The sequence below is a fragment of the Homo sapiens genome, chromosome 9, assembly GCF_000001405.40.
Source record: "Homo sapiens chromosome 9, GRCh38.p14 Primary Assembly".
In the NCBI taxonomy this organism is placed as follows: Eukaryota; Metazoa; Chordata; class Mammalia; order Primates; family Hominidae; genus Homo; species Homo sapiens.
Window position 1 is genome coordinate 119,403,008 of NC_000009.12, and position 144,179 is coordinate 119,547,186.

Consider the following 144,179-nt stretch of genomic DNA (forward strand, 5'->3'; position numbering starts at 1 on the left):
TCCTATGGCTAGGATGGGCCACAGGGAGGTAAAGTGCACTGCCCCTGCCTCCCCACATCACCTTCTGTACTAGCATGTGTGTGCATTTGTGTGTGTGTGTGCCTGTTGGGTTCAGCCTGTTTTATGTGCGATAAAACAGAAAGCCTCTGCTGCCCAGTTGATGTGTGTGATAAGAAGAGGTGCAGGTACAGGTGAGTATGCCAGACATCTATGCGGGTGCACATACACATAAAAACACACATGGGAGGGTGTTGGATGCAAATGGGCATGGGTGGTAACTACTAAGGAGACTTATTTGATGAGGAAGAGGTGAATTACATATTAGGTGGTAGGAGATGTGTGCATATATGGCATACCTTTATGTGTGAATCACAGTTCTAGGGTGGGAGGTCCTGTATGTGAAAAAAGTGGTCATTGGAAGGGAGGGGTGCATAAGCATGGATTTATGCACAAGACTATGACCAGATTCTTATCAAACATCACCCATAAATCAGTTAAGGTGCTAGTGGCCCATTGCAGGACATGAGGCTATGAACAAGATAGCCAAGATCTCTGCCCATATAAAGCTTTCAGTCTATGACAGCGTTTTTCAACAGTAGCACTATTGAATTTTGGACCAAATAATTGTTTGTTGAGGGGACTGTTCTGTGTATCATAGGGTATTTAGCAATATCCTTGGTCTCTACCTAGGAAAAGCATCTCTCAGTTGTGACTACAAAAATGTCTCCAGATATTGCCAAATGTCCCTTGGGAGCAAAATTACACCATATGTTGACAATCACTGGTCTACGGGGAAAGATAGATATTAAACAAAAACAATCACAAAATATAGTATATAAGCAACTTTGTGTGGTGAGAGAGGTGTGCAGGGAGCTATCAGAGTGTATAACTAGGATAAACTGGTCAGACCATCAGGGGTGAGGGGTTAGGAAAGGCCCCTGGGAGGATGGGATAAATAAATGGGGCATCAAAGATGAGTATGACTCAGCTGGGTGAAGTGAACGAGAACAAATGTTTCAGAAAGAGGGAGCAGTAAGTGAAGAAAGGCCCTGACGGAGGAAGGAAGGAGCATGTCATTCAAAACAAAACCAGACAAAACACTAGGGGAGCCCTGCGTGGATGGGGTGAATAGGAGCAGGGAAGGGGGAGAGATGAGACAAGCTCTTAGGGTGGGACCTGAGCTCCCTGCCACCAGAATAAGCCAGCAGAAAGTGGGTCAGGGGATGTGGGCATTGGATGGTGGAATGCCGCAAGTCATGGCGGTTCTAAGGAGACTCTGGGTCTCTGAAAGAATGTTGCGACTGTAGGAACAGAAATGCCAATGAAGCCTACAGGCCCTGCTTACACCTGAGGCCCCTACTTAATGAGGGGAACTTAAGGCAGAATGGAGTCAGCCCCAGCTGGTCTATGAGATCTTTTTGAGAGAGCAGGTGGTTTCAGTTTTACAGTAGAGAGCATTTCCACTTACCTTTGAGATACACCTGGGGCTCCAGCCATTTCTCAGGCTCACCCATAGAACTGTACAACCCCCCACCATCTACACACATGCACTCAGTTACCCAACTTCACCTGCTTACAATTAACCAATAAATAAGAGACAGCATAAATACATCAAGGCCTTTCGCAATTGATATTCCCAAGGCTGCTTCTTTGACTTACAGGTGATGCAGTGGAAGCTCTGAGACGTGACAAACCCTGTCCATAGCCACACAGTCAGGCCATGGGCATGGTGGGGATTTTAACCAAGGACTGGCTGAACTCAAGGTCACACGAGGTCACATGCCTCTCCCTCCCTGGGAAGAAGTGTGCATGTGCCATCTGCCATCAAGTCCGTCCCCTCTTTGTAAACTTGCAGCCGTTTCACAGAGCTTTACCAGGATCCCCACCCCAATCCAGGCTCCATGACATCACCAGACTGGCCAGCAGCTTCCCTGCTTAAAATCGGCCCTCCTTCCATAGTGTTCAGGAAAATAAGTTTCCCTTAAGGCTCTCTTCTGCCATCTTTGCAGCCTCATTACTGCAGCCCCATCTTGGCTGCTCTCAGAGCAACCATGCTCTCTTGCAACTTCCAGTCTTTGTATATGCTGTTTTCATCTCTAGGAATGCCCTGGCCCCCTTTCCTTTCCTTCCTTTTCTTTGAAAACCCCTTCTTCTCTTCAAAAATTTAGCTCATCTATCACATCCTGCAGCGCTTTCCTTGACCAACCCTGAGACATGCACACATACACACTATCCTTCCTCCCCAGGCCAAGTGAGTAGACTCTCACTGCCTGCCCAGTACCTGGTGCTTCCTCCACCCAAGCCCCTTGCATCCCAGATTCGAACTGTCCATTTATAAGGCTGTTTCTCTCATAACTCTAGGAGGTCTCCCAGGGCAGCCTTTTTCCTCTGTATCCATAGCCCACAGTAGATGTTCAAGAGATACTTTTGTGTTCTGCTGCTACACATCCCTCTGAAAAGTGCCTTGACTGTCTTTATAAGCATGAACCTCCAAAGTAAATCATGCCAGGTCAGTCCCTTGCTGAAATCATTAGGCCCCACTCAACAGAAAGCATGGCATGGCAGGTGAGGGTTGGGGCAGCAAGAGAAGGTATGAAGTGTGTGTTGCACTGGGGGCTGGTGTTCATCGACAAGTGATCAACAAAGCTTATCAGGAGTCTGTTGACATTTGCCTCCTTTGATTTGTCCTCACACACTAGTACGGAAAGGGGTATAAGCCCATCCATCAGTTATGATTTCCAGGGAGAGGGAGCCACTGGGGCTTATGCAAGCCTGGGGACCTTCTTCTGGAATCCACAATGGGGGCCCGGGGACTGTTGACTATCCCAGCTCAGAGACGGCAGAAAATATGGTGATGAGGACATGTCAGCCTTCTGAGGAGCACTCAAGCACTCTTCTATTAACCTGTTTAGTTAGTCTGTTTCTCTGTTTGCTTCCAATGAACCAAATTCTTTCTGTCCTTCGGGTTTCAATTCCCAAAAGAGAAATCTGATGGATTCAGGTCACCCTACCAGGACAAGCTATTTCATGCTTCACTACCAGCCAATGAACTGATTCTTCTTATATCAAGTGACTTTGCATAGTCCAATTAGCAAGTACATCTACCTACAAACAGAAGGGCACTGTTCGTGGGGCAGTTTGGTTTAGAAGGAGAGATTGGGCATAGCAGATACAATAACCAGTGTGTTCCATGGCAGCCTGGTTAACCACATCAGATAAGGCAAGTTCAGTGAGTTGGAGCCTGGAATAGTCCCAACCGTTGGAGTAGACACTGACGACCAGAATTCCCATTTGGAAGGACCTTTCTTCTAAAAGATAAAGTCACTAGAGGCTGTGGTAATATGCAATGGGATCAACATAGGGGCTTTGGGTTTATATTGTGAGGAATTTAGTGTTAAATGATCATGCGGCATTTGGTATGTTTGTTATAAAACTTAGTATGGCCTGATACTATCTGAGTATCTTGAAAGTCTAGATCATGTCTTATCCATTTTTGCTTACCAAGGGCCTGGAACAGAATCAATGGTAAAAATGAGTTTATTAAACTGAACTAAATTCCTTAATATCTATTTAGGTCTACCCTCCACATTTTATTTTGGGGGCGGGCAGGGACAGAGTTTCCTCCTGTCCCCCACACTGGAGTACAGTGACACGCTCTTGGCTCACTGCAACCTCCACCTCCCAAGTTCAAGTGATTCCCATTCCTCAGCCTCCTGAGTAGGTGGGATTACAGGCATGCACCACCATGCCTGGCTAATTTTTGTATATTTAGTAGAGATGGAGTTTCACCATGTTGGCTAGGCTGGTCTCGAATTCCTGACCTCAAGTGATGGGCCCACCTTGGCCTCCTAAAGTGCTGGGATTACAGAAATGAGCCACTGCGCCCAGCCTTGGTCTATCCTTTCTTTCACCAGCTGGCAAGCTCCTTGAAAGGAGGGCTATGTCCTATTTATCTTGTTATCCCCCAATTAACCTAGCACAGGGCATGACAAGTAGTGGGTGCTCAATAAATGCCTGTTGAGTATGTTTTTATAAAGCATTCCACGTCACATGTCTCTCAGTTATTTCTTTTATTTTCTTTGAAGTTCAGTTTGTCGTCTTTTTTTTTTTAACTTTTAAATTCAGGGGTACAAGTGCAGGCTTGTTTAATAGGTAAACTTGCGTCATGGGGGTTTGTTGTACAGATTATTTCATCACCCAGGTATTAAGCCTAGTACTCATTACTTTTCCTCATCCTCTCCTTCCACCCACCCTACACCCTCTGAAAGGCCCAGTGTGTTCTCGGTTATTTTTAATACCCCCAGAACGCCTATATATTCATGAGAATATCAATTCTGGAGTCAACTGCCCAGACACAAATCCAGGTCTATTACTTACTAGCCACGTGACCTTGAACAGGTTATTCACTGTACCTGAGTCTCATTTTTAAAGTGGTAATAATAATACCTAACTTATAGGGTTGTGGTGTGTATTGAGGGGGTTAATACATAGTAAAGTGTTTACCCCAGTGCCTGACAGATAATAAATGCACACTAAATTTGTATTATCCATATTTTGTCTCATGTACAAACACACTCTACCAATAGTTCCAAATATACATGCACAAATCCAATAGTTATTTTTAACTCCTGATTTGTTTATCTGGAGTGGTTTCAAAACTTTCCTTTGTTTCAAAACTCTCAGTCAATTGATAGCTTCCTCAGAAGAACCAACAAGTCCCAAGATATTGCTCATGAGCTGACACAGACCTTCTTGCTCATAAGTAAAGGTCTTCTTAGTTTTCTTATTTCTTTTACAGCTTCTCCTGAATATTGATTGTCTATGGCAGCCAGTGGACAATCTTCCAGGGACTCCTGCCACACTCTGCAAGTGTATATGTCATTTGGGCACTAAATCTAGCTACATGATTGCCCCTGCATCTGGCATGCCATTAGTCCATCCTGACCCTAATGATATCCCAAATATTGGACACCCTGGGAATAGTGATAGTGAGGAGAAGAAAAAGAATGACAACAGAGAAGAAAAATAACCTATGCTGAATTTTAACCTGAGTTCCAGGTCCTCTGCTAATGGCTTCATAGAGATTAATAAGACATAGAGCCTCCGGTGTGGAGCTCACAATGGGATCACGATATGGTAAGGATTTTGGAAAAAAGCCATGACACAGAAGACAGGATGTTTTGTTCTACAGATAGGATCAGCTAAGACTTCCCAGGACAGCTGGCACTTGATCTAGGCCTTCAAGGGTGATCCATGCATGTGATTAATCATTCATTTTGTCATTTATTAATTCACCCATAGATCAAGTATGAATTTTGTGTTGGGCTTTTGGCTAAGCACTGGGCATATAGAGATAACCAAACTTGATCTATGCACCCATTCACACAGCCTGATGGTGGGGAGAGGAACACACAAATGACTATTACATACAGTACGACATAATGATGGCAGAAATTAGTCATATTCTAGGTGAAATTGGATCATTCATGGAAAACATACCTAAGTTTGCATGTGATGATTAAGGGAGTTGTCATAGTAAAACATGAGTTAAATTAATAATAAAATAAGTCATTCACCAAGTACATTTTTGTGCCAGGCATTGTGCTCCATACTTTACATGTATTAACTGACTGAGTCCCCATAATAACCAGAAAAGGTAGAGGACATTCTCTCCTTCATAAAGAGAAGCCAACTGGAAACTCACAGAGGAGTTAAGTAATTTGTCAAGGATTGTAGGCAGGATGTGGAAAGTCAGTATGCAGTGTATCGAGAAGCCAGGATCAGGTCTACTTGATACCAAAATTTTCCCTCTTAGCTGTTATCGATACTGCCTGCATTTCGCTGAAACCCAGGGAAGATCCAAAGTAAAGGGAATTCTAGGGAGAAGGAATTTCACATACAAATGCAGAGACAGGTGGAGGAGCCCATAGATTTGGAAACCCACTAATGAATGTTGCTGGTCGAGAAGGGGTTGGGTGAGAGTGAAAGCTGAAGGACATGATGCTGGAGATGGGGTAAGCAATGTAATAGGGAGCATTTTTCCTACACTTAAGAGTTTAGGTTTTATACTGTATACAGGGTGGCATGGAAAGATTTTGAGCAAGAGCAAGATAAAACCAGATCTGACCATGGAAATATGGACTGGGGCAGAGGCTAGGACCTTTGAATGCCAAGCATAGAAGTGTTTGCAGTTATGTGTAAAAGTATTGGCAAGAGTTAAAAGAAACCCTCTTTTGCCTTTCTCTCTCTGCCTGTCAATCTAACCCATTGAAATGGAAGGTTTTTGAGTTTATTTGATTTCGGGAAATGATATATTCTTTATGTTTTGTTTTTTTTTTCTCTCTCTCTATCTTCATTTTGCCCCTGGACTGCATATCATTGCGTGTAGTGGCCTGCAGGTTCTCGGTTTTCACTGAGAAATGTACTTTTGGGGTTGTTGGGCCTGTAAAACATGAAATTAACCAGTGTCATATCTTTCACGCCCTCCTCCCTGCTCACCCAGGAGCCCAAATTTAATTTCACACTGAACAATCTGAGCAGCTGCCATACTCCACAGACAACCAGCACATGGTTTTGATGGCCACAAGGTGGACACCTCTGTCACCAGGCTCTATGTCAACTCTGGTGCCTCTGTCTTGATGGCAACATATAGCTGATTATCGATTTGGTTTAAAGCTGCTATAAACTCCCCCAAGACCAACATGATCCATCCCTGAGTATGTGAGTGTTTGCATAGCCATTTACAGCTTGCAAAGCAGCATCCATGCCAGCCCTCAGGGCAGGGAATGTTATACACATCTTGAAGACTGGGAAACGAAGGCTTTGAGAGATAGCCAAGGCCACGTAGTGAGGTCAACACACTCTCCACCAGGCCAGTGGTCTTTCAGGCACATGGCAACTCCCTGTGACATCTTCAAATAGGAGGTTTGTAAAGCTAGCAAGGAAAAAACCTAATAAAAAGCCTGTCCCTTGGTAATTTCCTAAAAATTGAAATTGTCACTATTTTCTCCTTCAACTTCCCCCTTTTTTTGGTCCCCATGATCTTTTCCAATTTTCTAAAAACCATGTAATCATTATTCCAATGGCCTTTGTAATATCTTTCTCTTTCACCGTCTCTAGGTCTGGCTTAACAACATTTCTGAGACCCTGACTCTACCAACTTGTACTCTTCATCTATAATTCCTTTATCCAGAACATCCGTCTGTTCAAGTCTTTTCCATCTCAGCCTCTGCTCAAATTTCCCATCTACAAAAACGTATTTTCTTGTCCTCATCATAATTAACCTCTCCCTATGCCACGGTCCTGTAATCTTCTTGTAATACATCTACTAAAGGTTTCCATGTATTTCACTCTGTAACCATGCAGCCCAAGGCCCGGGACTTTCCTAGGTCATATTGGATCTCTATGCAAAGCAATATTGTGCATACAGCAGTTACTGGTGTATGCTTTACTTGACACACCAGATAAAAACATATTACTGTGCTTCATCTTTCAGTGTCGGCTGAGTGAGAGGATCTAAATTGATTTAAGAGATTACCTTGGTATGGACATTTAATCTCATGAATAAACCTGGTAAATGCATCTGATAGGCGCTAATTAGTAATATTCCTCTCAGGCTTTGTTTACATTTTATGTTGCCCACAGCACAGTAAGTTGACAAACTTTGGGTGAAGGGAGGTTCCAGAGGAAGAAAAGAAGACAAACTTTCCAGTGGTGAAGAATAATGATACAAATGGCATTTTTTAGTTTATCTAGTTTAAAATGTAATTCCTTCTACATTGTTCTCCCCCAAATAAATTTGTTTTCAATTGCTGTTTGAACTTCTTCTGAGGCAAAGAGGTCAGTATATAATAAAGCATGCCCTCTCATGATGGAATCTCATTGTGAGACAAACTTCCTTAATCAACCCTAAATTTCCTTTTTTTTTTTTTTTTTTTGAGACGGAGTCTCATTCTGTTGCCTAGGCTGGAGTGCAGTGGCAAGATCTCGGCTCACTGCAACCTCCACTTCCCAGGTTCAAGAGATTCTCCTCTCTCACCCTCCTGAGTAGCTGGGATTACAGGCCCCTGCCACCACACCTGGCTAATTTTTGTATTTTTTGATAGAGACAGGGTTCCACCGTGTTGGCCAGGCTGGTCTCAAACTCCTGACCTCAAGCAATCCACCCACCTCGGCCTCCCAAAGTGCTGGGATTACAGGTGTGAGCCACCATGCCCAGCTTGCATTTCTTCTTCCATACAATGGTCCTGATTCTGCCCTCAGAAATTCCGTAGAACAAGCCTAAGTAGTCCTTCCAGGACACACACTTTAAAATATCTGAAGACAACACACTTTAAAATATCTAAAGACACACACTTCAAAATATCTAAAGACAAGTTTTTCTCATTTTTTACTTTCTTTACTCCACCTATTCTACAGAAGTTTACATTGAGTTTCAGAAAGAAGAAAGAACATCCCCAAGTGCTATGGTCTGAATGTCAGTGTCTCCCCCAAATTCATATGTTGGAACCTAATATCTGGTGTGATAGAGTTAAGAGGTGGGACCTTTGGGAAAAGATTAAGTCATGATGACTCTCCCTTCATGAATGGGCTTAGTGCCCTTATAAAATAGGATTGAGCAAACTCCCTTGTTCTCTTGTCAGGATTCAGTGAAAAGGTGCCGTCTATGAAGAACAGACTCTCACCAGACACTGAATCTATGGATACCCTGATCTTGGACTTCTCAGTCTCTGAACTGTGAGCAATATATTTATGTTGTTTTTAAATTGCCCAATCTAAGGTGTATTGTTATAGCCATAGAAACAGACTAAGACACCAAGATAACAGAAAGTTCGAGCCAGAACCATTATTCTCGTAGCCTTTCCATTATACTATGAAGAGTGTGATGTTTTATGTGCCAAGTGCTCACTTGGCTAGGCTATATTATCAAGTTGCAAAATTAAACATTAATGTAAGTGCTTCTATGAAGGTATTTAGTAGACGTAGTTAACATGTGCAATCAATTGATTTCAAAGGAGAGTATTCTCCATAACCTGAGCCTCATGCGATTAGTTGAGAACCTTAAGAGCAAGACTGTTTTTCAGAGACAGAAGAAATCCCAACAATGAACTGTAGTTTCTATACAAGAATTTCCAGTCTGCTGGTTTTCCAATAGAGAGAGAGAGAGAGATACGTGTGTGCATGTGTGCATGTGTCTGTGTGAGCATGTGTGTCCTACTGACTCTGCTTTAGTCTGCTTTCGCTACTTCTGTACTTGAACCCTGACTGATACAAGGAGCTTTACTGAAACACTTTAGTATGTAGGGGAGGATTCCAGACCCCAAGACAGGGCTGAAAGTGAAGACATTCATGGAAGGGGAGCCTTTGACTCCTCTCACCTGCTGCTATGGAAGAAGCTGCTCCTCTAAGCCCAGGGCTGGCCACAGCCACATTGCTGGGATAGCGGCTGCCTTACATCAGAACAGAGTCCATGCACTCATAAGACTGTGCGCATAGGGGGAGCCATGCCCTTCCCATGCTCTCAGGAGAGAAGCCACTCTGGCTCCCTCACAAGCAGGCTTTTGGCTCTTCCTTCTGGTGCACCAGACTGCATCTAGGAGAAAGAGCAGGCCAGACTGCGTTTCTCCCCTAGGCTAATGAGATATATCAGATGCAGGTGACACTTGGGTCAGGCAAGCACCTGCTCTTCTGTGCCCTGAGGCTTTCTACTAACCTGGGAAGGAATTTGCTGCTGCAGCTTACGCTGGAAAGGTTAGCTGAGAATTTCTTGTAGTGGTTAAGACTTGGAATGCTTTCAAAACTGCCCCAGGACACCAGTAAGTACAGAATTCACCGGGGATGGGGTTGGAGAGAGGAGGGAATCAGGATTCTGGAACCAGCACTCTTGTTGTTGGGAGGCAGTTTAGTGGAGTAATGAGACCATTTTTGTATGTGTGTTGGGCTGCATAAGATATATTTTGGATCTCTTACTCATTACTTTTGTAACTTCTCTGAAACTCAGTTTCCTTATTTGTGAAATAGGGTTTAAAAAATGCAACTTCTTCATAGGATTTCTGTAAGGGTTAGTTAACACATACAAACATGCGTAATACCTATAAACATGTATAACATGTACATTTCCTGGCACATAAGTGCTCAATAAATAAGCATTATTGTTATTGCTATTTTTTTCATTCCTAAAACATTTGACTGAGGTTTCATTTGTTCCCAGCCATGATTAGAAATTATCGCCTTAGCAGATAGGATAGTGATGAAGATCATAAGCATTTTCATCAAGCAAACTAGGGTCTCTCCGTCTGTATTAGGTCACTCGTGCACTGCTGTAAAGAAACACCTGAAGTGTTTCATTTATAAGAAAAGAGGTTTATTAGGCTCATGGTTCTGCAGGCTGTACAGAAAGCATAGCAACATCTGTTTCTGGGGAGGCCTCAGCATCTTCCTTTTGTGGTGGAAGGCAAAGAGGAAGCAAGCATGTCACATGATGAAAGCAGGAGCAAGAGAGAGTGAGGTAGGTGCCATGCACTTTTAAACAACCAGATCTCACAGGAACTCAATCACTATCTTGAGTACAGCATCAAGGGGATGGTGCTTGTGATGGTTAATACTAAGTGTCAACTTGATTGGATTGAAAGGTGCAAAGTATTGATTGATCCTGGGTGTGTCTGTGAGAATGTTGCCAAGAGATTAACATTTGAGTAAGATGGCTGGGAAAGGCAGACCCACCCTTAATCTGGGTGGGCACCATCTAATCAGCTGCCAGCATGGACAGAATAAAAAGCAGGCAGAACGTGAAAAGACTAGACTGGTTTAGCCTCCCAGCCTACATCTTTCTCCTGTGCTGGATGCTTCCTGCCCTCAAACATTGGACTCCAAGTTCTTCAGCTTTGGGTCTCAGACTGGCTTCCTTGCTCCTGAGCTTGCAGATGGCCCATTGCGGGACCTTGTGATCATGTGAATTTAATACTCCTGAATCAACTCCCCTTCATATATACATCTATTCTATTAGTTCTGTCCCTCTAGAGAACCCTGACTAATACAGTGCTAAACCATTCATGAGAAATCCACCCCCATAATCCAATCGCCTCTCACCAGGCCCCACCTCCAACACTGGGGATTATATTTCAACATGAGATGTGGGTGGGGAAAATATCCAAACTATATCACCCTCTTTGTGACTTTGAGCAAGTAATTTGACTGTTGTCTCTGTTAGTTCATAAGAATATAAGATTAATAACACCTAGGATGTCAACATAACATAATAGGCATAAGGATGGGCGCTAGAGTTGAGCTGCCAGAATTTGAATCCCAGCTCTTTTTCTCGATAGCAGTATGGCCTTAGAATCTCTCTTTGCTGCAGTATCCTCATTTATAAACTGGAGATAATGATAGTGCCTATCTCACTGGGCTGTCATAGTGACTAAATGTGTTAATACGCATAAAATGCTTAGAAGAGTACCTAGCTCTTAGTAAGAACCTGGTAAATGTCAGCTATTCCCCCTTGTGCTTTGAGTAAGGATTAGATGAGATAGTACCTTTAAATATCTGGTATCCAGCAGGTGCACACTAAAATAATAGTGACTGCAGTGGTTGTTATTGCTTACAGTATTGATAATAATAACAAGAACATCATCATATTCTGACTTCTGCAGACCTGACACACTTTCTATAAGGTAAAGTTTATCTCCAAATCTTCTGTTTTAATCTCTTTTAACTTTCTAGAAACTGATCTGGCTGAGTTTCAGCTCCATGTGTCTTCTCTGTTAAAATATAAAGTCTTCAGTAACTTCCATCTACAAAATAAAATCCAACTTCTGGGATTTTTGAACCTCAATGGTCTCTTCCTCAATGAGCGTTTCCAGCTTTATTTTCTAGTCTTATGCTACTCCTCATCTCTTCTCTGCTTTCATTGCACAGTCTGGGTGCCCCCCTCTGCACGCAGGGAGTGTGTGTCTTTTGATGGACCTGAGACTATAGTCAACATCAGATCATCCAGTCTGAAATGGTGTCAGCCTGGACAATGGAAGGATCATAATCATAACAGCAGCCAGGCACTGGGTGCCTGCTGTGTACCAGACCCTGTGCTAAGTACTTTACATGTAGTTGATCCTTTCAATTTAATAGTCCCAGTGACTCCATGAGGCCAGGATCATTAGTGTCTTTTTACAGATGAGGCATCCAACATTCAGCCTGGTAAAATGACTTGCCCAAGGTGCTGTGACTAGTTTGGGGCTGAGTTGCTGATGAGCTTGATTGTCTTATATCCCTTGCTCCTTATGCATTTTTTAAAACCTTTTATGTAAATATAATGTATATAGAAAAATGGAAATCTCATAAATGCATAGCTTGATAGATTCTTATGAACTGAATATATCTGTGCACTGAAATCAAGAAAGAGAACATGAACAGCACCCGAAAAAACCTGTGTTATGATCCCTTCTAGTCACTATTTTTCTGATGGTGACCACTATTGCAATGTCCATCAATGGGTTATTTTTTCTGTTTTTGTACTTTTCTGTATTTTTTTCTGTTTTCGTACATTATATTTATGTAATGGAATCATTCTGTATGTGTTCTTTTGTGCCTTAATTCTTTAGCTCAACGTATATGTGTAAGACTCATCCATACTTTTGCTTTCAGTTGTAGGTCGTTTATTCTCATTCTTGTAAAGTGTTTCACATAGGGTGACTACAAATTCAGTGTTGGATGGATATGACCATGTACAAAGCATCAACAGAGAAAATCTCTGAATCTGAATAAACATCACAATACTTAACAAGTGAAAAAATAGGATTGATACTATGAATACAAGCAAGCTACAGTTGTGTTAAAAAGTAGAAAGGGATGGGACAAGCTAACACCCTTCAAGTTCAATACTTGATACATGTAGCATCATTTTTAAATTTTATAATAAAACACTTGATGTGAGATCTATGATCTTAACAAATTTTTAACTGCACGATAGGTTAGTGTTAACATTAGGAGTTACCATGTTGTGAAGCAGATCTCTAGAGCTTGTGCATCTTGCTTAACTGAAACTTTGTGTCTATCAGTTGGTGACTGCCATTTCCCTGGAAACCAGCACGCTGCTCTTTGATTCTATGAGTTTGACTATTTTAAATATATCATATAAATGTATTATATTAAAGACTGTGTCTAATTCAGAGCCCAGCAGCTCCTGCACATGAATATGAATTCTGAAGTATTTCAGAGAACTTCCTTAGAAAGATACAGGCCCCAAATTAGGCATGGAGTAAATTGTTTATGCTCAACAGTCAAAGATCCCCAACGCTGCTTACTACTCTGGTTTCACTGACTTTCTAACCTTCATGATTTGGACATTACCTATTTCCTTCTGAGCTGGACACGAGACCATGGGCTGCCTAAACATGTAGCTCCTTCTACAAACATCCTGTTCAGTGGACTTTAAGTATCCCTTTAATTATTTTGGTGTATTAGTGTAGTTTCCAATGTTCCAGATAGTGCTGCTACAAACATCCTAGTACCCATAAATGTATTTCTGGCCTTACACCAACTAAATCTCTGTATTCCATTTGATCTAAATGTTGGAGCTTATGAGGACCAAGCTGCATGCACATTCTCCTTCTAGCAAGCAGGAAAATGGGCATACGCTTGCATGCAAGTTGTATTCCTTTATTGCATCTGACAAGGAGCAAACTCTGGAAGAAGTTAAACCTGGTGGCTAGTTACTATCACAAGGATCACCTCAGTGTCAATTAGATTAAGCAGAAAGAGCCTGTTTTGGCATTTGCTTACCTCTTAGACAGAGTCCTAAATTATCCCCATTTAACAGGTGAATTTAGGGGATGTTTTTACTGTTCACTCAACTGCAGGCCTATCAGAATGTACTTTTATTCAATAATGAGGACATTTCTTGTTTGCAGAGTAGTTTCTAATTTAGGAGGCAGTTGTTACAAGTGTTTGTAAATGTAATATGCACACCCTTGCATATTTTTATCAGTACTCCCTATGCTGATTTTACAGACCAGGAAACAGGCTCAGAGGTGCAGCTGTTGCCCAAGATTACAAGCCAGGCATTTTATGTAGTTCCAGTGGCCATAAGTGTCCTTTTAAAGACTAAAGCAAGGTATTTTGGCTTGCCTTTTGCCTAAAACAAGCTATGTATCTGGGTGCCTACATAATTCTGTAGACAAGGAGATTATCTGGTGATTCTTACCCTAAAGAAAAAAAAAATGGGGCTCAAGTCATCTCTCTCATGCTACACAGAAATGTGGGTCCTTCATCAGCCACCCAATTATCTCTCAGCAGCTATTTGTATGCCAGGATGGCCCTATGACATCCTTTAAGAACAAGTTAAAGGGAAACTGCAAATATACAAACTATAGTCCATCAAAATTAGGCTGAACTACCTGATCCTACATCCTTAATTCCCCAAGTCCCATTACTTCTGGTACTTAGTTTTAGAAGCCACCTTTCTCAACTTGAGCTTTCTTTCTTTTCTGAATCTTAGTAATTGATCGAGCTTTACCCTTGACTGTGCCCATGTCTCCCAAGGAATGTTCCACTTCTCTGGTAAGCATCCGGGTTTGAGCTTTGCCAGCCTCTACTCTTCTGCCTGTTAACAGACTGGGGAAGACTTTCTTTTTTTTTTTTTTTTTTTTTTTTGAGACGGAGTCTCGCTCTCTCACCCAGTCTGGAGTGTAGTGGCGTGATTTCGGCTCACTGCAAGCTCTGCCTCCGGGGTTCATGCCATTCTCCTGCCTCGAGGTTGGGGAAAAGTTAAGTCTCTTCTCTGTGAGAAAATTTCGGTTCTGCTTACAACTATCCCTTCTGTCTACACCTTTGGTGAAGTGGGTTGCCTTTCTGTTTGATGAGAGCAAAGTTTGATTTTCTAATTTTTCCAATGGGATGACTGTGGTATCCTTTCCATTTGGTATCTAAAATAGAAGATTTGCTCTTTGACCAAAAACTGAATTATTGATATCAAGGATTGGCAAACTTTTAAATAAAAGGCCCAGATAGTAAATGTTTTAGGGTTTTTTGAGCCATTTGATGTCTGTTACAGCAACACAACTCTGCCATTGTAGCATAAAAGCAATCATACACAATATGTAAATGAACGAGTATGTTTGTGTCCCAATGAGATTTACAAAAACAGGCAATAGGCCAGACTTGGCTTGCAAGCCATTGTTTTCAGACCCCTACTCTATAGGACCAATTCTGTTTAGAGAATCCTACTACCAATTTACCACAAGCCAGAATATTCCAAAGATTCGTTAGAACATCTGATATTTGACAGCAGGGTCGAATGGCCATGTTAATTTCTCTTCATCTCTCAATCTCACATGATAGGTAGCAGGCTGGGTCAATAAAGCTTCAGCATGATTTTTCTACATTGATTTTAAAGGGGAAGAAATGTTAAGGGCAATATAGGGTAAGGAGAAATTTAAGATGCTTTGAGCTGCAATGAGAAAGCTTGACTAAGTGGCTTACCCAAAAAGACTTCTATGATTCATATAATTAGACTAGAATCAGTTGACCTCAGGAATGGTAGAGTGGCTCTAAGCTTGTCTTCAAGGACACAGGAATTTATTTGCTCTGCCATCCTCACCATATTAGCTTCTCATTGGCTTCTCATCTGTCACCTCCTAATTGCAGGATTGAGGTAGAACCTCCAAGTGTCACATCCTCACAGGTCTGTGTCCAAAGTATGAAGGGAGGGAATTGAGCAAAGGACCATCCCCCTATGTAGATTTATCTTTTATGAGAAATTAAAATGTTTCCCCAAGAGTTCTCCCAAAAGACTTTGCCTCATATTAGCCAGAATTAGATGACATTCTCACCTCTAACCAGTCACTGGAAAAAAGAATAGGGATGGCTCAATGGTCTAGAACAATTATGATTCATCCTCTATGACTATGTACATTCTCCTGAATGAAACTGGGTGTTGTATTCAAGGAAGCAGGGGAGGAGGAGGAAGGGATGTGGGGATGGCTGATGGGTAGACACCTAAGGTTTCAGACTACAAAGAATGAGGAAAATGCCAAAACCCTCTGTGAGGGTTGTGGCATGCAGGGCCTGCTGGGTGGTATGAGGGTGAGGTATTACCTTGAATTCGAGCTCTGTATAAAACATGATTCTCAGTCACAGTGGTTCTCAAACATTAGTATTCCCAAGAATCACCAGGGGCCCTTGTTGAAATGCAGTGTCCCGGACCCCTTCTCTAAGAATTTGGATTAAATAGTGCTAGAGCAGGCCAGGAATACATTTTTGAACAAGTCCTCCAGGAGACGTTGATCTCCAGGAGATGAAGCAAGTAGTCTGCTGCTCATATTGTGGGAATCAATCACTGAATGATCTTGAAGCTTTGAGAGTGATGCATAGGATAGAAACAACAGTCATTTTAAACTTCCAGTTTTTCTTAAGAGCAAAGATGCAAATATGTAAATACTAGGGGCACAGAGCTGCCCTTTGTGCTGAGACAGAAGTAGGATTGGGCCTCTTTGACCACAAGACTGTTAAGCCAAGATGCCTCCTATCAAGTTTATCTCCTAGTATGCATATATAGAGCTGCAAGGCTTAATATGAAATCAAGAGAATGTATGTAAACATAGTTTCTAAGCTATCTTATATTTCACATAGACTCCAGAGAAGCTTGAGTTTGATCCTTAATATTATGAATTTGGACAATAGCCTAAACCTCTGAGCTTCAGTGTCTACTTAAGTGAAACAGAGAAAAAAATTTTCTATGTCATATCATAGGATGATATCTTAAAAATTATTGAGAAAAAATATTCATGTAAGTAAATTATCATGGTGCTGGGAACCTCTAAATATTCAATAAATGCTAGCACTCATTACCATCTTTGTCTTCATCATATTGGTAGTAGTGGTGATGGTTTTATTAATATTTACACATGTTTGTAGTTATTAAGATTACCTTAGCAATTTTCTCATTTGCAGATGTGAAACGGGTACCAGCTATGTAAAATAACTTGTCAAATTTACTAAATTAGTTGGCTGAATTGAGTCTTGAGCCCAACTTGATTCTTGATTTTGTAATCAAGTTTTCTAATAATCTACATGCTAAATTCATAATAAGCAAATGTGACCCAGTTTCCTGGCACAAGTTAAGAAAGCACCCAACTCTAGGGAAGACTGTTTTATTTCAGCCCCCACATTTTCCTTCTCTCTCTCTTTCTCTTTCTCTCTTTCTTTCTCTCTCTTTCTCTGTCTGTCTCTCTCATCAACTTGTGCCCTGACCATTATGCAGAAGGCTTACTAGGGTAATTAAAAAGGGGAGTCAAGGTGCTTATTTGTGGGACCAGGAGACAAGTCGATGTGGCTCAATCTGCTGGGAATTGACTGCAATCAATTTCTTCAATGGCCTGTCCAAAGCTGTAGTTGTAAAGCATTCAGTGGGCTGATCAATGGTGGCCTTGAGTGCAGCTGGAGGGAGAGACAAAGCAGTGGCAGCAGCCCGGGCAGTCTGCAATCAGCAGGCCAGCCCAAGTCCAAGGTCAGCCTCCAGATCCTTTTCCCATCTCTATACAGCTCCCTGTCAGAAGTGTCAGAACAAGATGGGGCAGCTGAAAACACATGAGAAACATTCCTGGAAGCTCTGGAGAAAAGAAAACTCATTTGCTAAAGATAATAAAAATAATAATAATCTCATATTCATCATCATAACCATAATGGCAGTGGTTGTAATAATGACAGGGCACCTGATTTTATCTTCTGCTCTCTGAACGTGAAAGTACATCTCTATATCCAAATGAAAGTCATTTAAGGGCCATAGTTTTGCAGCAAATGGAATTCATCACATTTAATAAAATGCTAATTGATGCAGAGGAAGGAAGGCTAGTCTTTCTAGTTTTGTACATTTGTTCAGGCAATAAAGAAATAGTCAAGCATTATGATGTTATAGCTCCTAGTATGAATTGCATCTTGCACATAGTAGGTGCTATTTTTTTAAATATGCAAGGCACTGTGTTATGTATTGTTTATAAATGAGAAATAAATAAAATACGCCCCCTGCTCTCAAGAAATTCACATTCTAAAAGTGGCATGAGTTTAAATGTGGAGTTACGGTGATAAAGATATGAACCAATTTATTAATGAGAAAGAGGAAGGATGGATTAATTCTGATGGGGTTAGGAAGCGAAATGGATGGGGGGTACCTTGAGCTCTGATTTGAAAATTTGATATAATTTCTCTTGGTAGAAAAAAAAACATTCAAAGCAGAGAGAAAAGCACAAAGCTAAGAGAGTATACAGCAAGTTTTCTCGGTGGCAAGTAGTCTCTTGTGCTTAGTATACTGGGTGCTTGAAGAAAAAGTTACCAAAAAAATCTGAAAAAGTGGGTAGGAGCTTAGAAGAGAAGGGTTCTTGTTTTACGCAAAAAATTTATGTATCATCTTTGTTCATCCATTGACCAATGGAAACAGCTAAAATTTCTTCATAGAAGAACGTCCAGTTCTTATCTGAAGTTGTATCTTTTTAACAGAAGAGAGAGAAGTCAACAAATTATAAAGAACAGACAATATGACCGAGGCTCTTAAGAGCACTGATTTTGGAATCAGAGAGATCTGGCTTAAATCCTGGTTCTGTCCTTTCGAGCTAAGTGACAATGGCAGGTCAATTAACCTTCTTGAGGCTCAATTTCTTCATCTATAAAATGGGGACAAAATGCCTCTCTATTGGGTAGTTGTGAGAGTTGAATACAATATTTTAGCAGAGTCCTTGGCATCCTATAAGATTTTGATAGATGTTACATGCCATTATTATTAACTTCAAATACCTTCTCCATGTTTCCTTTCTGAACCTTTCTTCCACTTCTTTTGACATCTCTTTGAATACTTTAGTACCTTGAATTAATTTTAGACATAATGATGGACTATTATAAGAGCTATTTTGGTTTGGAGGGACTTTCCCCTCACCTTTCTGAATACACCACCAGCTGAATATCATATATCATATAAAGAAAGGTTAAGGGAGATGAGAAAATGTGGAAGAGCATGCAAACTATCTTCATGTATTCTAAAAGCTGCCATTCTTCAAACGAATGAGACTTAACCCTGTTTGGCTTCAATTGTAAACATTTGGCTAGTAGGAAAAGTCACAGAGAAGTTTGCTTTATTTTAATGAAGATAAGTTTAATGACTGAGGCTGTCTGCCAATCAAATGTGCTAAATTCTATGAGAGTGAGTTCCCCATCACTGGAAAGATTCAAGTTGAGATTGGTGACTGCAAACGGTATTTTTTTAGCTGGAGACTAAGTTAAAGTCTCCAGGGCCCTTTTATTAAAACCGTGGAGTCATCAACTCAATGTAAATAATGTAACCCATCTATAAATGTGTTCGAGTTTATAAATGAGAGGTTTGATGTAGTAGGGCATGCATACAGAAAGCTAGGGGCCAAATCCAGTCTGAAGATGTATGTCTGTTTTCCAGAATAGTGGCAGACCGTGTTATTTCCAGTTCACTCCAGTTCAAACCATTCCCTATTGTCTTACCCTGGTGAATATTATCTATTTGCTTTAACTGCCTGACCTTGTATGATAAGAACTTAAAGTCAAGAGACTCAGTTCTGTTCCCTGGCTCTGCCAGTGTTTTGCTCTGTTACTTTGGGTTAACAATTTCCCTATCTAAGCCTCAGTGCCTTGTCTGTAAAATATGGGAGTTGGACTCAGTAACTAAGGTCTTTGTCTGCTCTACATTCTGAGATTTATTATCATGAGAAGAAAAACTCACTCTAAAGACCTTTTTTTCTTCTGAAAAAAGCAATGACTTTCTCTGAACTCCTAGAGAGCTGTGAATGTGTATGTTGTCATTTCTAAGAAATGTAATTTGTAATCATTAATAAAAACGGATGAATCTGCCATCAGTCTTCTTGGATATTCCTGGTTTCCCAAGTTATTCCAAATAATTAAAATGAGATGAAAATATCCAAATATTGCCAATGTGTTCTCTGCTGAGATAAATGCTTTATGATGTTTGGACTCAAAATAGTGAAAGTCTCTGTTTTTTTTAACTGAACCAATTTAACTAGTGAAGGTTGGTTTGTTGGCTGTTACCACTTTTGTTACTGTTGTTCCCCTAGAGATACTAATAATTAAAAATATGAGGGAAATGACCAGAAAAAAAAAAAAAAAGAGACAAATCTCAAAGACTAATAAAAAAGTTGCGGGGAGGGGAAGGCAGTAACTGCCTGGGAACATGGTGCATGGATTCTGAAGCTTTATGTGTGAGATTCTTTTGCTCTGAAGAGCAACTCAACTGTGTCGATGGAGTCTGTTTACTAATTGTTTGACTCTGGGTGCTCACCCTGCCCTCATTACAATAAAGTCCTTCTTATCTGATGAGATTGAGATCTGTAATTGTAGGTTAATGAAAAGTCAGCTAAAACAGAAGTGGGCTAGAACGCTCAGGACCAGTATACCAACTAAGAGTCTAACTTACAGAGGACATTATTCATATTTCCAAAGGAAATGGAAAGCATCCAGAAATTGATTCATTGAGAAGTCAAAGATGATCATGTTAAAACAATTTAAAAATATAGAAAATCAAATAAATAAAGATACATGCCTAAATCCATTCAGAGACAATTGGTATTTTGGTATAAATCTATACAAGTTGGTATAAATACTTTTGGTACAAATACTTATAGAACTTTCTCTTTGCAGATATTTTTACTTATATAGTTTACTTATGTAATACATAATATATTTTGTAATATATGTAAAGTAATATAACATATATAATACGATTGATATTTGAACAATGTGGGGATTGGGGCACCTGACCACTGTGAAGTGAAAAATCCATGTATAACTTTGACTTCATCAAAACTTAACTACTAATAGCCTACTGTTGACAAGAAGCCTTACCAATAACAAAAACAGTCAATTAACCCATATTTTGTACGTTATATGTATTATATATTGTATTCTTACAATAAAGTAAGCTACAGAAAAGCAATGTTATTAAGAAAAATCATAAGGAAAAGCAAATATGTTTACTACTCACTATGTGGAAGTGGATCATCATAAAGGTCTTCATTCTTGTAGTCTTCACATTAAGTAAGCTACAGAGGAGGAAGAGGTGGAGTTGGTCTTGCTGTCTCAGTGGTGGCAGAGATGGAACAGGTGGAGGAGTTGGAAGGGGAAGCAGGAGAGGCAAGCACATTCAATGTAAACTTAACTGAAAAAAATCCACGTAAAAGTGGACCCACTTTTCAAACTCATGACCCTACAGTTGAAAGGTCAACTGTGTATGTAAACAGCTAATACAATTCAATTGCTTTATAACGTACATTTCATTGTCATAAGCATCCTTTAATAGTACTAAATACAAACACATATTATAATTTTATCAGCAATTTTATTTCCCCATTTCAAACTCCAGTTATTCCCAGTGTCACCTATGGCACACTTCTATTTTTTCAAGATTTCTACAAAGGACCTGCATTAATTTTATACTTTTAAGCACATAATTAGTTACATAATTATGTGCTTAAAATATAAAAACAGAAAAACTAAAAACACAAACGTACTAGTAAAGGAAAAGCATAATTAGAGATTAACAGTAAAATGTATTTGGAAATCAACCATTCCTGGCTTTCAAATTTCAAACTGCCCCTATGAACTGTGTGATACTGGACAAGTTAACTAACCCATCTGACTGAGCTTCAATCATTCCATCAAAAATAAGGGAAACAAAATAAATGTCTGAAGGTTGTTGGAAGGATTACAGAAACTAATGCTTATGCAGTGCTTTGCACAGACTGGGTACATAATAAGTAGTTAACATACGGTAATATCATCATCATCAAGTTCAATGCTTTATCTGATTTTGAAAAAAATATACGTTAAAGCAATTTTTTGCATGGCAAAAAATTTCACTTTGTGTTCTGAAATTCCTGATAACAATACTTAAGAATGTCCCTTCACTCTTAGATATCATGTGTAGGGATGTTCCCTTCCATTTAAAGAATATATTTTTTCACAAATATAAGTAGCTATGACACTTTGAGTCCATGGTTGGTTAAGAACTATTTAGGATGATTTACAACAATAATACAAATTCAAACAAATAGCCGGGGACTCAATTTTGCTAATGTTCCTGCAAGGGAAGAAACGTTGCCCCTATATTTTATTTTTAATGAAATATATTTATATTTATTGAGATATTATTAACAATATTATTCCACAATTCACCCAATTTAAGTACAAAATTTAATGGGTTTTAGTATATGCACAGGGTTGTGCAACCATTACCATGATCAATTTAAGAACATTTTCATCACCCCCAAAGGAAGCCCATACCTATTAGAACTCACTCCTCATTTTCTCCATCATTTTGAGGAACGGTTAGACTATTTTCCAAAGTGACTGTACCATTGTACATTTCCAACAGCAGTGTGTGAGGATTTCAATTTCTCCACATATTTGCCAGCATTTACTATCTTTTTTAACTATAAACATCCTAGAGTGTGTGAAGTGATATCTCATTTTGGTTTTAATTTGCATTTATTTAATGGTTAATTATGTTGAGCATCTTTTCTTGTGCTTATTGGCCATTTGTATATCTTCATTGGAGAAATGTAAATTTGTATCTTTCACCCACTTTTAAATTGGATTGTCTTTTAATAATTGAATTGTAAGCGTTCCTTATGTATTCCAGATACAAATCCCTTATCAAATGTATGATGTGCAAATATTTTCTCCATTCTGCAAATTGTCTCTTCACATTCTTCATGGTGTCCTTGGAAGCGTAAAGGGTTTTAGTTTTGATGAAATACAATTTATTTTGTCACTTGTGCCTTTAATGTTGTGTTTAAGAAATTATTGACTAATCTAAGGTCACAAAGATTTATTCCTATGTTTTTTCTAAGAGTTTTGTGGTTTTAGTTCTTATATTATGGCTATGATCTATTTTGGTTAATTTATGTGTATGGCGAGAGGAAGAGGCCCAGCTTCATTCCTTTCAATGTAGATATTCAGTCATCTTAGCACCATTTGTTGAAAGAACTATTGCTTTCCCCTACTGAATTGTCCTGGCACCTTTGTCAAACATCAACTATCCAAAAATATGATGGTTTATTTCTGGGCTCTCTATCCATTTATCTATATTTGTATCCTTATGCCTGATTACTGTCAGTTTGTGTTCAGTTTTAAAATTTAGAACATTGAGTTCTCTAGATTTTTTTTTTTGTCTTTCAAGATTGTTTTGCTATGCTGAGTCACTTGCATTTCAGTATGTATTTTAAGATCAGCTTGTCAATTTCTGTAAAAAAGTCCAGTGAAATTTTGATAAGGATTGCCTTAAATCTTGATCTATAGATCAGTCTTAACACTACTAAGTCTTTGAACTGAAAACATGTTTTGTCTTTTCATTTGTTTTTAATTTTTTATTTGTTAATGTGTCAACCTGTACTTACTTATGTACATATGGGTTTTGTTTTCCTATCTTATTTTGGTCTTTTTATCCTCCCATTAAAATACGAGATCTATGAAATCAGAAAATGTACCCATCTTGTTCATTGCTTTTTCATCAGCTTTCATCATAGATCCTGTTTCATAAAGCATGTTCAATAAGTATTTGTGAATTCAATTATTTGGTAAGACAAGAGATACCTAAAGTTTGCTCAGATAAAAAGTTATGACATTCTCTTGTAGTTGCTTTCCAGGAATAAAATTTTACTCAGAGAAATTCAAGACAATGGAAGGCAGAAACTCTCATGAACTCAACTTCCAGACCACATAGGAACTAGAATATTATCAGATGTCTGCATCCTCTCTCTTGCTCTTTGGGCTTACATAGCCTCCCATTCCTGCTTCTGCATATCCATATGTGCTAGTCTCTTGTCTAAGAACCAGTTTCTTTAGATTAACCATAGTCCGTCATAGCTACTCCAAAATGTGTTTTGACCCTTGAGATCATTGGCTCTTATAGCTTCAGTGCCCATGGCTGAGTCCCTTTTTCTGGTTAGTGATTTTAAATTCTAGAGAGAGGAAGTTTGATTGCTCCAAATAGTCAGTGGTGCTTCTCTGGGCCAGTTCTGACCAACAGGGCAGGGCTAGACAATACATAGACTCTTTCTCTACTCTTGGTCTATAAGCAACCAAAGTTGGGAGATTGCTAGCAGTTATATGACACATTTTAAATTTGGGGTTTAAAATTTAAGTTTTTTATTTAAATAATCCATGTGAATGAATGAACTCCCATTCACAATTGCTACAAAGAGAATAAAATACCTAGGAATATGGCTAACAAGAGATGTGAAGAACCTCTTCAAGGAAAACTACAACCCACTGCTCAAGGAAATAAAAGAGGACACAAACAAATGGAAAAACATTCCACCCTCATGGATAGAAACAATCAATATTGTGAAATGGTGATACTGCTCAATGTAATTTATAAATTCAATGCTATTCCCATCAAACTACCATTGACACCCTTCACAGAATTAGAAAAAAAAAACACTTTAAAATTCATATGGAACCAAAAAAGAGCCCACATAGCCAAGACAATCCTAAACAAAAAGAACGATGCTGAAGGCATCATGCTACCAGACTTCAAACTATACTACAAGGCTATAATAACCAAAACAGCATGGCACTGGTATCAAACAGACATATAGACCAATGGAACAGAATAGAGACCTCAGAAATAAGACCACACATCTACAACCATTTGATCTTCAACAAACCTGACAAAAACAGGCAATGGGGAGAAGATTCCCTATTTAATAAGTGGTGCTGGGAAAACTGGCTAGCCATATGCAGAAAACTAAAACTGGACCCCTTCCTTACACCTTATACAAAAATTAACTCAAGATGGAGTAAAGACTTAAATGTAAATCTCAAAACCATAAAAACCCTAGAAGAAAACCTAGGTAATACCATTTAGGATATAGGCATGGGCAAAGATTTTATGACGAAATCACCAAAAGCAATTGCAACAAAAGCTAAAATTGACAAATGGGATCTAATTAAACTAAAGAGCTTCTGCACAGCAAAAGAAACTATCGCAGAGCGAATAGGCAACCTACAAAATGGGAGGAAATTTTTGCAATCTACCCTTTGGACAAAGGTGTTATATCCAGAATTTACAAGGAACGAATTTACAAGAAAAAAAACAAACAACCTCATCAAAAAGTGGGCAAAGGATATGAACAGACACTTCTCAAAAGAAAACATTTACACAGCCAACAAACATATTTTAAAAAGCTCAACATCACTGATTATTAGAGAAATGTAAATCAAAACCACAATGAGATACCAGCTCATGTCAGTCAGAATGGTGATTATTAAAAAGTCAAGAAACAACAGATTCTGGAGAGGCTGTGGAGAAATAGGAACACTTTTACATTGTTGGTGAGAATGTAAATTAGTTCAACCATTGTGGAAGACAATGTGGTGATTCCTCAAGGATCTAGAACCAGAAATACCATTTGACCTAGTGATTTCATTACTGGGTATACACCCCAAGGAATATAAATCATTCTATTATAAAGATACATGCACACATATGTTTATTGCAGCATTATTCACAATAGCAAAGACATGGAACCAATCCAAATGCCATCAATGATAGACTGGATAAGAAAATATGGTACACATACACCATGGAATTCTATGCAGCCAGAAAAAGGGATGAGATCATGTCCTTTGCAGGGACATGGATGAAGCTGGAAGCCATCATCCTCAGCAAACAATCAGAAAAACAGAAAACCAAACACTGCATGTTCTTACTCATAAGTGGGGGTTGAAGAATGAGAACACATGGACACAGGGAGGGCAACAACACATTCCAGAAACTGTTGGGGGGTGGTGAGGAGAGAGGGAGCATCAGGGCAAACAGCTAATGCAAGTGGGGCTTAAAACCTAGGTGACGGGTTGATAGATGCAGCAAACCACCATGACCCATGTATACCTAGGTAACAAACCAGCACATTCTGCACATGTATCCCCAGACTTAAAGTAAAAAAATCAAAAATAAATTAATAGTAAAATAAATACATAAATAATCCATGTGAATGGTCAAGTTCACATGGATAGTAAGTGAGATTCGATTACCAGGTCTTCTTGCTCCCAATATACATAGTTATTCTGGGGAGAAATGGCATTCAGAATATCCTGTCCTGGGCCTTCAAGGTAGCACCCCTTTTATAAAGGGGTTTAATGTACTGGGAATGTGTTTCTGTTTCATGGACTTCTGTTTCACGTACTGGGAATCTGGCTACCATCCAGTTATGGGACATTCAGCTTAGAGAAGGTCTCTTGCCTCCTGCTGCTAAGGAAATTGCATTATTGGATTTTTAAATAAACCATTGGCCAGAATATCTAAGAGCCTTTCCTGCAGACCTTGACAGGTTTATTTTTTTTAAATTAAAAATCCTGGCCTAGGGCTAAATGAAAATGTCTTCAGATTTGCAATCGGTGTTTATGTTTCATATTTGAAATGTACGTTGGAAGCTGGAGTTTGATGTAACCTGATCCCGGGACTCCATTCAGCAGACTGCTGACTTCTTTGAATTTAGGTGTTTTTGATGGGAACCGTCCTTGGTCATCACCAGGAGGCAGGGAAGACACCCAATTACTCCAGTGTGTGATGGTCATGGTCATTTTCTTTCATCTTTCTCACAGACTGATTGCAGCTAGCCAGTCAAAATCCCCTACATAATTGAGAACACAAAGGGCATATGAAAGATCTGTAACTGTGTGTAAGACCTTCTTGCCCACTGATCTAAATCAGAAGAGAATATGAATGGGTCCACACACACTCCTATGACCAAGGGCACCAACAAATGTCAGCACCAAAGCAGCATCTTCAGAAAATGCATGAATAAGGGGTCCAGTTTATATTTTCAAATGTGACAAATTGCTCGAATAAGGCTGTTAGTTCACATTAAAATAATAGGCACACACAGCAATGCTTTGTTAGGATTTTTCATAAAAATGTTTCAATTTTACACACGTACCTCACCAGCTGTCACGAAGGTAATGCCTCAGGGCTTGAACTAACAAATGATTATCTTCCACTGTAGGAGGGTAAATAAAACCTAATGCATGTATTTACTTTATTTACTTGTTTATTAATACCAACAACTATTAACACAGGATTCTGAACAGTATTTTTTTTCTTTCCAGGTAAAAATTCAATTTTTCGTTTAAGCTTAAGTTAGAATGTTGAAGCACGGTAAAGGTTTTGGAGGTTCCTCTCCACATATACTCCAATCCCAAACTTCATCACTGTACAAATTTGAGAAGTGAGACTCAGAATGAAGCAACTTACCTCAATCCCTCCAATTAGTAAATAACCAAGTTAATACCCAAATTCTCATCCTCTATCTCCATATCCATTCCTGTTTTTATTATCTGTGCCATCTCTGATTTAAATCATTTCAACTCAAGGGCTTGCTCAAGGCCAGGCCCAGGGCTGGAAACTGGCCACAAACAGATAAATAAAACATAGTTCTGGCTGTCCAGGAGATCATGATCTAGGAAAGAAATAGAGAAATACTCATGACCTGATTGGAACAATAATTATGGGAGAAATTGAAAGAGTCACCAAAGAATTTCTTCCCTGAAAACTGCTGGTTTCAAACAATTTTTTTTCTTCTAGGTAATGTCTTTCCAACTTTAAAGGAAAAGATAATTCTTATACTTTATAAACTCCTCCAAGAATAGAGAAGGAGTGGAACAGCTATTTCATTCATGGTATGAAACCATCAAAAGTTGCCAAAAACAGCAGCAATAGACCTGAAGAGAAAGACTTTACAGGCTGTGTTTCCATCACGTAAACCAGCCCCAATCTTGGCAATGCTGAACAGACAAGATGTGGAGGCCTGAACCAAGGTCAGCCAATCCATCGCCTGGCAGTAATGATCAGTCTCTCTCTTGAGCAGTTAGACATAAAACCAGAGAGAAGATAGTGGGTGTATGTTAGATGTTAGCACTAAGAGGACAGGTATATGTTTAGCAGCCACTTGGCAGAAGAAAAATTCTTCTAAGAAAAAGAGGATGGAGACAAGGAGAGATTAGAGACACAAGAAATGGAGGGAAACAAAATATCATAGAGTATCATATAGCTTCTAAAAGCCAGAGAGAGTGGCTTTGGTTTCTAGCGGCTTCCTACCTCCAGTTCTCATTAAACCAGGTTGTATCAGATTCCCGCTTCTACAGCATTGCCTGATGGTGTGCTTTCAGTCACAGCCCCTCTGCCACACAGACCAGATGCATTCATTATTCCTGTGCTATATTACAGAGGTCTCCATTCTTTGCAATAAAGATGGCTTTGCTTGAATGATAATTGCTGAAAATGAGAAGACAAAATTATCATTCTTTATAAAAATATATATGTTGATATCTAGAACACTCAAGAGAATCAACTGAACAACTATTAAAACTAATAAGAGAGTACAGAAAAGAGACTGGTTACAGGATAAATACACCAAAATAATAGCATTTTTCTTCACTGGCAATAACTAGTTGGGAAGTATGATTTTAAAATATCTTATTCACAATAGCAACAGAAAACATAAAATGCCTATGAATAGCTTTAACAAGAAATATGTAAGATGCTTATGAAGAAAACCACAAAACCTTACAGTGAAATATAAAAAATACTTGGCTAAATGGGAAGATAAACAGTGTTCCTGGGCAGAAGGCCCAATTATGAAAGGAGAGTAGTTTCTTCTAAATTAACTTACAGATGTATCAGATTTTCCAACCATCTTAACAGGACTTTTAAAAAACTTAATGAGGTAATTCTGAAATTCATCCACAATAATAATAGGTAAAAATAGCTGTCAGTTATAAAAATAATTATTAGAAAGATGTACTCTCATATATTATACAGCGTAAATAATTTTAAAATAACATTATGTTTTTGGTATAAGAATAGAAATTTAATACAACATTGAGATAATATCACAAATCTATTGAAGAAATATTATTAGATTGTTTTATTTATTTATTTTTTTGAGACGGAGTCTTGCTGTGTTGCACAGGCTGGAGTGCAATAGTGTGATCTTGGCTCACTGCAACCTCCGCCTCCTGGCCTCAAGCAATCCTCCCACCTCAGTCTCCTGAGTAGCTGAAAGTACAGGCACCCATCACCATGTCTGGCTAATTTTTGTATTTTTTCTAGAGACAGGGTTTTGTCATGTTGCCCAGGCTAGAAATATTATTTTTAATACATGGTTATGAGCCCTTTTACCCAAAGATGAAGCCTTGGGTTGCAGGGAAACATTCCCCAATACTGTCTACTTGAAAGAATTACAGATTTATAAAAGAATTAAATGTAATATTTAAAAGCAAGAAGGAATATTGATAATTGATTATATTGAGGGGTAATTGGAAAGAGGGTAATTTTAATTTTAAAAAGTAAGAAATTATATAAAAAGAAAGATTAGATGCTACTATATGAAAATATAAAGTAGCTTTACCTAAACATCAAAGGTAAAATTGAAATACTATGGGGGAAAACTGGAAAATTTTTAAACAAATGTAACAGAATAAGAGTTATTCTTAACATATAAAGAAAATTTATGCAATGCATTCAGATTCTAACTGATAAACAGGCTATAAAATGCCATGAAGAGGCATTCACAAAAGAGGAAATACAAATGCTGAATAAGCATATGTTTTAAAAAGGCAACCTCGCTAGCAATTAAATAAACGCAAATTAAAACAATGAGTTATTATCCTCACCTCTCAAATTAGCAAAACTAGAAAAAAAAAAAATCTCCAAACAGGGATCTGTGAGATAAGCACACTTCTCTGCTGCTGGGAATATAAATTTCTGCATCACTTGAAATAGCAGCTGAACAATTGCATCTGAAGATAAATACATTCAAATATTTTAAAGCTATTTATAAGATGCAAAGAGGCCGAGCATGGTGACTCAGGCCTGTAATCCCAGCACTTTGGGAGGCTGAGGTGGGCGGATCACCTAAGGCCAGGAGTTCGAGACTGGCCTGGCCAACATAGCGAAACCCCATCTCTAATAAAAACACAAAAATTAGCTGGGCATGGTGGCACACACCTGTAATCCCAGCTACTCAGGAGGCTGAGGTAGGAGAATTGTTTGAATCCAGGAAGCAGGGGTTTCAGTGAGCCGAGATTGCATCACGCCACTGCACTCCAGCCTGGGTGACAGAGCAAGACTCCATTTCAAAAAAAAAAAAAAAAAAGGTGCAAAAATAATTTGTAACATAGACAAAATACTCATATATATACATTGCAGACATTTGTTTGTGCACCACATGTGCACATGTTTTAATAATAGCCTAATCAGAACCAAAAACATACTCAAATAAGAGTATTGATTAATTAAAATGGTAGTACATTTATATGATGGAAATTAGAGTACTCATTGTAAATTAGATTTGGGGAGGTTTTTTATTATTATAATAGCTTTATTGAGGTATAATTTTTGTAACATAAAATCTACCTATTATAAGTATGAAATTCATTTTTTTTAGTAAATTTATAGAGTTGGGCTACCACCAACACAATCTATTTTTATCCTATTTATATCACCCGAAATATTTTCTTGTGGATTTTTGCAGTTAATCCCTCTTGCACCCTCAACCTACTGATTGGTTTTTTGTTTCTACAGAGTTGCCATTCTGGATATTTCATACCAATGGAATTATATGCTATATGGTCTTGAAGGATTCTTAATTTTAAAAAAGTCTACATCAATACTGTATTTCCAAAATTATGAATATTCCTCCATACAAGTTACGACCTCAACTAAGTTAACACAGCAACAAAACTTGCTCAAATGTTAAACCATTATGAGTGATTTTTGCCTGGAAGACAAAATTATAAAGGATTTTCAAAGCACTTTTTGCATTTTTAAATACAGAAATTCTCTGTGTAAGAGAATATATACATATTAGATTTATCATAAGGGACAAATAAGGGAGAAATAGGAAAATCATTTTCCTATAATGGAATAAGTGCTTTGACAGAGGTCATTGCTTTGAGAGAAACACATCTGTCTTGAGAAGTCAGGAAGGAAACATTTAAACTGGAGCTTGCAAAAGCTGGTTTTGTGGGGGAAGAGTGTGTGGAAGGGCATTCTGAGCAGCACCAACTTCTCTAACAAGAATACAAATTTAGAGAATTAAACACTACTATGAAAGATGCAAAGATAATGATAAATTATTTTCTAACTGGGGAGAAAAATATCCAAAAAAAAAAAAAAAAAACTGGTAGTTTACGCAAAGGGAGAAATGAGTAATTACCCAGTAAGCCATGAGATTTGGGGATAAATTTGAGATGTGGGAGGAACAAAGCAAAACCAGACTCAGGAAATAACATTGATCTCCCAGTTTACTACTCTCCTCCCAGATTTCCAACCTATTCATTCATGTAATCCCATCCACATTTTAATGTGCAATACTTTGTCTGACCCTTTCTCCAATTCCTCTGTATTTCTCGCTCTCCACAAGCCATTCTAACAGGGACAAAAAGAATAAAATCACTGTTTATCCAACTCTGGTAAACTCTGGGATCACTAGTTCTTTCAACAGAACACCAAACTACTAAATTTAGGATAAAAATGCTGCTATGATTTCAAGACATTTGGCTTGTGCCTTTTTTGAAACCTTCCCATCTGAGAAGGGAAGGCGATTTTACATAAAAGGTAACTGAGAAACTCATCGGCCCAATTATATGCTGCCTTAATTCACTAACAATCCCCACGTAAGACATTCTGTTTCCCTATGTAAGACATTGTGCTTGATGACACAGGATATGGGAACGGAGGGATAACAAAGAATCTTCACTTCAATAAATTTATAATATAAATGACTGTGTCTCAAATTTGCCTCCCTGTGTAATCACCAGGGAAGCTTTAAAAAATACTGATGCTCAGATCACATTTCCTAGAAATTACGATTAATTTAGTTAAGGGTGTGGTCTCGCTATCAGAAATTTTAAAAGCTCCCCAGGTGATTCTAATGGACAGCCAAGTTTGGAAACTCCTATCTAAAGGAAGTAAGACAAAACATTTAATTATAAAATAGCCTTGATCACATCACTTTCCGAATCAAATCCTTAAGAGCTTCTTTACTGCCTGTGGACACAAGTCCAAACTCCTATTTGCCATTTAAGGCCCTATTCAAGCCTATGTAATCTAGCACCCCCTAAATCTTATTCTCCTAAGTCTTCCCCACTGGAAGGTCAGAGCATTCCTGACTCAGCTCCAGAAACAGGAAATAGGCTGATTTCTGCCAACTCAAACTGATTGCTACAGGCTACCAGGGGAAGTGTGTTTTAAAAGATCCTGAGGCTCCCACAATGTTTAACAGAAAAAAAAAATTGCCATGATCTATTAGTAATGTCTGCCATGCTTAGGTAATGGAAAAGGGCAGTATGAGTGGTAGACATTTGCCATGCTGGCATTATTCCTTTGCTTCCCTGTGTCCTGAGTCTCGGAATGTCCTCTAGATCATCCTTCAAAGCTTAGCACAGTGACCTTTCCTCCTTGAAGTCTTCCTGTTGTCCTCCAAATTCTCCCTACCTTGGCTGAGAGGGTTCATCAAGCCTTCCTCTGAATCTCCGTTAGCACTCTGTTGTCACATTTTCTGTAGAAATCAATATCAGCTTGTGTGTATGTCTCAGATACTTTAAAATATGGTTTTCAAACTTTCACTTGCATTAGACTCGCCTGGAAATTTTGTTAAAAGACATCCAGAGTTTCTGATTCAGTAGCAGGGGGGAAGGGCTCAAAAATTTGCACCTCTAACAAGATCTCAGATGATGCTGAAGATGCTGGCCTGAGTACCACACTTTGAGAACGACCATTCTTTTAAATTATAATATTTTAGAAGGCCTGTTGCAAACTTGTCTTTATCTCTGCATTCCTTTTAGCAATACCCTGAACATAGTAGATACTTATTTCCATGGAGTTAAACCACAGTAATCTAAGACAGATGATAAGTGTGAAGTGATAGGTGCAGACACAGGATAAAAGAAATCATGCTGGTTTGGAATAATTTTTTAAAAATCATAGTTGACATTGTGTGTTGGACAGGAGTAGAATAGGGATGAATGCTGGCTCAGTATCTGGACCGGGGTCACAGAGAAGGGGAAGCATTTTAGAAAGATGCCAGAGGTAATAACCTAGAGACACACTTAGTTACTGTCTTCATCATTATCAAGCAAGAAGCCTCTGAACTGACTGTGAATTTAGTACGCAGGAAAAGAGCCCTGAAATTGTGATCAAAGGAGACAAATGGGTAGCCAAAGGCAGGAGAAGCAATGAAGGCAGGCTCCAGGAGGATTTTTTTATTTCATATCTCTAGAAATATGTCCCCATTGGCTTTATTGAAAGCCACCCCAAGGCTGGTGGGGGAGGTGAGAACTGTTAGAAGATGAATGAGAGATGGCTCTCTGGGAAAATGTCCCCAGCTCTCACTGGCCAGCTGGGTTTTAAAAGCCATTTCAGCAATTGTTCGGAGCTGTCAGATGTCTCTGTCAGATCGATAGGTTACTGTGGAATTTGCCCAGACTGTTGCCCAATCAAAATGTAAATTCCAGATAAATTTAATACATAAACCAACTTGTCTTCTTCAAGCCATTTTGAAAGTCATGAAAAGTAATTTGACTTTTCCTCATGACTGTCATCCAGGAGACACATTTTCTCCCAGTGTTAAGCATTTATTTCACCTCAAAACTCATTGTGAGTCCAGTGGAGGTAAGGAAGGTGTGGGGTATATATGTGAGTATAGTTTTATCATGCATGTGCTTCATGGAGAGCTGGAAAGCTCAATTATTTGAGTGTCCATTATGAGACGTGTATTAATTAATATGAAGATGTGTAGTGTCTATATGTGCACGAGGCTGATAGATTTGCTAGTGGGATGTGTGATTAAAAAGTCATGAACTTCCTATTTATGTCTCTCATGGGCAGTCTCATTTTCTAGAACATCCAAGATGTGTCTGGATGCATGACTATGTATATGCATGTTGCAACCTATCTTTTCCAACAAGAACCATAAATCTTTACATTGAAAGAAAAGATTTATAGCTCAGCCAGGTTGGCTCTGGGCCCTATGGGGAAGTATGCTTTAGAGACATGTCCTAATTTTTCACATTGAAAAAAGTCATAATGGGCAAAGCATGTAGGCAAGAGGTAAGTCTTTGAACTCAGAATGTCTAAGTGCGGATTTTTCATTGAATCATTTATCCTGTGGTCATTATATTGCAGATGTCTCAGATGCCTTACTTCTATGCAAATGCTAGTTTATAAAACACTTTCACATCCAGTCTGCCATTTAATCCCCACAGTGATTCACTGAAGTAGCTGGATGGCCCTCATTTGACAGGTGAAGAAACTAAGGCCCAGCAGGCAAAGTGGCTTGACCAAAGCCATAGAATAAGGATAGACCCAAGACTTGAACTCAGGTAAATATTCTTCATTGTACCAAAGATATCTTTTCTACTCTTCTCCACTCTACTCTGTCCTTTTATGGCATGTGTTAGCTGGGCTTTTGTATTAGTTTTCTGTAGCTGCCATAACAAAGTGCAAATCTGGCAGCTAAAACCAACAAAAGTGTATTCTCTTACAGTTATGGAGGCCAGAATTTTGATATGAGTCTTAGTAGGCTGAAATCAAGATGTTGGTAGGGCTTTGTTCCTTCTGGAGGCTCTAGGGGAAAATCTGTTTCTTCGCTTCTAGTTTCTAGAGGCCACTTCCATTCCTTGGTTTGTGGCCCCCTTCCAAGCCTACAGTGTCAGGGGAAGTCCTTCTCATGTGGCCATCCTTAGTTTTCTTCTGCCTCCTTCTTGCTTTGTATGGGCACTTCAGATTACATGGGGGCCTCTCAGATAATATGATAATCTCCCTATATTAAGCTGATCGGCAACCTGAATTCCATGTTCTGCCCAAGTTCCCTTTCGCCATTTAAAGCAATGTATTCATAAATTCTGGAGATTAGGATGTAGATACCTTTGAGGAGCTAGTAGTCTACCTACCACAGATAAATTGTTTCCTAGCATTTTGTAGGTTCAGCAGTGAAAGACTGGCAGAAGATCAAAACGAGAAGAGACAGAGGTCCAGGTATTCATTTCCCCCACCCCTGTTCTCTCCTTGTTGATCTGCATTTCTGCAGAAGCTTCATCATTCTGTTAAAGCCACAGCTCTGTTAAAGGGCCCTTTCCTACAAAGATGGCTCTTTCAGGGTCCCTGCAATCACTCTCTACCTTGTCCCATCAGGCCTGAAATGGTAACAAGATCCCTTTGTCTTTATCCTCAAGTCGCTTTATCATCTCTTGGTGGCTCCCTAAGCCTCTCCACACCTTTGTCAGTAGCTCCTCCATGAAGCCATCTCCAGTCACTCCTTGAAGTGTGGGATCAGTTGTTAGCCAGGCCCCTGGCTGATGAATGAAAGAAACATCTTCCAAATCCAGGTCTTTCCCCTACACCACAGTTGGCTAAATCAATGAGAGAGCTGCCACTGCTACAGAGCAATGAAGGCCATGATTATGTTTCAGTTATAATTTCTATTTTTCTCTCCTGTCCAGAGTACAAAATAAGGGCTAAATTGAGCTCACTGGTTACTAATATTCTCACTTTAATTAGTGAAAAGGGCCCATTTTGGAAAGCAAAAGAGATAATTCCTTCTGGTCCAAAGTGGCCGAAAAAATAATAAGGAAAATACATTCCCTCCTCAGGTCTAGTAAATTTTTAAACTCAGAAATAGCCAAGCCTTCTGTTCACGTCATTGTCATTTCTCTTTCAACTCGGCAACTAGCTGACTGTGTGATGTCTAATAAATGCCAAATCCCTTACTCTACACTGCAGGGCCTACCTCATGGGCTCTTATCTACCTCTTTGATCTAATCTCTGACCAGTCTCCCTACCCCCAACCACTCCACCTCAACCAGCCTGGCCTCTTTTTCATTCCTCTACCTGGAAGGACTGTTCTCACCCAAGGCCTTTGCCCTTGCTGTCTCTCTTCCTAGAAATTTCTGTATCTAGATCTTCAAATGGCTAATCCTTCTCAATGTTGGAGTCTTAGCTCAAATATCACCTCTACAGGAAGACAGTTCCAGACCACACTAAACAACCACTCCATCACAGCACGAATTACTCAACATCATCTGAAATCACCTTTAAACATTTTCTTCATTTTCTATATTTCCCCAATAGAACACATATTCCGAAAGATCAGTGGCCTTGCGGGTCTTGTTCATTGTGGTATCTCCAGCCCCTAGAACTGTGCCTGGCACATAGTCAGAGTTGTTATTAAATTCTTAAATTTAATGATACTGGCTAACATGTATTCAAAACGTATGTGCCAGATATTCTTCTAACTGCTTTATGTGTGTGTACTCATTTTTATTCTCTGTGGCAACATGATGAGGTTGATATTATTATTTTCCCCATCTTACAGATTAAAAAACTGCAGCTCCCGAGAATCATGAGTTTGGACATCCCCAGTTATAGATTACACAGCTGGTAAATAGCAGAGGAGGGTTTTGAATGCAGAAAGTTAGCTGCAGGGCCTGTGTATTAATCAGTATGCTCCACTCTCTATCCCCTATACAAGGATGTGCTTTGGGTTTTCTGTGTATATTTTCTTCCCATTCTCACTGACTCTTCATCCTTTGAGGTCAAATCAAATGTGACCTCCTGCATAAATTTCTGCATCAAACCCTGATAGGATCCTTCCCTTTGGTGTCTTCCTATCTCACATTATATGCATGACTGTTATGTATCAAATCATGCCATAAACATGAGCTAATTTCCTATCTAATTGTTGATTCTTTTTTTTTTTTTTTTTTCTGACACGGAGTTTCACTCTTGTTGCCCAGGCTGGAGTGCAATGGCATGATTTCAGCTCACTGCAACCTCCGCCTCCCAGGTTCAAGCGATTCTCTTGCTTTAGCCTCCTGAGTAGCTGGGATTACAGGCACCCGTCACTATGCCCAGCTAATTTTTGTATTTTTAGTAGAGATGGGGTTTCACCACGTTGGCCAGGCTGTTCTCGAACTTCTGACCTCCAGTGATCCATCTGCCTCAGCCTCCCAAAGTGCTGGGATTACAGGCGTGAGCCACCACGCCCAGCCTAATTGTTGATTCTTAAAGCCAGAAACCCTCATTTCATACCTCTAGTATTCAGCAGAGTGCCTATTTAGCACTCAATAACTAGTGTATGTTAGACATGCTATATAAACATGTATGGCTTCTAAGCCAAGCAACTTCATTCAAAGTTTTAGCCACTTTGCCCCAAAATTCTAAAGAATATTTGAATCAATACACTTAAGAAGGAAAAGATGTGACAGGATGTGGCAGGAGCTCCATCATGGAGACTGACTCTGACGCCAGAACCCACAGGAGTCAGGGAGATGAACACAGGTCCAGAAAATTGGCTGCATTGGGATCTCTTGGCAGAGAGGAGAGTAATGGTATGGAAGCAGCAAAAGGGATTGAGATGTTGCTATGAACTCAGCAGCTCATCAAAGCCAAGTGGTGATCCCAAGCTGCAGAGGCAAGACACACCCACCACTTCAGTCTGGCCTTCTGAAGCCCATTGTGCATGTGCCCATTCCCCACCTCCTAGCATTTGCTTCTACTGTTCCCACTGCCTGGTACACCCTTTCTTCTCCAGGTCACCTAACCAAATACAGTTATTAATCTCTTGGATTTTTTCAAAAAGAAAATCAAATGTGTTAGGCATTAATTAGTGCAATTCAGAAGTAATAGAGATGAAGAGTAAGAACATTAGAAAGAAAAGAGAGGAAGCTGCTGAATTGGGTGATCCACATCGCTTCTTTGTGAGAGGCAGTTTATTTTGTTTAAGCAGTGGGTGATAAAAGCAACAGGAATGGATAAGAACACTGCAGGAGTCATAGAGTTTGCGGTGGTACTAGAAACAGATGAATCAAATCAAACACAGGATTTGCTCAGAGATATTTAGGTTTTATAACCATTTAATCATCTAATTCAATAATAATAATAATGCTAATAATAACTATATGCAACCCATGTTATTGAAATTATTGCAAGACCTAGTCCTAGGAATGGGATTTCCCCATCACTGATAAATAAGTGTTTATTTGATACTAGGAGATTTCTCAATAGCCCAATTGCCTTGTTTTTGCAGATCAGGCTGAGGTACTCATTCTGCATGGGGTTCAGCTTAAATTCTTCCTTCATCCAGGCTATTCCTATTCTCCCCCACCACTTTCCTGTCTCCAGAGGAGGCATCTTTTGCATCAAACATCTAAATTAATGATTTGGGGTATTTTCTAAATATTTATTGTGCACTTTTCTTTTCTACCAAGATTATAAACTTGCAGAAAGGCAGAACAACTTCTCTTGCAAGCCCTGAAAGTCCAGCAGCTATAGGGATGGGTACAGACCTGACCTTCAATGATTGTAAGTTGAGTTGAATTAGAATGAACTTTGCCAAAAGGCTTTGCAGCATGTTGACAGATGTTGTGCAGGTGTGTGAGGCAGGAGAGAAGGGGTGGTGGGTCTCTCTGGTCAAATCCATTTGGAAAACACTGGGTTAAACAAAGTTTAACAGGTTTTCTCCCTACCGGGCTTCTCTGTCCCTTTGATATGTAAATGTGCATTGTGTAGCTCAAAGAGGGGCTTCCCTGGGCAGTGTTTCCAAAATGTGTTTGCAACAGGAAGCCTTTATTTTACAGAGAAACTTTCAAAATCAGTGTTCCACTGAACACACTCGGAAAACATTGAATTTAATTAAATAAATTATAGATTGAGAAGAAACCTTCAAGATTACTTTTGTTAATACCCTCAGTTTCCTCATATGAAAAATTGTGATGATAAAGCCACCTACCCCAAAAAGTTGCTATGAAGATTAAATACATGCATATATTTAGAGATACTTAACATATCAATAGATGTTTACTGTTATCATTCTATAGATGAAAATATAAGTTCCCACTGCATATGGGTTCAGGGGTTCAGAGTCAAGGCTTTGGAGTCAGACCAGGGTGAAGCTGGCTTGCATGACATTGGGCAGGTGACACAACAACTCTTATCTTATCCCCCACTTTCTCATCTGTAAAATGGGCTGATGATAACTAAATTTGTGGAGTTGTCCTGAGGATTAAAGGGGACAATGCAGGTAAAAGGCTTAGCCTGGAAACTGGTACCCAGTAGGCATAGCTCTTAGTTATAACAAATAATACTCATGCAGAGCTTCCTTTGATTCAAGAGTTGCTAAGCCTTGATATGTATTAACACGTGATTGTGATCTTATTAAACATAACAGGTAGGTGTATTTTTAATCTTATTTGACAGAAGATAAATTAGGATAAAAAAGGTAAAACAGCTCACCCAAGATCACCTCTTTGAGACATGAGGAAGTCAAAATTCAAATCTCACAGGCTGACTCCAAAGCCAGTGCTCTCAACCACTGCCATTCTTCCTCTGCTGCATCCCACACTGCTCCCCATCCACAGTGAATGACACTGGTTGAGCCTAGTACTTCTTTCCTGCTTATTACTGCTGGCATGCTAAAGACAGGATGTGTTCTGCCAAGTGGCACCTTAAACGCTCCAGGGTCTTGATTATGGTTTCCTCATGTCTATGCAGCTCGGTTCCTGCCTCTGCCCCAGTCTAAGAAGGGGGCAGGCAGATACTGAGGCCCTGTCTTTATTTCTGTGTCTGAGCCTGACCAGGCAGATAGAATCCAAAGTTAGGGGTCCTGCAAGTCCTCTCTGGTCCAGTGATGAAGTGAGAGTCGGAGATCTGGAGGACAGTGTTCTCCTGTCCCTGCCCAGGGAAGTTTGAGAACCTGGACATTCACAGAGTCAAGCTAACTTGGATACCCTCCAGGAAAAGCCACATGAGAGGGAGAACAGCATACTTATCATCTTTTCCAAAGGAGGCTGATCCTGGCTTAAACCCCTGACACAAGCAATCATCATTCTTCCTTTCTGGATAAACTGAGGTTGAATTTGCCTTTGGGTTAATTTGTCTTTGGTCACTGAACCAGCAAGTTGCAAAGCAGGACTTGAACTTGAATATCTTCTTTCCAAACCCTGCTCTTTCCACATATCTCTGAACATGCCCAACATACGAAGAGGGGTGAGATGGAAAGAACTACAGGTGGACTAAAGGGCATATCCATCCAGAACGAGCTTTAATCTGTGGATGGGATGTAATGTACCTTGGGTTTAACTAACACCTGTGAGTCCAGAGATGCCCAACTATGAAGCTGGGCCGATGGCCAGTTCTCTCTAGAGTTACAGGCTGGGACCAAAACATCCATTTCTTTTCCTCCAAAGGTGTCACCTGACGGTAACTGGGGTCATGTCAGCATTTCCAGGAGGCATATTTATGTAGTGCTTTTATCAAGCAAGGCCAGTGGCCACGATCCCACAGCAGGCCTGGGTCAGGCAATTGAAGCATTACATCATCTCAGTTGAGTTGTTTTGGAAAGTGGAGCCAGAAGAAAAAGAGAAAGGGGCCAGGATGGTGGGAAGGAAAAAGCTCACGTACTGAGCCAGCCAGTAGATGCTAGATTCTGGGCCAAGTGCCTCACAGACATTATCTGATTTAATCTTTACAAGTGTCCTAAAAAGCAGGCATTGAGCTCTAATTGTACAGATGAGGAAACTAGTCAGAAGGGTTAAAGAGCTTTGTCTGAGGCCTATGGTTTTGCATATGTATGATACAGACCCAGATCTCTCTGACTTTGGAATCTGACCTTATTGCCCTATTTCTCTCTGCCTCTGTGTTTTCAGAGTCTAGTCTTGATCTCCCCATTTAACTTATATAGGCAAGCTTCTCTTCTCTGAGCCTCTTATTTGTTATCCTAGAACAACAATATTGCTTTCCTACTCTAGAGACTGGCAGGACATAAGGACAGGACATTTGAAAACATTTTCATCAATTAAACATGAGTGTATACTATTTTTATAAGTATAAATAAGAGCACCTAAAAAGGGGAAAACATATACACACAAATACACATATATATGCACATATGCAAACATATATACACACACACATAAATATACAAATAAAATTATTGCAGCAAATTCTTTCCTGAAGTTATTTATAAACCCCCACATCATTGTATGCTTTTTTTTTTTTTTTTTTGCCATGTTGGTGCTCCCTGTGTTTGCCTTTTTGGGAAAAATAATATAACTTTAATCATGTAACACTTTACCTTGAAAGGATCTATTTAACATCTCTTTCGGCATCCTAGTCTCTAATTGCATAATTGAAAGATTTATCTTCATGGTTTTGTGCAAACTGTAGAGTATTTCACGTGCTTTTTTAGTTTTTTTTCTTCTAAAATCAAAGCCAACGTCCTTAAGACCATAGTTCTCTACTTGCAGAGGTAGGAACATGGTCACTAGAGGTAGCCTGGGCCATTCACGGACACACTGTGTGATCATATTAGCTTTTGTATCAGACCAGTCTGGTGGCTATGTGCCAAAGGCAGATGTAGAAGCCAACTAGGAGGCTCTTGTTGTAACCAGGGCTGGAGGGATGAGGGCTTAACCTGGGTGGTGGTGATGAAAATAGAAAAGAGAGAATGGTTTCAAAACATTTTAAAGGTGGAATCAATGCAACTTGAATGGCTTGAATTTGGGGATGACTAGCGTCCTGGGGAACATGCTTTGAGATTCAATGTATTGAAAAAATTTGCATGATTACAGGCATAGAACCTAGTTATTGCATGGGATTCACTGGAAGCTTCATTTAGATTAAACATGAAAAGACTCCCAATGATTAAAGCCATCCCATAGTAAAATAACCTGTCTAGGTAGGTAATTGATTATTTGACTTTGGAAATGTTCAAAAAGGGTCTAAGTCACAATTTCTATGAAATTTTATGAAAATGGCTTGGGTATCATCTTTAAGAAAAACATGTTTCAACATTTTAGGGAAGAATATCCATAATAATTACAGCTGACTTATTTATCAACATAATAACTAACACTTACCAGGTGTCCATTGTGTGTCAGTTTCAAATGCTTAACACGGGTTAATCTTCACAACTACTCTATGCAGTGATACTAATATTATCCCCGTCTTACCAATAAGGAAGTTGAGATACAGAAACATTAAGGTACTTATCCAAGGTCATATTGCTGATAAGTGGGTAGAAACAAGATTATAACTTAGGCAGTCTGCCTCCACCAGACACAACTTAAAAGTCTCAATAGCAGAAAGAAAATAGTTCAGTATGTCATAGCACAGTCCTTCCCTTCCCCTCCCCCTTCCCCCTCCCCCTCCCCCTCTCCCCTCCCCTCCCCTCCCCTCCCCTCCCTTTCCTTTCCATTCCTTTCCTTTCCTTTCCTTTCCTTTCCTTTCCTTTCCTTTCCTTTCCTTTCCTTTTCCTTTCCTTTCCTTTCCTTTTCTTGAGACAGGGTCTTGCTCTGTCACCCAGGCTGGAGTGTGGTGGCACAATCTCAGCTCACTGCAGCCTCTGCCTTCCATCTCAGGTTCAAGGGATTCTCGTGCCTCAGCCTCCCAAGTAGCTGAGCTGCAGATGTACACCACCACACCTGGCTATTCTTTGTATTTTTAGTAGAGACAGGGTTTCGCCATGTTGGCAAGGCTGGTCTCGAACTCCTGACCTCAAGTGATTTGCTCACCTCAGCCTCCCAACATGCTGGGATTACAGGCATGAGCCACCATGCCCAGCCAGCACAGCCATTTTCTAGTATTAGGTTATTCTAGTATTATGTTATTAAACCTAGCAATCATGAAAACTATGTAGTAACAATGAAGAAGAAGGTTTAGAAATAACTTACCCATATACCACAATTATCACTATGTACAAAACCTACAGAGATATACAGAAAATGAAATGGAAGGGAATGGTATAGTGAAAGGAATACAGATGATCTGTTTTCTTTTCAACATTTTCCTCAAAATAGTAACACTACATCTATTCAGAAAATATAGTTGTAATTCAAAGCAGATAAAATGCACTTACACGGAAAAAAGCTGGAAGGAGATTGGATTTCTAAGAACTTTTCCAACAGAGAAATTCTATGATTCTGTTAGAGTGGGCTTTTTTATGGGCAAACTTGGTATCCAATATGAGTATGTGGATGAAGACAAATCTGTCATGAATGAAATGCAAAACCTCAACTGAAAACTTTTATTTTGATTTAACAGTCAATAATCCAAACTAAACACCAATCGATTAAGACAAATATGTTTCCGAGGCCTCACAATTCTGTATTATTAGTCACACATCCCCAACAAAGTTGCTAAACTTCCATAAATATGTTTTTAATGATCAGACAATATTTATCTAATGCATGCTATCTCTCACATTAAGTTGAAATTAAATGCACGATTTACTGTGTCATGTCCCTTCACGGCTTCAACAGTCCTCTCTTTTCTTCCCTTTTGAGCTCAGATAACAATTTGCAATGCAGCTGTATAACATCTGGTAGCCAAGAAATACTGCTGGAGAGGTTTTCAGTCTCAGAGTTTGATGGGTCCTGATACACAAACCATTTCTCATCAACTTTTCCTGGATGCAAAAATGCATCTCAGGAATATGTTCTTGGGAAATATCCATGTGTCTGACATTTTCCCCACATCTTAGCTGAGGAATACCCCCACAGTAAGTCAATATACTTTATTGCAGAAGAAAATAAGAGAATACATCTAGGTCTCACTGACTTTTTTCACTTACTAGCAACTACCTGACCCCAGAATAGTTGATCTAGGGGGAAGCACTGCTGTTTCTTAGGAGGGTCTATACAATTATGGTGAGATGGATAATAATATCATTCTGTCTTGATTTAAAGACATTTCCAATGATAAGACATGCTACTGATTTAATAAGAGCTCCTTGAGAAAAAGAGAGAAGCACTACATTAATGTACATGTCAATTGTAAGATATTCCAATTTCAGAAATGTTAAATAAAAAAGTATATCTCAAAATTTGGAAAATATAATAGCTAATATATCTAAATTGGCAAAATGTGTCTGTGTTTTTTTTAAGTTTCTTTTATACTCAAAATGAAGTAGTGAGTTAGATATTTTGATCTCTCTTTTACAGATGAGGAAATTGAGTCTCAGAGATTGAATCGATGGCAGAGAAGGGACTCGAACTAGCTCTTCCCAAGAATGTCTTCACATCAGAGAGAAATTCTTCCTTCCAAGCACTAGAACCTGGGGGGAGGTGGAAGGACACTAAACTTGGAGGCACAACAAGCCGAGTTTCTTCTCAAGATTTGGCCCCAATAGAGGCAGTGTCTGGGCTAGAAGCTAGTTTGCATGATTCCACAGTTATCCACAGGGACTGATATTTAAAATTACATCCCGTGTTCAAAGTTCATAAATTACTGATAAAAACAGCCTGTTGAAATTTCATTGAATAATTATAAGCTTAGTTCGCTGTCACTGCTCTAAGAGGATACTAACAGCCACCAGGTACCTACCATGTCCTGTATGCTACATTCTTAACACTTTACACACATTGTGTCAGGTTATAATCACAGTGAACCCATGAGGCAGGTGAATTGTTATAAGGACGGGGAACTTGAGGCACAAAGAAACTTGCTCAAGATTCAGAATTCAAATCCAGATTTTTCTAATTCCACGGCAGGGCTTTTAATAACTAAAATAACGAAATAAATTGTTATCAGGACACAGAAGAAAAAAACACAAAAGGCAAAAACTTCTACTCCTAGAGATTTGAGATCCATTTGGTGAGGTAAGATTAAAACATATATAACGATGAGAATAAAATGCCACCCACAAATATTATTACCCCATTTTGCAGACGAGTAAATAGAACCTAAGGCTGTAAAAATCAGTGAGATAGAATTCAAATCCAGGATTTCAAAGCTCTGCTCCAATTCTCTTTCTCTCTTTACATTGCATCAGCCATGCCATTTCATTTTTGAGAAGGAAGCCAGGTCCAAATGATATTCAATAACTGTCCCAATATGAAAGGTTTATCAAACTTTGATGATGTGACTGCACCCAGTGATTTATGTCTGAAATTCCAAGGATGAGCTGTGACAACTGAAAGGCTCTGTCCTTTAGATCCTCATATTTCCTCCGTCCTCATTGCTTCCTGTCTGGTACTCACTCACCCCTGATCATAAATATTGTCTGCCACTTTTATGATTATTGGTGGTTAGATATGATGAATTCTGATACTAGTCAACTGTGGAGGAGATATTAAATACATTATCTAAATTTCCCTTAATGCCTCATCCAATATGAATCAATATTGGTTTAATAATTAACATGTTTAAACATTTTTATGTATATTTCATGATGAGATGATCTATGTTTATTTTATGAAGATGAAATATTTAGCTCCCTGCCACTGAGGGTAAAGCCATTCCAACTTCTTAGAGCTGTCTCTTTAGCTTGCTCTGAGGCCATCGTTTCACATTCTGGGAGGACTGGCTGGTTCTCACCAACTGTGACCCGGTAGAGGATGCTGAGTTCATAATGAGAAGTTGAGAGCATTTGGAAAAAGGAAAGGCTTAATGCTAAATAGAGAGCTCTGAGAGGAGCCTGCTGGAATGGTGGTAGCAGCTTTGACCCCTGGCCCAGCTCTGCCTCAATCCTACTGCCCCAGCTTTGCCTCAATCCTCCTCTTCAGTCTGAAGGCATATACTGAGCACTGACTGTAAGTAGGATTCCACTCCCTCACTCAAGGAGAGGCATTATTGGAGGGTGGAGTGAAAACCATGGTTTAGAACAGTGGTCAGTTAGGGGCTATTTCTGGTCTCTCCCACCACTCCTTGGAGACATTTGGCAATGTCCGGAGATATTTTGGGTGTCCAAACTGGAAGATTGTTACTGAGTTCTGGTGAGCAGAGGCCAGGGATGCTGCTAAACATCCTACGTAGCACAAGACAGCCCCCCCACAGCAAAGAATAATCTAGTTTAAAATGCCAGTAGTGCCAAGGCTGAGAAACTCTGATTTACAATCAGACACCGGTAGGCTTGACCCCAGTTCTGCCGTGTGTTGTGTGAACTTGAAAAGTTTCTGGTCCTTGCTTTTCACATCTCTAAATTGGGGATAATATTTATTAAAGTGTCTTCTTTATGAAGTTAGGCAAAAATTAAGTGAAAGACAAATATTAGAAGTCTAGTGTTTGGCACTATTATGGACAGAAAGTTTGTATTCCCCCCAAATTCATGCTGAAACCTAAGCCTCAATGTGATAGGATTAGGAGGTGGGGCCTTTGGGGGATGATTAGATCATGAGAGTATAGCCTCATGAATGAGATTAGTGCCAAAAAAGAAAAACCAAACCTGATTTCTCTCTCATCTTCTTTTCTGCCTCATGTGTATACAAGGAGGAGACAACTGTCTGTTACCTGGAAGGGGGCCGTCACTAGCACCTGGCCATACTGGCACTGTGATCTCAGACTTTCAGCATCCAAAACTGTGAGAAATCAATTTCTGTTGTTTTTAAGACACACAGTCCATGACTCTTTGTTGTAGCAGCCTGAACTAAGACAGGCACATAGGTTCAACTACAGGATAGTGGAAAACTATGAGAGGTGAAAGGTAGATTTTTTAAAACATTCACTTTTTTTTATTTCCTCCTGTATTTTATCTTCATTATATAATTTTGAAGTTCCTTAGTATCTTAGTTTGAGACTAAGCTTCAAGAAGCCTTGGGAGCCTTCATTTTTTCTCCTGGGAATCTGCAACCACTACATGAACAAAGTGGCCTGCTGGGGAATGAGAGACCATGTAGGACAGAGATGAATTATCCTAGCTGAGATCATTTTAACCAGCCCACTAGTAGACTAGAGACACGTGATTGATCCCAGCAAAGACTGGGATCAATATCTCCTCCACCAGATAGGTATCAATATCTCCTCCACCAGAAGAACTATCTGCTGAGCCCACCCCAAACTGCCAAATGGCATCATAAGCAAAATCACTGGTTGTTGTTTTGAGCTGCAGTGTTTAGGGGTGATTTGTTACACAGCAAAGACTAACTGATGCTGTAAGCTAGCACCAAGCACTAAGAGGCCAGAAAAAAATTTACCCAGAAAGAAGGAGAGCATGTGCCAAAATATCTGAAGGAAAGAGAAAGAGAGCAGAATTGCTATCAAACTCTAACTGAGATACTAATTTCCTTTAAGAAGACCATGGATTCTCTCCTTAGAGGATTAATAGCTTCTTTATATTTGCATTCAAAACATTTTCCCCATTCTTTTCATGTATCTCATCATCAGTATCGCCTGAAAACCTTGTCAACTGGACACCCTGTCATGGACCCTGTGTTTTAGAGCTGTGCTAACTAATATAGGAGTCACTAGCCACATGTGGATATTTAAATTTAAATTAATTAATTAAAATACAATACAATGAAAAAAAATCAATTCCGAAGTCAACTAGCCACATTTGGCATGCTCCATAGTTACAAATGCCAGGTCATATATAGAGTACTGCCATCATCACCGAAAGATGTACTTAGAGTGCTACTTTAGAGAACCTCTCTCTGGTTCTTCTTCGGGGAAAGGAGGTGAGAACTATATGGATTCCCATATAGGGGATAGCCAAACTTCCAGACCCTGCATCATGCCCAGAGTGATCCACCTGGACTGCTCCAAGTCCACTTGCAGGGTCCTATCCATGGATCTGGCGCCTTGAGAATGGACTCAGCTGTTGATGTGTACATCTTTAGGTATGAAGGGTGCCTGAAGGGTATGTCTTAGATGGAAGGGTGAATTTGAGGCCTGGGATTTCCACATACAAGCACATGAAGATCCTCTTGATGTAAGAAAAAGCTGGAGTAAAAAGAGAAGGCAAGTGGGCTGCAGGCCAGGACCCTCTATTTCTAATCTTGCCTTAAGCCTCACAGATATGAGGGGCAGGTCTGTTATCACCTGTATTACAGAGTTGATTAGTGATTATCTTTGTTGCTGTTTTAGCAAATTACCACAATCTTAATGACTTCAACAATACAAATTATTATCTTAAAGTTCTGGAAGTCAGAAGTCTGAAATGGGTGTCATTGGGCTAAAATCAAGGAGTCAGCAGGGCTGCATTTCTTTCTAGACATTGTAGAGAACAATTTGTTGCCTCGATCTTTCTAATTTCTAAAGGCCACCCACATACCTCGGTTTATGGCCCCTTCCTCCACCTTTAAAACCAGCAATGCCAGGTGAGTCTTTCTCATGCCACCATCTCTCTGGTTCTTTGCTTTTGCCATTCTCTTCCTTTTAAGGACATTTGCGATTACATTGGCACCATCCAATAATCCAGGATAACTTCTCTATTTTAAAGTCAGCAGATTAGCAACCTGAAGTCCTCTTTGCCATATAACCTAACTATTCACAGGTTCTGGGGACTAGGATGTAGTCTTTCTGGGGGCCATTGTTCTTCCTGCCACAGTGATTTAAGAGTGGCCTGTACTGTCAAGCACTTGTGGGTCAAGAATATATTTTCCTGACTTTAGCAATTCCACAATCTGTGCCAAGCACTTTTATATGCAGACCTTATTTGAACCTCACAGTATTGCATCTCTATCAAGCACCTGCAATATGTCAGCAGGATTTTATTACCTGTGCAAGTAAGATACTATTATTTTTATTCTACAGATGAAAAATCTGAAACTGAGAGGAGGTTAAGTAACTTGTCTGAAGTCCATTTCCTTGTAAAAAGCAGAATTGAAATTTGAACTCAGTTGTGCAACTATAAAACCTGGACTGTTGTCAGTATGCCAAGACTTTTGCATACATTATTCCAGTTGATCCACACAACATTAATAATAATGCATGCCCTTCATTGTACTCTTCCTACATGCCATGCATTTCATATATCTTATCTTTGATCTTTATGGCAATTTTACAAAATAGGCAATATTATCTCAATTTCTAGAATTAAAGAAAGCCAGACTTAGCAAAGTTGAATGAATTATCTGAAGCCATTTTAGTTTCTATTATATAGCAGGCACTGTTCTAGGGGCTGGAGATACAACAGAGTAGCATGCTTTCATCCTCATATGAAAGAAAGATCATAATCCAATCAATAAATAAAGGAATTGATCATGTGAGAGGTAATGAGTGCCATGGGAAAACTATAAACTATAGGTTAAAGACAGCATGTGCTGCTTTTATATAGGATGGTTGACAAAGACCTTTCTGAAAGTCATTGTTGGGCAGAGGCATGGAAGAAATAAGAAGCCAATATATAGAAAGCCATCTGGGATGAGAGCATGGTAAGTAAAGAGAATGGCACAAGCTCGAGTTCTAAGGAGAGAATGAGCTTGGTGGGATCAAGGAACAGCAAGAAAGTGAATCTGGTGTGAGCTGCATGCAAGTGGGGAGAATATTTTTCCTCGATGAAATCCCAAGGGGTCCAGATGACACAGGGCAGCCTAAGTTATTGTCCAGTCAGAGTCACTTCTTATACTCTGAATAAGATGGGAAGCTATTAATCAGAGGAAGATTTTGAGTAGGGAAATGACAACGATGGTTCATATTGTAAAAGAATTACTTGGGTGCTAGGAGGAGAATAGACTGCAGGGGCAAGGGTGGCAGCATGGAGACCAGAGAGGAGGCTGCTGCTATTTTCCTGGAGAGCTGATGATAGCAGTAGTCATGAGAAGTATGAGAGAAAAAGAAAAAAAGAGCCAAAGACGAGCCCAGAGTTCTGGTCTGAAGAACTGGAAGAATAGAGGTGGTATTTACTACAAATGGGGCTGTCTCCATGATCCTGGAGTCTAGGGTATTTTTTTAAAACCAGGGTGGGGGCATTACATCATGTTTCTATGCTAATTGAGAAGGTTATCTGGAGAGGGGAAAAATTATGATTTAGGCAAGTTAGGATGATTTCTAAATTACTAAAGCAGTGACCTTGAGAGGAGGTTTGGCTGGGACAGAGAAAGGCAGAGATGATATCTATAGGCATGAACAATAATTTATAGAAACAGGAGAGAAAGAAAGTATAGAGGCCCAAATCCCAATAGGCTGGCAATAGTGATAGGGTTTGTAGATGTTCTCATCAATTTTCTCATGAAATAGGTAGCAATGTCTGAGCAAAGAGTGACAGATGGAGAAGAGGTATTGGATAGGTGAGCAAAACAGAGAAGAAACCGAATAGTAATGGTGAAGGGATGATGAAAATGTGGTAGAATCTGAATCCAGGTTCATCAGGCTCCAACATCAGCAAACTCCTCATATACCATATGGTTTTAAATTTTCCTGTAAATATATAAGCTACTTCCAATTCGACAAATGAACAAAATGATTATTTCAAGATTTTATATGGCCTAAGTCTACTCAGCTTATTACACTGCAAAACCCGATTTCAAACTAAAGGTTCAGACCACTAATTCACAGCCTAATGAACCTATTCACAATTCGTCCTGTAGGGAAACTGAAAACCATGGCAGATGATTCTTTGAAGGGGTAATGAGATACTGAGTCTCTACCTCAAGCAGCCCCAAAAAGTGGCAAATGAAAAACATTTTCTGCACATTTCCTTGGATTTTCTCAGCTGCATTTTCCCCTAATACTATAGCCTGATCTCTTGCATTTTCAGCTCTCTTCTATACTCAGGTCAAGTTAAAGCAACAGATGTAAGACTAGTTTTGACCTGCCCCTGTGAGTCAATGACATAAGGCAGAATATTTTTGTGCCGAGGGCTTTTGAAAAAGGGCTGAACTTTCCTGGAAAAGATCAGATCAAGATAGGACATCTGCTTTTACTTTTTTTTTTCTTGCTCAGGATTCTATCCTTCCTTTTCCTTCCTTTCTTGGTCCTGTGAGTTATGATTCATAGCTAAATGTGTCACTTAATAAAAACTTTGGGGCAGTCGTAGCTACTCAGGAGACAGGCAAGGAGGATCGCTTGAGCCCAGGGGGTTGAGGCTGCAGTGAATCATAATCATGCCACTACCCTCCAGCCTGGGTAACAGAGTGAGAGCCTATCTAAACCACCCCCCATCCCCCCCCACACACACTTTGGATTCTGTATTAGGCTGTTCTTGCTTTGCTATAAAGAAATACCCGAGGTTGAGTAATTTATAAAGGAAAGAAATTTAATTGGCTCACAGTTCTGCAGGCTGTACAAGCATTGCACCAACATCTGCTCAGCTTCTGGGGAGGCCTCAGGGAGGTCATGGCAGAAGGTAGTGCAGGAGCAGGCATATCAGGTGGCAAAAGCTGGAGTGAGAGAGGATGAGGGAGGTGCCACACACTTTTACACAACCAGATCTCCTGTGAATTCAGACTGAGAGCTCACTCATCACCAAGGGGATGGCCCAAGCCATTCAGAAGTGATTCACCTCCATGATCCGAACACTTCCCAGCAGGTCCCACCTCCAACATTGGGAATTTCAACATGAGAATTGAGCAGGGACATATTTCCAAACTGTATCAGGTTCCAAGCAATTTTCTCAAGTAGAATCTTTTTCAGGGTTGAAAGAGACCTAGCATATCACCATGCCCAGAATCACTTTCCTCAAATGAAGAGATTGAGACTAAAGAAAGGAAGTGACAGCAATTGCAGACCAGAAATCGTGTTTTTTTCACTTCCAACAAGGTCTGAAAGAAGGTTGCAGAAGGTTTTATATTATTCAGACTTTAAAGTAACCCACAGAAAATGATACGGGATTCACAGTTTCCCAACCAGACTCCTCAACCCTAAAATGACATTTGCAAATAGCATCAGGAAAAACATTTTTCCCCTTGTTTTTGATGTCTAATGTTTAAACTTTCTTTAAAGGTTGTATTCTAAAAAGGTTGAGTTCATGGAGGGTCAATGACTCAGAGACAGACTTCGGGGCTATTTAAAACCAGCCTTGTGGCTTTTAGTGTCTCCACCGTAAAGAGAATGGTGGGGTGGGCCCCACAGGAAACTGACTGCAGTGAAGAGAAAGTGAGGAGCAGGACAGAACCTCCAACCATTTGGACAACCTCAGGATTTCAGTTATAGCCCCTCAACTCACTGCCTCCCTGACCCACCTACAAACTTAACTGCATCTACACTTGTTCCCTGCCTTCTGTCCTATTTCCGAACCTTGTGGTACCTAAGATTTTTTTCTTCTGCTCCATGTCTTTAAACTCATCTCTCTACATCTCCTGTAAGACTTCATTTTATCAAGTGGGTCTTTCATTTCTGAGATGTTTAACTCTCCTTTTCTACCTCTGCCTTCCTATCAATAATCACATCTATCTTCCACAGCAGCTCCCCCAGTATGCCATGTTCTCCCTGCACCTCATCTTTCCTTAGCCCTTCAATGATGAGCATTTTGAAGGGTTTCTCTGCCTTGACTGTTTCTACATTCTTACTTTCCATTCATTCCCCAAGCCAATGGAATTGGAACTCTTCCAAAATTTCACTCAATCTTCTCTTGCCAAGGTCACCAATGATATCCTAATTTCAAGACCCAATGGACATTCTTATTTCTTACTTACTTTCTTATTTTCTAAATAGGATGTCTGTACTATTTGGTATTGGTTACTTCTTCCTCAAAATGGACTTCTTTCCAGGATTCTCAGGCTCCTACAAAGATTCTTTTTCCTTTACTGACTTTGTAAATACTAAGGTTTCCCAGGATTCTGTTTGACTATATCTTTTCCTTCAATATACTTTTCTTTTCCCTCCCTTCTTTCTTTCCCTTCTCTGTTGTTCTTTTTCCTCCTCTTTTCTTTTCCCCTACTCTTTTCTGTTCTCATTCTACACTCTCACCTGTGGCAATGTCACTCAAAATCAAGGCTTAACCTACACTCATAGTCTAACAATTCTAAACTTGTCATCTTCTTCTTAACCTTTTTCAGAGTGATAAGCAGTTTTATGACTGTCTATTAACTATCTCCACTGTGCACCAGGAGATTTTTTATCAATCTCCTTAGGCCTACAATGCCACTGCTAACCCCATCTTTAGCACATGATATGGTCTGGCTCTGTGTCCCCACCCAAATCTCATCTTGAATTGTAATCTGAAATGTAATCCCACACATTGCAGGGGGGCACCTTGTGGGAGGTGATTAGATCATGGAGGCAGCCCCCCCATGCTGTTCTTGTGATAGTGAGTGAGTTCTCATGAGATCTGATGGTTTCGAAAGGGGCTTTTCCTCCCTTTGGTCTGCACTTCTCCTTCCTGCTGCCATGTGAAGGACGTGTTTGCTTCTCCTTCTGCCATGACTGTGAGTTTCCTGAGGCCTCCCCAGCCATGCTGGTGTAAGTCAATTACACTTCTTTCCTTTATAAATTACCAAATCTTGGGTATCTCTTTATTAGCAGTGTGAGAACAAACTAGTACAGCACATGTAATTGTTTACCAAGTGCAGCTCTTGCTACCTCCTGATAGCAGTGTAGTCTGGTGGAACTATTAGGGAACTGCTCCATAGACAGCTGCCCAGGCTTCTAGATTGCAGGGAAGATATCTGATCTGGAGAGTACACACTGGGAATGATCCAAAAGAAAGGAGAACTAGAAGTAGGTAAAGTCACCTAAGAAAGACTCAGAACAAGAATTCAAAATCTAGGGGTCCATGAATGGTTCCTCAAACGATATCTAAATTGTACATATTGGGTACATATGTACGTTGTTTCAGATAATTCATAACTTTCATCAGACTTTCAAAGGTATCAGTGGATCACAGAATTCGAAATAACCCCTAGTTTAGGGCAAAGTTACTTTTTGTTTAATTATTACATATATATATTCATATAAATATATATACATATATATATAAATATGTATATATATTTGCACTTTGTCTATTGGGGATCTGCATCACTGATTCAATGTCTGTCTTCTCCACTAGATGGCAAGCTCCAGGAGGGCAGGGTCTACATTACTCGTTATTGTATACTGAAACAGTGCACATAAAAAGTATTTTTCCCTAATTTCCTTCAGACCATCAGTTCTCTTTCTTGGGCTTCAGTGACTTCATCTATAATGGTAGGTATTCATTTTTCACAATTTGTTTTTCTAAGCATCAACACTCTGGTACAGTGTTGGTCTTCATCACCACTATATCCACAAAGCCTTCTGAGCCTGAGTGCTGGATCTTCTAGTCACACAGAACAGGTAGGAAAAGATGGGAGTAATTATAATAAACTGTGATATGTGCTACAATAATGGCATTAGAAGATGCTAAGGGAGAGGGGGCAGGGAACAACCACATCTGGAGATGCCAGCATAAACTGTCTCTAGAAAAGTCCTTGGCCAAGTTCACATTTGGCTCATCAGAGCAGGATGGACATTGCCTCCTTTGGGTAACCCCCAGAACTAATCACACTGGCCATAAACAGGCAAGCTCATAGAACTCCTTTCTAATCATTTTAGATGTCTTTTTTTTCCCTCTCCATTTCAACTCAGGTCTCACAATTTATAAAAAAAATAAATTACCTGCCACCATAGTGTGTAATTTTCAAAACTACCTGTTCACCACAGCAAAGCAATAATGCCCGGTTCCCAAAGGAAGCATCATTCTCTCCTACATCCCCTTCCTTCCAACTTCATTGTTTGCTGTGCCACATCAAGGCCAGGAAGGAACAAACACACCAGAATTCAGCCTGCCTTGTGGCTTACTACCTCATCTGAACAGCAGCCATTTGAATGTCTATAAACTTCTTTCATTTCTCCTCCTCATGGCCTTTGAGCTTTTCTTTCTGGAAATGATACTCTTTCATTTTTATTAAAAACAAGACTTGCAACTTCTTATATTTCTAGCCTGCACCACATTTAAAGTAGTAACTTCTCTGCTTCTCCAGATTATTCCGTTCCTTTGTCCCCTATTAGTGTGAGGTAGTTAAAACAAAAACAAAATCAAAACAAAGAATTTGGAATAAAAATCCTTACCTTTGAAACCCAGCTCTATATCCTGGCCAATCCATTTTTCTGCCTGAACCTTAGTTACCTCATATGTTAAATGAGGGCAATAAGAGTGCTATTATGCCTTTTCATATCACTTCTTTTGGTGAGATTTAGATCAAAAATCATGGGGCCAAGTGTGCTGTAAACTCTGAGATCCTCTATGTGAGTCAGTAATAAGTATTATTATTTTTAAACTTTATGGTATATTTCATACCTTCGACTTTGGTGAGCACCTTCCTTTTTTAAGTCTTTATACCTTTTCCAATTTTAGAATTTTAATCAAGCTTCTCAAAATTTACTTCTCCATGTAGTGAAAATTTGTTTTTTAGTTAATCACACTTGTTATTTAAGGAAGCAATTCTATCTGACTAATTCTTTATTCAACAAATATTTATCATGCATATAAAATGTGTAAGTTATGCTCTTTGACTTGATACAAAGCCGTTCCAACTCCCTCTATAACAGTGCCATCTGATGGTTCTGATGATTATCCCACGTGTGAGTGCTCAAAGAAGTGGGTGAACCTACATGTCAGCTAATTTCTTGAGGAGGCAGTTTTAATTTTTAGGAAGTGATTCTTCATGTTGAGCTAATGTATATCTTCCTGCAATTTCCACCTATTGTACTATTCTAACATTCAGTGTTCTCCTCTACAAGTGTTCGGATGTTTGCAGATAGCTACCAAGATACTTCTCCCAACATTTTCTTTCTCCAGGCTAAGAATAAGAAAGTTCCCCAACCATTCTTTGTTTCTGATTTGCTCTTCCTTTTCTTCTAGCCTCATGATGGTTTGTCATCATCAAGTTTACATTGAGGTTGAACTGCGAATTGCAGATATGGTTGGACCATTTTTTAACTACAGTGGGGTTATCATTTTCCCCCCTCGAGCATGAAACAACTCTTAGTTCAGCCTGTAATAGCATTAGCACTTTTTGTTCCAGTCAGAGTTCATTGTTGACTCATGCCACTGCCATACTTAAATAGAAATACAACCTCAGACTTTAAACCTGTCTTCTCTCCAAACCCTATTTTCTTCATCTCTTATTTATAGAGTTGGAGTTTTAAATCCAAGTGAATACTTGATATTTTTCCATATTCAATTTTATCTTTTTAGATTTGATCCAGTGTTCTTATTAGTCAAAAAATTGTTGAGTCCTGATTATTATTCAGTGTACTGGCTGTTTTTCTGAACTTCATGCCATAGAAAATTCAATTAATAAACCTTCCATGTACTCCTACTGTTAGTTAGCATGTTGCAAATTATGGTTGCGAATGAAGTTTACATACAATGTTAACTGCACCCTGGGTAATTATGTTACCTTTGTTACTTTTTTTTTTTTGAGAGGGAATCTCACTCTGTTGCTAGGCTGGAGGGCAGTGGTGGGATCTCGGCTCACTGCAACCTATGACTCCCTGGTTCAAGTGATTCTCCGGCCTCAGCCTCCCAAATAGCTGGTATTACAGACACATGCCACCATGCCTGGCTAATTTTCATACTTTTAGTAGAGATGAGGTTTCACCATGTTGGCCAGGATGGTCTCGATCTCCTGACCTCGTGATCCACCCACCTCAACCTCCCAAAGTGCTGGGATTACACGTGTGAGCCACCACACCTGGCCTGTTAGTTCTTTTTTAATCTTCAAAAATCACTACAGTGTATGAAGATTTGGTACTATGAAATATACAAAAGATATCACATCTAGCATATAATAGGTGTTCAATAAATGCCTTTCAGGTGAACAAAACCAAGAAAGAGGTTTACCAAACCTAATTTAGAAAAAATATCAAAGAAACTACACAGAGAAAAAATAAGAGTATCCTCCACACAAAAGTTGATGAAAGGGAACACAAAGTTGTAAAGGTAAATTAAATTCTGAATGGAAGTCAAAAACCAGGTGTAGCTGTATTCAAAATGAGACTAAGCACTCTAAAACTGAGAAGATACATAAAACACTTTCCCTAAAGACAGGCACAGGCTGATGGCTGATTCTGATGGCCTTCTGAGGATGTTCTGATGAGCACGAGGGAGCAGCACACAGAAATAAAGCATCCATCCCCTCAAAACACACACACACACACACACACACACATACACACACACACACACACACAGAGAAAGAGAGAGAGAGATTAACTAACTTCCCAGAGAACATCCACTGTGGGCCAGGCATTATGCTAAGTCTCATTAAAGTCTCCCCAAAACCTGCGAGAATGCTGGGGAAAAAAATAAGAAAATAAAAATTAAAAATAAAGTCTCCCCCAAACCCATTGAGGTTGATACTGTGGTCATGTCCACTATGTAAAAGATAAAACTGAAACTTATATAGGTTACATAAATTGCTCTAGGTCATGCACACAGTAAAAATCAGATGTAGGACTTAAGCTTTGTTATATCACTGCTGCGACTGTACACAAATGTCTGTAGGTACTCTTACATAGTTTGAAACACTGGCTACAGTTAATCAATAGTTATTACAAGAGAAAGTACTGTCAGATCAAGACTCAAAGTACAATTCCTTAAAGACCAATCAAGGAACCCCTGTGAAGGCTGGTCTATAGCCCACAGATCCCTCTCCAAAGAGCCTAGTCTGGGTTTTCCATATATGTAAGATATCTAGTTCCCCTTACCATTTTTGTTTTCTCATGCTGGCCAATTCTGGCATTTTATCTGTAGTCTACACACTAATGTTTAGATTGAAAAATTAGGTTGACAACATCAAGTGCATAGCCTTGGTCATCCCCCAACCCCACATCCATTCAACTCTTAGCCAACTTAAGTGATCCACTTATGATCTTTCACCTCACTGCCTTATCTGAGTCAACCCACGTCTCCTTTGGTTCTCTTACTTCAATGCTCAGGTCAGAGTCTAATGTCTGTGTCACAGAAAGAATGCTGGAATTGGGAGAAATAAAGAAGCAATGAGCTGGGAGGACTGGAAAGCAAGCATTCAAGCAACGAGAATCTAAACATTCAATTCCCGGGCAATCAATAACCTCAGGCACCTTGCTGAAGAAGGAACGGATAGGTTTCCAGGAGGATGGTCCTGAAAGCCCTGTAGACACATCATTTATTCACCTAGTATTAATGGAGGACCCACTATGTGTACAGCACTTTGCTAGTTACTGTGGGTACAAGAGTGTGCAAGTCAGAACCAATAGTTTACTGTCTACTGTGAATCAAAGGGAAGCCTAGACGCCAAAATCTTAGCACTAACTTTGCTAATGACACATGTTATTGAGACACCCCACTTTCTTGCAACTCAGTTTCCCATCTGCATAACATGTGGGTAAAAAATGCTGGGCAATGCAGCAATTAAGGTCCCTTTCAAGGGTGTGGCTGTTTTCCTGAAACAGTCAATATCTTAGATCCTTTGTTGGTGGCTTTTTTCAAGTTTGCCACTTGGAGAGGGGGTGGGGAGGCTTCCTGCTGGAAAAGTTCTTTACCATTTTCATAATTGAGTTATGCACTCCCCTCCTTAGGTCTTTAATCTTCCAACATTTATCCCATCAGTTCTATCTCTAGTGAGCCCTTATCCCAAGATGTTTGTCTATTAAATTAAGAGTTTTGCAGAAGGGTAGAGCCATTTAAAGGCTGTAAATCACTGGGCAGTCTTTTAGCTGCTCTCTGCTCAGAACCCCACTGCATCATCTAGCACTCATCCTGCCACTGCCTCCCCTCGGGCCTTGGCTCTCAGAGACAGACAGCTCTGGAGCGTGTAACTGGCAAAGACCTGCCTACTCCAAAACCTGCTCCAGTCTATGGGGCTAGCCTGTCCTAGGGGTGAGTTGATGGGGAATTTATATAAGCCATTGATTAACCTTCAGGAACGTCAAGAGCAACTTGACACTCTCACTGGTTCTTCTTTCACCTTTTTCCATAGTGTTTTACATGCAGCCAGACCCCTTCTTGAGACCCTAGTTTTAATAACTGTATCCCTTGATTATATTCCTGACCTAGACTCGAGATTCAAACCAGAATAACAGAAAACTAACACTCCTGGGACCTTTATTTATTATGAGCCAGATCTTGTATATAGCTTCTATCATTTATATTTTTATCTTTTACCTGTAAGGTAAATGATATTATTATTCCCATATTATTGATAAAGACACTGAGGCCAAGGCAGATTCCATACAGTGTCAAGTTTTTATGACATCTTAATGATGGAGATGAGATTTTGAATCTGAAGCTGTTTTTCACCAAAGCCTGTGATATGCATTCAGTCATTCATAGGTGCTTTTTCTTTCTTTTCTTATTTATTTATTTATTTATTTATTTTGAGACAGAGGCTCAGTCTGTCACCCAGGTTGGGGTGCGCAGTGGCCCCCGATCTCAGCTCACGGCAATCTCTGCCTCCCGGGTTCAAGTGATTCTCCTCTCTCAGCCTCCTGAGTAGCTGGGATCACAGGCGCCCACCACCATGCCCTGCTAATTTTTGTATGTTTAGTAGAGATGGGGTTTCACCATGTTGGCCAGGCTGGTTTCGAACGACTGACCTCAGGTGAGCTGCCCGCCTCAACTTCCCAAAGTGCTGGGATTACAGACGTGAGCCACAGTGCCCGGCCCATAGATGCTTTTTGAATGACTACTGTCATGTGTCATGCAGGGTGCCAGGCTAGTGTTGTTATGGTAACCAGAATACTTAAGATATCCACATCCTCTTGGAGGATACAGTCTGCCCTGCAGTGGTAAGCATCCCCTCAGGACATCAGAGGCATCGGTGCCAGTTCTTTCTCCCTGTCTCTCCACTTGGTGATGAGATTTCTATTTCTGAACCTTCATGCTGTGGCCACGGTACTGTCACTTTCTAACTCTTGTCCTGTCCATCTATCTGGCTCTCAAGAAATTGCCATAGACTCCCCAAGCCACACTCATGGGAAGCCCTTGTTAAAGTATTGCATGGGCTAGCAGTAGACTGCCCAATGCTCTACTGCATGGTGTGTCTTTTCTGTTGCTTCAGATTGTCTTCTCTTGTCCTTCCTCTCTAGTGCTTCCCCACTCCTGGGGAGGTCTCCAGGTCTTGCCCTAACGTCTACCTGATTGTTTCAGTCTGCCGCATTCTACCTGCCTGTTTCATAATGTTTATCAGCCAAAATAAATAAAACAATGCACAATAATGAAACGCAGGAACAAACCCTGGGGGTGTATTCTCCATACATCTGACTCTTTCCTCAAAGACCTCCTGATCTCAGGCTGTCCCATGACACCTGCTTTCCTGGACTCCACCTAGGTTGACCTTCCTCTAAATGCCTCATGCCTCTCAATGAGCCTTCCCTGCTCCCACTCATGATGAATCTCTCCAGCTTCAGGAGAAGCTGTCATCATACGTAAAAAATGACTTGAAAGATTTATTTATAATATGTAGAATGGAGATCACACAGGGGCCAGAGATCAGACAGCTTGATTCAAGTTCCAATTCTACCAGTTACCAGCTATGAGATATCGGTCAGGTCCCACATGCTCTCTGGGGAAACTATTTCTTTACCTGTTAAATTGGAATATCAGAAGCTATAATGACTTTATAATGGGTCTACATAGGTAGGCTGAACTACACTTCCCAGAATTCCTCCCTTATTTTGATGTTTCTGGTTAGGTTGCACCATAAGGGAGAGCCCTGCAAAGCTCTGGAGGGCGGACTAGTAGCCATTTAACAGCTCACACATGTTATCACTGACCTGCTGGCTCACCTCATTGACTTGAAGTAGCAGCTGGGCTTGCAACTGCTCTATTTTCCCCTGGGTCCTCCAGCTTCTACCACTGCTGGGCCAAGTGCTATGTTTAGCTCTATGACAAATGATATGTATGGTGTCTGTAGAATACCTACATCACCAAGGCCAGAAGCAACAAGTTTCAGTCCATCCTCAAGGGGTTTCAGCTGAAGCTTGTGGGTTGAGTCTGCCCTCAACCTCCCAACTTTACATCTATCTTACCTTTCTGACTTCCAGCCCTTTGAGCTTTGAGCTCTATCTAGCATTCAATGCAGAGACAATGGCCTTGCAGACACACTTAACTAGCTCTCATAATTGCAAAAGGCCAAAAACCAGTAACAGGAATTTTATGTATAGGTATAAGCTTGTGTGATGAGCCTGTATTTGTTTGTGTGCATGTGTGTAATCAGTAGTTCTGCTTCTCTGGTTGAACGTTGACTAACAGAAAGACTATTTAGAAAACTTTCAAGAAAAGTATGAAACTCAGGAGCATAAAAGAATAACCATTAGCTCATGGATCTGCAGTTCAGCTGAGGGGACTCTTCTTCATGCAGCATCTCTGTTGGTTACTTGGAGTGCCTGTGTTCCACTTGGGTTTATTCTGGAGCCCAGGGACAGCAGTTGCATGAGGAAAACTCTGCTCCTGAAGATGACAGAAGCTCTAGGGGACAAACCCCATTGAAAAAGCACATTTTAAGCCCCTGATTATGTCATGTTTACTGACATCCCATTGGCCAAATCAAATCACATGGCCAAGTTCAAAGTCAAGAGGCAGAGAGATGCATTTGCCTTTTGTGAGAGAAGGTGCAAATATGTATGGGGAAGGACACGGCTACAAAATTAAGAATTGGGGGCTACACTTACAAGATAGTGGTTCAGAAAAGTATCCAGACACCTGCTTCTGCCCCTTCCCAGCTATGCTGTAACTAGATATGGCTATGAATGAACTGAGAAATGGCTCTTCCAATTCTGATTTTGCTACTAAGTAGCTGTGGGTTATTTAAAAAGTTAATTCATAACACTTTGTCTGAAAAATTGGAATAATGATGCTTATCCCTGGAGTAAGACCAACTGGATTCAGTCTTTTGATGATTCATTGATTTAGGGAGAATATGCAATTATAGAGTCATCAAATGAATGGGAATAATCAGAGGTTTATTTTTTTCTTTTATTTGGTCATTTTAAAATTATTTCACTTTAAATACATTTTATTGAAATTATAAGTAAAAATAAAAGACTACCTTCAAAGCCCTCACACCCAAGTCCATATCAATGTCCCCTCAAAGGAAATCATTGTTAAAATTTTGCTTATATATTTCCAAATATTTTCAGGACTTTATATATATGCATGAATTACACACACATGATCATATTTTCTCATACTGTAGCTTGCTCTTTTACTTTGCTATGTCTTCGTTATCTTCTTATTTTAGTCTATGTAGATTTATTTCATCCTTTTAAAATCTGTCTCATATTCCAAAGTGTGAATCTACCAGAATATGTTTAACATTTGTTCTGTTAATGATCATGGAAATTCTTCCAGATATGCCTTAACTAACCCAGTGTTGAAGTTTGTACCTGTCTTTGTGCAATGTGAGAATGTTTTCTGTAGGATAGATACCTAAGAAACTGCTGGGTCGAAGAGTATTCATGTTTTTGGAATTTTGATAGATAACTGCCACACTGCCTTCAAAAAAGTTAAAAAGAAGAAAGAAAAAAAGCCTGATCCAATTTACAAATTCACCGACATTATAGAGAAGTACCATGTCTCCAAATCTTTCACAACACACAATGTCATCAATTTTTGAGATTTTTTTCTAATAATGTATTGGATGGTTGTCACAGGACTATTATGATGAATGATGTCAATAGGCACAAGCAAAGAAAATGAGTTATTTTAATTTAGTAAAGAATACCATATTAGTCCGTTCTCACACTGCCATAAAGACATACCTGAGACTGGGCAATTTATGAAGAAAAGAGGTTTATCTGACTTACAGTTCCACAGGCAGTACAGGGAGCATGGCTGGGGAGGCCTTGGGAAACTTACAAGCATGGTAGAAGGCAAAGGGGAAGCAGGCACGTTTTCTCATGGCCAGCAGGAGAGAGAGAGCGGAGGGAGAGTTGCCCAGGCTGGAGTGCAGTGGCATGATCTCTGCTCATCGCAACCTCCGCCTCCCGGGTTCAAGCGATTCTCCTGCCTCATCCTCCCAAGTAGCTGGGATTATAGGCATGTGCCACCACGCCCGGCTAATTTTGTATTTTCAGTAGAGACGGGGTTTCCCCATGTTGGTCAGGCTGGTCATGAACTCCCGACCTCAGATGATCCTGGTCACGAACTCCCGACCTCAGATGATCCGCCCACCTCGGCCTCCCAAAGTGCTAGGATTAAAGGCATGAGCCACCGCGCCTGGCCTAAGTACTACACACTTTTAAAAGACCAAATCTGGTGAGAACTCACCACTGTCATGAGAACAAGGGGATATCCACCTCCATGATCCCATCACCTCCCACCAGGTCTATCCTCCAATGATGGGAATTACGATTCAACATGAGGTTTAGGTGGGGATACAGAACCAAACCATATCAAATAATAAACTTAATTTCCTGAAGACTGAACAGTGTTCTCTTCACGACAGGGGCAAATTTTGTTGGTCCTAAATCCTTCACAAGAAGTCTTTTTGTAGGTGGTACAACTCAAACAGAGTAGAAACCCTACTGAGCCTGCAAGTAGCTCAGCTGTGGTAGGCAGGATGTTTCCCAGAAAGTGTCTGTGTCCTAATCCCCAAATCCTGTGAATGTTATCGTACAAGACAAAAGAAAGATGGCAAATGTGATTATGGTTAATAATCTTGAGATGGGGAGATTATCCTGCATAATACAGGTATGTTCAGTCTAATTACGTGAATCCTTAAGAACATAAAACCTTTCCAAGCTGTGATCAGAGAGAACCATGTCTATAGAAGAGTAATCAGGGAGATATTGTGAAGATGGGGGAAAGGGTTGTGAGCCAAGGAGTGGGCAAAGACAGACGCTTCTGTAGAGCCTCCAGAGTGTAGTGCAGCCCTGCCAGTGTCTTGCTCTTAGCCCAGAGCAATCCATATCAGACTTCTCAAATACAGAACTGTAAGATAACAAATTCGTATTCTTTAAATCACTAAGTTTGGGCTAACTCATTATACTCACAACAGAAAATTAATCTAGCCACCCTCTTTGTGTTCTGGGGCAAAAAGGCAGTGATAATCTCCTTTTGGTTTCTTCCTAATGAAATGTGGGTTAGTCTCTTGCCTACCCACTAAGTACAAGGAACTGACAAAAACCATAGAACATTTATCAGTATTTGCTATAAGGATTAACTGAAGGTCAGTGTATACATGTTTGACAGGCATCATCTACCTGGCAGATACAGATGCAACATACAAACCTGTTTGAATTAATGAAAAATATTATTTCAATTGTGCCTCAGTTTTAATTTGTTTAATTGTGAATGGGGTTAAATAGTTTTTCATATATTAATTAGCAATTTTTTAATTTGCTGGCTTACAGCTTTCACTAATTAATCAAATGGGTTGTTTGCCTTGTGATAATGACTGTAAAAACTATTTATATATTTTGTATACAAACCTTTTGTCAAATTTGTCGTAACTATTTCTCTCAGTCATATATATATGTTTTATATATCTCTATATATTTCTATGTAGACACTTATAAATCATGTTCCATATAACAATATTTTGGTCAACAATGGACCAACAGTGGCCCTGTAAGATTATGATGGAACTGAAAAGTTCCTATTGCCCAGAGACATCTTAGCCATTGTGCAATGGATTACTCAGATATTTGTGGTGATGCTGGTATAAGAAAACTTATATTAATGTATAGCACATACAATTATATACAGTACATAATACTTTATAATGATAATAAATATGTTACTGGTTGATGTATTTACTGTTATTATATTTTTAATCATTATTTTAAAGTGTACTTCTACATCTTACATATATGTAAAGTTAATTGTAAAATGGCCTCAGGCAGGTCCTTCAGGAGGTATTCCAGAAGAAGGCATTGTTATCATAGGAGGTGACAGCTCCGTGTGCGTTATTCCCCCTGTAGACCTTCCAGTGGGACAAGATATGGAGGAGGAGGAAGACAGTGATAATAATGATACTGACCCTATGTAGGACTAGATGAATGTATATGTTTGTGGATTAGTTTCTAACAAAAAAGTTTGCAAAGTAGAAAATCATTAAAAATAGAAAAAAGTGTATAAAATAAGGATATAAGGAAAAATATTTTTGTACAGCTGTACAATGTGTTTGTGTTTTAAGCTACCTCTTTAACGTTACTACAAAAAGAGAAAGTTCAGAAAGTTTAAAAGTTTGTGAAGTAAGAAAGTTACAGTAAACTAAGGTGAATTTATTATTGAAGAAATTCAAATATAAAAATAAATTTTGTAGCTTAAGTGTATAGTGTTTATAAAATCTATGGTAGTGTACAGTAATGTTCTACATATTCACATTCACTCTCCACTCCCTCATTGACTCACCCAGAGCAACTTCCAGTTCTGCAAGCTCCATTTATGATAAGTGCTTATACAGGTGTACCAATTTTTATCTTTTATATTATATTTTTACTGTACTTTACATATGTAAGGTATGTTTAGATAAACAGATACTTACCAGTGTGTTACAATTGCCTGCAGTATTCAGTACAATAACATGCTATACAGGTTTGTGGCCTAGGAACAATTGGCTATATCATATAGCTTAGAGGTGTAGTAGGCCACACTACCTAAGTTTGTGTAAGTACACTCTTCGAGATTCATACAATGATAAAATCTCTCCTAATGATGCATTTCTCAGAATGTATCCCTTTTGTTAATCAACACAAATGTGTGTGCAACTCTCTCTCTCTCACACACACACACACACATATCAGTCAGTTTGTGTTTTTCTCTGTTTCTACTGGGTATTTTGACTTCTATAAGAAGGCCTTGGCAAACTAGGTTTATTTTTATGAATTGCCTTCTACCTTATTCTACCATTATTCAGTTTATGATTTTATGCCCATATTTTGCTCTTTATACATGTGAAACTTATTTTTTAAATTATTTTGGAAAGAGTTTTTAAAAAATGTTAATTGACATAATAAATGTACATATTTATGCTGTACAATGTGATATTTTGATGTGTGTATTCAATGTGTAATGATTAAATCAGAGTAATTAGCATGCGTATTACCTCAAATGTTTATTTACTTTTTGGTGTGTGTTGGGGACATTCAAAATCCACTCTTCTAGATTTTTGAAAATACATAACTAATTGCTGTTAATTAATGGCACCCTATAGCATTATAGAACACTAGAACTTTTTCCTTCTATTTAGCTCTAATTTTGTGTCTGTTAACCAATCTCTGACTATTCACACCCCCGCCCAACTTCAGATGGACTAAGACAAGACTTAAATATGAGACCCCAAACTGTGAAGCTGTGGTAACCGCTATTCTACTCTCTACTTCCATGAGACTAAATTTTTAGCTTCTATATATGAGAAATACATGAGATATTTCTCTTTCTGTGCCTGACTTATTTCACTTAACATAATGTCTTCCAAGCTCCTCCATGTTGCTGTGAGTGGCATGACAGAATTTTGTCCTTTTTTCTGGCTGAATAGTATTCCATTGTGTATACAGACCACATTTTCTTATCCATTTATCTGTTGATAAACACTTAGGTTGATTACATATCCTGATTATTCTGAATAGTGCTATGATAAACATAGGAGGGCAGGTATCTATTCAATAATCCGATTTCCTTTTGTTTTTGGCTATATTCCCAGTAGCGAAAGTGAGATATCATATGGTAATACTATCTTTGGTTTTCTGAGAAACCTTCATACTATTTTTCATAATGGCTGTATAAATTTATATTCCCACCAACAATATAAGAGTTCCCCTCTCTCTGCCATTCTGAGATAAGTGTTACTCCGTAGTGGTTTTGATTTGTATTTCTCTGATGATTAGTGATCTTGACCATTTTTTCAAGTTCCTGTTAGCTATTTGTATATGTTCTTTTAAAAGATGTCTATTCAGTTCATTTGCTCATTTTCAAATTGAATTATGTAGGAGTATTTTGTCTGTTTATTTGTTTGTTGCTATTGAGTTGTTTTAGTTCTTTGTCTATTCTAGATATTAATCCCTTATTGGAAGAATAGTTTGCAAATATTTTCCCCAGTATTCGAGCTATTTCTTCACTCTGTCCATTGTTTCCTTTGTTGTGCAGAAGATATATAACCCAATTTATCTATTTTTACTTTTGCTGCCTGTGCTTTTGAGGTCTTCTCCATAAAGTCTTAGTCCAGACTAATATCCTAGAGGAGTGCTCCTTTGTTTTCTTTGGAAGTTTCATAGTTCTAGGTCTCACATTTAAGCCTTGTCTTAGTCCATTTTGTGTTGCTATACAAGAATGCCCAAGACTGAGTAATTTTTTTAAACAATAGGTTTATTTAGGTCATGGTTCTAAGGCTCATAAGTTCAAGGGCATGGCCCTGGCTTCTGGTGAGAGTTACCATGCTGCATCACAACACAGCTGAGAGAGCATCAAAGGGAAAGTGGGCCTGTAGGAAGAGGGGAAAACCTGAGAGATGTCCTGGCATTATAACAACCCACTCTCATAGGAACAAATCCATTCTGATGAGAATTAATCCAGTCTTGTGAACTCTTTGCCATGAGAATAGCATCAAGTTATTTATGAGGAATTCAGTCCCACAACCCAAATACCTCCCGCTAGGACCCTCAATGCTACTGCACTGATGATCAAATTTCAACATGAGTTTTTGTGGGGACAAACAAACTATATCCAAACCATAGCAAGTCTTTAATCCATTGTTAGTTGATTTTTGCATAGGATGGGAGACAAAAGCCTAGTTTCATTTTTCTGAATATGGATATCGAGTTTTCCTATCAGGAGTTATTGAAGACACTACTGTTTACCCAGGGAATGTTCTTGGTGCCTTTGCTGACAAGCAATTAGCTGTATATCTGTGTGTTTATTTCTGGGCTCTATATTCTGTTCCATTGGCCTATATATCTATTTTTATGCCAGTACCATGATCTCTTGATTATTATAGCTTTATAGTATATTTTGAAGTTGGCAATGTGATGCCTCCAGCTTTGTTATTTTTGCTCAGGATCATTTTGGCTTTTTGGAGTCTTTTGTGGTTCTGTACAAATTTTAGAATTGTTTTTTCTATTTCTGTGAAGAATGTAATTAGTATGTTGATATGTTTTGCACTGACTATGTAGATTACATGTGGTGGCATGACCATTTTTACAATTTTAATTCTTCTAGTCCATGAACATGGGATATTTTTCTATTTTTTATGTCCTCCTCCATTTCTTTCAGCAGTGTTTCATAGCTTTCCTTGTAGAGATCTTTCGTCTTCTTGGTTAAATTTATCCCTAGGTTTTTGTTGTTGTTGTTTGTATTCATAGCTATTGTAAATAGGATTACTCTCTTGATTTCTTTTTCCACTAGTTTGTTTTTGGTGTATAGAAATGCTATATGCTTTTTGTATGTTGATTTTGTATCCTGCAACTTTGCTAACTTTTAATTTCAGTTCTAAGAGTTTTTTGCCAAAACTTTTAAGTTTTTCTTCGTATAAGACAGTGTCATCTGCAAATAGGGACAATTTGACTTCCTCCTTTCCAACTTGGATGCTCTTAATTTCCTTCTTTTGACTAATTGCTCTGTCTAGGACATGAAACTTATTTTTTGAATATAATGTAAAAGAGAACTCAAACTTTTTTCCACATGAAAAGCTTTTACAAGAACTGTTTAATGAATAACTCATCGATTTTGACCCTGACTAAAAATGTCATTTTTATAATGTACTATATCTTCAATATGCTGTCATCACTTTCTTGATATCTCATTTTGATTTACTATTTTATTGTGAATACTACATTTAAAAAAAATTCACCTGTTTTATTATTTTCAGACCGGGTTGTAAGACTGTCTAATTTTTGTATTTTTGATAGAGACAAGGTTTCATCATGGTGCAAAGGCTGGTCTCAAACTCCTAGGCTCAAGTGATTCACACACTTTTGCCTCCCAAAGTGTTGGGATTACAGGGGAGAGTCACTGAGCCTGGCTGTGAGTACTACATTACTTATTTATCATGGAATTATGTCTTGAAGTTTACTTGGGAAAATCTCTTCTCATTGTTCTTCTCTTTCAAATTTTTTTTTATGACTCTCAGGCTTTTTTTTATTTCTCAGTTAGGTCTTGCACCAAAGTCATAATGCTTCATTATAAGAAACAAATAGCAACAACAACAAAAAACTTCTGACAAGTGAAAAAAAAAGGGAGATCCTGGAGATGAGTCAAAATGTAAGAAAAGAAACAGGCAAGGGGTAATTGTTTTCTTTTTTCTTTTGTCTTTTAGTGGGAAGACAGTTTCCAGTTTTGGTATCACACAATAATCTGAAACTCCAATAATCTATAGCGTTTCTGGACTAAAGAACCACAAGGTTGATTTGAGGCCAACTACAGGCACAGAAAAGTGAAAGGGGTAGCCTGGAAGGAAGTCTCAAATTCTGTGCCTAAAAATTAACAAAATCTCTATTGACCCTTAAACCACACATATGTAAGACAGATGGGAACAACTCACTTCAGGGTGGTGGAGGAGTGTTGAGCTGTGATTTGAACTGCTATGTAAGAGATTTTGTGATTTGAGATCACTTAGTTTTTTGCTTAAAAAAATATCAACACTCTACAGAGGAGCGGGATAACAAAATCCCAAATCTCCGTAACATAATATTCACCATGTTCAGAAGACACACGAAATTACTTTGTATTCAGAGAACCAGGAAAATGTTACCCATTCTCAAGAGAATGATAATCAATAAAGGTCAACCCTGAGATAACCCAGATATTGAAATTAGCAAGCAATGACTTTAAAGTAATTATTATTACTATGCTCAGTGAAGTAAACTATAATATGCTTGTAATGGAAAAAATATAAGCATTCTCAATAGAAGAATGGAAACTATAAGGAACCAAATAAATTTTTTAGAATCAGAAACGACAATGTAAAATATTTTTTAAAAACACTGAATGGACTTAAAACCAGAATGAGGACAGCAAAAGAACAAGTCAGTAAACATGCAGCTAAATCAAAATAAATTATCAATTTGAAGAGCAGAAAAAATATTGAAAATAATGGACAATATTAAAATGTCTAAATACATGTAATTACAATAGAAGATGGAGAAGAAAAAGACTGATGCAGAAAAAAACTTTTGGGGAAATAATGACCTGAAATTTCCCCAACTTGGTGAAAGACATGAACTGACAGATTCAAGAATCTACAAGCAGGATAATTATGAGAAAATTCATGCTCAGGCACACTACAGTCAAATTTAAAAAAATGATAACAAGAAAATACAGAAAGCAGCTGGGTAACTATCATCAATAATAACTTGACTGTACATTGTAAAATAACTCAAAGAACATAATTGATTTGTTTGTGACTCAATGGATAAGTGCTTGTGGAGATGAATACCTCATTCTCCATGATATGATTATTACACAGTGCATGCCTGTATCAAACACCTCATGTACCCCATAAATATAAACATCTACTATGTACCCATAAAATGTAAAATTTTTTAAATTTTAAAAGAGAAAAAAAAGAAAGAACTCAAAACAGCATACAGAATAATAGTTACGTGAATTGACACTGACTTTTTATCAGATACTGCAAAAACCAGAAGATAACCAGACAGCATCTTTAAGGTGATGAAAGGAAAAACAACAAACAACTATGAGTCTGGAATATCATATTATACAAAAATATCCTTCAAAAATGAAGGCAGAAGCAAAACTATATTAAGATACTAAAACTAAAAGGTTATGTCACCAGCAGACCCATACTAAATTAGTAGCAAGAGATGATCTTCAGGTTAAAGGGAAATGATACCAGAGATAATGCAAGAACTTCAGACATGAATAAAAAGCATTATGCATGGTAAACTTCTGTGTAAATATAAAAGGCTATTTTTCATTTAACTTCTTAAAAATATATGATCGTTTAAAGGAAAATTTATAATGCTGCCAAGTGGAGATTGTGATATATGTTGTTTAATATATGTGACAACTGCAGTACAAAGGCTGGAAGGGGAAATAATAAAGACAGATCTTTAAAATTTCAGGTTTTCTATATTTTATGTAAAGTGGTACAACATTAACACTACGTAGACTGTGAAAAGTTTAGAATAAATATTTTAATCCGTAGAGCTACCACTAGAATAATAATAATGCAAAGAAGTATAGCTGAAAACACAATAGATAAATTAAAGTGAAGTTCTATAAACACTCAAATAATTCAAAAAAGATCAGGAAAGGAGACAGAGAATCAAAATCAAAAAGGATAAACAAAAACAAAGAATAAAAGTGATAGATTTAAATCTAACATTATCAATCTTAAATGTTAATGGAACAATCACTTCCATCAAAAGACAGAGATTATCAAAATGGCTAAAATACTAAGACCCAAATATATGTCACCTAAGAGAGCTATACGATACATATAAATACACAGATAGCTTGGAAGTAAATGGATTAAAAAGTTACACCATGCAAACAATAAGCATCAGAAAATGAGTAAGTTTTCATGAATATCAGATACAATAAACTTCAGGAAAAAAGTATTTCCAGAGGTAAATAGGAATATTTAATAATGACAAAAAGATCAGTTCATCAGCAAGACATAACAGTCACAAATGTGTTTGCCCTGTAACAGATCTCTATATTATATGAAGCAAAAGTGGACAGAAATCAAGAAAGCAATAAACAAATTCACAGTCATAGCCGGAAATTGTAACACCCTTCTGTCACTAATGCTAGAACAACTAGTCAAAATTTCACCAGTAAAGGTATAGATGATCTGAAGAACAGTATCATTTTTCTTGACCTATTTGGTATTTATACAACACTATATCCAACAGTTGTAGAATACACAGTTGTATTCTTTCCCAGTGCACGAGATAAAACACGTGCTTGGCCAAAAACAGCTTTAATACATTTAAAAGAGTTAAATAATACAGAGAATATTCTCTAAATGCAATGGAATTAGTTTATAAATTAATAACAATTAAGATATCTAGAAGAAAAATGGAAACTACATAATACAGTAGTAAATAAGCCATGGATCATAAAAGAAGTCAAAAAGGAAATTAGAAAACATTTTGTTCTGAATAAAAAGAAGACTACATATCAAAATTTGTAGGATGCAGCTAAAGCAATGCTTAGAGGGGAATTTATAGTTTTAAACACATGTTAAAAAGGTACCAATGTCTAGAATTAATGACCTAAAGTACCACCTTAAAAAGCCAGGAAAAAAACAGCAATATAAATCCAATGTAAATAGAAGAAAGGAAATATTAAAAAGTAGAAGAAAATGAAATACAAAAATAAAGAAAATTAACAAAGCCAAAAGCTGGTTATTTTAAATGATTAACAAAATTGATACACTTTCAGCTAGACTGAGTAAAAAAAAAAACCCAAATCAAAAAAGAGCAAGAGCACAAATCACTAGTATGAAGAATGAAGAAGAGACTATCATCACAGATTAAATATAAAAAAATTTGTATTTTTAAAATATTTAATAAAGATATTTTAAAAAATAACAGAATATAATAAAGCACTTAATACCAACAAATTTGACAATTTCAAATATATGGACCAATTCTTGAAATAATACAAGTGACCCAAATTGACAGAGATAAAACAGAAATATAAATTGCCAATTTTCAAGAATAAATCTGTTATCAGAGACTTTGCCACAAAGAAACCCTTGCCTCAGAAATGTTCCCTTGGTGAATTCAACCAAATATTTAAGAAAGAAAAAACAACAACATTATATAAAATATTTGAAAGGATAGAGGAAGAAGAAATACATCCCAATACATTTTATGAGACCAACATACATCTTATACCAAAATTCTCAAAGGCATAATCAAAAGAGAAAATTATAGACCAATTTGTTTAATGAACATTTACATGAAAATCTTTAACAAAGTGAGATATAGACCAATGGAACAGAACAGAGCCCTGAGAAATAATGCCGCATATCTACAACTATCTGATCTTTGACAAACCTGACCAAAACAGGAAATGGGGAAAGGATTCCCTATTTAATAAATGGTGGTGGGAAAACTGGTTAGCCATATGTAGAAAGCTGAAACTGGATCCCTTCCTTACACCTTATACAAAAATTAATTCAAGATGGATTAAAGACTTAAATGTTAGACCTAAAACCATAAAAACCCTAGAAGAAAACCTAGGCAATACCATTCAGGACATAGGCATGGGCAAGGACTTCATGTCTAAAACACCAAAAGCAATGGCAACAGAAGCCAAAATTGACAAATGGGATCTAATTAAACTCAAGAGCTTCTGCACAGCAAAAGAAACTACCATCAGAGTGAACAGGCAACCTACAGAATGGGAAAAAATTTTTGCAATCTACTCATCTGACAAAGGGCTAATATCCAGAATCTACAATGAACACAAACAAATTTACAAGAAAAAAACAAACAACCCCGTTAAAAAGTGGGTGAAGGATATGAACAGACACTTCTCAAAAGAAGACATTTATGCAGCCAGAAGACACATGAAAAAATGCTCATCATCACTGGCCATCAGAGAAATGCAAATCAAAACCACAATGAGATACCATCTCACACCAGTTAGAATGGCAATCATTAAAAAGTCAGGAAACAACAGGTGCTGGAGAGGATGTGGAGAAATAGGAACACTTTTAAACTATTGGTGGGACTGTAAACTAGTTCAACCATTGTGGAAGTCAGTGTGGCGATTCCTCAGGGATCTAGAACTAGAAATACCATTTGACCCAGCCATCCCATTACTGAGTATATACCCAAAGGATTATAAAACATGCTGCTATAAAGACACATGCACACGTATGTTTATTGAGGCACTATTCACAATAGCAAAGACTTGGAACCAACCCAAATGTCCAACAATGATAGATTGGATTAAGAAAATGTGGCACATATACACCATGGAATACTATGCAGCCATAAAAAATGATGAGTTCATGTCCTTTGTAGGGACATGGATGAAGCTGGAAACCATCATTCTCAGCAAACTATCGCAAGGACAAAAAACCAAACACCACATGTTCTCACTCATAGGTGGGAATTGAAAAATGAGAACACATGGACACAGGAAGGGGAACATGACACACCAGGGCCTGTCATGGGGTGGTGGTTGGGGGGAGGGATAGCATTAGAAGATATACCTAATGCTAAATGACAAGTTAATGGGTACAGCACACAAACATGGCACACATATACATATGTAACAAACCTGCACATTGTGCACACGTACCCTAAAACTTAAAGTATAATAAAAACAAACAAACAAAGTATTAGCAAATCAAATACAGTATCTTAAAAGATAACTTATTTATTCCTTTATCTATTTATTTTTGAGATAGAGTCTTGCACTCTCACCCAGGCTGGAGTGCATTGGTGCCAACTTGGCTCACTGCAGCTACCACCTCCCAGATTCAAGCCAGTCTCCTGCTTCAGCCTCCAAAGTAGCTGAGATTGCAGACAGGCACCACCACACCTGGCTAATTTTTGTATTTTTAGTAGACATGGGGTTTCACCATGTTGGCCAGGCTGGTCTTGAACTCTTAACCTAAGGTGAACCACCCATCTAGGCCTCCCAAAGTGCTGGGATTACAGGTATGAGCCGCCGTGCCTGGCCTTAAAAGATAACTTATTGAAATGGGAGACATTCCCTTATCCTGCTCGCAGGGCGGGACAGGGGTGTGGCTCACTTCTTCCATGCCCTGCTGCTCAGATCCCTATGCAGAACATGCAGGTTGGGGGAGGGTTTTTGGGCTCCGATGCCACAGCAGCCTGTAGGGTTGAGTGTTTACAGCTTCTGAAGCCCCAGTGGGCGTGTGTTGCAGTGCCGTTTTTCAGTTTTGCTGTCTGTAGGTGGCTTGTGTTAATCAGCTCAATTAGAATCTCTGCCTTATTCCAAAGACAGAGGGATTTCTGTATTCCGGGTTCTTGTCCTAGTGTACCGGAAAAATGGGATCACATGTAGGCTTAGAGCATGAGTGCAACATTTTACTGAGTGGTGGAGGTAGCTCCCAGTGAGATGGATGCGGAGCCAGAAGGGGGATGGAGTGGGAAGGTGTTTTTCCCCTGGAGAGGGGCTACCCAGCGGCTAGACTCTCCTCTGACTGCCCGCAGACGAATTCCCCTCAGAGTTCATGTCATTCTGCCATTGATGGTCTGCCAGTGTCTGCTAGTGTCTGTTGGTGTGTTCTGCTCCTCTCGACAGCCGCTTGTGTGTGGTCCACTGTGGTTCTGGGTTTTTGTGGGCACAGTATGGGGGGCGTGGTAGACCAAAAGTCAACTTTTTGGGCTTGAAAACAGTTATGCTTGTCCTTATTTAGGTCTGTGGGCACAGGCCAGAGGTGGAACCTTCACCAAGGACCTCGCCCTTCTCTACCCAGTACTTCCCTGCCCCACTCCCATATCATTATGACCATAAAGAGCTTATCCCATGAATTCAGTTTGGTTTTATATTCTCTGAATTGTCATTTTAAAATGGTTAATTTTATAGTATGCAAATTTCGCTTCAACAAAAAATGCATGTAATTCATCATATTAACACAATTAAACAATACAATCATCTCAATAGATGCAGAAAAAACATTTACACAAAATCCAGCACCAAATAATGATAAGACTTCTCAGCAAATGAGGGATACAAGGAAACTTTTTCAAACCAACAAGGGGAATCTGTAAAACTTACAGATAACGTCATCCTTTGTGGTATCATATTGAACACTTTTCCCCTAAGATCAGGAGCAAGGCAAGGATTCCCACTTTCACCACTTCTACTCAACATCATACTGAAAATCCTAACCATTTGCAATAATAAGAAAAAAGATGTCAGTGGCATACAAATCAGAAAGGAAGAAGCAAAACTGTGCATATGAAAACGACATAATTCTTTACAAAAAAAATCATGGAAAATCTAAAAAGCTACACAAGAGATAATAAGTACATTTACCAAAGTTGCAGAATACAAGGTTTTGTTTAAAAAATTAACTGTAACCACTGCACATCTATTAGAATGGCCAAAATCCAGAGCATAAATACCACCAAATGTTGTCAAGGATGTGGAGTAATGGGAGCTCTCATTCACTTCTGATGGAAATAAAATGGTACAGCCATTTTGGAGGATAATTTGGTGGTTTCTTGCAAAGCTAAACATACTATTATTACACTATCCAGCAATTATATTCCTTGGTATTTACTCAAAGAAGTTGAAAACTTATGTAGGCACAGAAACCAATACATGGATATTTATAGCAGCTTTATTCACAATTGCCCAAACTTAGAAGTGACCAAGATGTCCTTCAGTAGGTTGGAATATCACTCAATGTGAAAAAAAAAAAAACAAAAAACTGAACTATCAAGCCATGAAAAGACATGGAGGAATCTTAAATGTGTATAATTAAGTGAAAGAAGGCGATCAGAAAAGGCTACATACTGTATTATTCCAACTGACATTCTGGAGAAGAGAGAGCTATGGCGACAGCATAAAGATCAGTGGTTGTCAGGGTCTAAGGGTGACAGGGATGAACAGGTGAAATGTAGAGAATTTATAGGGCAGTGAAAATACTCTGTATGATACTATAATGGTAAATACATGCCATTATACATTTGTCTAAACCCATAAAATGTACAACACCAAGAATGAACCTAATATAAACTATGAACTCTGTGTGATAATAATTGTCAATATAGACTCACGAATTGCCACAAATGTATCACTATGTTTGGGAATGTTGATAATGGAAGAAGCTATGCATGCGTGAGGCCAAGGGGTATATGGGGAGTCTCTGTACCTTCTGCTCAATTTTGCTGTGAACATAAGACTGCCCTAAAAAACAAAATCTATTTTTAAAAGTAGTTTATATGTTGTGAAAATTTATAGAGCTATATACACTTATAATTTTTGCAGTTCTGTACATGTATACTTCATTTAAAAAATCAATTGTATTGTTATATACACAATTATGCAAACAATAAAGAAATGAAATTCAAAGCAATTCCCTTTATAGTAGCATCAATGTATAAAATACTTAGAAAAAATTATCAATATATAAGCAAGACTTCTACACTGAAAATTACAAAATGTTGCTGAGAAAAATTTTAGAAGACCTAAATTATCAACACCCTGTGACACTGGCACTGTAATTGACAAACAGATCAATACAATAGAGAGTTCAGAAATAGACCCACACTTAAAGCGTCATTTATTTGTTTGTTTTTTTAACAGAGGCACCAGAGCAATTCAATGTTACCAAAAAAAAAAAGTTTTTTCCACAAATGGTGTTCATATGAAAAAAAAAAGAATTGAACTTCAACCCTTACCTAAAATTCATTTGAGGTGAATTATAGACCTAAATATTAAAAAGCTAAAACCAGGCTGGGCACGGTGGCTCACGCCTGTAATCCCAGCACTTTGGGAGGCTGAGGAGGGCAGATCACGAGGTCAGGAGACGGAGACCATCCTGGCTAACACAGTGAAATCCCATCTCTACTAAAAATACAAAAAATTAGCTGGGTGTGGTGGCACGCACCTGTAATCCCAGCTATTCAGGAGGCTGAGGCAGGAGAATGGCCTGAACCCAGGAGGCAAAGCTTGCAGTGAGCCAAGATTGCACCACTGCACTCCAGCCTGGGCGACAGAGTGAGACTCTATCTCAAAAAAAAAAAAAAAAAAAAAAAGCTAAAACCATAAAACTTTTGTGATTTAAAAACATAGCTGATGATCTTCATTATTGGGGATAGACACGGATATCTTAAACAGCTCATAGAAAACGTAACTATAAAAGACAAAACATGCCAATATGGCCTCCTCAAAATTAAAAAAAAAGTCTTTTCATCAAAAGACACCATTGAGAAAATGAATAGAAAAGTTATAGGCTGTGAGAAAATATTAATAAATATTCAATAAAGGACTATGTACCCTGGGTATATAAATAAGTCCTATAACTCAAACATAAAAAGTCAAACAACTCAATAAAAAGTAGGCAAAATATTTGTACACTCTTTACAAAAGAAGTATACAAATGACCAACAGGCAAATCATAAAGTGTGTAATATTATTAGTCATCATATAAGTGCAAATTAAACCACAATAAGATATATAACTGCATGCCTAAGAAAATGGCCAAAATTAAATATACCGGTAATATTAGAAGTTGACAAGGATGTGGAACAATCAGAACTCTCTTATATTCTTGGTTATAAAGTATATAATCAAGGGGTATTTATTATAAAATGGTACAACTACTGCAGGGAAAGTTCTGACAGATTCTGACAAACATAAATACATACTTACTTTGATCCAGCAAATCCAATCATACGAGAAATAAAAATATACATCCACACAACAATTTGTACATGAATGTTCATGGAGGTCTCCTCCTCCTCCTCCTTCTCTTCCTTCTTCTTCTTACTAATAACAACATAAATTTATTGCTCACAGTCCTGGAGGCTGGGAAGTAGAAACAACCAATATGCCCACCAACTTATGACTGAGTAAATAAAATATTGGCTCGGCGTAGTGGCTCATGCCTGTAATCCCAGCACCCTGGGAGGCCCAGGTGGGTGGATCACTTAAGGTGAGGAGTTCCAGACCAGCCTGGCCAAAATGGCAAAACTATTAGTTTCTACTAAAAATACACACACACACACAAAATTAGCCGGGCCTGGTGGCAGGCACCTGTAAATCCCAGCTACTCAGGAGGCTGAGGCAGGAGAATCCCTTGAACCCAGGAGGCAAAGGTTGCAATGAGATGAGATCATGCTACTGCACTCCGGCCTAGGTGACAGTGTGAGACTCCGTCTCAAAAGAAGTGTATGCATGGACATATTTCTGGGGTTTCTGATACATGCTGCAACATGGATGAACCTTGAAGATATTCTGCTAGATGAAAGAAGATCTAGTAATAAAAGGTCACATATTGTATGATTTCATTTGTATGACATGTCTAGAATAGGCAAGTCTATAGAGACAGAAAGTAGATTGTTGGTTTCCTAGCACTAGGTGGTGGAAAGAACATGGGAAGTGAGGGTCTGAAGGAAAGTGACTGCTAATAGGAATGGTGTTTTCTGGGGGAGTGATGAAAATATAAAATCGATTGTGGTGATGGTTTCACATCTCTGTAAATACTATATGCTGCAAAACAATGAATTGTGCACGTTAAATAGGTGAATTTTATGGTATATCTCAATAAAGTTGTGATTATAAAAGTTGTCAAGGATAACATCTAGATGGTGGGTATATGGTGTTTACTGCAGTTATTTCAATTTTACTGTATATTTGAAAACTTTTAAAATAAAAAAATCCTAGAGAAGATGTTGATTGCAATTGTGTGAATTTTAGAGATTCATATGAAGAAAACTCATATCTGTATTTAGTCTTTGCAGTTAGAAATAGATTACTCACTGTTTAAGCACCTCTTCAGCATCATTGATAGATATCTCAAGCTACTTCTGATGAGTGTGTGCCAGGATCCACAATTCCATCATTGCACAGCTCTGGATGTTATAAAGGTCTTCCTTACAAACCATTGAGACAAAAATCCTCATCACTACCTCATTAGAACTGGTTGCTAGCTTCTTGAAACTTCTTTTACATTTCATTCCATCGTATGGGAAGATAACAGTCATAAGTCTTATCAGTTTCTAGTTTTTCAGGCTTTACATGCCTGATCCTTCCAGCTGTTTTTTTGTTTGTTTGTTTGTTTTGTTTTGCTTTGTTTTTTGCATGATTCTGAGACCCTTCACAATCTGGATGACCTTTCTTTGAAAGTCTTTGATTTTCCCTAAACTCCCAAGTGTAACAAGAATGGAACAGTATAGTCCAGGTAAGGTCTGATCAGCACAAGAGATAAAGTGTCTCCTTCCTTATCCGATATCTTTTACTTCTGTTAACACAGTCTAGAATTACAATAGCTTTTCTAGGTAACCATAGCTCACTGCTATGGAACTTAAAGCCCTTTAGTCTATTTCCATGCATTACACTAAGTACAGTATGCTTCTTCTCTCTATACCTGAAATGACCTTTTATTAAAAACTCAAGAACATTCCTCAGCAAGTGTTTTCAGAATGCTAAGTGTCTCAATGCCTGGTTTAGTGGCCACCTACCTTTGAGAGAGCTGCTTTTCTGAATTTGCGTCATTTTCATGATGAATAAAGCATGGAGAATCACTCTCAGCTGGTAGCGATATTCATAGACTTCCCAGATTGGAAGAGACCTTAAAAGACTGTCTCATCCCTCCTCCTGCCACCAAGCATGATGATATGTACACTAATTCTCTTCAGAGAGAGGGCAGCAGCTGCCACCAATCTACCCAGATCTCTAGGCTGTCCCTCTATGACCCAGTCTCAGGGTAGCATATTCCTGTTGATTAAGAGTTTTGAGAGCCTTGGATGAATGCAGTACTGAAATTAGCAGGAAGTAGTGGAAATAATTTGCCTGCACTCAGCGTCTTCTGCCGACAGCATCTGCCAAACGAGGGGAATTGCAGGCAGGCAGAGATGCTGTGCACTCCATGGGTGATGAGGGGGCTTGGAGCTCCCTGCACCATGGGCAGATAATTACTTACTCCCAGTCATCCACTTGGAGATGATTCTATGTATAGAACTCCACCTCACCACATGGTGTCCATAGCCCACAAAGGAAAAGATTTTCCAAGGAAAGTAGGTCAGTGCAGTTCCTGGATAGAGAGGGTCACTTCACCTGTTGTCTGGGTCAGTTCCAAGACCTAAGAGTCTCTTACTGATAAGAGGCTGAGATCTATACTGCAGGGAGATTTAACTTGCTCTCTTGCTCTTAGTATTATATTCATGTTAATTTCTTAGGTTTTGTACTATTTTTGCCATATATAGTATCACAGAACTGAAGGTAAGATGTGGGTCATGAGATTCCAAAATGGCCCATGAGTTATGAGATTCAAAAAGCATTAGCTACCCCAAAATGTATATTAATAACAGTGGTAATTTAAACATATTTCCACAAATTTTTTGAGACTCCTCCCTCTAGGACATGAGGTTTCATTTCCTTCCCTTTAAGTTTAGACTGGAATTAGTGATTTGCTTCTAACAAATGGAGTGTGGCAAGGGAAAACTGGGAACTTTATGATGGAGAAACCTGGCAGACACTGCCTTGACCAAACAATTAAGGTTAACAGCAATGGTAACATTGATACGTTGTACCCAGCATTGGCTTCATAGATGTGTAACCTGTGTAGCCAGACAGCTGCATGCTTGGTAGGGCCCGCACACTTGGTTTAATGCTCTGCTCTTGGCATCTTGAAATTCTTAATAATTTTATCTTTGGACTTATATTCTATGAATGATGAGTGAAGTGTGATGGGAAAATGGAGCTTGTCTGTGAGCAGAGAGGATGATGTCCAATTTGAATGTCTACTAATCTTTGCCACCTGATTTACAAGTAGCTAGGATGCCCATGAGCACAGGATTTCAGGGAGCCCGTGGTGCATGGAAGTTCAGCCCAAAGCAAGGTACAAGGGAAATGTCAATACACTTACTAACATCTATGACTTAGTAAGCAGGGACAATGACAGCACTTAGAAACCATACTTCCTTTCAAACGAGAACATTCTTTGAACACAGAAGGAAAGCAGTGGTGTTCTCTGAAACATAAATCACCATGAAATCCTATCATATCCTTTTTTACCCATGTTACTTCCATGTTTCAGCTAATTATGCTGAAAATGATATAACAAAAGGAAAGTGAAATGCAGGGCAACCAATGTTTCTTTGCTTTTCAGTCCTTTCTTATTCATCAATAAACTGCAGGTGGAGTGTTGGTAGAACATGTGCATATCAAGATGCAAAATAAAAAAACAGTTGAGTTCATTTTGTGCACCATCTCTGTTGTTTGGGTAAAAATGAGACACATTCGTGTACAAAGTTCAAAATACTAATTGTGCAATTTTGGTGATTCTGCATATGAGTTAATGCTCTTATATATATACTTAAGACTGTCTTGCACAATATAAAGATAAATAATAAAATTTGTTAATAAGTTAAAATGTTATATTTTATTTAGAATAATATTAAATAGCAAATAAAAAACATCATGACAAGTTGAGAGATAAAAGCTTTATATATTATTATCTTTAATACATTTTTTCCTGCTTTTTGAACAAGTGGCTTTACATTTTTACTTTTACTGGTCCCTGCAAATTATGCAGCCAACCCTAGCTATACACCTAATATGATGGTATCTCCTCTTTGATAGACCTCCTCAAAATACTTAACTCTAGTATAACCATAAATGTCTGATGAACCCAAACTGAGGGACATTCTCAAAACACGTGAACAATATCCTTCAAATGTGTCAAGATCATAAGAGGCAAAGGAAAGACCAAAATCCATCACAGATTGTAGGAGATTAAGGAGATAAAATGATGTAATGTAACAGGGTATTAGATTATGGAACAGAAAAAGATGACATTAGTTATTATAAAACAGAAAAAAATGACATTAGTAAAAAAAACTGTTAAAATCCAAATAAAAGTCTTTGTTTTATTTAATAGTATTGTACTCATGTTAGTTTCTTAGTATTAATAAATGAATCATGGGTATTAAACTGTTAACGAGAAGTTCGGTGGCAAGTATACAGAAACTCTGTGTACTATCGTCTCAACTCGTCTGTAAATCTATTTTAAAATAACTTTTTAAAAAGCATTATCTTCAGGTCTACCATGTGCAGAAAACCGCTATCAATGTGTTCATGTATGTATTCTCCTTTAATCCTGGTAACAGCACTATGCTGTATATGCATGAGCTCCATTTCACAATCAGGAGGAGGAAAACAAACTCAGAATGTCGAAGGAACCATCTGAAACTTTAAATATCTAAACTAATGCAGCCTTAATCCCAAGTCTGATGATCTCTTTGTGCTCTGAACTTATTATTTATTCCTCATTGTCTCCCAAACAAAATCTGAAGTCATGGGTCTTGTAAACCCAGGTTTTCTTTATCTTACTTTAGTTCCAGACTTAAATTATTTTCCACTGTATTGCTTCACACATGCAGCTTCCCAGTAAATTTAGCTCCTCTCTGATCAGTAGACACAGCCTGTATTTTCCCTGCTTTATGTTCACATTCACTTTCCTCCTTCCGCCTACCTTTTCCTTTCTTCTCTACCTGAAATGTCCACGAGCCCAAATCTCACTTGACCTTTATGATGCAGCTCTAGAGCTCCTTCCTCCTTTAAATCTTCCTTTCTCTTTATTCTGAAGTGGTCTCTCTCTCTCTTCCCTTAAATTTAATACCATGATGTGAATTCCATATGATTAAGAATAACAAAAACAATAACAACACATGATATTAGTAAGCATTTACTAAGATCATGCATGTATAATCTCACTGTATCCCCACAACTGTCCTCTAAAGTCAATATTATTGTTATATCTACTTTACAGATTAAAAACCGAGGTTTGTAGAATTTAAGCAAATTGCACAAGGTTGCAGAGCTACCAGTAATGATACCACAAAATTATATAATTTATGGATAACAGATTTTTATTTTAAAACATATATTTGACAAATAAAAGCTATATATATAGTTTATATATATTTATATTTATATATAGTTTATATATATTTATATTTATATATATTTATGTAGTATTATATACATATATATTCAAGGTGTACAATGTGATGATTAGGCATACATAAACATTGTATAATCATGACTGGAATGAAATTAATGAACACATCCATTGATACCCATAGTTACCATTTTTGTTTTCTGTGTATTTGTGGTAAGGACACTTAAAATCTTCTCTTATCAAATTTCAAGTAAACAATACAATATTATTAACAATAATCACCAAGTTTTACATTAAATCCTTATAACTTATTCATCTTATAATTGAATGTTTGTATCCTTTGACCAACATCTCACCATTTTCCCCACCTTCTAGCCCCTGGCAACGACTCTTCTACTCTCTGTTTCTATTAGCTCAATGTTTTTAGACTCCTTAAAGGCCAACTAACTGACCAGCCTTCTAATGCTTCGATTTTCTTTAGGGTATCAGAAGCCTGAGGCCCCGAATTATGAAAATGGCTTCTCCAAGGTTACAAAGCAAGTCGGTTGTAGAGATGAATTAAAACCCTACAATCCTAACACAGGGTTCTCTCTGACATGCCAGGCTGCAGTTTCACACATTTTTGTCTATGAATATCTTCAGCCCATCAGAAGTGCTAGCAGACTATCATGACAACTCAAAGATGAAGGCTTCCCGCTATCCTCAGGAGAGTGGAAACTGCCTGTTCTTGAGAGAATTTTTGACCTATAGCAATGGTCTTCAACCTATAGTACCCAGACCAGCAGCAGCAGCATCACCTGGCCACTTGTTTGAAATGCAAATTATTGATTCCCACCCAAGACTCACTAAATTATGAACTCTGGGGTTTGGGGCCCAGGACTCTGCTTAATAAACTTTCTGGGTAATTACATTATTTGCTAAAGTTTGAGAACTACCATACTAGGGCAGATTCTATGGCACAAATAGAGATGTATGTTACCAACAGCAACAATCCTGTGATCTGTCTGAGCTACTGTAGTTGCATTGTTTGTTTCACGAGGCACCTGGTTTTCCTTTTCCTTAATAGACCACTTGTCCATTAGCATCTGAATTGAAAGAAACAGGTGAGAGGAACATTTCCAGCTGAAGCAGGGTCAGCATCTTGGCTTTAGCTGCCTCAAATCTATTCTTTCCCTTCCTCCTGGGTGAGACTTGCCATATGGGTGCTCAGTATAAAAAGGTTATTGCAGAAAATGTAAAGGATTCTTTTTGCGGGTATGAGAAACAGTGCATTCTTCAAGATCTTGCTAATGCAGCCGTGCCTTGATCTTCCTACCCTGAAAGGGAAGATTGAATGATGTTTTTAAATCCTTTCTTCTTCTGTAATAAAATTGCATCCACACTTGGCTTTCGCAGTGTCTCCCTCTGTTGGTGGAGTCTCCTTCCCTGCCCCTTTGATGTTGACGTTGTCTTGATAAATTGTCTCGACCAGTGGAATGTTGACAGACACAACATGAGAGGAGGCTTTAAATTTGTTTGTATATCATTTTTGTTTTCATCAGTGTAGGCTGATATGACAAATATACTATAGACTAGGTGGCTTAGATAACAAACATTTATTTCTCATAGTTCTGGAAACTGGAAAGCTAAAGATCAAGGAACGGGCAGATCTGGTGCTTGGTAAGGCACTCTTCCTGGTTTTCAGATGGCTGTCTTCTTGTATGATCACACGACAGAGACAGAATAGAGAAGAAGCAAGCACTCTCATGACTATTCTTATAAGGGCACTAATTTTATCATGCAACTCCACCCTCATTCTATAATGACTTCTTAAAGGCCCCATCTGTAAATACCATCACAATGGGGATTAGGGTTTTAACATATGAATTTTAGAAGAACACAAACATTCAGTCCATAGCATATATCATAATCCCATTAATCTCATAGAGCCACCATAAGAGTATGTCCCAGATAGCCAAAGAGAGGTATGGGGCATATGGATCATAACAGAACCCAACTCTTAGCATAAAGCTAAGTCCAAATGATCCCAGTGAAGCAGGGCCAACTCAAATCTTCATGAGCAAGAAAATAAATGTTTGTTGCAAGCCACTGAGCTTTTTACCAGCAGTAACTAGTACGCTGAGAGAGTCTCAGGATCTACCAAAGATATCTACTGCAGCTGACCCTCACAAAAGAGGACAAATATAAGCAGTTCCAGGCCCTTCATAAGGAGGTCTTAGAATATGATCATAACGATTACCAGAGGGAATTCTGCTTCTGCTTAGGATGTGCAAGTTCAAGACAGACCACTGCGTCCACAACTAAAACTAACAGAAAATAGGCCGGGCACGGTGGCTCATTCCTGTAATCCCAGCATTTTGGAAGGCTGAGGCAGGCAGATCACTTGAGGTCAGCAGTTCAAGACCAGCCTGGCCAACAGGATGAAACCCCGTCTCCACCAAAAAATACAAAAATTAGCCGGGTGTGGTGGTGCACACCTATAATCCCAGATCCTCGGGAGGCTGACGCACAAGAATTGCCTGAACCTGGGAGGCAGAGGTTGTAGTGAACTGAGATCATGATACTACACTCCAGCCTGGGCAAAAGAGCAACAATAAACAAGCAAACAAAGCCAGAAAAAAAAAAAAAACACAGAAAATAGTATATAGGTTTCAAATACATTAGTTAACTACAAATACAAAGAAATCTAAAAGAATTAAATTCCAGAGAGAGTTGAGCTTTTCTATGTGAGCATAGTGTCTGCTTTCTTCCCTGGCAGTATCTGCCATGTCTACCCATGAAAGGGTGGAAGACTATACCTTCCTTCTGCAGACAGTCCTGTAGGGGTTAGGAATAAGCCAGCAAATCTTTTCAATCCATTGTGCCAGGCCATGTGAAAATTAAATTTGTGAGACTCCAATTCCAACAACACAACACTAATTCTCCCCACCCACTGATTCTTCCCCACCAGACTTTGGCTGAGTGCATGGTCAAATTTTGGGAGGTAGAGGGCTGGGATGGAAAGAGAACAATTTCCCTTTATAATATGGTCCTCAGAGCTCAAAGTCTTCCTAGAGATGGGGGCTGGTAACAATTGCAACACCTTATCTTGGCCATACACATTTGAAACAAGAGGTGAACTAAAAGTAAATAAAGCTGCAGCCCAGATGTGACCTAACTCAACCCATGATTGAATCTAATTGAAGTCATCATTCCTTTACTCTGGTTTTCTGACTTAGTAAAGAGTTTGCCCCTCTTGGATAAAGTAATATTTTCTCCAGTCCCTAGAGTTGTTTAAATCACAATACATGGCATGCAATAAAATTTCAAGTTATGCAAAGGAGCAGGAAACTGTTACCCATAAACAAGAGGGGAAAATAGCCAAAACAGCAGACCCAGGCATGACCCAGCTATTAGAATTAGCAGATAATGGCCTCCAAAAAAAATTATAAATATTAAAAGAACTTAGAAGAGTGAAAAATAGATTAAAAAAAGAATTTGATAGAGAAACAGAATCTCTTATAACAGATCCAAATATACTCACTAAAACGGAAAGGTGCCATATCTAAAACTGAGAATTATATTGGATATGTCTAACAGCAGACCTGACACAGTTGAATAAAGGAACAATGAATTCAAACACAAATCAATAGAAATTATCCAACCTGAAGCACACAGGGAAAAAATAAAGAAAAAGACACATGTGGGACAATAGCAAATGGTCTAATTGGAGTCCCAAAAGGAAAGAATGGAACAGAAGAAATATTAAGGGAAATAATGGTGAAGCATTTTCCAAGATTTAGGAAATAGGCCAAACTATAGGTTCAATAATATCTTGGAAACTCAATCAAATTGAAGACAATCCTAGCCAATCTCAAGGCGCCAGAGATGACCACTGGGTATGTTAATTTCCCCTTGCATTGGAATCTGTCCTCCCTCCATTAACTCCTATGGACTGACATCCAGACTTTACTGCCTAATCTAGTGGAACCCTCACTGTACTGAAGAGATCCAGCATGGGAGCTACCAGTGCCTCTGTGTTAGTTCATTTTGCCTTGTTATAAAGGAATGTCTGAGGCTGGGTAATTTATAAAGAAAAGAGGTTTATTTGGCTCATGGTTCTGCAGGCAGTACAAGCATGACACCAGCATCTGATTCAGGCGAGGCCTCAGGAAGTTACCAGTCATGATGGAAGATGAATGGGGAGCCAGCATATCACATGATTAGAGAGGGAGCAAGAGAGAGAGGGAGGAGGTGCCAGGCTCTTTTAAACAACCAGATCTCATGTGAACTCATAAACTAAGAACTCACTCACTACCATGAGGACAGCACCAAGCCATTCATAAGGAATCCACCCCCATGACTCAAACAATTCCCACTAGCCCCTATCTCCAACACTGGAGGTCACAATTCAACATGAAATTTGGAGGAGACAAAACATCCAAACCATGTCAGCCTCTGTCACTGTCTAAGTCAGACTAATCTGAGCCTACATAAAGTCATCAAGGGAAGTGGTGTTTGGTTATTCTTTGCATAAAAATGCCACTTGTGTAGTAAACTGGATTCAGAGGCAATCCCTGCATAAATGGCCAGTGACCCCTAGTTTGCCATGAAGCCAAGTTTTTGCTCAGTAGGAATACTTTTAGTTAGCTAACTAATCTACCAGGATTAAAAAAAGGAAAGAACTAGTTAATTCAAAACAACAGAAAAATAAAGCATTAGATTTAGAGATGAAAAAACTACATAATAAAGAGACCACATAAGCCTAGAAGAAATAGCTCATGGAGCCACCCCAGATTTCTAATTCATTCAATCTGTGCAAGATATAGAGCATGCAAGTCTTTGCAAGATACAGAGCATGAAAGTTACATTTGCAAGGTACTACAACAAATGCTTCTAGAGTTTCTCTTGTCTTTGCCAACATAAGCAAAGCTATGGTCCAGCTGGAACATGCCCATCTGTTGACCCCATGGTTAGTCTCTGTCTAGGACGCAATTCTGCCATCCATAGCCCACTGCAATGATCCTATGACCTAAGGTTCCTATAACATCAGGAAATTGCCCTGGATCCGTCTTCTTCCCTCACTCCATGCTGCAGGTCCTAATGATTGTGGACACATGCACACACACCCCAACCTCCTAAGCCCTTTTTAGGTATGCCTGTAGGCATTAATTCAAATAAACAAGTACTAACTGAACACCAATGCTGCACAAACCACTGTACTACTTGAGGTAAGTAGATACAATAAATAAATACTTTTTGTATGAAAACTCAGATTAATCAATAGATGAAGTCCAGGGAGCTTTGTTTTAAAGGATTCTGAAGACTTTTCCAAACATTTTGGTAAGGAATGTTGTGATTGATTATCAATGTCTGCCTGGAGCAAGACATGAGGGAAAGGCAGGCAGAACATTGCATACTTGCCATCCTAACTAAAGGAGATATAAACACATATTAAGGGATTTCTTGTCCCAAAGAATCTCTCAGTCTAGTGGGAAAGACAGACAAATACATAAATAACTAAACCACAAGGCACACAAGCCCACAGTGAAATATTAACAAACTTCTATGATGATATTTTGGAGAAAAAATGTACTTGACAGTGAGGATTGAGAAAAGTCTTGGAGAAGCAGTGAAATTTGAGCTGAACTTTAAGTGGAATTAAATCATCTGTGAATTCAGGTGAAAGTTACAACTGAAAGGGGTTTTTGGATATTTGGTTTTCTGTTTTTTTTCTGTTTCAGATCCAGCATTTCATTTTGGACTTTATGTGTTCTACACCCTTGCGTTATTAGAGTTGAGGAAGCTAATGTCAAATGTCACTCCTGACTTCCTTCTCTAATTATTTTAGGACATTCTGTGTCTCTCCGGCCATGCCAGGCATGTTCCCACTTTCAACCCATCCTTCAGCACTTCAAGGGTCTGAGATCCATTTCCAGGATTCATGGACAGAAGATTCCTGTTGGCTCACAGTGTAGTCATTGGTCATGCCATTGTGTGTCGATCACCTTCCTTGAAACATAAGATTTTCCTTATCACAAAACACATGAATACCTTTGAACTGAAATGGTTTGTGAATTTAATTTGTCATTTTTTTGCATCAGAGGCTGTCTTTCTGGTGAGATATAGGTGTGGGAGCCAAAAGAAGTTAAACTCGCCACTGTGTGCATTGGAGCAGGTCATCCTTGAAACCGTGTAGGGTAAAGAGACTAGAGAGCATCTGTGTTCAGATTCTGTCTTCGCTTTGATCTGAGACATCCAGAAAAATCACATTTCCTCTGAGTTATTATTTTATCATGTGCCATTTGAAAACATTGGAGAAGATGATCTATATGTGCTCCTCTGACATAAATTTCTGTGATGTCTATAAAAGGGATAGCTCTGGCTGGGCGCGGTGGCTCACGCCTGTAATCCCAGCACTTTGGGAGGCCAAGGCAGGCAGATCACGAGGTCAGGAATTCGAGACCAACCTGACCAACATGGTAAAACCCCATCTCTACTGAAAATACAAAAATTAGCCATGCGTGGTGGTGCACGCCGGTAATCCCAGCTACTCAGGAGGCTGAGGCAGGAGAATCACTTGAACCCGGGAGGCAGAGGTTTTTCAGTGAACCGAGATCGCACCACTGCACTCCAGCCTGGGCAACAGAGCAAGACTCTGTCAAGAAAAAAAAAAAAAAAGAATGGCATAACTCTATCAGACAGTGAAGGGTGTGGATATTTGGATAGAGGTTAAAATCAGACATTGCGAAGCTGCTTCAAGTCACCTTCCTTGTGATGGTCATGAATTCTGTTATTCCTGTTAGAAGGGTTGAAGGCCTAAGCCATTCTTTCTGTTCTTTGCCAGGGAACTCAAGATCTGCAGAGTGTGTGCCACCTAACTACTCATAGGTTGTAGGCAGGAGAGAGATGAAATAGAAATATGTAGCTGGATCTGCACAGATGGCAGTCCCTGAATTAGCCACCTGCCATGGTAAGCATATGACTGACCATAGAACAAAGAAAGGGTAAAAGGGAGCACTGTGCCTGTGTATGGAATAAGTTACACAGTAACCCTGCTCACTGGTAAAAAGTATTGCAATGAATGTCCTGGGCAGAGCTAGGAAAGAAGTGAGCAGATGGGCAGAGGCACAGGAAGTCAGTTTCAAAACTTTCCCTCAAACTCATGAGATCCAGCCAGCAACTGCCTGAGAACTTGGCACATCAGGGCAACACTCAACAGTCATTTTCATTTTGAAAGCACAGAAAAAAATACAAGAAAAGCAATAACAACAACCAAAGCAAAGTAATATATGAATCATTTGAGAATAATTAAGTAGTAGTTTTCTTTTGACTAATTACAAATGTATTTAGAGTTTAGAGAAGAAAGGTCAAATGAGCCGGAGAGATTAACAAAACCCTCCGGGATGAGACTGGATTTGAAGTGATCTTGAAGAATAGGAGGGGATATTAGAAAAAGTGGTAATAAGCTTTACAAGTGTAAGGGATAAGATCTGAATACATATATACACTATTACAACAGGAAAATACCAAGAGAATACATTTCAGGAAAGGTAAGAAAATAAGCAAAGGCACAGAACTGGGACTCAACGTGGCTTGTTTGGGAATGAGAAGAATAATCCCAACAACACTGGTGAGCAGAGGACATGGGGAGGTGTCTGGAGGGATGGGGTGAAGTTAGGTTTTGGAGACAGTGAAGTTTGGACTTACCTAGAAGCCAACAGTAAGATTTATTGACAGAAAATAGGAAACAGGGGAGTGACAATATAAGAGCAGGATTTTAAGAAAATAATTCTTGTGGCTCATGAAAGAGGAATTGGCATTGAGGGGCTGGCTTGGAGATTGCTGCAGAAATCCAGCCAGAGGTATTGAAGACCTACAACACATGGTTAGAGGCTCAAAAATATCCATAAGCTGAATGGTTGAATCCTGGATTGAAGAATGGCTGCAGAAATGGAGATAAAATGTCAACTCAGAGAGGCAATTTAAATGAATAGGTGTCACGTCTCAATGACAAATTGGATACCCAAGTGAATAATTTTATGAAATATCTCTCTAGATGTATATGTGTACCTTAAATGACTTCCTATATACTTTTCTCAAGGAAATGATATATAATTCCAATTTGGAACTAGATTTCACTTTAGGTCTAATTCAAGCAACAAGGATTAAACGACTGACTTCCTAATGCAAATTTTTGCTCCAGCCAATGGCAGGAACTCCAACATAACCAGTGAGGAAGTTGTTCATGATGGTTCTCATCCAATTTGGCAGGCTCCATCACCTCAAAGTTTCCCAAGGAACTCACCAAATCTGGGTTATGTGAGAAGAGAATTTGGAAAGGGGATGCCCTTTTCGAGAGCCTTCCTAGATATTGTATTGTCACATTGAAACCTCACATCAACCCTATTGATATGACACACAGATCTTCCTGTTTAACGGCAAAGAAACAGTTACAGAAAGAAAGTGAGAATGAGGCAGGGCCAGCCAGCCAGGTTGTGGATGCACATAAGATCCAGTTTGCTCTTCTCTAAACACATACTTTTCCCTATACAATTCAGGGATTATGCTTTCAAACCCAGGGGCATATTTATTCTTTGATTCAAAGTGGCATGCTGTAAATAACTCTCTCTTTCCAAGTGCCCAGACACTAGTCTTTATAAATAAAAAGAAAAAAAAAGACATGACTGGGGAGTTCCCTGTAGGACAAGAGTCCTTTCTCTAGCGTGACTTGATCCAAAATAAAGTCTAAAAAGAAGCTTTTGTTCAAAAGGATGCTGTTAGAAATGTGCACCTCTTTTCTTCCAAGCTGCATATGCACCTGTTCCTCAGTCACCTTTGTGCATTCCTCTTCTCAATGGATGTGTGTTCTGAACTTTGCCTTGATTGATTCCAGAGGATTTTATGTTTAGACTTAGCTCATGGCTGGATCCAGGGGACCTTGTCTTACTTCTCTTCTAGGGCATCATCTATTGAATTGACCTGTATCATCTGAAAGGCAGCAAATGTGGTGATGTTTTGAATGCAGCAAGACCATCTCTGCTGTCTCCATAATTTGCTTCAGCTTCCTATTTCCTCTTCCAAAGAATCCTAGGATGTAATCGCCATGATGTAGAGGAAGGAAGCAGGCAAAGTGGGCACAGAAACGCGGGCTACAGCACATAGCCAGTGCACCGACAAAGAGTGGAGCTGAATAAGAAAGCATATCTAAAGTTCCTCAGGTCTTATGAATGCTGAGCTTCTATCAGAACATGTGTCAGCTGCAGCCTGCCAGGGAGCATACCAGGCTGAGGGGCAAAAATGCAATGGCTACTCCCTAAATGTAGGATGGAAAGGAAAATGTACATACCTTTGCTGGTGAGTGTGTGTGGTGTGGGGGCTTAAATAAGAACAGGGTTTGGGGAAAAATTAGGGTTTCACCAATAAATATTCATCGATACCTTTGTGTTTGTCAGGATAATATGCTAGTTGGTAAGGATATAGCAAAGAAGATAGAATTCATGTTGGAGACTGGCACTAATGTGATCACACAAATATCATAAACTGTGTTTAATGAAGGAAAAAATTCTATGAAGGTATGAATGTGTACAAGAAGAAGTTCTGATTTAGCTTGAGCAGGGAGCCATTGCAGGCAGGAGGCGGGAGCAAGGCATGAGGAGAAAGTGTTCCAGTGTGTTCTAAGCCTATTGTGCAAAATAAGGCCAGTGAGGCTGGGGGAGAGAGGGGAATAACCCAGGGATGGAGAGGTGGGTGAGAATCAACTCAGGCAGTGCTCTGTGGGCTACAATGAGCGTTCTGATACCTGATTGATGGAAAATTTACTTTGATCACTAATTGTTGGGACCCTTGATGGGTTTTAGTGGATAGGTAAAGTGACTGAATTTGTAGTTTTTAAAGATTATTCTGGCCATATGTAAGGAATTAGAACACTGAAAGCTTACATATGGATAATCAGTATCTAGTAAGATATAGTGAAGTTGTCACCTTGTGGGCAAGATGAATAGACAAAGGAGAGGGGTCAGTTTTTGTTCAGCATCTTTTATACACCAAGGACTGTGATAAGGATTTAGAGATTCTCATTTTATTTAATCTCCATAACCTTTCTATGATGTAGGTGGTATTTCTGTCCTTTGACAGATTAGGGAATACTTACTTTAGACAAATTTATCCATTCAGGGATCTATCCATGCATCCATCCATCCATCCATCCATCCTTGCATTCATCCATCCATCCATCCATCCATCCATCCATCCATCCATCCATCCATCCATCTATCCACCAGCTTATTTACTCACCCACCTAACCCAATATTTTACTGAGCACTACAATGAAGGTACCTGGTTAGGCACTGAGGTTATATTGGTAAACAAGACATGGTCCATACCCTCAATGAGCTCGTAGTCTAGTAGAGATGCAAATAAGTAAATGGGTGATTACAGTTAAGTGGAGAAAGTTCTGTAATGTGGTTAAGCCCATAGTGCTTGGAAGAGCAAGGTCAAAGCACCCAGCCTCATGGTGGTAGGTCAGAAATCTTACCCAAGGTCTCATAACCAGTGCCTTGAGTGTCAGAACCAAATCCCAAATCCATGTAGGGCTGCTTAATCTGAAACCAAAATGGTTTTCATTTTACCATTATGTAAAGTAATTATGCAAAGAATTACTTTGGATTTTTTGTAAAGTGTCTGAAAACATGTGACCCATGTTGACTAAATCCCACTGAAGTTTGGCTGCTATGAGCGGTGTGAATAAGTGCAACCAAGGCTGGCAGACCTTGGCTACCCTCACCCCACCACTAGACTTGGCTAGAGCCAGACCACTCTGGAAGCCTTGAGCACTGGGGCCTCCATAAGCACCTGCCCAGGACAGGGCGTGCATTTAATGAGCTCTGCTATGGCAGAGGGGCACCTGGCACCTCAGCCGATGGAAACAGCCTCTCTGGCCAAACAAAAATGAAGTGCACAGGCTGCCAACGTTTTGGAGCATGAGAGAAAGAAATCTGGGTTGAGTGAGGAACAGCTATTAATTATAATCTCAGTTCGGGCCTTAGAGTAGTGAGAAGTGCTTCTGGAAATCACTTGTCTCAGAGAAAATGAGAGTGCTGGCCCTCATTCTGCTCCAACCCAAGGGGCCACAGGGGCCTTGCAGGGATGCATGAACACACACACACACACACACACAAACACACACACACACACACAAACACACACACACACACACAAACACACACACAAACACACACACACACACAAACACACACACACACACACACACACACACAAACACACACACACACACTCTCTCTCTCTCTCTCACACACACACACACAAATGCTTTACTGAACACTAATTATGTGTCAAGTATGACACTCAGTGTTTGCCTACATTATCTTAGCTTCTTCCTACAACAGCTCCATAGTATTTCTTAATCATTATATATTCCCTCTCAGTGGAGTAAAAATATAGACTCCCTCCGCTTCGCCCTCCACTTAGCTTTTCCAAACTCTTTCTGTGTTTTTAATTTTTAATTTTTATGGCTACATAATAATTGTACATATTTAGGGGCTACATGTGATATTTTCATATGTATACAATGTGTAATGATTAAATCTGGGTGACTGCAATATTCATCACCTCACATGTTCATCATTTCTTTGGTTGGGCATATTCCAAATCTTTTCTTCTAGCTATTTTGAAATGGACAATAAATTATTGTTAACTATAGTTGCCCTATTTTGTTTTTGAACACTAGAACTTATTTCTTCTATCTAACTGTATTTTTGTACCCATTAACCAACACTTCTTCATCCCCCCCTTCCCACTACCCTTCCCAGCTTCTAGTTACCACCATTCTAATCACTGCCTCTATGAGATCAATTTTTCTATCTCCAGACTCTTTTCTGACTTTTAACAAGTTTATGAAAAAGGGTAAGTTACTTTGAAAATATACTATTTGGCATTGACATCTTTTTTCCCACTGTGATCCGAGGAAGGGAGCCAACATTTATGACTTGGGTCTTTGAAGGGAATTACGCTGCATCATCCCAGATGACCATAGGAAGGAGAAATGTGGTCTTTTATTTGGAGGGAGTGGTGGAAAGAGTTTTACAGGAGTGGAGGAGACTGAGCATCTTCTGCCTAGAGAGGGGATGTATCTGAGTAGCAGACACTGGCCTGGGAAATGAAAGTGTGCTGCCATGTCTGTGTGCAATGAGAAGAACCACTATGCAAAGCATCTCAGTGCCTTATGGAGTAGCTGTGCCTTGGATCAACGTTTGTAGTCAAAGGACTCAGCATACAGGGGGAAACTACATCCACTGCCATGAAATAAGGACCTGTTCTCTACTTTATTCCTAAAAGTTACTCCACCCTCAAGGAATAGAGAGGCAGTACTAGAAGGGGGAAGCTCACATATTCTATAAATATTTCCATAGACACTGCTCATAAACCCACAAAACAAGCCCATTCACTCATACACACAAATTCACAATCATACGAACTCAGTAATATACACAGCGCTTCTATCATTCACTCATTTTTTTAGTGACCGCAAATGTATGCATATATGGGTGTGTGTGCATGTATGTATGTGCAAGTACATGTATGCATCTATGTGTGTGCATTAATTCGGGGGACAGGGATGCCAGGGGGCCATCTGAATGATCCATTTAGGGCTGCACATGAAAGTAATAGATTTCTTAAAGACACAAATTAATATTATTGAGTGACATAGAAAAAGGGAGGGAGAGGGAGAGAAAGAGAGATGGCCAGTAAGAGAAGCCTCCTTGATTAGGGGACAGGGTGTCTTTCATTATATGCAAAATCAAGGCCAAGGCAGATGGGTGACTGCCTACCTGCCATGTTGGAAATCTCTTCTCCACCCCAAAGTCTCCCCTTAGTAATTCTTCAGCACCCTGGATCATCTCCCACAAGTCACTCTTTGAGCTTAGGGAAAAGTGCTTATGTTTTGGCAGGGGTTGGAGGGGAGATGTTTATGTATTAACTCTCTATCCATATAGTGAGTTAGTTACAATCTTGTCCTAGAGATAAGGTTAAATCCTGTTTGCACTACTAATTATCTGAATGATTTTGGCAACCTTTTGTACCTCTCTTAGCTGCCATCTTCTCATGTATAAAATGGTTTTTGTTCTTTTTTGTTTGTTTTTGTTACTGGTGTCATTTTTACACTATAGCATGGTGAAGAGGATTAAATGAGGAGATGCAAATGAAGTAGAAGTCTCATTCAACACTATCATTGTCTTCACAAGCCATTGATCTCTTATGTAAGATGTAGTGGCAGATTGACCAGTTCTGTGACTGCAAATCACAGAAGATGAGCAATAGGATGAATATCTTTTGATATGAAAGAGGGAATGAGGAACTGCCAAGGATGAGGGGATGTTCATCAGGAAAAGCAGAGCTGAGTAGGGTCCGGAGTTGATGGTGATGGGAGGGCAAACTTTCACATGTGTGTAGGTGTGGGGATGATGGCCCTGTAATAGCAACAGTTACTTTAGTCTCTTCAAGCTTGATGGGAGGTCAGTCAAATATCGTCTGTCACCAGGACTGCCCTATTCTAAGTTCCTGCCAGAGCCCTGTGTCTTGCAACCTGAGAGCCTGAACAGACAGAGATTTGCTAGACCAATCCTATCATGGTCCAGAAGAAAGCAGTGCAGGTCAGAGAGGAAGGACATGTGTCCAAAGTCATACAGCAGGCCCGCTCTGGAGTTAGGTCTGGAACTTAGGTAATTGGATGCCAATTAGAACACATTTCAATGACTGCACTGTCTCAAATCAAATTCCAGGACCAGTCTGTGATAGAGGTCTTTATTACCCCAGCTCCCTTGTATTGTAGCTTACCTGACCTGACGCTGCCACTAGCTAACTATGGCCCTCAGGGGCACCCTGTTACTCTCTCTGTTTGTAAATTGGGTGGCTGATCTGAATGGTTTCTAAGGTCCCTTTAGCTTTGATGGTCTGTGCTTCCCCGGCTCACGTGTCGTGGAAACTGTCAGATACCCGAGTAGGAGGAGGACGCAGCATGACAGGTGGTGTCCCTGACTCTGGAGGGGGACTTGGCAGAGCTGCCTCCTCTGATGGGGATGGGGAGGGTGGGAGCTGGCAGGAGGATCCACCCACTTTGGACAAAAGCTATGATTCACCAAGTGGAGGAAGGAAGGAGGGAGGCACCTCAGCCAGTAGCATGGGACATTCCACAAAAGGTGTCTGTGATCTTCTAAGCTCTGAATCCCCAGGCCTTTACTGTGCACAAAAGGCTTGTAGCTGACTCAGGCAAACCCCAAAATTTTAATCCACAATGTTCTCACTGAGATTCAAGGAGAACATTATTTTTGTGATAAAGATATTTCAGGATGACTCAGCGAATTTTCATGACTCAGTTCTCCATGCCATAGCCAGACAAATCTTTCTAAAATAAAAATTGGGTCATGGCATTTTCTAGCTGAAAACCTTTCAGGGACTTCCTCAATCCTTGCTGTGGCCTCCAGAGTCTTGTGAGATGTGGCCTTTGCCTGCCTCTCTGGCCTCCTTCTAGCCCATACTTCCCCACTCATTGCAACAGTCCACTCACAGTCGTCCCATCCTTTTCTCAAAGAACCCAACTCATTCCCATTTCATTGCTTTTGTATGTTCTGTTCTTGCCACCAGGAATTTTGTTCTCCCCACTCTTTGACCATCTATCACTGATTTTTCTTCACTCTTTGATTATGTATCAATTTATCAGGAAAGCTCTTCTTACCCTTTCTCACTCTAAATGATGATCCTGTTTCTTATTCTGGTTCACACTATTTTAACATCATCGTTGTCCTCTTGACACTTACCTAAATTTGTAATTCTGTATTTATTTAGGCTTATTTGTTGCTCTCTCTCTCTCTCCCTCCCTATTATTGCCAAGCCTCCCAAGACCAAGAAACATGTTTATTCTTCTCATCCCTGAAATGTCAGTCCATAGCACAGTGCCTGGCAAAGTAGTGAACACTGAGGAAGATTTTTTTTGTTCGCTTTAAAAAAAAATAAATGTATAATCATTGAGTCCAAACATCAGGAATAACTGCCATAAAGCGCAGAATATGCATGGTCTTTCCCAAAGGGGCTTTGGGGAACTTGTGCATTTAAGTAAATCAGTGCTTTTGTCACCCCTCTGGGGGAAGAGTCACTTTAGAACCATGCAATGTCCAGAGTGCTACAAACAGCATCCAACTTAACGGTTTCAAATTCTCTTTTAGTCATGAGCCTGTTTCTCAGCCAAAGCTGTGTCCAAACCCCAACATATAAACCACATGAAATCAAAGGTCTCTGGCTAATGTAGGGGCTGGGGCAGAGGGGAAGGAATTTTTAGAATCTTCACTCTTCCCTAGTGGTGTACCTAGGGTGGCGCAGGAGGGTGTTTCACTTTGGGGTGTAGGCAATAGGGGGTATATTATCTGTAGAGAATTTAAAAACAATAATGCAATCGATAAACAACAAATATAAACCAATAATATTAACTAAAATTTGGTCTGTTTTTCAATAGGCAGTGCTAGACAGTATCAATGATAAAATGCTCTTCCCTGTCCCCCATCCCCTCCCAACACACATACATTATTTGTATGCTTCGGATCCTCTGGCTTTTCTCCATGAAATTCTTATCCAAAGCCCTCATTATAGAAGAAACTGACTTGGTCAGACTATAGGAGCTCCCATGTGGGGCAAGCCCAGAATGAGGGCATGCAAATGGAATTAAGTCAACCTATGTTGAGCATAAGTTCAAAGGGCTTTAGTGTTACCCTTCTGGGTACTCCCAGGACAGAAGCTTTTGTCTTTGAAAGACAGGATTGGATCGAGGTTAAGGGCAAGGACTGTGCAGCCAGCCAGCCTGGATTCAAATCTCAGCTGTGTCCTTTACTAATGTGTTGAGCTTAGGTAACTTACTTGAGCTCTTTAAGCTTAAGTCTTCATTTACAAAATGTAGAAAGGAAAGTGACCTATCTCTGAGTATTACTTTGATAATCAGAAAAGGTAATCAAGGTTAATTGTTTAGCAAGGGAGTAATCACTAGTACATGTGAACTATAGTCCTTGCTTGGGATTTACATATCTGGTATCCTCTTTATTCTGATGCCTGGTTTCTGGCTGTTGGATAAAACACACATGGTATCAGGGTATCTTTGACTCCAATATTTTAGGGGAACCTCTCTCCATGTGGAGATGCTACTTGGTAGGGGTTGACTATACAAGATATTGAGATCCACATGAATCCCAGGAATATCTGATGGAAACCCTAAAAAAAATATGAAAACTTTCATCTTTCTGCTTGGACTTGATAATCTAATGACTGAGCTCAAGGAGGAGGATTAGGACTGTTCTTGTGCTCTGGACATAGCCAGAAGTGCTATCATTAACAAAATAATAATGAAAAGTAGCTCTCTAGATTCCTTCTATCTGGTCAGGGCATCTCTGAAAGAAAGGCAGCAGGCCCAGTTAGGGGCTTATAGATAAAATTCCCATCTCCCTGGGACAAAGCACCTGGGGGAAGTGGCAGCTGTGGGTGCAGCTTCAGCAGACTCAAATTTTCCTGCCTGCTGGCTTTGAAGAGAGCAGCAGGTCTCCCAGCACAGTGCTTGAGCTCTGCTAAGGGACAGACTGCCTCCTCAAGTGGGTCTCTGAACCCTGTGCCTCCTGACTGGGAAACATTTCCCAAAAGGGGTCGACAGACACCTCATACAGGAGAGCTCCAGCTGGCATCTGGCAGGTGCCCCTCTGGGACAAAGCTTCCAGAGGAAGGAACAGGCAGAAATCTTTGCTGTTCTGCAGCCTCCACTGGTGATACCCTGGCAAACAGGGTCTGGAGTGGACCCTAGCAAACTGCAGCAGACCTGCAGCAGAGGGGCCTGACTACTAGAAGGAAAACTAGCAAACAGAAAGGAATAGCATCAGCATAAACAAAAAGAATGTTCACACAAAAACCCCATCTGAAAGTCACCAACATCAAAGACCAAAGGTAGATAAATCCATGAAGATGAGGAAAAACCAGTGCAAAAAGGCTGAAAATTCCAAAAACCAGAACTCCTCTTCTCCTCCAAAGGATCACAACTCCTCACCAACAAGGGAACAAAACTGGATGGAGAATGAATTTGATGAACTGACAGAAGTAGGCTTCAGAAGGTGGGTAATAACAAACTCCTCTGAACTAAAGGAGCATGTTCTAACCTAATGCAAGGAAGCTAGGAACCTCAAAAAAAGGTTAGAGGAATTGCTAACTAGAATAACCAGTTTAGGGAAGAACATAAATGACCTGATGGAGCTGAAAAACACAGCATGAGAACTTCATGAAGCACACACAAGTATCAATAGCCGAATCGATCAAGTGGAAGAAAGGATATCAGAGATTGAAGATCAACTTAATGAAATAAAGCATGAAGACCGTATTAGAGAGAAAAGAATGAAGAGAAAGGAACAAATCCTCCATGAAATATGGGACAATGTGGAAAGATCAAACCTATATTTGATTGGTACACCTGAAAGTGACAGGGAGAATGAAGCCAAGTTGGAAAACATTCTTCAAGATATTGTCCAGGAGAACTTTCCCAACCTAGCAAGACAGGCCAACATTCAAATTCAAGAACTGCAGAGAACACCACAAAGATAATTCTCGAGAAGAGCAACCCCAAGACACATAAGCATCAGATTCACCAAGGATGAAATGAAGGAAAAAATGTTAAAGGCAGCCAGACAGAAAGGTCAAGTTACCCACAAAGGGAAGCCCATCAGAATAATGGTGTATCTCTCTGCAGAAACCCTACAAGCCAGAAGAGAGTAGGGGCCAACATTCAACATTCTTAAAGAAAAGAATTTTCAACCCAGAATTTCACATCCAGCCAAACTAAGCTTCATTAGCAAAGGAGAAATAAAATCCTTTAAAGACAAGCAAATGCTGAGAGATTTTGTTACCACCAGGCTTGCCTTATAAAAGCTCCTGAAGGAAACACTAAATATAGAAAGGAAAAACCGGTACCAGACACTGAAAAAACATACCGAATTGCAAAGACCATCGACACTATGAAGAAACCGAATCAACTAATGGGCAAAATAAAGAGCTAGCGTCATAATGACAGGATCAAATTCACACATAACAATATTAACCTTAAATGTAAATGGGCTAAATGCCCCAATTAAAAGACAGAGACTGGCAAGTTGGATAAAAAGTCAAGACCCATCAGTGTGCTGTGTTCAGGAGACACATCTCGCATGCAAAGACACACACAGGCTCAAAATAAAGGGATGGAGGAATATTTAGCAAGCAAACAGAAAGCAAAAAAAGCAGGGGTTGCAATCCCAGTTGCTGATAAAACAGACATTAACCAACAAACATAAAAAAAAAAAAAAGAAGGGCATTATATAATAGTAAAGGGATCAATGCAACAAGAAGAGCTAACTATCCTAAATATATATGCACTTAATACAAGAGCATCCAGATTCACAAAGCAAGTCCTTAGAGACCTACAAAGAGACTTAGACTCCCACACAATAATAGTGGGAGAGTTTAACACCCCACTGTCAATATTAGATCAATGAGACAGATTATTAACAAGGATATTCAGGACTTGAACTCAGCTCTGGACCAAGTGGACCTAATAGACATCTACAGAACTCTCCACCCCAAATCAACAGAATACACATTCTTCTCAGCACCACATTGCACTTATTCTAAAATTGACCACGTAATTGGAAGTAAAACACTCCTCAGCAAATGCAAAAGAATGGAAATCATAACAGTCTCTCAGACCACAGTACAATCAAATTAGAACTCAGGATTAAGAAACTCACTCAAAATCGCACAACTACATGGAAACTGAGCAACCTGCTCCTGAATGACTACAGGGTAAATAACGAAATTAAGGGAGAAATAAATAAGCTATGTGAAACCACTGAGAACAAAGACACAATATACCAGAATCTTTGGGACACAGCTAAAGCAGTGTGTACAGGGAAATTTATAGCACCAAATGCCCACAAGGGAAAGCAGGAAAGATCTAAAATCAACACCCTAACATCACAATTAAAAGAACTAGAGAAGCAAGAGCAAACAAATTCAAAAGCTAGCAGAATACAAGAAATAACTAAGACTAAAGCTGAACTGAAGGAGATAGAGAAACTAAAATCCTTTTGAAAAATCAATGAATACAGGAGCTTGTTTTTTGAAAAAAATTAACAAAATAGATAGACTGCTAGCCAGACTAATAAAGAAGAAAAGACAGAAGAATCAAATAGACACAATAAAAACTGATGAAGGGGAGATCACCGCCTATCCCAAAGAAATAAAAACTACCATCAGAAAATACTATAAACACCTCTATACAAATAAACTAAAAAATCTAGAAGAAATGGGTAAATTCCTGGACACATACACCCTCCCAAGACTAAACCAGGAAGAAGTCAAATATCTGAATAGAACAATAAAAAGTTCTGAAGTCGAGGCAATAAATAATAGCCTACCAACCAAAAAAGGCCCAGGACCAGAAGGATTACAGCTGAATTCTACCAGAGGTACAAAGAGGAGTTGGTACCATTACTTCTGAAACTATTCCAAACAATAGAAAAAGAGGGAATCCTTCCTAACTCATTTTATGAGGCCAGCATCATCCTTATACAAAAACCTGGCAGAGACACAACAAAAAAAGAAAATTTCAGGCCAATATCCCTGATGAACATCAGTGTGAAAATCCTCAATAAAACACTGGCAAACCAAATCCAGCAGCACATCAAAAAGCTTACCCACCACGATCAAGTTGGCTTCCTCTCTGGGATGCAAGGCTGGTTCAACATACACAAGTCAATAAACGTAATCTGTCACATAAAGAGAACCAATGACAAAAACCACATGATTATCTCAATAGATGCAGAAAAGGCCTTTGATAAAATTCAACAGCCCTTCATGCTAAAAACTCTCAATAAACTAGGTATTCATGGAACATATTTCAAAATAATAAGAGCTATTTATGACAAACTACAGCCAATATCATACTGAATGGGCAAAAACTGGAAGCATTCCCTTTGAAAGCCAGCACAAGACAAGGATCCCCTTGCTCACCACTCCTATTCAACATAGTATTGGAAGTTCTGGCCAGGGCAATCAGGCAAGAGAAAGAAATAAAGCATATTGAAATAGGAAGAGAGGAAGTCAAATTGTCTCTGTTTGCAGATGACATGGCTGTATATTTAGAAAACGCCATCGTCTCAGTCCAAAATCTCCTTAAGCTGATAAGCAACTTCAGCAAAGTCTCAGGATACAAAATCAATTTGGAAAAAATCACAAGCCTTCCTATACACCAATAACAGACAAACAGAGAGCCCAATCATGAGGGAACTCCCATTCACAATTCCTACAAAGAGAATAAAATACCCAGGAATCCAGCTTACAAGGGATGTGAAGGACCTCTTCAAGGAGAACTACAAACCACTGCTCCAGGAAATAAGAGAGGACACAAACAAATGGAAAAACATTCCATGCTCAATAGGGAAAGGATTCCCTATTTAATAAATGGTGTTGGGAAAACTGGCTAGCCATATGCAGAAAACTGAAACTGGACCCCTTCCTTACATCTTATACAAAAAATAACTCAAGATGAATTAATGACTTAACGTATGACCTAAAACTGTAAAAACTCTAGAAGAAAACCTAGGTAATACCATTCAGGACATCATGATTAAAATACCAAAAGCAATAGCAACAAATGCCAAAATTGACAAATGAGATCTAATTAAACTAAAGAGCTCATCCACAGCAAAAGAAACTATCATCAGAGTGAACAGGCAACCTACAGAATGGGAGAAAATTTTTGCAATCTACCCATCTGAAAAAGGGCTAATATCCAGAATCTACAAGGAACTTAAACAAATTTGCAAGAAAAAAAACCCCCACCAAAAAGTGGGTGAAGGATATGAACACACACTTCTCAAAAGAAGACATTTATGTGGCCAAAAAACATATGAAAAAAAAGCTCATCATCACTGGTCATTAGAGAAATGCAAATCAAAACCACAATGAGTTACCATCTCACGGCAGTTAGAACGGCGATCATTAAGAAGTCAGGAAACAACAGATACTGGAGAGGATGTAGAGAAATAGGAACGCTTTTACACTGTTGGTGGAAGTGTAAATTAGTTCAACCATTGTGGAAGACAGCACGGCAATTCCTCAAGGATCTAGAACTAGAAATACCATTTGACCCAGCAATCCCATTACTGGGTATATACCCAAAGGATTATAAATCATTCTACTAGAAAGGCACATGCACACGTATGTTTATTGCGCACTAATCACAAGAGCAAAGACTTAGAACCAACCCAAATGCCCATCGGGATAGACTGGATAAAGAAAATGTGGTACATATACACTGTGGACTACTATGCACCCATAAAAAAGGATGAATTCATGTCCTTCGCAGGGACATGGATGAAGCTGGAAACCATGATCCTCAGCAAACTAACACAGGAACAGAAAACCAAACACCGCAAGTTTTCACTCATAAGTGGGAGTTGAAAAATGAGAACACATGGACACAGGGAGGGGAACATTACACACTGGGGCCTCTTGGGGGTTTGAGGGGCTAGGGGAGGGATAGCATTAGGAGAAATACCTAATGTAGGTGACGAGTTGATGGGTGCAGCAAACCAACATGTTACGTGTATACCTATGTAACAAACCTTCACTTCCTGCACATGTACCCCAGAACTTAAAGTATAATTTAAAAAAAATCCAATGAAACCCCTATTCAAATCTATGTCACTAGTTCTTGAAATGTGGTTACTGTTGGTTTGAATAAAGGCATTTTGTCCATCCCTTAAAAAAATAATAATGAAAAGTGAAAGTTTTTTTAGAGTTAGGTTTGAGATACTGGTTTTTCTTCTTCCACAATCCTGGCAGGCCTCATGGGTTCCCTTGGACAAGATTAATTTCCTCTTGTCTGTCTTACCTTAAAACTCCCAGTAAAGCCAGAGCACACTCAGCGTTTTAGAAGCAGAAACACCACATTGCACAGTACGTCTTACTGATACATTGATGAGTTATATTTTTAAAGAGAGAAAAGGAGTCATAAAACATTTACTGCATTCTACCAGGAGCCTGGTGCTGTGTAAGACACTTCTTGTAGGGCATTTCATTTAATCCCTGTAATAATCCTTCAAGATATTCCCATTTGTCTGATTGGAAAATTGATGCTCAAGAAGTAAAATAACTTGTCCAAGGCTATGCAGCTTAGAGGGAATACAGCAAGTATCAGAACCCAGGTCCAAGAGACTCTGAAGTCTTTACTGTTTCTTCTATTTTACTCTGTTGTCCTTTTCAAATTTTATTCTCAAGCATTAATTTATTTATTGTTAAAACAGCCTTGGGAGGTAGAGGACACTGTGTCCATTTTAGAGAAGGAATCAGAACTTGAAAAGGGATAACAATGGGTGTCCCTTGTCACATAACAATTTTGAGGGCACAGCTGCGTATAAGAAATGCAGTGTTTGTTAATGAAAAACCTCCCTCCACTATGCCTTGGAGGATCTCAAATCCTTTGTAACTCCCTAGCATCTTTTATTTTATTTATTTTTTTAATTACACTTTAAGTTCTAGGGTACATGTGCAGAATGTGCAGGTTTGTTACATAGGTATACACGTGCCATGGTGGTTTGCTGCACCCATCAGCCTGTCACCTACATTAGGTATTTCTCCTAATGCTATCCCTCCCTTACCCCCCACTCCCAGACAGGCCCCAGTGTGTGATATTCCCCTCCCTGTGTCCATGTGTTTTCATTGTTCAACTCCCACCCCAGCATCTTTTCTAAGGGAGGTAGAGAAAGGACAAGGGAAGGTGAATAATTTTTAGAAGGCCATACAGTAAAATATTTCTCAGTCTTGCATCTGTAGGGCTTTGGAGAACCTCCTCTAATGGGCTCTGCTTCAAGGTTTTCGGAAACAAAAGCTTTGTTCTGGATCCCTGTGGCATCAGATCTTGGGTGGAATGGAATTTTCCATTGATTGAGTGAAATTGACTTCTGAGTGACAACATCCTCCTACCTAGAACCTAAATTGAGTCCAGGATTTATGTTCTAGGCACTGCCATGAAATTCATGAGCCCTTGTCTCTGGGGACTGGACTGTCAAGCTTGGTGTGGGCAGGTGCCCATGCTGAAGCCCATCTCTTAGAGCTGAAGGGTGATTTCTGCTCTGTTAGCAGAAAGGAGCACATGGAGAAACCCACTCATCCTGCAGGTCCTAGAACATATTAGTCATGATGATGACTACTGATGACTCTAAGCAATGCAAGATATAGCACAGAACGGTAGAGGGAAGAGAGCCTCTAAGATTGAACAGGTCAGCTTCAAAATAGTTTCCAGATGAGGAAACTGAGGCCCAGAGTGCAATCGTGACTGTTGGGGCTGAGCAGTGTTCCTCTGACTTTTTTATGTGTGGGTGTGGCTGTGTTACAATAAAGCCAGCTCAGCTCCTGCTTATCACATGCACTTGCCACCTGGCCATTGCAATTATATCTATTCATTCATCAGACAAATATGTAGAAAGTGCTTACACATGCCAACACTGTCCTGGATTCAGGTATACAATAGCAAATTAAATAAGGACCCTGCTTTCCTGGAGCCTGGACTTCACAGATTCTTCTCAAGTATTACCTCCTGAGTGAAGCCTTGTCAGGTCACTCCAGACATAAATGGTCCATCTTTCAATATTTTTTTAGAGCATATAAGACCAGAAACTTAGTAATGCCTGACAAATATTTCTTGAATTATTTAATTAACTCAGCTAGTTAGTCATCCACAAACACTTCTTCAGCATTTTCTATGTGCAAGGTCCTACCTTGGGGTTTATCATATGCTGATTAGTATTACGATTCTCTGTATGCATGATTTGTCTTCTCAACTCTAACACAGACTCCTTCACAATGATACAGGCTATTTGTCACATGTGTATGTATATTGTACTTGAAGTTTACTCGGAGTTAGATATCTACTTAGTGTATGTTATTAGAAGGAGAGAGGAAGATGGCCAGCCCTGTCAACTTTTTGAAGCTCCATAATAAGAGAACATATTATCGTTACCATTTCAAAGGCAAAGAAACTATAGATTTTGTAGGTAGGTCATACTAAGAACCAGAATTAGAACCGCGGACTTCTGAATATGGGTCTGAGACCTTTATTCTCTTTGGGTAAGACATAGGATGTTAGAGTAAATTCAGGAGAAAGAGCTCTCAGAAGTTACCTGTAGAGTGAGGAATCCTAGCCACCTTCTGGGAGGGTCATGGCAATCTTCCCTTCATGCATCAATGCCCTTGGCAATCCATTCTGGAACTGAAAAACCTTAATTTCCAGGAAGTCCCTCTTTATAGCCAACTGGAATCTCTCCATCCTGCTTTGCATTGGTTCTGACCTCCAGGGAAATGGAGCTTAATGACCTTAGAGCTTTTGTCTAACATAATGCTTAAGAGCACAGACTTTGGTATCAGACTGAACATGGTTAAGTTTCTTACCTATTTAAGTTTCTGGTTTTTTCCTCTGCAAATTGTGTCAGTGACAGCACTGACTCCTAGGTTTCTGTGAAGATTAAATATTATCTGCACAGGTTTCCTACTCCAGGACTAAGCCCATGGAAGTCCTCAACAAATGTTAGTTCCTGTGGCTGTTTGCTTACATGAAGATAATCAGTCACTCAGCAAACCTTTCCTGAGGGTTTGTCCTATGCCAGGCATTGCATAGTGCTGGAGATTTGAGAAAAACTAAGATCAAAATCCGTGTTCCCCAAAACTTGATGCTGTCACTGGAACCTGACATGTTCACAAGTTTTATTCATTGAGGCAAATTAAACACAGCATAAATGGAATGCTGGTGTTGAAGCACACAGGGAAGAGAGCTTAATTGTAAAGGCAGATTTGAAGGGGGTGTGGCATTAGAGCTTCATTCTGAAGAAAGAACAATGAAGAAGAGGAAGAAGGTTGAGGGAATGGGATGGGCAATGCTGAAGAAGAGCCGAGCATTTTCAAGGAACACCATGTTGTCTGATGCAGCTAGAGCATAAGAAGGATAGATAGGTATAACAGAGAGTAGAACTGGAAAATGTAGGCTCACATCTGCTGCTAGGATGTTTCACTATCATGGAGAGTAACCTGAACTTAGTTTTTTGAATGTCAGGCAGCCATTGTGAAGTTTTGAGAATGGATATGACATGATCTGACCCGAAATTGGATGGAGATTTCAAAGTCAGATGCACAAGGACGATTGGAAAGAAAAGACCCTGGCAGCAGGAAGGGCAGTGAAAAGCTCTGCAGTGGTCTAGACAGTAGGTATTACTCAATTTATTCCAGGGAATGCCCATAATTCCTTACCTTGGCCAACAATGGCTTGAATAATTTAGCCTCTGACTACCTTCTCGCCTCCTTTCCTGCTGCTCTATTCCCTTACTCACTATCCTCTAAACAGACTGGCCTCTGCTCTGATCCTATTAGGTTGGTGCAAAAGTAATTGCAGTTTTTGCCATTAAAATTAATGGCAATTAATGGCAATTTTGTGGACGGAGAGCATATCAACCTACCAGGGACCTGGCATACTACTGGCAAAAACCACAATTACTTTTGCACCAACCTAATAGAATGCCCCCAGTGTACCTAAATCTTGGGATCTTTGCACTCGCTTTTCTCTCTGCCTGCGATATTCCTCTCCTAGTCACCCATATGGTTCAGTTCCTTATAACACTCTTATCTTACCTAGCGGTCACTAACCTGTCTAAAATACCCCCCAGTCATTTTTAAGCCTCTCATCCTGGTTTATTTCTATTCGCAAAAATTATGCTACCTGTCACTATGGCATATCCTTACTTGTTTATATTTTTGTTATCTGTCTTTTTGAGGGTGGGGAACTTATCATCTTCATTCATGCCTATATCCTTAGTGCCTACCCATTAATTATAGGGACTTGGTAAGTATTTGTTTAATGAATGATTGAATGAATAATCTTCATTTACCCCTAAATCACAGCAGTGTCTCACTAGCTAAGGCATTTCTGTGGTGGGACAAAAACAGAAAATGGCTATTCTCCTAGGGGATCTTACAAAATGACCTGTAAAATGTGTGCACAAAGGTGAGCTCAGAGAGTTCACAGCACAAGGGAGGTGTCCCAGTGTGGTGAAAATAAACACTTGCAGCCATAGCTTCTTGGGGCCAAAGGGAAGGTTGAGGATAATATTTTGTGGACTGAGAGCATATCAACCTACTGGGGACCTAGCATACTACTGGCAAATATTAGCTATTCATAAACATTTGATGCATTACTAAATGAACGGCACATTTTGTTGAGTTATTTCTAACGTTTTCATGCCTATTTTAAGAGGCAAGATAGAAAACAGGGAAAAATACTGTACCAGAGGCCAAAGCAGAGCTGGGAGCAATGAGAGGAGGAGTGAGGCAAACTCACGCTTTTATTTATGAAGGCTCATGTAGACCATTTTCCTCTCGCAATGAGTAGTGCTCATATTATGTGGTGTTACACATGCTGGAGCAACAATACCTTGTATTTATGGAGTGGCTGTCTCTGAGGGGCTCAGACCATTTTATAGACATGATCTCATTCATGCTGTCTCAGGTCTTCTATTGAATTACAGAATGGTTCATTGTTCCAAACGATGCAAACTATTTCTTTTAGATGCACTCTTAGAATTATCCATTCTCCTGTTACAGGTTCAAAGATTTACAAATCATCGCCAAATGGCTCCAGAATTGCTACCGCAGGAAAGGAGGTGGGTGGAAATGGAAATGTTCTGAATTTATAATTTATGAACTCTTCAAATATTAGGAAGTCACTTTTTGTACACCCATCTTAAAAACAAGGGAAAACATATGCTATGACTTTGTTGCAGCCATATAATATGATAATAAAGGTAGAAAAAAAGAATATTAATTTTTATAACATTAGCTAAAGCTATAAAAATAAGAGTTAACCAGTGTGGCTAAGAGGCAGGATAATCATAACCATAATAAGCATAAAAGCAGAAGGTAATGTGGACATATTCCCGAGCTAAGGTCACAAGAAGCAGGATCTTCATTTGCTCTGCTATGAAAAACTCTGTGACCTTAAACAAACGCTTAACTTCTCTGTGCCTTGATTGCCTTATCTGACAATGAGAATCGTTGGATTAGGTGCTCTCCAAGTTCCATTAAGGAGATTTCATGAGTCTGTGTGGTTCTGTTACCACCACCACAATCACCAGCACCCACATTATTGCTGTCTAATGCTTAACCTGGAACATAATGGATACCCAAAGTATTTACTGCATAGCAGATGAATTTGTCCAGTGTCCATTAGTTTGCAAACTGAATTTGACTTAATAAACATTTGTTGAGTGTCTACTATGTCCTAGGCACAGAGGTGATGATGGGATATAGAAAAATATAAAAAACATAATGATCAAAATGTATGAAAAGCATGAAAGAAGTCAAAATGCTTGGCTCTGTATCAATAGGGGCTTCCTGGAAGAGATGACATGATCTCAGTTCAAATGGATAATTAATAAAGTTCACCAGATGGACTAGGAAAGGAAAGAAGAAAGAGAAAGCCATTATAGTCAGAGCGAAGAGCATGTCAAAAGACACATAAGTATGAAAGAGATAGAGGAAATGTGAATAAATGTGAGGATGGATCAGTAAGAAGCTAGACTGGGAAAATAGACATGAATCACATGATTAAGATCAAAACCTGGCTTTGGGTCTCAGGTTTCATCTTGCAGGCTATAGTTGCAGAGTTGATAGTATCAGATGCTCATGCTTGATTTTCAAAAGGAACAATGTAAGTTACTTTACCATATTCTTCACTTCAAGGAAAGTATGAATTGCATGTTATTTTTGTTTCGCAAATGGAGAACTTGAGGTTCAGGCAAGATAAGGAACCTGTGCAGAACCAAATAGTTCTTATGCACTTCTAACAAACTCTTTAAATAGAAATCCACCAAAATCTGCTATCTTCTACCTATGTTATTTAACTTATTTTTTCTCTTTACACAGACCCCTTGTTCCAGCTGATAAGTCACTTACCTATTCCTTGAGCACACAGTGACATATTCCTTTCCTGCTCTGGCATCTATGCTGTTCTTTTGATCTAGGGTGTGCTGCTCCTCTCCTCATCCAGTTCAAATCCTACACATGCTTCAACTCAAGCTCCACCTGCACTAGGAAACCTTCCCTGGCCCTTTCAGAAGGACTACTCAATGGTGTATTCAACAATCTCAAGTGGTACACAGCTTCCATGTACTTTGCCTCATGCTAGGCAGTGGTCATACTATGGCAAGCAAAAGACAATTCTTACTCTCACATATCTTCAGGCTAGTTCGAGAAGTGCTATGGTCTGAATGTCTGTGTTCTCCCAAAATTTATATGTTCGAATTAAATCCCCAATGCAATACTATTAAGAGGTGGGCCTTTCAAAGGTGATTAGGTCATAGGGGTTCTGCTCCCATGAATGGTATTAGTGCTTTCATAAAAAAGGTCTGAGGGACCCCTTTCACCATATGAAGACATAGCCAGAAGGTGCCAGTGATGAGGACGAGTGAGCCCTCAACAATCACCAAATTTGCTGGTGCTTTGGTCTTCAATTTTCCAGCCTCTGGAACCATGAGCAATAATTTTTTATTATTTATAAACTACCCAGTCTAAGGTATTTTGTTATAGTAGCCCAAATGAACTAAGACAAGAAGATAGAGAGCAATCAATAGTCATGTGTTAGCCGAGTACCATGGCTCACACCTATAATCCCAGTAGCTCAGGAGGCTGAGGCAGGAGGATCACTTGAGGCCAGGAATTCAAGACCAGCCTGAGCAACATAGCAAGGCTTCATCTGTATTTTTTTTTATTAGCCAGATGTTTGTGGTATGCACCTGTAGCCCCAGCTACTCAGGAGGATGAGGGGGAAGGATCACTTGAATTCAGGAGTTTGAGGCTGCAGAGAGCTATGATTGCACCACTGCATTCCAGCCTAGGCAACAGAGCAAGACCTTGGCTCAAAAAACTAAGTCATGTGTTTACAAATATGGGAACTGTTTTGAAGGAGAAGTTCAAGGTGGCAAGAGTGTATAAGGAGAAAAGCATCCCAATGGCTCAGGTAAGGCTGCTGCTATGTGGAAATGATGTCCAAGACGGGATATGAAGGGTTAGAGAGTGGGTAGGGTTTAACTAAGTGGAGACAGAGAGAGAGAAAGGGTAAAAGAGTGGCTTAGGTGGAGGAAATACCCTGCCTAAAGCTCTCAGTGGAAAAGAGCAGGATATTCTGAGGTTCTGTTCAACCATCAGGACACACAGGAGCAAGCAACCAGAAACTGACTCTGGTTAAGTTTAAGCCACACAGAAAACTATTGGAAAGACTGGTAAGTTCCCAGCATCACTAGAAAGGCCTAGCAAACAAAATGGGTGCTCACAACCAAAACCCTTCAAGCCACATAAGCCGTCTGGTGAGGATACTGATGGCTCCATTGTTTTAACTTTGAACTCTGTAGCCAGCACCATTGGCACCCTCAGCACAGGGCTTGTGGGGCCACCTCCAGCTTCTGTGTTACTAGTGCCCTGGAAAATAGGCAAATGTCACTGCCACCATCATACTGGATTTTTTTTTTTTCCCGTTTTTTTCCTGTCAGCCCTGGTCAGATATATATATCTATATATATCTATATATATCTATATATATAGATAGATAGATAGATAGATAGATAGATAGATAGATAGATATATATAGATATATATATAGATATAGATATATATATATAGATATATATATATATTTTTTTTTTTTCTGAGATGGAGTCTCCCTCGGTCACCCAGGCTGGAGTGCAGTGGCGCAATCTTGGCTCACTGCACCTTCCACCTCCTTGGTTCAAGCAATTCCCCTGCCACCTGAGTAGCTGGGATTACAGGCGCCCGCCACCACACCCAGCTAATTTTTGTATTTTTACTACAGACAGGGTTTCGCCATGTTGGCCAGGCTGGTCTCAAGCTCCTGACCTCGGGTGATCCACCCGCCTTGGCTTCCTAAAGTGCTGGGATTACAGGCGTGAGCCACTGTGCCTGGCCCTGGTCAGACACTTCTAATTGGCCAACCATTCCCTCATTCTTTGGATACCTGGGAAAGTTTATATATTTTTTAATTATTATTTTTAGTTTCTATAGTGCGAAGTGGACTGTTTTCCATCAAGATTTGTAAGGTGGAAAACTCCCCAGACATAGAAAGAGGATTCAGATGCGGGCACACGGCAACACTGCTGGAGGATGAGAGTGCCCATAAAATTCTCTAATTGTTTTAGTTGTGTTCATCTCATCCGCCTCACTGACTTGTGATCTCCTTTGGGGAAGTGTTCGTGCTTTCTTCCTCCCTCGTAAGCTCAGCCATTACTGATGGTCCTGGCCACACACTCCCTGCTCAATAAATTCTTGTTGACTTCCATCTAGTTCATTCTGCAAAGGTCATTTCATTTGGCCTTCGCTGGGAGGTGATTTTCAAATGTGAAATATGAATAACTTGGCCCTGGAGTCAGTAACATCTGCAGATAATCATGTCATCTGGCCATGCAGAACCTCTGGGCATGGGGAAGTTTTCTGGTATGTGAGGAGATACGAAATGGAAACTGCTACCTGATGTAGCCTCATCACTTCTCAGGGGCTGATTCCCTCTAGGGCAGTAGAGGAGCTTGTGTCTTGAAAATACATTTGGGCATTCCACTATTAGGTAGTGGTTACTTATGTGGAAAAGTTCCTTACACAGTCAGGTGCAATGCCTTGCAGCGAGTAGTTTCTTCTCTCATTTTCTTTTACAATGTTCTGGTGGAAGGAGTGCTGGCTTAGAAACCAGAATATCTGAATCCAAGACCTGGTTCTGGGATAATAAGACATGAGACCTCCGTCCAGTCCCATTATCTTTCAGATCCTCATATTCTCTATCAATAAAGTGAGCAGGATGATTTATTAGGTGCAAGCTGTGGTAGGCATCTGTTGTTTCCATTTTCTCAACCTTTCTCTTTTTCTGGAAATCGTTCATGTGTCTTCTTCTAGAATAATTATTCTCAAACTTAAGCATATATCAGAATCACATAGAAGCCTTGTTAAAACAGATTCCTGTATCCTCTTCCCAGAGTTTCTGATTTTGTAGATTTGGGATAGGTCTTGAGAATTTGTATTTCTAGCTATTTCCCAGGGGATGTTGACATTACTGGTCTGGGGACCACACTTTGAGAACTACTGCACTAGAAATCCACTTTTTCTTATTCTCAGCCCATGAGGTTTAGAGGCTAATTTCAGCCCTTGGCTTCAAGAGTGAGAGCATGGCTGGGTGTGGTGGCTCACACCTGTAATCCCAGCACTTTGGGAGGCCGAGGCGGGTGGATCACTTGAGATCAGGAATTGGAGACCAGCCTGGCCAACATGGTGAAACCCCATCTCTACTAAAAATACAAAATTTGCCAGACATGGTGGTGGCACCTGTAATCTCAGCTACTCTAGGGGCTGAGGCAGGAGAATCGCTTGAATCCGGAAGGTGGAGGTTGCAGTGAGCCGAGATTGCACCACTGCACTCCAGCCTGGGTGATGGTGACAGAGCAAAACTCTGTCTCAAAAACAAACAAACATCGACCTAAAACCATAAAAACCCTAAAAGAAAATCTAGGCAATACCATTCAGGACATAGGCATGGGCAAGGACTTCATGTCTAAAACGCCAAAAGCAATGGCAACAAAAGCCAAAATTGACAAATGGGATCTCATTAAACTAAAGAACTTCTGCACTGCAAAAGAAACTACCATCAGAGTGAACAGGCAACCTACAGAATGGGAGAAAATTTTTGCTACCTACTCATCTGACAAAGGGCTAATATCCAGAATCTACAAAGAACTCAAACAAATTTACAGGAAAAAAACAAACAACCCCATCAAGAAGTGGGCGAACAATATGAACAGACACTTCTTAAAAGAAGACATTTATGCAGCCAACAGACACATGAAAAAATGCTCATCATCACTGGCCATCAGAGAAATGCAAATCAAAACCACAGTGAGATATCATCTCACACCAGTTACAATGGCGATCATTAAAAAGTCAGGAAACAAACAGGTGCTGGAGTGGATGTGGAGAAATAGGAACACTTTTAAACTATTGGTGGGACTGTAAACTAGTTCAACCATTGTGGAAGACAGTGTGGTGATTCCTCGGGGATCTAGAACTAGAAATACCATTTGACCCAGCCATCCCATTACTGGGTATATACCCAAAGAATTATAAATCATGCTGCTATAAAGACACATGCACATGTATGTTTATTGCAGCACTACTCACAATAGCCAAGACTTGGAACGGAACCAACCCAAATGTCCAACAATGATTGACTGGATTAAGAAAATGTGGCACATATACACCAGAGAATACTGTGCAGCCATAAAAAATGATGAGTTCATGTCCTTTGTAGGGACATGGATGAAGCTGGAAACCATCATTCTCAGCAAACTATCGCAAGGACAAAAAACCAAACACCACATGTTCTCACTCATAGGTGGGAATTGAACACTGAGAACACTTGGACACAGGAAGGGGAACATCACACACTGGGGCTTGTTGTGGGGTAGGGGGAGAGGGGAGGGATAGCGTTATAAGATATACCTAATGTAAATGACGAGTTAATGGGTGCAGCACACCAACATGGCACACGTATACGTATGTAACAAACCTGCACGTTGTGCACATGTACCCTAGAAGTTATTTTATATATATACATATATATGTGTATATATATGTATATATATGTATATATGTATATATATGTATATATATGTGTGTATATGTATGTATATATATGTATATATATGTATATATATGTGTGTATATATATATATGTATATATATATATAAACAAACAAAAATAAAAGACTGAGAACACGAACCAGAACCAGCTAATTAGTTTATTTCAACCACCTCTCGTCACCTTGTCATAGAAGATTACGGGGGAGGGCAGGAGACTCATATCAGACCAATTCACTACAATGCTTTAGCAGAAACAACTTCCTGCTTGGGTTGCTTGAAGCCACTGAGGGCCATCCTGCATCTACTGATGACTATACTGACAGAAGAAATCAGAGCTGAGACATGCAAGGCAGAGATTCCTGAAACTCGACTTGATCTCCTGCAGTCATCTTGAAGCATGCTCTATGGGATCACATGTGCTCTTTTTTGCTTGAGCTACTGGGGTTTCTGTCACTTGCAACCAGATAATCCTAAATAATATGTACACTTTTCAAAAACAGAGTCTGAATTTAGTCTTTTTGTAAAAAAAAAAAAAAAAAAAAAAAAAAAAAAAAAAAAAAAAAAAAAAAAACTTCTAAGAAGTTATACTCTGAGGCAATGAGCAGATAGAAAAAATTTGAAATAGAAATACAGTTCTTTCACTTGGACCCAGGAAGGGGAACATCACACACCGGGGCCTGTAGTGGGGTGGGAGTCGGGGAGGGATAGCATTAGGAGATATACCTAATGTAAATGATGAGTTAATGGGTGCAGCACACCAACGTGGCACATGTATACATATGTAACAAACCTGCACGTTGTGCGCATGTACCCTAGAACTTAAAGTATAATTAAAAAAAAAAAAAAGAAAGAAATACAGTTCTTTTAAGAACTAGCTGGTCAGACAACTTGAGAACAGCATACCAAGAATAACCATGATAATTAGAGAAAGAATAGTAGGTAACTTTTACTGAGTATTTAATGAATACCAGAATCTCTAATTAATTACTCATATTAATTATCTAATTTAATCTACATAATGCCCTTTGGAGTCAAATACTATCATAATCTCAGCTAACAGATGAGGATAATGACCCTCACAGATTTTAAGAAACTTGCCCATGGTTACTCAGTGAGTAACAGACCATGAAAGGAGAGAGAGAGAGAGAGACAGACAGACAGACAGAGAGGAAGTCAATCCAAAAGGTCTGACTTCAGAAGCCATATTCTGTCATCCTTGTGAGATCAGAAGTCTTGATCTTTCATTTTAATTCAGAGACCACACCATCTTGAGGATGTGAGGATGATGCCTGGTTTAAACTAAGGAGCAAATATAAAAGTGGTGGGGCTCCTTTGAAAAAAAAAGATTAAGACACAATTTTTCCTGGTCTCAGAGGATTGTAAAAGCCTCCAGTTGACTCCAAACTGGTAGAATAGTGCCAGAGTAGTGCCAGTAGAGCTGTTAAGGGTCTGAAAGCAACTTCCACTGTCTCTATGACAGACCATCTCTGCCTACCTTAAACTCTGTGCAGTGCCAGCTTTAGGGACCTCTGACAAGGGCACCCAATGTCAGCATGCCTGGATCCTTGCCTGCCCTGACCTCAAAAAACCCTTAAACTGCCCACTCATTGCAGTCCTTTTGTTACATTGAGAGCAGCCCCAATGAATGCCTACCCAACAAATCTAATCAGTATCCCTGGTAAGCCTACCTTCAAGAGCCTATGCCCCAAACAGAATTTTGTAGGTACTTCAAAGACATACCCAATGAATATTTTATTGGTTACCAATTTTCCCATCTCAAGAATATAGACTTCGATGGGTTGATTATATAGAAATTGATTTGTTTTTATTTTTATAGCTTTTATATCTTTTTAGTGTGTTCTGTGGCTTCTCATCATCACCTCAACTGCTCTACTCTTCAATTTTTGTTCATTTGTATTTGCTCCAAGGTACAACAGCATGTTAGTTTTCCCTTGTGTATGCATTGTAGGTAGTGGGGTTCAATCTGATATTGTCTGATCAATTCTTTTTTATTGGCTGATAGAAGAACCCTTTCACTAACTTCCTAACTTGAATTTTTACCTCCATTCTTACCCCGCACACCTATATTATGTTTCACCCAGCTGCACTATCTTTCTGAAACAAAGATTCCTTTTACGCATTAGCTAAAAACCTGTCATCTACTCAATTTCTTGAATGTGACATATAAATGTCCTTGAAAACTCTTCCTAAATGGCTCTTCCAGCTTTGCTTCCTTGAAGTCACACCCTAACTGCACATTCAGCCTCAACTACCCCATCCCTGGCCCATCCTGGGCAGACCACTGCTCTCTGGATTCAGTCTCTGCACCTCTGCTAAGGATTGTTTCCTTAGACCATCATAACCATCCTCCTGAAGTTTTTCTCATCCAAATATCACCCATCCTTCAAGTTCTGGCCAAAAATTTTCTTCCTCCATGACACGTCCTCAGATCCCCTTGGCTGGAGACAATATCCGCCTCCTCTGGACTTCCACAGCATTTTTATTGCTCCTATCTTACAGCTCCTAGTCCTGTCTCTATTATAGCTATTTACAGATAGAAATCTTATCTCCCCCACTAGTCTATAAAGCCTTTGAGTGTACAATCCCTTTGTCATTCATCAATGTATTCCACACTGGACCTGGCTTAGTACCTTGTACATATTGGAAATTCACATATCTAATAAATAACTAAACTGAGGAGTTCTGGGATGGGATCCTACCCCAAAATGTCCCTCTCATTAGTTTGTCATATTGACGGAACTCTTAAAGTGTAAGAACAGTTACCCTGGGCCGGCACCACGTGCCCATAGTGGGAGTATTTCATCAGATCACATTTATCAAATATCTCCAGTGATGTGGTCAGTGACCAGGTGCTCCTGAAACAATCAGGGACCCAGACTGAAGCAGCCTCACATAAGCAAGATTTCATTTTAAATATAGTGATTTATCTTTTTAAAATCCATGTGCATTTTGAATTCTCTTTCATAAGATATAAATATTTAGTTTAATTTAAATATTTTATCCCAATGGTTAAATAAAATTGAACCTCACTCATCTGCACCAGACACATCCAGTGGCACTGAGTACCTGCTGGCTCCCCAGTATAGTGGATGTTACTCCTGACTGCAAGACACAGTGTTAAAGGATCTTTGTCATTAATATATTTGTGTGAATTAATGATTCAGCTCTTTTCTAGCTGAGGGCAATGGGAAGACAATATGAGGCATGGGAGAATTAATAGGGGCCAAATAGCATTGTGTTTTCTTATGGGACAGAGTAAAACAGGTCTAGGGGAGACAAGCAGAGAAAATGCCCTTGGCATTCAAGACTAGCCATGGTGCCCTGAGATTGAAGGTGAGGAAAAGAGTCAGATCTGGTCGACAGTTATTCACGGGAGGGTCCAGCTTTGCCTGCTTCTCTCCCCATTGAAGTTGGAGGCACAATATAGAGAGGTCATCAATTCACTTTGCTATTGGAAGCTGAGCTAGCTTATCCAGAGCCTAGGGGCTGTCAGCACAAGATTGTTAATGAACATGTTTCCTGTAGATAATTATAGGAAAGGGAATATTGAAAGCACTTAAAACATTTCATTCTTTTTAATTCATTAATTATATTGCAATTATCCCATGCTCAGGAGCTGTTCAGGAGGCTGGATTCCAGCTATTCCTGCAAGCTTCCATGGGCAGGAATGAGGGCTGAGGGCTTGGGGAGAGAGAGCCTGAAGAGAAAAGCTCAGAAAAGGTTAACTGTGCAGATACAAGAAGCTAATTGGAAACCTCGTAAACAAAATCCAGGTTAATGAGAGTTGAAAAGAACAACACATCTCTTTTATAATGATTATTACAATTATCATTATTTCCCCACCCACATCAAAATTGCTTGCATTTTGATAGGTTCACCATGAGCAACACGTCATCTCTGAAAACACCTGGCCTTGAAGTTGAATCAGAGGATTAGATTCAAGATGTGGCAAATCTTATGGATGACTGTGGAATGATGGGGGCACAAGTCTAAATACTGCATCCTGCTCTGTCATATCCTAGATCTGCTATTGTTTTTCTCTTCACTTCTTATGTTATTCATAGAGAGTTGTAAGTAAGTAAATTGACATACCAGACCCCTACTGTGTGCCAGGAGTACAAGAATGGCAGTGGTACAGATGAGGTCTCTGCCCTCATAGAACTTTCAATGAAAAACATGGTCCACTGAATAGGGAATCAAGATACAGGTGATGGGGAAAGTACAAGGAGCAGAGGAGTTCCTAGGGTGGTCAGGAGGGAGGATAGGTAACGTTCTCTGTGTGCTCTCTTCTGTACACATACATCACATTAGTAGCAATACCCCAAATCTCAATACTTTCAGACTTCATATTCTGGCTTTTGGGAATATCAAGCGCTTTCTTCCCCAGTGATTCTATCTAGGAAATACTGATGGTGAGAGTGGGGAGGTGGGAAAGTTGCCCTCACATATAAGTGAAGATATAGCCTGAACACTTTTTTAATTGGTTCACTAATTTTCCACCCTCTCTTCCTGTTCCTCTGCTATTCATTGGTTCCTTCTTGTTCCAGTGGCCAATACCACTGCTAATTTCTTCCAAACTGCTAACCTCCATGCCACCCATTGATAATATGACCTCTGAATGCAAGGCATAGCATGAAATGATCTGAGTCATTAATATATTTGTGTGAATTAATGACTCAGCTCTTTTCTAGCTGAGAGGAAAGACAATATGAGGCAAGGGGGACTTAAAGGGGCCAACGAGTATTTTGTTTCCATGTAGGACAGAGGAAGACAGGCAGATAAAGTATCCTTGGTATCTGAAACTAACCAGGTTGCCCTGAGCCTGAAAGTATATTTCTCACTGTCTCTATCATAGGACCTACCTCATGTTCCCCTGATGGAAGATGACAGACAATGTGAACCAGAGATGTGTCCAGTCATTTGTCTAGGCAAGGCCTGAAATGTGTTAGAAAGTCCAGCCAATATCAGCAAAAACACAGCTGGCTCAAGCTGACCACAGTCACATGATAGAACCCATCTGAGACCAAAGAAACCACTCAGCTAAGCCTAGTTTAAGTTGCTAACCTGCAGAATCATGAGCTAAATAAACAGCCATTGTTGAGGCCATTATGTGTTGGGGTGGTTTGTTATGCAGCAATAGCTAACTGATACAACACTTAACTATATTATAGATCAGTTCTATTTGAGCAAATCACTTTGAATATCTACTATGTTCCTAGTTACTGGAGGCATAATAATAAGACACAGTCCCTGTTTAGGGAAACTTACAAGCCAATACCTCTTAACGGTAACTAAGCAATTAAAAAAACACATGAGATTTTAACCTTTAATTTATGCAACACTACAGTGTCTACATTTAAGTCTCAGGCTGGTCTCTTGAGTCCCTGAAAAATGTATTAAAATTTTGCATGTATGTGCCTATGTATATTTTTTGAAGAGAAAGCCCTTGGTTTATACATCATGTTCTCAAAAAGAATAAGTGCCCCAGAAGATGTTGAGAACCACTGTATGATAATGTTATCTAAACCTGTTCACACTGCCCAACACTCACATAGCAGTCCAATCTATTAAGGGGTGCATTTCCTTGCTGACTCATCCTATCAGGAAGATGTCCTCAAAATGACATGCTGCCAGAGGCCACTGAGGTTTATATGTTGGATGATCAGAGCACTATAAAAAGCTTACAACAGATAATGTTATCATTTTTTGTCTTATAGAGCAGAACCTTTGTATGATCCAAAGCACATTTTCTTTGAAAAATGATGAGCTTATCTGTGTCCTTCTTTTGCTCAGACCTACCCTAGGTTCGGTAAATCTTTTTCCCAGGGCAAGAATACACATCCATCGTTCCCCAAAGCCTCCCGCTTCTGGTAACAAATGCCTGTCACTAGCCAACAATGTTGAATATCTACACCACATCTTCTTGTTCAAGGATTTCATCGAGATCTATTTGAGATTAAGGATCATACTAAACTTTGATATAACAGCTGATGTCTGGGGAGACAGTCCAATTGGCAGAAGAATCCTCCCTTTCTCTAAATTATTGAGGTTTTCTGCATTTTTATGTTAGATAAACAGAAAGAGAGGAATAGAGGGAACGACAGAAAGTACCCTGGATATCTAGAACCATTTCTTATTCCCAGTTCTTACACAATCTTGCAAATTTGATCAAAACAACTCTCTCTCTCTCTCAGCTAGAGAGTTGCCACTCTAACTCACATCCTGCTGTCATCACAAAGGTGGTTCTGTGCAGCTTAAGCAAAAAAATATGTGTGAAAGTGCTTTAAAAATTTTAAAGTGCCAGCAAACTTAAGGTTGGTCTCTTCTATATTGGGTTTCTGTGATTCACTTGAAGTCTTAGGCCTGATCCTATGTAATTCTACCAAATTTTCACCTCTGGAGTTAAAGATATCACATATCATTTAAAATATGGACAACATCACTCACAAAATCAACTCATCTGGGAAGCCTTCCTTGACTCTCACTTGCTGGCTGGGGTGGCCCAGTGCTCAACTCCCGCAGCTCCTGTGCTTCTTTGGATTGTTGTGCTATAATCACCAGTTTTATTTCTGCATTAATAGATGATACAAATTAGTGGTTCACAGTGTGACTTTGGAAAAACCCTGCATGGGGTTCAAATCCAGTAACAACCACTTCCTGACTATGTACATTTGTGCAAATCTTTTCACCTCCCTGCGCCTCAGTTTTTCTCATAGTAAAATTGGGAAGATAATAATATCAATATCTCACATGGTTTGGAGAGGATAAAATAAGTATGTAAAATATTTAAAGCAGTTTCTAATACTTAGTGGAGTGTGAGTAGACCTCAAGAACTAATATTATTAGTTTTTAGTTAGCTAATATTATTAGCTCTTTGCTGTGCCAACATGGGATCACCTTTGGTTGCAATAGCGGTGGAGATACTTGCTTATTCGTTTCCATAACTTCAATACCTGCTGCTTGATAGGTGCTCAACAAATATTAAAAACATGCATAGATAGTATGAATAAATGAATGATGTTAAGAAGAACCCTGGTTTAGGGCGGTACACATATTCATGAGCTGGACCTCTTCAATCTCTTGACTTTACCTGACACCTCTGAAACACATTGTTTACCTCTATAATTCTTAGTTTCCTCATCTATTAAATGACAGCAGTGGACTAGATAATCAGTTATGACCATTTCATATCCACAGATCTATAAAATGGGATTACAGGGTGAGAAGAAGATGAGTTATCTTACCCAAAGTCTACTGATGTGACAGACAATTTACATATAGTATCATGTCAGATCTTCCCAGTGGACTATCAGATAAATGAGATTGCCTTTATTTTATAAATATAAAAAATGATGAGGCTCAGAGAGGTTAAGTACATTTCCCAACACCACACAGCCAGTAAGTAGTGAAGAAGGACTCAACCCAGTTCTGACTAAGGTTAAAGGTCAGTCATTTCCACTATTCTACTGAGATGCAAGATATAAAGATAAAACATTAGATATGTGTAACACACACACTGCTTCTTGTCAAAGGGAAGCAGAGGCAGTAAGCAGCGAGCAGGTATACTTAGAACAGGTGTCAGGAGAGCTGTCATTTGACATACACATTTAGACATGTCAGCATCTGTGTTGGGATCCAGATGGGGAGATATTAAGCAGGGGAGATAGTAGCAGCTATAACATTAGCCTTGAGTTAATTGCTATTTTGGTGTCCTTATGGAAAGAAACATCCACTGTACATATTCATGCAGCAAATGGAATTTATAACAATTTCTTTGAGTTGGGAACCACTTGTCTTCTCCTCCCTGGAGCTAAGCCAATGTCTATATTTAACCCAGCGGACTGGGTGGCATTACATTTGGGTGATTATTTATAGATAGCCTCATGCACGGTCTGCTGAAAAGCCATAGGGATTCTGCCGACGCGAGGGAAAAGAATAGCTCCAGATGTGTGCGACTGCACGTGAATCCACGTCTGGTCCTTTGTTGGATAGGAATGTCTGGGAGCTCAAACATGCATGAGATCTTGGATGTCTCTGCCTTTCATTTTTATTCATAACTCCCAATATGAGGGGTTTTATTTCAACATGTGGGTAGCTAGATCATAAAAATCTTACAGTTGGAAGGAAATTTGGAGTCATTAGCCCAATCTCCAATCTGATATTTGAATCTTCTGTTCAGTATTCTCATTCAATAAATACTTATTGATTGCAACTCTAATTTTACTGTTCATCATTTCAACAGAGTGATTGGAAACCTACACTGAGATCTGCTCTAGGACTGCAAAGATGACTGAACATCATCTCTGCCTTTAAGTCCCAATCTTTAGTTGGAAAGATGACAAGTAGATAGAGATTTTTAAGATAAACAATCAACAAGACAAATGGTGTAATGGAAGAAATCACAGAACATGGTTTGATTGCCTGGCACGCAGTGTCTGGCACAGAGAAAGCTCAATAGTAGTCAATAGTAGCCAAGATTAACATTCCCATTTTATTGATGTGGTTGCTGAAAGCTTTACAGTTGAGTCTTGAATATTAAGTTGGATTTCTACAGACAGAAAAGAAAGTAAATAGGATAGCATGGGAAGAATGAAACAATAGAACATCATCAGGAAATGGTGAGAAAACCAGAGTAACTGAAATGTATGCTTCATGATTTAGATGAGACTAGAAAGGTAGATGAGGCTTGTATTTGAGGGCTTTGAATATCATACTAAATAGTCATAAATTATTCACAATGATTTGATGAGCAAGGGAGTAATGACCTTTTTGTGTCTTAAAATATGCAAAAATTCCTGTATCAGTTGATATTATTCAAATTTTAGGATTTCATGGGAATGATATAGTTGCAGTCTGGAGCGTTAGTATCTCTGAACCTCAGTTTTCATATCTGCAAGGTAATTTGGGGCATATCTCCCCCTAAAGAGTTTATATGGTCCAGAAAGGATAAGACTATTAAAGGCAAGTTAAAATTAATACAATTAGATGCTGTAGGGTCTTGTTTCACTAATATGTTGGTTAAATACTGCAATTATGAATGCATATGCTATTATTAATAGCTACTTTTTATTGATCACTATGTGAAAATTACTTGTCCAAAACACTTTACTAAGTGTTCACCTTTAATTTAATGTTAAAAACAACCCTATCATGCAAGTGTAGTTAATATTCATTTTGCAAATGAGATACAGTTCAGAAGAGCTAATTAAATGGCTCAAAGTTATACAGCTAGTAGAGAAGAACAAGGAATCAAGCCCAAGTGTTTCTGATTCCAAAGCCAGTGTTTGCCACCTGTCACTATGAATATGGGACACCTTTAAAGAGTAGAATGTTTCTCTGTATGGGCTGGACAAGTTAGGAAAGATAATAGGGATTGTTTACCTGTCTTCCTGTGGTCTCAACTCTAAAGGTTCTTCACCCCTCCCGGAGCCTACATTCCAGGCCATCCCGAGATTCAATCTTTGTGAACATGTCCCCGTTACTTTTTATTATGTTGCTTGGGGGAATTGTAGCCATGAATTTTCTAGCTTATTTTTTTTTCAGTAAAGCAATGCTTACATGGTCACAGTAAAATGTATACCTATGCCAACCTGATATTAAGGTTTATTGTAATGAAATCGAGTTAGCATACTTTTTAGTTACCTTAAAGTCACAAATGTGGAACACATCCATCTCTGATGTCTACTGTTTTCTATTTTTAATATCTGAAGGCTATATAGATTTTATTAGGACCCCATCTTCAAGTAGCTGCGCAATCTTAGACAAACCATTAAATTTAGTGAAATTAGTAGGTTTAATTGTTCTGTCTTTAAGCTTTAAAGCATTACAATTTTAAGCATTTAAGCATTAATTTACATTTTAGTAATTCTATATTCTGGCCCTGGACTAGGTGCCAGAAATCATGGAAACCTGGAGAGATCATAGTCTCACTCCTCAAGGAATATACAAGCTACAGCAATAAACAGAATCTGAGTTAAAATTTCAAGCAAACAATGACACAATACAGCACAAGTTAATTTCTCCAAAAATTCCTCGGGCAGCAATTGCTGACAGTGTTGAGGAAAGGATATCATTTGGCTGGGGTGAGTAGTTCAGAATGAGGTCAAGGAGGAGCTAGGGCTATGATATTGATGAAAAACTTTGACCAACTTCGTGATTCTCTAGAATTATCCTTGATGATAAATCAATGTACATAATGGTTGTTATATTTGCATACATTTCTCTAGCCTCTGCAATTATATCTTATATACCAACACTTGTAGAAATACATAAACACATTAACAAAAAGTCAGAAGACTTGGATTCTAGCACCAACACTGTCATTAATTCTGGTGACCATGAGCAAACAGCTAGACCGCTTTGGGTCTAAATTTCTTCACCTATAAAATGAAGACATCAAAGCAGAAATTCTCAAATTTCTTTCTAGTTTAATATCATACTCATATGACTCTATATTTGAATAGCAAAGAAGGAAAATTGCACAAGAAAAAAAAATCTACACCTCTGCTAGCTGTAACTTTCTAGTGTAAAACCTTTTTGCTATAGCACAAACACAATTTTTTCTTTCTGGCAAAAAAAAAAAAAAAATCAGTTTTTAAAATATGTCCTAAATGTTCATTAGGTTTCAATGACAATATTATAAACGAATATCTAGTAACAGTCTTGTCACCTATTAATAGCTTATAATTTTAGACAGGTGGAATTCTGGGATTTATGCAAATGAAAGATAGGATCCTCTGTTATACTTTCTTGGTAAACCTCCAATATGCTGACTTAATAGCTACAATGTACTGGAAAAAAAGAGAAGACACTCATATATATTATAAGATATAATGAATTATTATTCTAAAAGTAGGCTTGTTGCACTCATTTGCATATAATGTTTAATTTTTACCAAATGCTTCATTTTAATACATGAAAAAATGATCACAAACTATAAAAATATGCTAATGAACTTTCTATTGCAAATATATTGTTGCCCATGATTCTGGAGGTTTATTATAAAAAAATGAAAATTTTCAATGGTTAAGTGATTCTTTTAATAAAAGTAATATTGAAAATATTTATACACCTCTGTATTGGAAAGGACCTTAGAGATCATTCATCTAGTTAAAACTCCTCATTTCTTAAGGGGCTACTGGGGCTAAGAGAGCTGGAGCAATTTACTCAGGGCCACACAGCTAACCAGTAGCAAATACCAGAAGAGAACCCAGGATTCCTGCTGTCCAGTTTAGTGTATTTTTTACTGGATCACATTATCTCAAACAACCAGGTTTAGTGCTTGTATTTCAAATACTCAGAACTCTATTCAGTTTGGTTATAGTTAACTACTTATAAGTTATTACAGGAATAAAATAAAGGTTGAAGAATAGAGGACAAGACAGAGGCTACCAGAAATGTAGACTAAAGTACAATGCAAAACTCTCTCATAAAAGAGTATTTCATAAACCACTGTCATTCAACAATCATCTTCATAATTTTTTGCTATTTATAGACTCTACTATTTATTTGTTTTTCTTAATTAGTTAAGTACATGCATGTTATAGAAGAACTTGACCATAGTAAATGGAAAGCCAAAAATAATGTGCTTAAAATAAAACACAATAAAAAAATAATGAAAACATATTATTGTTCATAACGGAACTTGCTGTGTCTTTGTTTTTCAAAAAAGTGGAGAAGTGGGGTGATTAGCTAGTATTAGAAATCTTAAAGATGTTAGCACCCAACTAAGATTTTTTCCCTTGACATTTAAAGATATTTGGAAAGGAAATGACTTTCTCCCAATATGATTTGGTGTCTTCAGTGTCCTGTCCCATCTAAATCACCTCCTGGACCATCTGTGGTATGCATCTCACCTACCACTTTGGAAAATGCTCGACTAGAATAAGACATCTCAGTTATTGAGGTCTCTGACATATTTCCGACTAAGGAACTACACACCAGAGAAACTGAAAGAAATTTCAGCAATCATCCAAGCAACATAATACAGTGGTAAAGTTACAAATGCTGGTAACAGCAGCCTGGTCTGTACCTTGCCACTTAACTGTAAGAAAAGTGAATTAATTGCTCTGAGTCTCAGTTTCCTTATCTGTAAAATGGTAATAATACCTGTCTCAAAGGGTTGTTGTAAAATTATCCGAGAAAACATGTAATAAAAATTGTAAACATTTACTGAGTATATTGTGTCAAGGTTTACATATATGATATACTGAATCCTTGCACAGTCTTTTAAAGATAGACATTATTAATCTCATTTTACACTTTAGAAAACTGCAGCGTAGGAAATTTTGATTCCCCCAAGCTGGTACATGCCTGAACAGGAATTAAAGCTTATGTTTTCTTATCTCTAGCTCATACCTTCTTAGCAGTTATGCTCTAGACATGCAGATACAATGGTTAGGGAAAAAGAGGATATCTCAGATGGATGGGACACAAGCAAAAATGTCTATATATAAGATGGACAGAGGTGGCAGAGGATGCTTTAGTTTGATTATTATATTAGTTAGCTACTGCTGCAAACATGCTGCATAGCAAAACACTCCAAAACTCAATGCCTTACAACAACAGCTTTTTCCTTTCCACTCACACTCCAGACTTTGTGTTTGGTGCATATCAATGCCACATGTGTCGGCTTTCACCTCGGATGACCAGCTACTCAGATCTGTTCTCATGGTGGGTGACAGAAGCTCAAGAGAACAAACCAAATTGCATGTACATATTTAAGACCTCACCTTCCACTAGCTACAGCAAAGAGCCAAATCTCAAAGTGGAGCTGGATATGATACTCTACCCCATTGGGAAAAGAGAGGAAAATAAATATTCTGGAAAATATTTTAGTGTATCACCCTTATGATGGAGAATCTACCAAGAGGGGTAATGAAAAGGTCCCTCAGAAGACAAATTGGTGTCTGATTGTGGAGTACCCACATGCCAAAAGGTATGAATATGATTCTATAAGCCACATGGAATCACTGAAGTTTTCAACATGAAGCTTGAATCTCACACATTCTATCTCATTTCCTTAGAGCTCCTTTGTTAACCAGTTCACTATACAGTGTTAGCAAAAGGCAACTGTAAACTAATGCTCATGCATAGGTAGAGAACAGTGTAACCTGAAGCAGCTCAACTGGGAATACTCAACAATGGTGGAGAGGTCAAACATTGTAGCAAAGTTTTAGGGAATAAATAGTAAGGGAGATACCTCTCAAAGTCCATGGGCTGGATGACTGTCTACCTGTGCAATTAGGTAACAGAACTATGAGACTGGGGAATGGGGAAAGGGGATATGTCTTTTACTATATAAGACCATTTAGAGCCTTTAAACGTTGCACCATGTGCATTCATTGCTTGAGAAAAAGATGAATTTAAAGTGATTTCCAAAAAAATAGAATCTTTTTAAAGATTCAATAGCCTAGGGTGGAATAAATACATGATTGTTCTACTTAATTTTTTTTCCATACTTAAGCTATTGGAAGCAGGGTGAAGAAATGTTTTTCTCCCTTCTGCTTAGAAAGAGAAAAGTAGAACTCTCCATTTACATATTATGGTATCTTCCCTTTCCACATGTAAGAAGGGTCTCTGGATACACAGCAGCTACAAGAGATTTTATTAGTAGCTCCCATTAGTCACCTTTCCTGAATTCACACCTTTTGCCAAGTGATTTTTTTTTCTTTCCTTTCACTAAAGGAAGAGTACATTTTGCCGTCCCTTAAATTTGGGCTAAGCCATATGACCTGTTTGGACAATGGACTAGGGGTGGAAATGACAGAGTGCCAGCTCTGAGTCTAGGCTTTAAGATTTGTCTCATGTTCCCATTTTCTTTCTAGCACCCCTACCAGTTTCGTGAAAGGAATACACCTGGCTAGCCTGTTGGTCCAAGTCAAGAAGTACATGGAGCTGACCTTACCCAGCTCACAGCTTTGAGCCACCTAGACGGGCCCAGCTGGTCAGCAGAGCTATTAATATATGATAAATAAGTGCTTATTGTATGGTTTCTGAAATGTGTGGTTTCTTGAAATGCAGCAATAGGTGGCTGTTTAATAATAAAAATTGAGAAATATTTAATGCAGGTTCTACTTTTCAAATTGTATGGCCTGGGTGACTTCTTGCCCTCTCCTAAAGGAAGGAAACAAACACACTGACACCTGTTCTGATGCTATAATATGTCATACATAGAGCTAAAGGCTTGACCTGTATTTTACCTTTTGATGCGCACCAAATCCTACAACAGAGGCACTAATAGGTCCCTTTTATAAGAGAGGAAACAGAGACTCAAACAAGTAAACAATTTTCTGAAGTTTATAAACATAGTGAATGGCAAAATTTGGATTTTAAACTATTTATATTTGATGTTCCTCTCTCACAGAAAACAAAATGCTATTTTTTTTAGGCAGGCACAGTCTAAAACATACCCCTTACCAGGAGCTCTTGTCCCTCTCTAGCCAAGTCACATGCCGGACGCTAGAACTATCCTAAGGCATAGCTAAAAACGGAGCTGCTAGGAGAGTGTCAGGGGACAAACAGAGTTTTCATATTCATCTCTGGAGAGTTATCTCAGGAGAGGCAAGATTCCCTTCTGGAGACAGGGGCCCTGGGCAGTGTGCAAACTTCTGAGCTCAGAGCAGCCCCAGCTAATAAATCATTTGTGAGACAATAGCCTGCGGCATCAAGTTACTCCAAGCCCAGTTTTGCCATCTCTGGATAAAAGATTGTGCTCTGCACTGCAGGCTGAGGGCTGGGAACAATTTGCTGCTTTAAAGTCTTCAGGCTTCTTGCGATACCCTTTGTTTCCAAAGCTCTGAAGCAGGCTTCTTTTGGGAAAGATAATAGGACCCACTCCTGCTTGGCAGAAGAGGTTCATATGCTGGCTTACTTAAAATGTTTAGGAAGAAGCATCATCCATCTGGGAATTATTTTGGAAGTTATGACTGACTCTCCCAATGATATTCTCATTTGCTCCTCCCTATAGCTCAGCCAGCTTTTTCACTCCTAAGTTTTGCATAAGAAAACTGAGGCACTAAGACTATGAGGGAGTAGACCCTGATTCTGCATCTGATAAGGAGGAAACCTGGATTTGAAATTCTGACTTCTGCAACCAAGTCTGGGGCTTGTTCCTGAGGATTGGCTCACCTGGTGTCACCAAGCCTGAGTTGCCATCAGAATTAAGCTTTCTTTGGGGATAAGATGTGTCCTCTCCTACTGACTCTCTATGAAAATGCAAAGTACCTGCCAAAGATAACTTTGATTGAACCTTTATATGTTGGTGTACACGAGTTGATCATGGAATAATATGGAAAGGATGCACCTTCCTCAAAGGCATATCTATCCCAACTGCTTCCTTTCGTACCTGGAGAAACAGGCCCAGAAAATGAGACCCATGTTCCCAAGACCATGCAGGTAAGTGTCAGTATTAGAAACTCAAACCTATTTCACATGATGCAAGTAGCCCACTGTCCTCCTTACAGAGCCAGTTTGAAGCAAAAAGCATTAAAAAGAGTTTGTTTTTTTTTTTAAGAGAGTGGGCCCTGTTTGGCCCACTCTCTTATCAGCCCTCCTCCTGTGTAATAATCAAGGCAGATTTTTGTTTTCTCATTTCCCAGGCAGGGCTACGGGCATCCAAAGAGATGAAGTACCTTGGTTTGAAATACTCTAGAGCTGAGTGGGTTGCTAGAGATCATGGAGAAAACAACCTCTTCATTTTCCAAGGAAGCTTAGTAAGATTGATTTATTTTTATTCTACACACAGTTACTGCACAGGGATTATGCTGTATGCCAACTCCAGTGCTGGTGCTAGAATGGTAAAGCACACAAGGCTCGGTGCCTGCCCTCACAGATGTCACATTCTAATCACAAAAGCAGACATAAAGTCGGTAATTACACAAATAATTACATCAATTAAATGTTGACGAATGAAATAAAAGAAACACAGGCAGTCATAAGAGTTTTTAGTGTTCTTGGTGGGAAGAAGGATTTATTTGATCTAATAGGTGAGGAGAGAGTTCTCTTGGGGGGCACTAGTAAGACATGGGCCTTCCCAAAAGGGAAGAAGAGACCAGAAGATGCAGAGACCCCGAAATGGGAAGGAGCACGTTGTGTTAGACTAACAGACAAAATGCCAGAGTGATCTGAGGACGAAGAATAAGAAGAGAGAACAGTGAGTGAGATGGGAGGAGGCTCTGGAGGGTCAGAGCATGGAGGTCTTCGCAGGCTAGGAGAAGGATTGTGACTTTTAAACAAGAGTAAAAGGAAGCAACTGAAAATGTTAAGTGATGGAGCAAAATGATCAGATCTGTGATTTAAAATAGAAACAAAACATGCTGCCTATAGCACTGGGAACAGATCAGAGAGGCACCACGTGAAGGCGCGGCTGCCTCTGACTAGTATGGTGGCCGTGAGAGTGTTGAAAAGTGGATAGATTTGTCCACATTTGGGACGTAAACTCAGTAAGATTTAGTGATTGATGGTTTATGATAGCAGAAGAAAGAGAGAATGAAAGCTATCAAAAACGATCCCCAAGTTTATGGGGTAAGAAATTAGGTAATTAACAGAGATGGAAAACACCAGAGGACAATAAATAGACGGGAATGTGTCTGAGGCTGGGCAAAGAGTGAAAATTTCAGTTTGGGACATGTAGCAATGTTAGGTCAATGACTGGTCATGAGCTCAGACCTCAGAAAACAATTCAGGCTGGGGAGATACATTTGGGAATCATTGCATATCGATGATACTCAACATCGTGGGAATGGTTGGGATTCTTCAAGGAGGAAGTGATCAGTGAGAAGGGCAGAGCACAATGGAGCAATGCAGAGAACCCAGGAAAAGAGGAGACCCACCATCCAGCACTGGAAATGTTTCGATCCAATATTTTAGGTCAAAAAGGAGGGGCTCACAGTAGAAACTGGGAATAAGTGAGCAGCCTAGTGGGAGGAGAATCAAGACAGGATTTCAAGAATAGCTAATGTTGCCCACATGGTATAGACAACAAATAAACTGAACACTTCAGAATGTAGCTTAGATTTGGCAACATGAAGGTAGCTGGGGTGGGATGGGATGATGAGCTGGAGTGGGATGGAGTGAATCAAGACAGGATTTCCAGAATGGCCAATGTTGCCCATGTGGTACAGACATCAAATAAGCTGAATACTTCAGAATGTAGCTCGATTTGGCAACATGAAGGTAGCTGGGGTGAGATGGGGTGATGAGGCGGAAATTTGTTTGAAGTGAGTTGAAGACTGAATGAGGTAGAGAGGAATAGAGACTCCATGCCCATGTTCTCACTCATAAGTGGGAGTTGAACAATGAGAACACATGGACACAGGGAGGGGAACATCACACACCGGGGCCTGTCGGGGGTGTGGGGGGTGCTAGGGGAGGGATAGCATTAGGAGAAATACCTAATGTAGATGACAGGTTGATGGGTACAGCAAACCACCATGGCACATGTGTACCTATGTAACAAACCCACACGTTCTGCATATATATACCAGGACATAAAATATAATTAAAAAAAGAAAGAAACTCCATGAGCAGCAATGTTTTTGAGAAGTATGGATGTGAAGAAAAGCAGAGAAATTTGTCAACAGCTGGAGGGAAATATGTTGCTATCTAATTGTTATGGATATATCTGCTGTGTTACCTTGGGCAAGTTAATTAACCTCTCTGTTTAGACAATATAAAAGGAAAATAAGGCGTATTTGTCAACTGCTGAGAAGACCAAAATGGAGAAGGAGAGGTTGATGATGAAGAACAGAGGTTGAATGACAAGTGGAACTGGCTGGAGGGAATGGGAGTACAGAGCACAGGCAGAGGGAGTGGTCGCTGGCATGAGAGACTGTTTCTGCTGCATTGGAGAGAAGAAGTGAAGAACTGGAGCAGGCACAGGTAGGGTGCCCATGTGAGTTAGAGAAAACCTGACCTGAAGGCCACTTGTGATTCAAAACCCAGTGAATATGAGGAATTAAGAAATGAGCTAGGGAAGAACTGAAGACAAATGTGACTGATGTGACTGATTTCTGAGTCACTCCTCTGGTCCATGTGGTGGGTAGGTCCACACTGTTTGTGGGTGGAAGCCCCAGGCCAGACCCCGAAGGTTTGAGACACAAGTGAGAGCACTGTCAGTGCACTGAAATCAGAGACAAGATCCCATCAAATCAGGCTCAGCTGGGTCACAGTGCACAGTGGGGCTGCAGAGGCAAGGCACACAAGTGTTCAAGTGATTAATCTCTTGTCTCCATTACTCTAAATGAGCTAAACAAATCCCTTGCTGGGCCTGTCGCACGGATGTTCTGCATGCAAATTGTTCCTAATGAGCAGGGCACAGGGCTGGTCCCCTGGTTGGTAAATCCATTCATTTCACAACACATTGTCTGGTTCACATATTTCTGTGACACAATCCATTGGCAGATGAGCTGTTAAATGAAACACTGGCCACTCAGAACTGCTTTAGAAATGTGCTGTCTTATTCATAAGGAAGATGTCTTTCGTGCAGTGGACTCAGGATTAGAGGACCTTGGGTGCTTGTTCTGATTTTGACAATTTTCCCTTCTCTGAGCTTCTACTTCTTACATACACAAAATGAGGCATTTGGGCTAGATGTGGTGTTTCCAAAGTGTTCGGTGGCATTTTTGTAGTTTACAAAACACATCTTAAGAGGGTTCCATAATAAAGTAGAGTGGGAAAATACAGGGTTGAGAAACTCAACAAGTTTTGTTTTTTATCATGAGACATCTCAGAACCATCAGTATGTTAACTTGAATTGTGAATATTTGATCAAACAAGCATGTTTTAAAACAGACCTTTTTGATCAAATCTGGGAGCTGCTGGGCAGGACGAATCCTGGAGATCCCTTCAAATCCATAACTGCCTAGAGCAGTTAGAAACCAGTGGGAATTAGAGACAGAGGGAAAACTGCAAAAAACTGAATGAGGAGTCAGATTAACTGATTTCAGGGGCAAAGATTGGGCCTCTGCTCTACGCCAGTCATTGTTTTTCTGGTTTCTCCTTCACTTCTCCTGGACTCAATACAAGAAAACTTAGAAAAGAAAGGATATTCAAACCACTTAACTAATTGTATTGTATTTGTCTGTATTGCGAATCGTATTTATTGCATTGTGTTTCTCTCAGTGTTGGCAGCAGATCTTATTGAAACCCACATGATCCCTAAGCCTCCTCACCCACCTCTCTATTAACTGATGTCCAGACTCTGAGAATACTTCCAGGAGTGAGGAACTCTGTATCTTCCAAAACTTCCCACTTCTTCTCTGGCCATCATTTCCTTAGGGAATGCCAAAAGTTCCTCCCCAATGTTCCTAAGTGGACCAAGTGTGACCAGGGATATTATTTTCTCTTTCTGCGTCTTAATAGAAAACTAAAGAGCTACCTAACTTGCCTCTAACTGACCTTCTCATCACTTGGCGTTTTTGGGTTCCAGATGTGGACAAGTCATAGGGTGTAAAATTGGGGACATTGTTGCACAGTAACTGTCCCAGTGTAGGAACTATTGAAAAACATGGTCTACCTATACCCATTAAGGCTGATCAAACAATATCTTATCCAAAAGGGGCTGGAATTTCTCATGATAATAAGGACACTAAAAGAAGGGCAATCATTCTAGATTTCAAGCTCTTCTCTCATCAATTAAATGTGTGACTTGTAGCAAATCAATTGCCCTTTCTGAGCTTGTTCACACACTTGTGAAATGACGGTGTTATGTCACAGAACCACTAAGGTTCCTTTTAGCGTTAACATGTTATATGCCTCTAACATGAGTCCAGCACTCCTTCTCGAAGGAATTTGGCAAAGAAGGAGAAAGAGAAATGTTTTTACAAGCAAAATAAACATCAGGAGCCTCTGGAATTGTCACATGATCAAATCTTTATGATGGACAGTAGAGAAACCCGTTCTGGAATATTAAGAGTAAGATCTAATAACAGTGATTATTGTAGATTATTTATCCTCACCTATTTGATGAATATATTCAAGACTTTGCTTCCTGACAAGCTCTGCACTGAACTCTCTGGATACTGCAATGAACAAGACAGAAACAATTTCTGTTCTCATAGAACTTACATTTGTGCATGTGTGTTGGGGAAGTGGGAATAGACATTGATCAATTAAATAAACAAGCAAGGTGACTTGCGATAGTATATTGGTGAGCAAATGGACTTGATGGCGGTAATAGCAACTGCATTTAACATTAGCTCATACGTGATAAAAAGTTTGTTTTTAATCATATAAGAGCCTAGACATAATGAATCCCGGGCTGCTATAATGATTCCATAATGTCAGGAAAACTGGTTCCTCCTCATTGCTTTATCATCTCTAAGGTGCTTCCCTTATCTGCTTAGCTAAAGATGTAACCATTATTTTGACCTTCTAGCCAGTAGGAAGGAAAGGGAATACGTTTTTTACCAGTTTATAATGGTGAGAAGTGCCAAATTTCACTTCTGCTTACCTCTCCTTGGCCAGAGCTTGTCACATGGTTATGCCACCTGCCTGAGGTCTGGAAAATGTGGCTTTATTCTGTGCAGCCATTCCTTAGCAAAAAATTAAGGGTTCTGTTATGATTGAAGGAAGAAATAATAGATATTGAGGAAAAACAATCATTTTAATAGATAATAACAAGTAATGCAAAGAGTGTATCAGCCAGATTAGGCTAGGTGATGCTGCAATAACAAACAATGCCAGAATCTTAGTGGCTTGAGATTCAATGTTGCTTATCTTAAGTCATGAGGGTGGGGCAGGGGAATCTCTTCCCATCTTAATCACTTAGAGACCCATCTTCAGTACTGCCAGTTATCCTGTCACAGGGAAGAGAGATCTCTGGAAGTTATTGTATTGGAAATACAATGCTCAATGTAATTAATGGTATTTTTGCTCATAACTCATTGACCAGAACTGGGCATAGATTCCCACCTAACAAGAAGAAACGAAGCATGTAATCCTATCCAGTTCAAAGAAGGAGATAAAGCTGAAAATCTTTGGTAAACAACACTGGCTACTAACCCCAAAAAGTAATGGGACAGAGATTGGCTTGGATAGAGAGAAGTTCTACTTAAAATGTCATGGCTGCTGGAAGATTTTCTGAGCAGTTAGTGGAGCTGAGACTTGAATGATGAGAAATAGGTCATAAGCATGTGAAAAATATCTGGAAAGAACACAGTTGTTGTTTAACTCACTGGTTGCTATTATACATAGACGGGTACAAGATAATCAAGGAGATAAGCAAGGAGATGAATTGGCAGTTATTGTCACCTTAAGGCAACGTTAATAGGTAAGCATTATTACTATCTCAGCTTTAGAGATGAGTAAACAGAGGCATCAAAGGGTTAAATAATATGATGCAAATCACATAGCTAGGGTAGCTAGGAAGTGACAGCCCCAGAATTTGAACTCGAGCAGCATAACTCTGCAGCCAAGTTCCAAACCACTAAGTTAATCAGCCAATCCAAGCCCTTTAGGTAGACAGATTCTCCCTAGTGAGAATGATAGGTTTAGGATTAGTCAATTAGGGTATCACATAAATTTGGAGAAGAGGCACAGGAGTCAAAGGAGCCCACCAGAGGCCTGCATGGCTCCCTGGGGTCATCAGGAGGCTTCTCCAAAAAGGCTCTCTTGTGAGTAGATGTTTGTTAAGTGGAGAAGGAGTACGGAATACACAATCCCAGCAGAGGAAACAGGATCTGCAAGTGCTCATAGACTTCAAATGTGGTTGGAGAGAAAGGGCTATAGAGAGAAAGTGGCAGGGAATAAGCATGAAAGGTTAGTTGGGGCCAATTTCTCCCACCAAGAATAATGAAGAAAATGCAACAATTATTCTTTCCAGTTACAATCTCATTACAAAGTGTTCCTGTTTTACTATAAGAAAGCCAGGCCCCCACATACTTCTGGGGCTCATCAGTGAAAACAACAAGCGTCTCACAGACCCACCCAGGAAAGCAGAGTCATCAGCAGGGACCTGACTTGAGCTAAAATGGACTTGGGCTCAGTATAGGGGGAGAGAAATAAATCCAGGCGTAAAATACAGGGCCCTGTGAGTCCACATTGTGACATTCAGCCTTATTAACTGTCACTCCTGTCTTGTACAGTAAGGCCTGGAGAAAGAAGTTCACAGTTGGAGTCAGCCGACTTCGAGACCACTGAGCAAGAGCACAGAAGGAATCATCATCAGGCCACAGGCGGCTGTCACATCAGGAGACCACCAACACCAGAGGGATCTGGCAGAATACAGGCAGGACCAAGGACTCCAACACGCTTACCCTGGCCTCCAAGGCTTTGTCACAGACCCAGCCCAACTCCCTAATGGGTTTAATTTCTCACCACTCTCTTCTGTCCTCATTGCACTGCAGCCTTGCTGGTCTTCTAGTGACACCCACATGCCCCATCTTGGTGCCCCTAATTACCTCCACCTGGAACACACTGTCCTCACCCAGATAGGCACAGGAACAACTTCTCCACTGTACATGTCTCTGTTCAAATGCCACGCCCTCTGAAAGGCCCTATCTGACACCCCTGCTGATCTAAATTAGCACCTCTGATGCTTTTCCTTTGCTTATTTGTCTTGATAATACTCACTACTGCATATTGCAGTGCACTTTCGTTTACTCTTTTTCTTACTTGTCTCCCTGTGGAAGACAATCTCTATGAAGTCATTGTCTACCTTTTTCACCACTACATCCCTACTTAGAATACTACCTGGCATGTAAACAGTGCTTATTAAATACTTGTGAAATGAAGGGATGATTGGCGTCAAGTGGCAGAAACTGGTATACAATGCAGGGGCTTGATCACAAGGGACATTAAAAAACAAACAAACAAACAAAAACAAAAAAAAAACAGTTACTCTGGAACTAGGGTAAAAACGGAAACTAGAATTAAGCCAAAGTAATAGAAAGTCACCTTATTGGCTGGCCTGAAGCTCCTTCCATGGATTTTGGTAGGATCAAGCTGAGAGTGGGCCCTGTTTCCTTGGGATTGGAGATGGGTAGGTCTAAAGTGGGTGACTAGGATTCTCCTTTGCTATATTTCTTGAATCCAGTTCATTTTCATCTGAAATATTTGGGGAGTGGAGTGAGGACCTGCTGAGCCCAAAATTGTGGTGTGAACCTCTAGTGCCATATCCATCTATTCCGAAACAGCCCTTACTTCTGGTTTTAGGGTCTGATGGTAGGACCAGAGATGGCCATGATCATAAACATTAGAGGAACTTGGAGCTAGCGCAACTGGCAGCATCCCTCACCGTGTCATTTTGCCCAGCCTGTGGTTTGCTAAGAGCCTGTCGGCCAGTTTGCCATTCCTGTGGCAGGGCCAATTATCTCCATATCACAGCAACAAGCATCCGGACCACATACCTTGACAAGCGCCATGGCTCATTAGGACGATTATACACTTGGAGGCTGCCCCCATCAGCGGCTCAAGTCTTTGAAATGGACTGGAGCCATCCTTAGCTTTCCAAGGTCCCCATCCCATGACTTCTGCCACTCCCATCCCGCACAAACAAGGAACGAGGGTGTGAAAATCTATTTCAGTTGTAAAATTGCCAGCATGTAATACTAAAAGAGCTCTGGATTTGGTGAGCTGAGAATAGAGATCAGCTCTTCGCTTTGTTTCTGATTTACTGCAGGACCTAAGGTGAATTGTTGAAGATCTCTGAGCTCAGTTCCTCCTCTGTAAAATGAGGTCAAGGGTGCCTGCCTTACCTTCCAGAGTTGTTAGGAAGATTATTTAGGAAACCATGTGTTCCTCTTGAGCAATGGTTATCATTTGTGACCACTTGTGGGGAGGGAAGGGCAAGAGAGGTAAATGGGCTACTATTTGCCTTTTTGTTAGGAATCCAGACTCATGTTATTACATAACACTTTCATCATAAGAATAATGCCTGCTCGTTATAGAGACTTGCAGATTTAAATCTCTGGGTAAAGCAATTTATACCAACTTTTAAAAATAACATTGGCCACAGATCCAACTTTTCTCTTCAAGCCATTTCTTTCCACTGCACCCCACCACAAGCCTTCATTCTGGTGTTAAATAGTCGATAGGATAAGATTATCATACTACGAGGTGCATATTAAACATGATATCTCTCCCAGTTAACATATGTGTGTTTTAATACTTTTTTTTTGAAACATTACCGAAGGAATGGCACTAACACAGACTTTCAGGCACAATGATCTTATAATTAGGAATTTAGGAAGGGTCATCATCTACATTATATCCTTATTCCTTGAAGTAAATGCAGTTTCACAGAGGATCAGCCCACAGAACTTTTCTTCCATCTTTCTGCCACCACTAGCCTCAGAGTCTTCCGGTTTCTTTTTCTTTGTGTACCCACCACAACCAGGGGCCTGATTGCAAAGGAAAAACAACAACAACAACAAAAAAGTTACTGGAATAAGGCTAAAAGTGGAAACTGAGATTAAGCCAAAGTAATGGAAAGTCACTTTGTGGCTGGCCTGAAGCTCCTTCCATGGATTTCTCTAGGATATCAGGGTAGGGTCAAGCCTGCAGTGGGCCCAGAGAATGCAATGGAAAGCCAAACTCAGAGGACAGAAGACAGGCTGGGTTGCTTATTAGCAGGTGAAGAAGATTATTAAAATTGCATGTTAATTATTTCCTCAAGTTTTCTTCATCTGCTGATTTCTATTGTCTCCTGGCCTCTTGTTCAGAAATGTAATCTCAGACCCCACCAATTCCGGAAGTATACATGGTGGGATAGTTGCTGGCCTAGGAGGCGGATAGCCTGGCTTTGAAGCCTGGCTCTGCCACTTTCTTGACCTTGTCAAAGTTATTGACCCTCCATCATACCCTACCCCACACTTCCCAAGCTTTAGTTGCCTCACTGCACAATGAGTAGGGTTGGGGAGGCAATGTCTAAACCTTTTCCAGTACCATGATTCAATACATTCTCAATTGATTTCATTTCAATTAATCTCGATTCAATCCAATTTGCTATATTTCAATTCAATTATTTCCATTTAGTTTAGTAATTCCATTTCATTCAGTTGAAGTCAATTCAAATAAACTAAATTCCACTGACTCCAATCAGATCCCTGTTTTCCTGGTGTCTGAAGCAATTTCTAGGGCTTGAGGGCTTGAGAATCTAAGACTGAGATGTGGGGAGGGGAAGGGCAAAAGGAACTCCTCCATGCCCCCAGTCTGGATTCGAGTAAGTTACCACTGGAATGCCTGGGTCTGTAAAGGAGAAAGCCTGAAGCATTGGAAAGAGTACAGGATTAAGAATTAAGTGTGGCTGCATGTGGCCTTAGAGGTCTTGAACCCATAATAGGCAATGAACAAATGCTATTGAATAAATAGATGAATAAATGAATGAATTTAACTACTAAGTGACTGAATTTAAATACAGTACATATTGAGTGAATTGAAATACTTATTGAGCCAATGAATAAATTTAAATGGGCAAATTCCTAATTCCTCTCCCTCCACTCTGGCTTTCTAGATGTCCTTGGTCAAGTCACATCACCTCCTTATTGCCACGAGAGAACTGAAGGTGCTGCCCTAGGCAGTCCAGCTCTAAACCCCAAATCTGGGATTCTGTGAATCCTCTTCTCCTGCTCTCTTCTGCCCTGGCCAGGCTCTCCCTGTGGGCCAGATATCTCCTCCAAGGAGCAGAGCTGGAAGAACAATGCCCTGTGATTGGCTTCGGTGGCTTCCCCAAGAATAGAGCAGCAGGTGAGCAGGTGGAGCCCTGATTGCAAGGCCCTGTGATGAGCTGAGAGGGACTGATTAGTTCAAGCCTCTTAAGTCAAGTGGTTCTGAAATTCCCGTGAGCATGTCTCTCCCCTCAGTTCCTGGCCCTGGAGCTGCATGTTCTGCCTCCCACAGCAGCCACCCTCCTCCATCTGATGATTTCCTTTGTGTTCCCTTAAACTTCTTGGAATTTAAAGAGTTAAAAAAGAAAGAAGCAAATACCTGGTGCTTATTATATGCCAGGTAGAGTCCTCTGATCTTCACAAAATCCTTATGATGGCCTCTATGAGATGATGTCATTATCACCTCCAGTTTACTAATGAAACAACAGAGGCAGCTCAGAGAGGGAAGTCACTGCCCAAAGTCACACAGCAAGTGACTCGTGAAACCTTCAAAACCAGAAGAGATGATACGCAAACAACAGGGTAATAGGCATGCCATGAACATCAGCTCCCTACCCTGTCTTCCTCAGGCCCTGGTGTGCCCAGTGAGACCTCAACTCACCATCTATTTCCATGGTCCTTAGATGCTGGTCAGCCTGATGCCCTAGTCTCCCTCCCAGGTGTGGAAGCTGAATCTTTCCTCCCAACCCAGAGGCAACTCGGCTCAGGAAGCAAACTCCAGTGTTCTGAACCCTCCATCATCCTCCTGGCATTGAGGCTGTGCCTCCTTTGGTCAAGAGCTAGGCCACCTTTCAAGTCTAATAGGGTGAGAGTCAGGCAGGCCAGGCCAAAGTCAAATTGAGCAGAAGGTGGAGTCTGTAGGCAGGCTGCTTTGACTCCTACACCCCAGGCACCCAGTTGTGAGACGTCCATGTCTAAGAGACTCCTAGCATCAGATCATACCAACCGAGAGCCTATCCCTCACTTTCATCTCTGTAACAGAGGGTGGGGGCTGATGGTGAATCAGATATAGGTATCCATCCTAGAGCTGCTTACTCTATTATCTCCCCTAGGTAATTTGGTTCTGTAAGCAAATTCAACAACCAAACAAAAAGTCTAATAAATAGAAACAGAACTATGGTTACCAGAGGTTGGGGGCGGGGAAGGAAACAGGTGAAAGGGTACAAATTTGCAGTTAGATAAAATGAATAAGTCTAGTGATTGAATGCATGGCATGAGGACTATAGTTAATAATGGATAACTATGGAAGGTAATGGATATGTTAATTTGTTTGCCTGTAGTAATTTCACTGTGTATATCAAAACATCAGGTTGTATACCTTAAAGATATATAATAAACAAATAAATTTTGAGAAAAGACCCTCAAGGAGGAAGGAGTGGAAGAAACAACCAAAGTTGATTAAGGTGGTTCTCAAACTTGAGGGTGTGTAAGAATCCCCTGTGATGACCATAGATAAAATTAATTTGAAGACTCACTTTGAGAGATTCCTCACTCACCCATTTATTCATTCATTTGTTCTTTTATTTTCCTATCATCAAGTACTGTTCTACAGACTGGAGACACAGCAGCAGAAAAGTTCCTACTTTCAGGGACAGGACAGAAGCAGAGAAAACAGACAATAAAAAATAAGTAAATGCCAGATGGTAATTGTTATGGGAAAATTTGAAGCAAAATAAAGGAGTGGAGAGGCCCTAACAGGAGCAGATCTGGGATTTCTATTTTTTATAGGTACATCAGGGGATTCTAACACAGGAATCCCTGGACACTTTAAAAAAGGGTGGCTGGGTTGAATGGTAATTCTGTGTTTAGGTTTTTGAAGAATCAACATAGAGAGAAACAACAGACACTGGGGCCTACCAGAGGATAGAGGTTTGGAGGAAGGACAGGATCAGGAAAAATAACTAATGGGTACTAGGCTTAATACCTGGGTGACAAAATAATCTGTACAACAAACCCCTGCAATATGGTTTGGCTGTGTCCCCACTCAAATCTCACCTTGAATTGTAATAATCCCCAAGTATCAAGGGTGGGGCCAGGTGGAGATAATGGAATCATTGGGGCAGGTTTTTCCTGGGCTGTTCTTGATAGTGAATAAGTCTCATGAAATCTGATGGTTTTAAAGAGGGGAGTTCCCCTGCACATGCTCTCTCTCTTGCCTGCCGCCATATAAAATGTTCCTTGCTCTTTTGCCATGATTGTGAGGCCTCCCCAGCCATGTGGAACTGTGAGTCAGTTAAACCTCTTTCCTTTATAAATTACCCAGTCTCAGATATGTCTTTATTAACAGCATGAGAACAGACTAATACAGGCTGTGACATGAGTTTTCCTATATAGCAAACCTGCATATGTATCTCTGAACTTAAAAGTTAAAAAAAGGGGGCTTACTCTATGTCACGGTTTCATAGAGAATCAGCCCAGAGTACTTCCTTTCCATCCTCCTGCCACTAGGCTTAGAGTCTTCTGGTTTCTCTTTTTTGGGAGTGTACCCAGACAGAGAATACAATGGAAAGTCAGCATCAGAGGAGAGAGGACAAGCTGGGTTTTTTA

The 144,179-nt window shown here is 39.5% G+C and overlaps 1 long non-coding RNA gene across 2 annotated transcripts; it reads right to left on the minus strand.

Annotated features, from left to right (window-relative positions):
- Nucleotides 1-21,004: 21,004 nt before the first annotated feature.
- Nucleotides 21,005-121,075, minus strand: LOC105376250 (uncharacterized). 2 transcript variants are annotated; one of them, XR_930305.2, is made up of 4 exons: nucleotides 120,888-121,075; nucleotides 28,121-28,297; nucleotides 27,278-27,482; nucleotides 21,005-21,062 (listed from the first exon to the last, which is right to left on the minus strand). It is a non-coding gene; the product is annotated as an uncharacterized LOC105376250 (long non-coding RNA). The 2 variants fall into 2 exon arrangements; XR_930304.2 differs by lacking the exon at nucleotides 21,005-21,062 and having other exon boundaries at nucleotides 27,130-27,482.
- Nucleotides 121,076-144,179: the final 23,104 nt, after the last annotated feature.